The sequence below is a fragment of the Caloenas nicobarica genome, chromosome Z (genome assembly GCF_036013445.1).
Source record: "Caloenas nicobarica isolate bCalNic1 chromosome Z, bCalNic1.hap1, whole genome shotgun sequence".
Classification (NCBI taxonomy): Eukaryota; Metazoa; Chordata; class Aves; order Columbiformes; family Columbidae; genus Caloenas; species Caloenas nicobarica.
In genome coordinates, this window is record NC_088284.1 from 27,404,115 (window position 1) to 27,526,010 (window position 121,896).

Here is a 121,896-nt window from a genome sequence, read left to right on the forward strand (position 1 = left end):
CTGGTTGAACTATTTGCTCGATTTATCTCTTCTAGCTATCTGATTTCCTATTATGTTAAAAAAATGTAGTTGCTTCTTTGCACACGGCAGATTTATGGAACAGTCTGTTACAGAGCTACCATCTCTCATTTGTAGAGCAACAGAAGGAATGATCAAATGCATGTCTTTTGATCATGATAAAACAACTCAGAGGAGAGTGTAAACATATTTTTTTTTCCTTTTCCATTAAGCAATGATTAAAAATAAAACTAAAAAGTTAAAATATTTTAGCAGGGTGAGAAAAAGGGCCTGTGCTGTGGGACTGTTTTTCTATATTTATGAATTCTTTGTTTCAATCTCCAACTCATGCGTGATTCCTCTGTAGATAAGAAGGGCCAACGATTACCAGAAAGGCAGCCCAAACAGTCCTTCCAGAGAAGGAGCTACCTAGTATAAAAGTTTGCCGTTGTCATCTACTGGATATAATTGGATCTAGGTCAGAGTTTGTGACTGCTTTTTAATTTTTCTAGTCATGTTTTCAAAGAACATACATAAGTATTAGTAGTGCTTATGGCCATGGAGAGGGTTTGGTTTAGAAGACAAAAGCAATGAACTCTTTGCTGAGAAACATAGAAGTCTGTATGGTTTCTGCATGTTCTTTTAAGAACTGATCTGAATTAGTCTGTTTTTGTTTCAGTAGTTTCCCCTAAGGTTTTGGTGGTACTTTCAAAAGTGACAACTGAATGGGAAATTCTCAGTGTTTCATACACTGATTCACTTCCTTCAAGTTTCACTTCTTATCTGATGGTAGCATGCAAATTTTCCACATACATGCACTTTACCAAATAAAAAAAAATCGGGAAAGTAGTTTGGATAACCTGTTCTTAGTGTTTATCAGACCATATGGGTGTTAATGGTGGTAGTTTGTAGAAAATGCTAGATCTCTAGTAACTCTCTTGTTCCCTTGTGTGCTGGTTTGATTGAAATCAGGTTAATATTCTTCACGCAGTTAACAACCCTTATTTTTCATATTAATAGTTAGCACTTGCATTGTTTGGATTTAGTCTGAAAATAATAAGATAGCATCCTGGGATAGAATTAATGTTTTTCTTCAAGTAACTTTCCAGTGTTTTTGAGTTGGGACAAAGAGAATGTAAGAACTTACTGACATCTCAGCTGTTGCCTGTGAGCCCAAGGTCTTTCTGTCTGAAGGTGTGAGACAGCAAGGAAGTGGGGCATAAATGTGACAGACCTTGACTGACATCCTGGCTGATCAGTGAGAATATTCCATGCCATTATCATCATGCTTCGTATTTAATGAGAGTTGGGTTTTCCAGCTGGGAGACTGGTTCTGGTTCTGCTCTGGTTCGGTTGAGTTTGGTTTGGGAGTTCCTTTAGCTCTGTGTTTTGCTGTTCTGCTGTTTCCAGTTGGCCTCTGGGCCTTTCTGGCTTTTCTTCTCTCTCCTCGGGATCAGCTGTTCAGGACCAGGGTGCTCTCTCTGCCTGAGACTGGCTGCTCAGTGTGGATGGAGTTCATGAGGAATCGCATTGAGTGTCACTTATTTTATGTATTTTTAAAAAAATTATTTTATAGATATCATTATTACTAGTCGTAGTGGTAGTAGTATGTTAGTATTATTTTGTTATTTTATTAGACTGTCTTTATCTCAATCCATGAGTTTCTCACTTCCCTTTCAATTCTCTCCCATATTTGGGGGTGGGATGGTGGGGAGTGAGCGGGCAGCTATTGTGGTTTTGATTGCTAGCTGGGGTTAATCCATGACAATTTTCCAGGGCATGAGATAATTTCAAACATGACTGAGGTCATAGTGGTGAGGGAAAGCTAGGAAGTGGGAGATAATCTGTAAATAATCTGCTTTGCCAAGGAAATAAATAAGAACATTTTCTCCTTAGCTTTTCATATCCTTTTGTCACTGGCAATGGTTATGCCCAGACAAAATAGGGCAATAGCAAGCAAAAAGGCTGCTTCCAGATATTTAAGAGATTATTACAAAATTACAATGAAAAAAGTCAAATAAAAGCTATTAGACACAGGAGTTTGCATGGAAATTCATCTCCTATCATTCAGCAAAACTATTAGATATGTCAGTCTTGTTTCAAATTGGAAGCACTGGAGTAGAAGAGCCTGCTAAGCCACCCAGTCCACAGAGCAAGATATATACACCTTCCTGTTAACTGATTAAGCTGCATTTTGAGTCAGTAGTCCTCTTTCTGCCACTACCCCTTTTCGTAAGTGTACTGAGCAAGCTTGCTGCCTTGCTGGTTATATACTTTCTAATCTCTAGCTCAGAGGCACTCAGAGCTAGTTTAGTGTATACTGACTTTTTCATGTCCAATGTCTGCTCCAGTATAGATAAGCCTAAATAGTTCTTATTCCCTAATGTTTACTCCATATTACTATTTAAAGAAACAAACTCATGTTTTGCTTACTCTTTTTTTTTTTAAGATCTCTTTCATAAAATAAGCTCTTATTCTTCTGGTCATTCTGTTAACCTTCTTCTGTACTTCCTAGTTTGAACTCAGCTTTCATAAACATGTTTGACCTGAATTGTTACTAATGGCATCTCACCAGTGCCTTAGACAGTGGCATTAGTATTTCACTTTGTCTCTTGGCCTGATGCAGCTGCTCTGGCAATTGAGAAGCTGCACAGTCTTTGCTAATTTCATGACCCTGTGCACTGCACTAAATAGGGCAAATGGCAGAGGGCTGTAGTCATCCTATCTTCATTCTTTTTCCTACAACCTGGTAAATCCAAATTTATTTCTACTGGAGTACTTGACCTGACACAGCTTGTATTTTTTTCTTTTCAGAGCTCCGTTATTTTGGTGGCTTCTTCACATCTTGTGTTAGACTAAGCCACTTAGGACTTTATTTCTGGTTTTGTCACTATTTGGGGAAGGGAATTTTGCCCTACTACCTAGAGTGGGAATTGGAAATATGTTTGTTAAGCTACCCTTTTAATGGACAAGGTAAACTTAGGTTAAAGAAAGATAAATGAGGGATAATGCCCTAGCTCACCACAAGTAGATTCACCAGAATCCATATGCTACAGCCTTGTCAAACCCTTTCTTTAGTGCACATTGCATTCTGTTGTCCTGGGCATCTGCCAGCACTGTGACCACGTTCATGGTACTTCTGCTGATAGGAAGCAAGTAGAGCTTCTTTAAAATGTTTTAGACTCTCATCTCTCTATATCTTCCCAATATTCCCCAACAAGGCATTTCAGTATGCCATTTATAATAAAACTTTGCATTTATAGCTACAGCTTTCAGACTGGGTTATGATACACTTACACAAATTCATTAATCTAACGTCATAATACCTTGAAGAATATAAGCTCCTCCTGATGCTGCCAAGTACATTGGTTCACAAGCTGTGCTCTGCAGATGGCTGGCAATCCATAAATTCCAAATAAGTGGCTGGTGCATTGTCCAGTGAACTGTGTTAAGACTTATTAATTGGTCAGTTAAAAATCAGACGATAAGGATTTGTGAGAATTGCCTGTGGTCTCTGTCCATGGATACTGATGTATTCGTTGATAGCACACCAAAAGTAAGGGAGGTTAAGCAGCTTGCCCAAGACATAGAAAGAAGAAAACAAAAGTCAGAGGATACCTCTGTAAGAGTTAGGGAAAAAATCCAATTTCTAGACTGTTGTTCTGGTATTTTACCTAGAAAAGGATTGATTTCTTCATGACTGGGTTATATTGTTGTAGTGTTCTTATGTATAAGGATCTTGGTAACATTTTGACTACTCTGACGATGACATTTGTTCTGGACATTAAAGACACTCCCTTGTAGTGCATCCTATATACAGTCTGGTGAGCTACAAACATTGGATTTCCCCATTGTATTCCACTGTTTCAATATCCATTTATTATGTTTGACTAATCACATTTTACAAAAAGCAAAAAGATCACCTCACAAAAAGTTGCATGTGCAGGGAACTCTGCCTTTTTACTAGAATAATGACTACAATCAGTTTCTTTTTAGAAAACAATAGAAATGTATATATTTCTACACTGCTGTCCTGGTTTGAGCTGTGACAGAGTTAATTTTCTTCCTAGTAGCTGTTATGGTGCTGTGTTTTGGATTTAGTATGAAAATAATATTGATAATACAGTGATGTTTTAGTTGTTGCTAAGTAGTGCTTTTACCAAGTCAAGGACTTTTCAGCTTTCCATGCTCTGCCAGCAGGGAGGTGCACAAGAAGCTGTGAGGGAGCAAAGCCAGGACAGCTAACCCAAACTGGCCAAAGGGTTATTCCACATCACATCATGTCATGCTCAGTGTACAAACTGGAGGGAGTTGGCTGTGGGGGACCACTGCTTGGGAGCTGGTGGGGTATCGATCAATGGGTGGTAAGCAATTGTATTGCGCATCACGTATTTTATGTATTATTTTTATTATTATTTTCCCTTTCTGTCCTATTAAACTGTATTTTTCTTAACCCATGAGGGTTACCTTTTTTTTTTCTTTAAATTTTCCTAATTCTCTCCTCCATCCCACTGATGTGGGGGGAAGGTGAGTGAATGGCTGTGTGGGGTGTTTGGCTGCCTGCTGGGTTAAACTGCAACATTTGTATATAAAGAAGGAATGTTGCTCTTTGAAACAATTGTAAATTAGCTTTATTTGTAAATTAGCTTTATTATTAGTAGTAAATTATTAGTGTCTTTCTGTCCTTACTGTAGATAGAAACAAGGCATTTTCCCTGGGACTACTATCAATCTTTTCCTTTAAGACTTGCATGTTATTATAGATATTAAAACAATGTATTTGTGAAAAGCATAAAGGAATGAACCTCAGTAGTTTCGATCCCATCTTTTCTGGCCTTTTACATCATAGTTTCCAGGGTCAATTCATCCTTCATTAGGCATCCAGAGTGGAGTGCATATATATGTGCAAACTGAAGTGATGTGCAGGCCAGGTAGGTTATGGCATGCTGCTCTGCTTAAGTAAGAAAGCTGTTCAAATTAATTTTGTCAAAAAATGAGGTCCTCTAAGGCCATAAAGAGTAGCATAGCCAGATGTATTTTTATTATCATGAAGGTGGCAGATAAAAACATATTTTTCCAGACATTTGTTCTTAACCCTACCCTGTTTTAACCTATTTTTTTGGGATCAAGGAAACAGCTGAACATGACATTTGAAAAGTACCTGGGTCTGATATAGAAAGTTCTGCTTAATGATTGAACTTGCCTGTGCCCATAAATAGTTTACATTTAAGGAATTTAAATATGTGCTGTAAGCAGGGAAGCATACAAAGCCATCCTTTTTGTCCGTGGACCATATTCAAGCTGGGAATATACCTTCTCCCAGTTTTGATAAGGAGCAGGCATCTGAGACCTCCTGACTATAGGTCTTCTGATCATTGTCTTGAGCTTAGTTTTCCCAGTAGACTCTCAAGCCTGTCCTGAGTCCTCTATGAGTTGGCCTAAGACTGATTTTGGTGCTAAGATCCCAATAGGTGTAGGAATCTGAGCAGGGACTCATTCTACAAAAAGGAAGTGTGCAATATGCTAATGAAAATAGCCTTGTGCATTCTGTCTTCAGTTTTACTAAATTAGGACAAAATTTTACTGAAGAGAAAACTCTGTGTGTTTTGCTAAAAGTGATGCTTATTAAACATATTCACTTAATCATTTGAGAAGATAACTTTTTCAAAATAAAGGTAAGAGGTTGGCTTTCCTGGGAACAGAATCTCATAACATTATGAGGTTGACATGTTTATTTGGTTCTTATCCATGCATGTAGTATTTAATTACAGGTCTGAACGTGGTATTCCTAGTGATTATTTCCAGCATTGTTTCCAAAGGCAGAACATAACACCAGCACTAGCCTCTTCACATTTCTTTGCCAAATGCCTCCATAGTAGGGACAAGTCCTTTCAGCAGTGAAACTGACATGTTAATACATCGGGAAGTGGACTACGGTACCTCTCATGTCTACCTTGAAGTCAGCAGCTTGCACTTAAGAAAAAGAAGCACTGCAGGCATATTCACAAAGTTCAAGAGGAGCAAGAATCTAGGTTTCCCTTACAGTTAGCAGAAAAATAGAGACTCCTCCGGAGTATAATTTAGAGCAGGATCCTGATGTAGATGATGTGAGTTGTACTCTGAAGAATCTGTCTCTGTGCTTACTACAGAATGAGTGAGTTTGGGAAGTAATGGCAAAGTCTTACTACCTGTACTGAGTATGATGTTTGTTCAGACTAGTGCAGGCATGAGTATTTTTCTAAAACCCATTTGGGTTTTGGACATGAGAAAGGATCCCTATCTGTAGTCTAGGGAGACTGGCTCTCTGGGCTAAAGTTAGTCTCTTAAAACATTTTTAGTTACTATCAATACCTCGCCAATCATCTCATGATTGCCCAAGTGGGAGGTGGAAAAATTAGTCCTTTCCCATGCCTTTCCTATGCCTTCTGCATCCTGTAATAGGCAGACATACTCCTACCCCTGAAATAAAAAGCTGGCTGCAATTCTGTGTTCGATTTGTCCATAATTCTGCCTATGGTACTGCCAGTAATGAATCCATAAGTTCAAGGCACAGTGAAGGTGTGTGGTGTTGTTGTTGGTTTGGTTTGTTGTTGTTTTTTAAAGATCTTTTAAGTAAACTGTTGTGTGGGTAATGCACATAAACATATTCATTTAGAGCAGGACTGAAATTTCTCTTGGGGGAAAGTCTATGTTTAAAACCATCCACAAGGAACACTTTCTTACTCAGGAAGGCTAAATAATGTACATGATTTAGCAATACTATTATTTGAATCCAGGTGTCCTGATCCCTCTGCTAACTGAATCATGCTGTTTCTGAAGTGTTAGGCATTAAAGTACATGGGGACAAATTGTAAGGCACATAGAATTGAGGGCAGCTAACAAAATGAAATTTAAAACCCTTTTTTCTAAACCTTAAGTGAGTTGAGTAAGCTACATAGAAGGCTTCCTAGGAGATAAAATCAAGAAGTGAAATGATTCTTCTTGCTAGAAGTGGTAACTACTGGTTTCAGCTGCTGCATTACAGAAAGGAGCCCGAAGGGCAGTGGAAAAGGCTGCTGGGGAAAGTGTAGAGGTTACACACTGGGATTCCCAGACACTGCACAGTCTTGTGTGCTGGACTTTATTGACTTGTTGCAAACTGTACACAGCATCAGCATGCAAGTTAGGGGTTGACCTGCTGGAAAGAAGCACTGCAGAGAAGGACTTGGGAGTTCTGGTCAACAACAGGTTGACTATGAGTCAGCAATGTGCCCTTGGCCAAGAAGGCCAACGGTATCCTGGGGTGTATTAAGAAGAGTGTGACCAGCAGGTCGAGGGAGGTTATCCTCCCCCTCTACTCTGCCCTGGTGAGGCCACATCTGGAGTACTGTGTCCAGTTCTGAGCTCCCCAGTTTAAGAAGGACAAGGAGTTACTGGAGGGAGTCCAGCAGTGGGCTACAAAGATGATGAGGGGTCCGGAGCATCTTTCTTATTAGGAGAGACTGAGAGAGCTGGGCTTGTTCAGCCTGGAGAAGAGAAGGCTGAGAGGGGATCTTCTCAATGCTTATAAATATCTCAAGGGTGGGTGTCAAGAGGATGGGACCAGACTCTTTTCAGTGGTGCCCAACAACAGGATGAAGGGCAATGGGCACAGACTGAAGCATAGGATGTTTCATCTGAATATGAGGAGAAACTTCTTTACTTTGAAGGTGCCAGAGCACTGGAACAGGCTGCCCAGAGAGGTTGTGGAGTCTCCTTCTCTGGAGACTTTCAAAACCCGCCTGGACTCATTCCCATGCAATATGCTGTAGGTGAACCTGCTTTGGCAGGTGGATTGGACTAGATGATCTTCAGAGGTCCTTTCCAACTCCAACCATTCTGTGATCACATGATTCTGTGATACACTTTACCACTTCATAGCCAGTTGTGATTAAATTGGTATAATGAACATCTGATTTTCTCACGTTCTAGGCAAAATACCCACAAACAATTTTACAACAAGAGAAAGTAGTGAACGTAGACAGGATTTGTTTCTTGTTTTTGCTGTAGAAATCAGAAAGTTGAAGGATTAGTGATCTGCGTGCTTGGTAATATTTAGACCCTTGCTCTAAAACTTCCTTGTTGCATGTCTGTGAAGGCAGTGAATAGACATTAAGGCTAATGCAAACACCCAGGGTGTGAACACACAGGTGCCCAAGGCTACATTTAATCAAGAGCTTTAGTCGCTATCGAATAAAATGGTAATTCTGAAATAAAACACTCCCTACTGCATTATAATCCTGGCACTGAATTTTCTCTCAAAAGCTTTCTGCTTCCGTTGTCTCCTTCAGGACTTTTTGTCCACACCTCTATATGCCTCCTCAGTAGCCCAAAGAAGCTAGCATACTGTTATTTGTACTATGAGACAGCAGAATTAGCTCAGAAAATTTATGCAGTAATTGAAATTCTGCTGAGAAGGTGGGTTAGTGTACAGCTCTAACCCTGGTTCCATCTGTCCTCTCTAACTGCCCAAATGCACTCTGAGATGTCTAACTTCGAAAGCTTTGACACGATCTGCTTTTCCATAAACGTAGAATTTTATTCAGGTTTTCAAGTTAATCTTTGCCAAAAGTACACTTTTTATAATGGAATCCATGATCTTTGAAGTCCCTAGCGCAAAATAAGCTTGCTATTTATGAATATTCAGTAATCTGTGCTTATTCAGGTGTTTCATATGGATTAGAAACTGTATTGTAAGGACTGAAATTCGAAAACATTGATAACTGCCACTTATGATGTTGCATTAATGTTGCAAATTCTAAAACTATAGAGTACACTAGAACTAGAAAAAAATCAATGTAATTTCAGAGGTCTATACCCAATACTGTATATAATAGTATGATAACGGAAAGCTGGTAAAGGCAAAATGCACTGTATAAGGTTATAGGGATTACAAAAGACAGGAGCATATTTAGAGTGAAATAAATGGTTAGAGAATTATATCAGACATAAAACATAATAAGGTTTTGCTTGGAAATATATCTCCTATGTCATAACACCGCATTTACCTCGTGTTTCCTTCTTGTACAAGTGAAGTATCCTCGTCTATATTTTCACTATATGTTTAATTTATCACATTTTCTGAAGGTAGATCTTTTTAATGATGTACTCAAGTATGGTCCTGGATTTTTAGAATTATTATTTTTTTGGTACCAGTCACCAGTGACATTTACATCTCTTTTGCAACCAGAACTATTAGCATGGGTACAGGAATTATAAAAACGAATTAAACTTCTGTGAACTTCTTGAGTTCATTCAACGAGAGTATCAAAAACTCCAATAAAATCTCAGTGTTTCCAGTTTTATATGATACAAAAGACAATAAAGGTTTTTTTTATTATTTTTTAATTACAGATGTCATCTGCTCAAGATTCCAGATATGGCCAGAAAGATACGTCTGACCAGAACTTTGATTACATGTTCAAACTACTCATTATTGGCAACAGCAGTGTTGGGAAAACCTCCTTTTTGTTCCGATATGCTGATGATTCCTTTACGTCTGCATTTGTAAGCACGGTTGGGATTGATTTCAAAGTAAAAACGGTTTTCAAAAATGAAAAAAGAATTAAGCTACAGATTTGGGTAAGCCAAAACCAATAATTCTATGAACTAAGCAAGCTGTAGCAATTTGATAGCATTTAAGCTACCGTAGGTTTGCACTGAATGTCATAACCTTTATATATGTATATATAGCATAGCAATGAAAAAAAGTTAATTATTTTCTGCATCATTTTTCTGTCTTGAGTAATAGAATGTAGTCAGTATTTTTAAGGTATTGAAGTCCAGCAGAGTATATCTTCTGAATTCAATTCCATTAAGAAATAAAACAAGTTGACACATATTGATATGTGGGCAGTGGGGTAAAAACAACTGTGCAATATACAGGCTATTGAAAGTGATACACGTTACTAAAAACACCGGTTTATATGTAGTTTCTTCCCACAAAAATTATAAATTCATGTAGGAGCTATGGTTGTGGATATGTAACGGAAAGCATAATTTTTGCTCTGTCGATTATATTTGTTATCCTGATCACCGGAAAGGTCTTCTTTCTTCTGCAGAGGAAGAAAATGTGTGGAAAGAGTGTAACAGCTGTCTTGCCTAAGTGTGCAAAACTCCTCAACTCATGCCTGCACCTTAGAAACGGTAGAAGGTCACCAAATGTAGGAAAGTGTGATGCCAAGCAATAGGTGTTATTTTCTGCAAACTTTCCTCAGAAATGAAGGATAGCCAAAATTTATTTATGCAAGAGCATAATATGCAAGAGCAAGATGCTCACATCTCCTAGGTATTGTGTGACAGGGTGAGTCTCACTTAAAGGAGAGTGGGGGATAGCAGAACATTTAACAATGTGGGACCTGGAGTCAAAGCTTCAGGTCATTTCCATGTTCCTTGGGTGCTTGAAGATTCTGAGCAATGTTTCCTTTCTGAAATATTCATAACAGCCTTATTAGCCAAGATTAAGATTTTATATTTTTGGTGCATGAATGCAAGTATTTTAAAAATGTATTTAATGATGGGCAGCCTTAAATCTCAAGAAACTTTGGGTCAAATACAACCAATTCATCTAATGTGTTTTGAACAGCACATTGAAAATTGATAATAAATTGAATATCTGTATTAATATAGCACAAAGGTGAATTTCCCAGAGTTTCCTAGGTTATATTCATATCTTTTTAGGTAGGCTTCACTCCTTGATATCTCAGATCATTTGTTGTTCTGTGCTCTCTAGGAGCTAGAACACAACCTATTTGCCTCTCAACTTCTCTACCTTTTTTAAGCTTATCTTCTTGCTATTATCATGACAGCGCTACATAGTAAGTAACTGTGTGCCATGTGTATGCTTTCATGGCAATAACTTGCTAGTTTCATTGTAGTACTTCAGTGTTGGAGTTGATATGGTAATTCACATACACATTACCTTATTATTTTTTTATTATGGAGCAATAAAATTGTGTTCACATTATAGTCTTTGCACAGTTCTTCTTTTAATTATCAAGTATATAGATTTTATTGTTCATGTCTCCCCTAGCAAAAGCAGGAACATGAGTTTACGATGTATTAATGTAATTAGTTTGACATCAATATATTTCTCATAATGCCTCGCCACGGCAGACTACAAATACGTGCGTGGCTCAAAGCAGTCCATTAATCTAAGTGTATTCAGGGCTATCCATGGTATAGAGAGGATGCAGCAGCTGTATTCTTGCCAGTTGGAATAAACTTCCAGTTCTAGCAAAATGGACTTCTTTTTTGCACTTTGAATGGCAGTAACATGCAAAGTCCAAATGGACTCTGACAGTCCTTGCTTGAAAAATTTTGCAATTTTGCAAGTGAAACAAACACAACGGCTCCATGGGAAGATGGAGCAGAGGCTCAGAGCACAGAAGAAACCTTTCCAAAGTCACCTACATGGGGTTAGAGACAGGACTTCAGATCTTACTTTTATGCTAAAGCTTTTTACCCCAGCCAGCAATGCATCTTGGTGGTTTTGGTTTTGTTTTGGTTTTGTTGTTGTTTTGTGGTTTTGTTTTGTTTTTGTTTGTATTTTGTTTGTTTGGTTGTTGTTGTTTTGTTTTGTTTTGTTTTTTCTCACTAAAATTTTATTGCCAGTTCTTAAAAGGCCTTGTTATTGCCAAATTAACTCAATTTGCAACAGCTCACTATTGCTGTTTGCCCTTTTTACATACAGTATTCTGCTTTGGAACATTGTGTTGCAGTTATGCCTCCTAGTAAATCGTCTGACTGTTGCACCTCTGGGATGTTAAATAAAATGAGTTAAGTACCTAAGAAAGCTACTCTAGTGTACGAAATCTGAAATAGAGCACTATTGCTCCACCTCATAAGCTATATCAACAGCCACGTTGTCCTTAATACACAGTATCTGTACATGTAACATCTGTCTAGTTATACGTTATTACTTTTCTTTGATTATGCAAATGTCTTTCTAAAATGAATAGTACTCCTGATATATCAATTTCCATTTCAAACTGAATTTATGAAACACTGTTTATATCAGATAAAATATAAAATTGAACTAATTGTAGTGACAGTGATTTGGTGTTACTTCTGAGTAGAAACATGCATGAAGTTATAACACTTCCCTCAAAAATGTGTTCTGAATAACAAGATCAGAACTGAATTACTTTGCCATGTATTGCAGTGAAGAAGTACATGGTATGCTGCTGTTCTGCTGTTGTTGCCTGGCAGTAAGATGCAGAAATGTGTGAATAGTGATGCTGTTAAATTGCTAAAATTCCCTAGCTAGAGACAAAGTTAATCCAATATGTGTCTTGTTACTATTTTGTACATGTTCTTCTTGGGTAGACATTGAAACTTTTGGTTTAATAGCCATTTCAGCATGATACTTTGTGTTCAACTTTAAGCATGTTGGAGCTTCTTAACACTGATTTCCTCAGAATAAGATTCTCATATGCTTAGTTGTGAAGGATGCAAGTTTGTTTGAAAGTCAGCATGGGCACTCAAGGAACCCAAATCATTATTTCTTAATGAAATTCATTATGTGATTATCACAGATGAACTAGCAAGGATTAACAAGCTGAAGTAGGTGCTGTCTTACATACTGGGATGCCCTGCAGGTCTTTCATTTGTTTGAGGATTTTTCTTGCTTTGAGGCAGTGGTGTCTTATTCTTGGATTCCAAGGACCTACACTGAATTGTCTTCTTTCATTTCAGGGAGCATGGGGCTCTCTCTAGTACTTAGCGTTATATCTTTTTCATATGGTTAGAAAAAGCCTGCTGGGAGCACTGTAACATTTGCTTTTTTTCCATCTGAGCCAAACGCCTTCTTTCCACAATATTTCTTACTGGAATTGAGAGAGATTCAGAGTTTAAGTGCTATTCATTGGTGAGAGCAAATTACCTTTTCATAGGACCACCAGCAGGCCCTGAAATCTTGTTTCACAGCAAGTTATAAATGTGTCAACTTGGTATGGACAGACGAAGGCAGCATATTAACAGGTTTTTACCTTTTAAAGGAGAGAAATCCATTAAAAAGATCGTTTACCTAAAAAGGTATTGATTTCTGAACAGAAACTGTATGAAATTTTGCAAAGCAATTGTATCCGTATACAGCACATACATGCACAGGATAGAACTCCATCGGAGGACTTGAGGATGTTTTACAGTGTCAGATAATAAAAAACAATACATTTTTCCTCCATTTGGTTTGAGCTGGTAATATTAAAAGGATGGGATTGGAAAGCTACAAGATACTTTCTGTTTCAAACTGCTAGATTTCAAATTAGGTTGAATTATAAAAAATGACTTGTCAATACTAATTCTGACAAAAATACACACTAAAGAAAATTCTTAAAAGATCAAAGAGGTGCAAATCAGAAAATAAAATTAAGTTTAACTTTATAAATCTGTCACTGTATTCCCTGTGTAAATCACTGCATTCGGTGTACCTTGTAGCTGTGATGCCATAAAGGTTTGCATTACTATTTGTAAACTCAATGGTTTAATAGAAATAAAGACTGCAAGAGCTTATGGAGAAAAATCATAGAATCACAGAACATCCTGAGTTGGAAGGACCCACAAGGATCATCAAGTCCAACTCCTGCCCCTGCACATGACAACCCCAAAATACACACCATGTGTCTGAGGGTGTTGTCCAGTCTCTTCCTGAACACTGTCAGGCTTGGGGCTGTGACACCTCCCAGGGGAGCCTGTTCCAGTGCTCCACCACCCTCTGGGTGAAGAACCTTTTCCTAATGTCTAACCTAAACCTACCCTGGCACATCTTCCTGACATTCCCTGGAGTCCTGTCACTGGTCACCAGAGAGAAGAGATCAGCACCTGCCCCTCCTCCTCCCCTTGTGAGGAAGCTGTAGACCATGATGAGGTCTCCTCTCAGTCTCCTCCAGGCTGAGCAAACCAAGTGACTTTAGCTGCTTCTCGTACGGCTTCCCCTCTAAACCCTTTGCCAACTTCACGGCCCTCCTCTGGACACTCTCCAGTAGCTTTATATCCTTTTTTATCCTGTGGTGCCCAGATCTGCACCCCGTGCTCCAGCTGAGGCCGCACCAGTGCAGAGCAGAGCGGGACAATCACCTCCCTGCCTGGCTGGCAATGCTGTGCTTGATGCACCCAGGACATGGTTGCCCTCTTGGCTGCCAGGGCACACTGCTGGCTAATTTGGACAGTAGAATTTGTTAGCTAACATTTTTCAAAATAAGTCATTAGAATGGGGGTGGGGGGAAACGAAAAAACAAAGTGCAGATATTGATTCCTAGAAAACAGAGTAAGATTTAAAAAAATAGGTCAACATATTTGTTTAACTGGCAGTGTATCCATACCGCACCTTTAGCTCATGCTTAAAATTTACTTGATCAGAACTCTCAGTGATTTCTAACTTATTCCGGTACAAATTTTGTTTGAGGAATATAGCACCAAGTTTTTCCTCTCTGATCTGTTTATTACACAAAAGTGTTCTAACTGCATCCACACATCAATATTTGTGAAGTTTCTGTCTGATTGCAGCACTTCAATGCAAATATCAAATAAGAGCCTTTTGCCACTTAGATTGCTGTTTCCTGGGACTAGCCATAGACTTCATGGACTAGGTAAAATGATCACACACAAGTAAAAGATATCCTCCTAGAGAAGACAGTGTAAGACCTACTTCTGTCAGCATATCCTTCCTAGAACTGTGTGTGACAGTTTGATTTGATGCCCAAATTGTTGCTGTCTTCACATTAACTGTTTTCTATAAATTGTCATGGGGCTTAGGGACTAAGTGAGGACTAGGTATTATGTGCTGAATGAAGAAATCCAGTGTCACCACACAAAAAAAGAACAAAACCGACAAAACAAACAAACAACAACAAACCCCACAATAAATGTTAGGCACCTGATTTTTTTATCTCTACAAGATCCCTAACAGTGGCTTAGCAGTAAAAAAGGGTTCAGTTGAAATGAGAATAATTTGTCGTGAATGTGCGTGTGATAGAGGGGTCTGTGAGAGTACCAGTATGAATGAAACTTGCCTTGATGTTGGAGTGTTTAAAGGGTATTTTACGGTAACTTGCAAGTGTGAAGGCAGTGTAATATTGCAGAAATATCCCTGCATCAGTGCAAGAATCACTAAATACACTTGTTCAGAAGAAAGGTAGTGAAAGATGATGCAATAAAAGGGGAGTTCAGAGTAGCACGTGGAGATAGCAGATAGCAAATGTAGCAGATGTTTCATCACAGGAATTTCAGGGCCTGACTTTGTCACATCTGACTTATCTGAGTATTTTCAATTGATATGATAGCCGCATCAAAGTTTATTTCATGATTCCTTTTTCAGGTGCTGGGGACAATGCGTAGCTGCTGCTTTGAATACGTAGTCTTTTTAGATGAGGGTAGTAAATCTGGTATTGAAAATGAAATTTCCTCATCTCAGCATGAAAATCAAATTGTATCCATTAGTATATAAGGCAACAAGTGATTTGAAGACAGCAATATAGGAGGCTGAAAACTGCAGGGATTTGGGACTTCTCTGAATCCATCTGTACTAATAAACTAAACATATCAAGACTGTCCTTTGGCATTGAGTCTAGCTGGCATGGAATAGCTTTTGTCCATATGTTTAGACTCTTTAATCTCTGAAAGAGAATGGACACATCCACGTTTTATACGGGGAAAGGTCTCTGTCCTAAGCTAAGTCCTGAACCTTACCCAGGAACGGTCTGGCAGAGTGCTAGCAAGCCTGGTTCAAAACTATGCCAGAAAACACACTAGAAGTTTCATAGTATAGATTAATTCCATAACCCAGAAGTGCTCCCTGGCACAACTTAATTTGGTGTTATAGCCATGGCCTGAAAGTGCAGCAGCTCCAGCCAGCCTTGGGCTAGGGTGACCTGTCCGTGGTGATGAGCAACGTAATGGGTTCACAAATGTGTTCTGTCAGAAGGTTCTAAAGAAACCATCTCTGGGGAATAGATGGTTAATGAGGAATGTAGTTGTGATGGCTAGAACGCAAACTCTTATTAGACTTTCTTTTGTAGGCAAAAGAAGGTGAAATTCTGGGCAACTTTGGTTTTGGTTTAAGCTGCCCTCGAGCAGGTGGATGTAATCCCAGTTGTGGGTAGATAGTGTTAGCCTAAAATATTCCCTTTCATCTCTTTTGCTTATTTCTACACAATTAATATCTTTGAAGAGCCATGAATAATATTTACCTGAAAGTTTTGGGGTAAGATCCTGTTTTTGTATTGCTGTGTTATTTCATGCAGTGCTTCTTACATCTTCATTGAAAGCTCTTCCACTTATTTGCAGGTCATATTTGGCATAGTTTATTTCTCAGAAATATGGGCATTCTTTAATGAGTATTTTTCTGTAACTGGGTTTTCTCCCCCTGCTTTTTTTTTTTTTGTAGCACCTGGAGTTTTCAACAACAAATATTAAGATTTTCACAGCCAAGAGAAAGCCCATTATAGTACAACATTACTATTGTAGTCAGATCTTAGTCAGAGAACCACCAGGAGTTTTTCATCTTTGTATGGCTTGGGGGTCTTAGTTACTTCCAGACCTTGTATATTTTCCTTAATTCAGGAATTTCTGGTGCTCTCTTTACCTTGCCCTGTTTTTTCTATATTCAGTTTCTCGTACCTATTCTTCTGTTTATATTAAAGTGTCACCCATTGATCCAATTCAGCTCAGCTTTCCATTGTTTTAGATAAGTAGCCAAGAAAAATATGGTTGAATAGTTCACTTTTAGCCAGTCAAGTGGGAATGAACAGGTGGGAAGGGGAGACAGCTAATGTAGATATTTGTCAGGGAAGAAAAAAATGCTTACCTAAAAAGCAGACAAGACAGCTTGCCTTTTCTCTAGACTTTAGTAGATGCTAGTAGTTTATATAATCTATATAAAGTATACATAATGTAAATAGTTCAGACAGCTTAAAGTTTAAAGGCATCAGAGCAGAAAGAAATATAAGCAGAGACTGAAAAGATAATATATGTGTTGCTATTTGAAGTTTAATAGCAGTTGCTTATACAACAAGGCATAAAGTGAGAGAAAGCATCAAAGAGTCTGAGTTAAAATGGGACCAAGAGTTTATGAGACAGGGCACCATAAATGGTATAAAAGCTTAGGAACAGTTACAGATACTGCATGTGATGGCTTGTATTATTTCCTTGCAAATCACACTGCAAGTGGTAACATATGTGATACTGCAATCAATTATTGGGAAAAATGAAACTGAATTCTGTAAAACTTTTTGCAAGAAATGCAACCTTGGGACCTATTCTGTGGGTAAAATACAGATGCATCCATTATAAACAATACACAACTTGTAAAACTGCTTGATGTATTTCTGGTATAGAACCAGGGCCTAGCCTTCAGTGCCAAAGAAGATCTTGGCAATGTAAAAGGAATACTCAGTTCAGATAGACTCGAGTGCAAAGAGCAGATGCTCTATGCTTAGTGAGACTGGCCACACTGGCCGCTGATGGCACTTCTAAAACTGATATGCTTTTATTTAGAAAGTACCCCTGGCTGTTCAAATATTGATGTGACATTAAAATTTTATTGATATAAAAAGCATGTGTCTTGAGGGTTTCAAACATTGGCTCTAAAGCCGACTCAAAAAAATGATGGTGCCTATCACGTAGGCACCCTGGCTTTCACTGCTGAAACTGCTACTTTGCTGTGATTTTAAAGTTTACTTCATGTTTTAGTTATCGCAACATCAGCTTCTACTGATGGATTGAAAGACACATTCTTATCTTTATATCTGAGAAAGCTGATAGGATGTGTAAATTTTAAGGCATATAAAGCCCCTTGGTTGCTTAATACTGCAAGAAGGTGCATGTTAGTATTGCCACTTAGCTATAAACAATGTGGTTATTTTAATGTTTCTTTTCAGCTCCTTTCCCTCCTGCTGCTTCTACTTCTAGTCTGTGAATCCCTCTACTTAGGTAAATGCATATTGAGACTTACGACTGTCTTTCAGTTGGACCATCTGTTTTTCTGTTTTCCAAATAAAGTTGTGCTGCTAAGGAACTGTGTGATTCTGGGAATGGTGACCATGAACAGAGCCACTCAGCCTCCGGCCTGTAATTTAAATCCAGGTCAGAATTAATCAGTAGCTGTTTCTGTCTGATGGCTGTTTCAATGATCTATGTGAAATGAGTTCAGCAGTCTTAGACTGGTTTCTAATTAATGTATGTCCACTTTGCTTCTCTTAAAACTATTTGAAATTCTGATGTTGCTAACATGGCTGCACTTTCTTAATGTGCATTATCCCACTGATTATTTTAGACTTAAAAGTGGGTTTTAACGACTTGCTTTATGTTATCTATGTCAAAATTCCCAGTCCTTGAGTGTTAGGAGAGTAGTTGGAGAAGTATCATGTGTGCTTGCTCTATACTCCTTCCCAGGCAACTGCTTTTAGTCACTAGCCCACACTGGGCTAAAGAGCCCTGCAGCCTGATCCTGTGTGCTTGCTCTTATGTGCACCAAAGTGGTTGAAAACTCCTGGCGTCAAATACTTTGGAGAGGAAACTTGAGGTAAATGTCAGTCCTGCAACTAGCATTAAATTCCACTCTTTATCCTAATATTCCAATAGTTTTGTGAAAGCCTTCTGTAATACTAGGTCAAAGATTTTACTCCTTTACGAAGTTATGTGCTTTAGAAAATCCTCCATTGCCTACTTCAACAATTTTGCTGTATAGCTTTGCTTGCAGCATAGATATCAGATCTCTGTGGCCAGCTTAGCACTATATATATCACAGCTGGACTTTAAATATTCCCTGACAGAGATTTCTGTTATCAGTAAAATGATACATCTGTATTCTGAGCCAAAGATTAATTGGAAACACAAGGTGGCATTTAGCTTAATTAAAATTCTAAATAAAGCTTATCTTGCTGTTTAAACGGAAATTTCCAGAGGGATTCTTTAAAAGAAGCTGAGCTAGGTGACGAGAAAGGGAAGATAGAGAAGTCTTACATACATGTGTACCTGAATAGCAAGATCCTTGATTTTGCTTGAAGAGAGGAGTCAGGATGGAAAGAAAAAAGGGAACAGAATGATTTTGCTGTGTATTGGTCTGAAGCAAGAACAATAATCTTGGGTTAATGTTGAAAAACAAATAAGCTATTTTAATTGTTAAGGCTCAATAAAATCCAGAGAAATCTGATGGAATACTTTGAACTGTGAGACAGAGCTCATACTTACTAAGCTATCATTTTAAGAAGCAAAAATTAGTCTATTTCTAAAATGAAATTGATGTTGACAGCATTCCTTAAAGTGAAATCACTGTGCTGCCATGTCCTTGTGAACCATTGTAGTGGCACATTTAAGACATCTATACGACTGCAGTGAATCTACAAAGAAAAAAAAAAAAAGCATGTACGGGCTCTTCTCCGCATTTTAATAAGCGTTGTAGATTAGAGCAAAGTGTTGCACTCTTGCTGTGTAGTTGTTGCTTTGAAATCAGAGGACCAGAGCCTTGGACAGGAGCCATAATGTAAATACCATGAAAAGGAAAAGGGGGGTGTAGAAACAGTATTTAAAGCTCACTTTTGCCTTCTTCTGCTGCTCAGTGCAAGCTGTTTCCCTGTGCTGTGTTAGGACAGCTTGAAGTCATTCTGAAATTATGTGGGGTTGAGAGGGGCACAAGTGATTGAAGGAGGATGGGTTTCACACAAAAGCAACTAATTTTTATTTGACATTACCCAGTTTGCATTGTGTTCTGGAGGTAAGCTTAAGTGCATTTTGTAAGAAGCGAGAGCCATAAGGCTCTGTGTCAAGGCAGGATAATGTTTATAGTGGCAAACACATTATGAACAATGCACCCAGCTTTTACATGTGAAATGATGTCATCAAGCAAAACAGCATCCCTGGAGGACTAAGCTCTTTATTTACGTTATTTTGTGATCAGCTAAGAAAAACCAGTTAGGATATTGTTGTTGCATTTTTTTCTAGTAGAGAAGCTGCTTTTTCCTCTTTTCTTTCTTTTCAGTGTAGTTGAAGGATAATCTCCCTCAATCCTTCCTGAATAAATATATTGTTCTTCTGTAATCGCCTAGGTATTTTTCTGGTTTAACCCAGATTGTTTTATTACTCGTGGCTCATAAACAAGTTATTTCCACAGTTTTTACCTGTAATGACTTTACTTATTCATTAATTACAGTTTGAGAAATACAGAGAATTCTACCTTAGCGAATTCAGTCAACAACTCAGATGGAAGTTATCAATGGTGTAATTTAGCCAACTTGTTTAAAATTAAGATGGTGCCTAGGTATAGCCAGTTCTTACTTTCCTGCCCATCAGATTATTTAAGTGTATTTATAAAAAAGGAAGTAATTTAGGTCTGTTGGAGGAAATCAGTTGTTCTGTTCTGACAGTGAGAATGATACTTGGACATTTTTGCCTGGTATAGATGGACTACCATTGACTCTCATCTATTTTATTTGGAAATAAAGCCGACCCTGCAAAAAGGATCATGAAGTAACCTCTCATAGAGGTTTCTGTTTTTCCCTTCTTGATGGGTTTGGTCTGTCACAGTGACTAGCAATGCCTGTATTTGTTCAGCTTAATGAATCATTCTAAGACGAGCTGAGCTAAAAAACCGCAGAAGTTTAATGTTTTATAATTCTATATTCACCTATAACTAGGACTCATATTTTCTGCAGTGTCCTGAAGTATTCTGGGACTGCTTATTTCTGACCTCTGTGAAATAAGTGCAGTTTGATTCAACTGTAATTTCTTTGGAGAAATGTCTTCATGACTAGGGTTCCTGAATTTTAGTGGATATGATCACACGAGATGGCTTCACTCTTGCTAACTGTGAAGTAGGAATATGAGAGTGAAGCGTGGAAGCATCCCAGTTGGGGATGAACAAAACGAATGTATGAACAAAAGGAATCAAGCACATTTCCTGGAGAAGAAGGAGTTTAGTATGTAAAAGAAGGATGGGTAAGGAGCCAATGACAAGCTGTCTTGAAAGGAGAGGTCATCAGACTTAGAATGGATTGTGGAAACGTTTTAAGATTCAAATAGTTCATAAACATAATATATAGCAGGTATATGCTAATAAAACTTGTTCATGATGGGAAGTTGGGAAGTATTACCAATATGGGAAGGGATCAGTGTATCATACAGAAAAAAAGAGTAACTTTCAAGTGCCTAATAGTAGAAATGGAATTTAAATTAGCAGTACCACAGAATCACAGAATCACAGAATCACAGAAATCACCAAATTAGGCACTTTTGGAACAACAATAAAAATTATTTTATAAACTAGAAGTTACTGAGTCAATAACCACTGAAGAAAGGCACAATCTGTGTATACAAGAAAGAGAAAGGATTCCTGCCAACCATCCAATGAAAAACAGTTAATATGGCTCTTGCATGTGCTTGGTGAAGTATTCCCAGAGGGAATGGGACTATTCCATTATCTACTGCACGGGAAATACTTCATATGAAAAAAGGAACTCAAATTGAAGGCAGGTGCATTAAAAAAACCGTATTGTAATGAGTAAAGGAACTAAGGGAAATAAAAAGAAGCAAAAAGTGTGGCTTTTTTACTCTAGAAAACAAAGGCAAGTCTAGTCCTTTTTTTTCTTTTTAATAATTTTTTTCAATAAATAGACTTAATTTTGTCCAACACACTCAGTTCGCCACTGAGAAATAGTTTGGACATAGAAAATTTGCATACAGGACTGTTACTTACATGTCACCAATGTGCTGGTAGAAGAAACCTGTAACAAATGAACAATATATGAACTGATGGTCTGTATAAAAGACAGAAGCTTTCATGAATTGTCTTAGAAAATGTGTGTAGTTAGGCTGACAAATGGCACATGCACTGTTCTGAATGCTCCAAAATGCTCCCTCCCCAAACACACAGTGGAAATTAATGCTTGTATGCTATTCTGAATATGGCAGTGGTCTTACAGTACCTCAAGGACTCAAGTATTTCTCTTGCTTCGTGTCCATGACGACCATCCTTGTTCTTATTTAGGCTGAATTCCTTTCGGAAAGTCCATCCTTGCAGGTGCTGAGAATGTTTTTTTTTCACAGCACTCTGCTTCAGGTAGTTTAATGAAATGAGAGCCTCAGAATACTGTCATTAGCTGGCTGCACCACATAAGACAGAACTGGTGGCAGCTAGGAAGAGTCATAACAGAAGCGTAACTCAAGGGCAATCAACATGAAATCAGTTTGGTCATTGGATATGATGAGTCTGACAGACAAAGAAACTCACTAGACAGCAACTGAGAACATGTATGTTTGCTATGTTGCAGGGAGTATAGAATCTGTCAAGACAGAAGGGCATAAAAAAGATAATATAATGGCAAGGGGGCTTACAGTTGCTTTGGCTGGGAAATGGAAAGGCTGAGAAAATCAGTACGGTGCTAATTTGAGAGAAAAAGAGAAAAAAATTATATGATTGAAGCATATATGGAGAGTCCTGTGAAAATGAATGTCAGACCTGAAGAAAGACAGTAATTAACAGCTTGAAGGATAAAGAGACCCTACAGAAAAGTCACATAGTCCAGGAGAAATGCCTCTACACTGAAGATAATGAAGGCCATTATCTTCTTGCAGGAACATTAGCCTTAAAAGCTAAATGGGAGAAAAAATGATAGATGACATTTGTATTTAACACCCTTAATTGGACATCAGCTCTGAGGATTAAACCCATATGGATTTAGAGCTGAAATCATGAACACTTCTTGTTTTATTTGGAAGGTTAAGACTGCCTATGGAAATGTCCTGTTATAAACCAGCTGTTATAAGGGCTGGTCTACATGAGTGGAATGAGCCTGTGATTTTAAAGGGATAGGGGGAAACTTGGAATCTCTTCACACATTCTATCAGTCCCATACATGTAGATAAGCAATGGAAGTCCTTGCTAAAGGACATTGCAAATGCTAAAAGTTTACATGAGTTAAGAGAAGTGTGGGTAAATTCATCTAAGAGGTACTCGCTGAGAGTATTTATAGACATAGAAACTACTTCTAGGTCAGGAAATCACAGAGCTGCAGGCATTGGATGTTAGGGGGATGTTAAAAAGAGTTATGTATGTCTACCTTGCTATTACAATTATCCCTAAGAACTTAATCATCAATTCTTTCATCATTAATCCATCATTATAGAGGGTACCGACTAGGCATACTTTTGATCTGACCCTGCAATACTGGTCGTACTTAAATGTCTATTTACCTGTAAAACAGACCAGTTCTGTACCTTCTTCCAAGAAAAGCTTCCCTGCTTTTTATGAAGCTATATTTCCTAGCCACAAAGTGCAAGAAAATTCAGTCAAGCCATTTCTATACTCAGGCTTCCATCATGTACAAATGAGCCTTAATACTTTGAAAATAGCAGAATCCAGGGAAATGGGAACTTTCTATGCCTGTCACTTACAACAAGGTTTTCTGAGAGCTGTCATGTAGTAGTAAACAAGTAATCACAGAAGAGGTTGCAGGTGCAGCATGGTAGGACTGCAGTCTTCTTGTTTCATCATGGGGAATGATGCAGGGTCAGAAACTGGGTAGACTGCAGTAAATATTTTGGCTATACTTGTGCTTTGATTCCCATTTTTAAAGGATTGTTAAAAGGCTAAAGTTGGTATAATAATCGTGTAGTTCCTGCTAGATTACATACTAGTTTTCTTTTGCTAAATTGTGAAATTTCTTTACTTTTTTTTTAAGCCTCAGATGTCACAGTGTATTTTCTTCTGAACTCCTTTAGAAATCCTAGCCCCAAGGTAGTGGTTCTCAGCCATTCATATTTGGGCCCATGGTGTCCTGTACGACAGCCAGACATGATCTATGAAATGGCCAAAAATTAAAAAATAAATACATTCTCACACATGTGAACAAGGAAACAAAATAAGGGAATATTAGTAATTTACATTATTAGCCCAAGCTGTATTTGCCTAGAAATAAAAACTCTTATGGGTCATCTCTGAAAAATAAGTTGAGTAACCGTGACTTAGAAAGCCCTATTTTCTCTGTACCAACACTTGGATGCTACTACCTCCTACCTGACTTGCAGTTACCATTCTCTATTGAGCTCTTTCTTTCTTACTTCTTCATTTTCTGGAAAAACAGTAGAGGCTGTCTCTGTTGGCAATGATGAACACATGTTCATTTAATATATCTTTCATTTCAGTGTAGTCATTGTGCAAAGCAAAGTTCCCAGCATACAGAGTGCTACCACACAAAGAGTCTGAAACACAAAGCAATGACACGAGAGCACAGCATGACAACCCTCTTGTAGTAAAAACAGGCGATGTTTTCCTAAACCTTTTTAGGTTTGGAGGCTTTTTTCTTTTCTCTTCTGCTTTCTGCCCAATGTAGTTGCATGTAGTACAGTGAGAATGTGAAGAGTACCCATTGGGTTTGCCTAATTTACAGCCCAACTCCAGATAAATTCAGCTGAGTGCAGATGTAATTTTCTTTACAGATTTTTTCCCTGTGTTCAGAAGTTCTTAGGAAATGGAATCATTCTGCAGGCTGGGAAATTCACATCCAACAGCTATTTCTTTCTGATTATGCATAAAGGAGCCTATGTTAATGATTTACCCAAATATAACTTTCAACAGACCAAAGTGAGTGTGTCTTTCGTGAGAACATGAGTTTTCAAGAGTAGCACTCGACTTTTACCATGGCTCTTTCTTTTGGCAGCATATAATTAAATCCACAGGTATAGGCAGTGACACAGGGATACCTTAAGTGTGATTATAAACATGGCCTATGTAGAATGATTTTTAAATGCTGGAAGTTTATTTTTTTTTTCAGCAATTTAAAAAAAATGGGTAGGGCCAGCCACATAAAATGTCTATTAGTATATCTTCCATTGATTTGTCTCATTAAATATAATTCTCTACATAAGTGATGCAGGATTTTTTTCTGCCTGCCTTATGGATTTTGTCAGTGGTGTATGAACAAGGGGTTCAAAAGTGGTTGCTTCATAGGTTTTTATCCCATATAACTTTTAATAATAGGACAAATCATCCTCTACGGCAAACCACTTCCAAGTCTGAAAGAACCAATGTTGAATTATTGTGGTTTATCCTCTTGGTAACCAAAATTGTATCTCCAGGGCAGCCAGACTAGCATTTTGGTGATTAATAGCCTCTGTTTTCTGTTTCTGGAAGCGGTTTTGTAGTCTGGCTTTGAATAGGCTGGGCAGGAAAGAAATAAGTGTAACAACTTTTAATGTCCTTTAAGGTCTTAATTTAACTGATTGAGAGTCATTCATCCAGAACTGGATCACCTGTAAATCTAACTTACCAATTACCCTATAGTTTGCCTATTTTGTACACAACAAGGGTTGTGATCAACAGTGTGAAGTCTGGTTGGAGGCCTGTACTTGTGGGATTCCCCAGGGGTCAGTACTGGGTCCAGTCCTGTTCAACCTGTTCATCAGTCACCTGGACGAAGAGACTGAGCACACCCTTAGCAAGTTTGCTGTAAGGATTTAGGAAAGATTTTAGCTCTAATACAGCAGAGAAGTGGCTGAATTTGACAACATTATATTAAGCTCAAGATCTAATAGTTTTATCAATTGATGTGACTGTAGTGACTGAGTCAGCAGCTACGTTGTAGGAGTCGAGCTCTGACTATTATGTCAGATTTTTTCTTACACATCTAAACTGAGTGATGTTTTCTGGACCTATCCTGAGGAGACTTCCACTTGAATTTCTAAATCTGATAAGCTTGTGGACAGAACTTCCAAACCTGGTAAGTTTGCTCTGAAGTAGTTCAAAGAAGAAAGCCTTCAGAAAACTATAGAAAAACAACTTCTTGTTTTATCTATTCTGGAATTGTAAGTAACTGTTACAGTTAGGGACAGATTCTCAGTTGAGAACAACATCAGTGTTGTTTCACTGAAGTGAAAAGAGCTATGTTAACAAGCTTAGTAAGGTGGAGATCCAAGTTTTATATTGGAAAATGAGAGATGTAACATAGAAGTAAAATCAGAAACTTAAGGTCTCAGCTAAAATTTAGGTATCTGCTGTAAGCCAGTAGTCTACCATGGATCCGTAACTGATAGTCAGAAATTGCTATTTTCAGAAGGTGATTTATTCCGTGCTAAGGTTTATTCAATACCTCTATAGAAGAAAAATTCCCTGTAAAAATTTCCTTTTTGGAAATGCATGTTCTGTTAAACTGAGAAAGAAGTAGGCATACAATATAATAAAATAGATACCCATATTTTAGATGTTTCAATCCCACCCTTAGCAGCTGGAAAACAAAGGAATACCTTTGACAGCAAGAATAACCAGTGACTGAGAGTTTACTCTTGGTTTTGTCATGGCTTTTCATAAGTTTTGCGAAGATCTGTATGCTGTAAATTAATGACCACCAGAGCACTTTGGGCAGGTTATATGTAGCACAAATGGTATTAAGGAGACAGACACTAGCTGAGGAATAAGTGGTTTGTATGCGGAAACCTCCTGTAGCTGGATGCCATTCTGAGATGATGCCAGTGGTTAATAAGGCATTTTTTGTTTATTAGAACCAGGTGCTATGTTCTCATTCTGAATTCCACTGTCTGGTGAAGGAAAGGATTTTGCAGAGGAAAATTAAGATGAGTACTAATAATTATCAGTCAGGAAAGTTTAGAGCTGAAAGCCATGAATATGCCAGCTTTGTTAATTTTTTCAGAAAGGGGATGGGACAGAGAGTGGCCCCCAATTCAGAATTTTTAAGAAAGCAATAAAGCTCTCTAATCCCACTGTGTATGGATGGATGCTTACATCCGTTTTACAGAAAGAAGTTATCTTAATTATCTGATCTGATGTCTCTACGGAGACTAAATGATTATCTGAATTTTGTTGTAATCATGGGTCTATCTTGAAAAACCTTTGTGGCAGGATCAAGAGTATTCTAGAAAGTTTCTATACTTGTTGATCCAGAAAATGTTGCTGATGCTATATTTTTATGAAAAGATGGAGAACTGAGAATAAAGCTCATACTTTTTGTTTTGGATTGAGCTTATATTTTCCAGTCCTTTATGCTGCAAATCATTTTTGAGTGGTGTTGTTTGTGATGGATGCTTCCCATGGCAAAAGAGATAAAAAATTGCTATTTTATCAAGCGTTTCTAGGAATGATTTTTCATAAGCAAAAATTACTTTTGTTACAGTCAGTAGCATAGTGCCTCATAAAGGACTTGCAAAGGAAGTTGTATGATATCTTAAGCCTTTTAAAAATTTTGAATGGTCACTTTTAAAACTACTGCTAAGAGTTGTCTTCTTCCCCCAAAATCTTCTACAAATTGATAAATTTTCGTGTTTGGAAAAGGATCACATAGATCTTTCCAGTGGGACATGGGCCAGACAGCCAAAAGATCCCTGGATCAATAACTAAGCTCAAGAAATAACTTTAAAATGACCTGGCAAGAATTTCCTTGTTTTCTCCTCTTATCTGTGGGAGTGAGCAGAAATCTGTGCTTCATAACCATAGCTTAGGAAAAAGATACGTAATTGATTCTCTCAGTGGTGAGTTCTGCTCACCAATCCATTTTTCTGATTTGTTTATATTTGTCAGAGAACACTGTGTAATGCCTGCTGCCATTCTTCTTACTGTTAATCATCTGGACTGTAATTTAATTGTTCCTTATACTGTTCTGCATTAGAAATCTTAAATAGTATTTTTTGATGGAAGCCAGGCATTTCCCTTGAATACAAGCCAAGATTCTGCAGCACATGTTTTAAGTAAATGATCTGCATGTGATACTAATAATTTTGAGTTTCTCTTTCTCAGTCTGTAATAGGCTTTGGCACAAATCTGTACTTTCCTATGTCTTTTCAAAATTATTTCTAGGGCTCTTCAAAGGGGAGAGTTATAACTCATTTTTATGATTTGGCCTCCATGCCAGAAAGCTGCTCACTTGCATGAAAATAACATGCTTGCCTCTACCATCCATGAATACGTTCAAGAGAAACTGTGTTCTTTGTCTTTGTACTCCCTCCTGCTGTCAGAAGCTTCCAGAATTGAAATCACTTGCAAGTGAAAATCCTTATTCTCCTGTTTCTCAGTCACATGAATTAGACAATTGCAAATAAAGAGGTTGCTTGGGCAAATAAAGACTGGAAGACCAGGTCCGTATTACCTACCCCTTAAAGGTCTGCATCTGCAATCACTCAGCTTCAAATTTTACCATCAGGTTATCTCATTTGAGTCATGGTTAAATATATTTCCACCTAGTAACAATTAATTCCTGCGGCAGCTGCCTGGTCTCAAATCACATTCTGTACCCATGTGCCTGTAACACACGTAGTTAATTATGACAGAGGACCTGAAAATGCTATTAGAGTCCAGCCACTTAGATATCCTCATTAATTAGCCACAGGGGTATCTGTGATCGGTTACATTGTCCACTTAGTATGATCTGTGTAGCATTGAGTCTGTATAGAGAAAAATCATAAGAATTACACATGGAGAAAGCAAGCATCTAGTTTCTACTCTGTGAAGGAGAAGAATGCCTAAGGTTCTTCAGAAATAGGAGAAAAATTCATTCATGTTGATATCTTATATTTTTGGAGTATCTGATTTGTGATGGAATATCTAAAATATCAATGTTCAATTAATGTATACGTACCTTTCTTCTTGTTACTTGTCGTTAAATGTTACTATGCTTTTTGAGGTATGTTATTGCTCTTTGAGTTCCCTACTGAGTCTTTGAGCAAGGAAAGAGGAGGGAATAACACTAGCTGAGAGATGCACTTACAGACTTGAGAAACTCCCTGCTTTTCACAGGAGACTGTCACATCTTCAGGACATGTTAGTCTTCTTGTGTGTACACGCATCACCTGTTCATGTAGAGTAGGGCTAAGACAGGACCTTCTTTTTGCAAGAAAAGAGGTAGAGGAAGTCAGAATTTCAGCTAGGTATGGTGCAATAAGAGTGGACAAACCATATTTAGGAGCAGAAGTATGCTATGGCATTTTTCCCCCTCTTAAAATATTCTGAAATATAGAGTGTCTCCTCTCCCATTACTATTTCTTTCTATGAGTGCCTCATGTTACATTTGATAAGGAGAGGGGTTTTTTTGGCACCTAGCAAATATGAAACCTGGAATCTGCATGGCTTTTCCACTGAACCTCTTGGAATATCCTTGTAGTTGCTGGAAACAGGCTTTTGGCAATAAGGTCAATAGTGATACTTTCCCCACAATGTTGACAAAGCAACTGAGGTGCAGAAGATTGTCACAATTTGCCCAGGATTACAGAGCAAAGCTGTTATTCCTCAGCTTTTCTCTTGCTCTTTGACATTGTTTTCACCCACTGCCATTAAGTTCTCAGAACATCTTTGAAGTAATCAGCATATGACCTTCCTATGTGATTGCTAATGAGCTTATTATAAGCTACAGCACAAAATTACAGTTGCATATGATTTTTACGTGACTTTACATTGGGCTTTTATTTACATGCAAGCACTTCATGAAATACTGTGGGTTAACAGCTTTGAAGAGCTATTCTCTAATGTTATTTGAAAATATGGAATTCTGTGGGCAGGGAATACTTAGCTTGGCAAAGAAGTTTGATAACTTTTACTTAAAGCAACATTTCTCCCCCAGTCCTTCGTATAGAGAACATGCTAGATGACAATCCTGACAGTAAAACTATGGATTCTGTAGAAGTTAGGTGTACCCAAACAGTGTGTAGATCTTGTGCTAGCTCTCTGTATAGGGATAAATATCAGTCTTAATCCTAAAATGACAGCTTGATATCAGAAGAACATGGAACTATTTAAATAGTGAAGCATTTCTTGCTAAATTCCCAAAGATTTCCCGTAGAATAAATAGCAAAAGTCACTGAACTGTTTTAATCCTAAAATAGAAAAGAAATTTTCATGTCTGCCAGTACCTGAGAAAAAGGTCAACTAGGAAACTGCAAAATATTGTTCTTACTTCACAAAACAATAATTCTGCAGGCATATGTTTTGCTTTGTTTTCATGTGTTTCTTTCCCTGCTGCCTTTCAAGAGTTAGTGTATTCATCGTAAGCTAAACGTGATGTTTGTTCTTCATGTTGTTTCTTCTTAAGGATCAAACTCCACAATAGGAAGAATCAAGCGGAACTAACTGCACTAATATTACCCTTGGATGGATTCTGGGAGCAGCTGATTTATTCTGTTCCATTTTCACTAATTAGCTCATTAGGTTCCTTCTCCTATCATTGTTCTGATCTTCATCGGATCTCTGTGTTTGCAGTGACTGGATTTTAAATAAAGAACTGAGCACAGATAAAAGGTCACAACTGTTCATTTTTAAATTATCTCAATTTTTAAGCACATCTTTCTTTGGTTTTACTATAAAACCTGTCTGTCGTTGGGAAAAGGAGTGATTCTCAGTGTGAACTGTGAATGACACAGATACATTTCTGTGTGCATTGTTTTCAAGGAGGCAGCAATCGGAACAAGCCTAGTGTGCAGATGCTTCAGTGGAACCAGTACCTCATGACATCTTTATGGCACTCTTGAGCTTGGGACAGCAATGGTCAGAGATTAGAGCAAAGCTGCCAACAGCTGGGAAAGAGTTATTTTTATCACCTGATGTAAACAAATATCGCTTCTGTATGGGATAGATGAGAGACACATACCGAACTCCCTATAACATCACAGATCCCTTACAAACTTTCAGGATAGTGTGGCATAAGTATCATTGCTTATTCTGTCAAAGGAATTTAAGCTTATTTCATCAGAAGAATATTATATGTTCCTCGAAAAAAAAATTAAATTAGTGACATTCCTGTCAAAACAAATCGAAATGGACAAGTAGATTAATTATCCATTCATCATCCACACAGAGCTGCAAATGGTTTGGAGTTACTATGCAATTATTATAAAATTGTCCAAGTGTGAGACAGATTAGGTCTGCGGGTTTTTTTTTAATTTTATTTTCCAATACATAGTTATACAGCAGTATGCTAGATGACCAGCTAAGTCTGTTATTTATTTGGCTTTTGTGGAGCTACCCTGACCTACATGAGCATGAGAACCAGTCCAGTACCAATTAACACATCAGCTAATGTGCCTGAAAACTCTCTTCTTCATTCCTTATTACGTCTAGTATCTTCTTTTCACTTGACTATAAATTATAAATATTTTCTGGTGTAATTCTGTTGGCCAAGAATAGAAATAATTATTTATTATCATGCTCTCAGCTAATGTCAATATCCCAGCAGTACCATTGTCTTGGATATAGCTGTGGTATATGGAGAAGATTGGTTTGGATAAGGTACATGAATGCCAGCACATAAGCTCCTTGGTTTCTTATGTGCAGTGTGCATGTAAAGGAGCTCTGGCTATGGTATTTTCCTGCTGTAGGGTACTAATATTCCTATGGTGTGGTGGGGAAAACTGACTAAAGATATGCCTGTAGAGTCAGGTTAAGAGACAGGATGTGTTTTCTCAGATACAGCACTGTAGAACTATCTCAGTTGTGTGTCCATCCCTGCAGATATGCTCTGCAAATCAGGCTGAAATTGGCATGTGAAAAGGGATGAGCCGTATTTCTTTTACTGCCTGATGGGTCTCATTCAGTTTCCACCGACATGGCACGCAAAAAAGCTGTAATTTTTCTCTCTGGGACTATATAGTGTATACTCCTGACATCTGTGGAATGGGGATGCTAGAAATGATCTTTATGAATCCTTTTGGAATGTGCAAGTGAGAAGTACTACACCTCAGCCAACAGTTACAGTAAAATAAAGTCAGTCACCAGTTGATCTACACTGCAGTAAAACACTAGTTTTTCAAAAGGTAAAATAAAATCAAGAAAATAAAGTTAATAAAATAAAATCTATAGAGTAAAATCAATATTATAAATGTAAGCTCCATCATTTGATTTATAGTATAGCAAAATGCTAGTACCATTTTAATTGCCTGGCTGGATGACTTCAGTGCATATTACAAAGAAAGAAACATCTCTATTATTTGCAGCTCTGTGATTATGTAGGGCAGGGAACAGTAAGAACAGTTGTGTGCCTGTTTGTGTTAAAAACAAAAGTGTGTTTAAAAAAGTGTGTGTTGGCTGTAACAGCACAGAATTAATATTTACTGTTTGAACTGTGACTCAATGGTATTGCAGGAATCATTCTATATGCCCACCAATATTTGAGGTTCCGAGGTGGTGGATTTGTATTTCTGTTGCCAGGCTGAACACTGATCCATGACACATATGTCCCATATGGAAAGCACAGCTTCCAGGGGTTCACTCCACTCAGTTACGGGTAGTCCTGAGAAAGTGTCTACCATGTGCTGCAGTACTAAAGAGCTGGACTCTACTAACAGTTCTTGTCTAAGCCCTCTCCTTTTCCCTACAAGAAGAAAGCAGGATGCACGAAGCATGTGCAGTGTTTGGAGGGGATGGAAGAACAAACGACCTCTGAGTGGAGGAGCAGGTGACAGGCTGCCAGCAAAGAGAAGGAAAGGAAAGCAGCATGTGATAGGAAACCAGGTAAAGCAAAAGAGAGGAAAGAGTGAGAGCTCAAGTTTATTGCCTAAACTGGTAAGGTTCATAGGTACATTCCTGTATGTTGTCTGTCACACAGAGGCACTTCACTCCTCTTAGAAACCAACTCTATTTAACACCTTACTTCATTAAAAATTTATCAGAGTCCATTCTCAGACTACCATCTTATTCATGCTGAGCCACTTGGATTTTGTTACATTAGTAAAATCTATATAATACGAGCAATATCAGAATAAAGTGACAGAAAAATCAGAAAGCCTGGTTCTGCAACCAGCTTCATCACTCCCTTTTGAGAAACAGCCATCCTCCTGCTTGTTTGCCCTGTGTATAAGGACACTTTCTTTTGGAAGGATCTTCAAGCTCTCTGCTTGATGCAGTGGGTATGTCTTTTAACCAAATCTTTTGAGTTGACTTCTCCTTACAGAGCAAGGGAAGACTACTTTCCAGAAGAACATTGTTTGTTGTTGAATTTTGATGAATCATATTTGGATTTGGGGTTTCATATTTCTTGGGAAAATCTAAGTGAGGAGAGCAACAGTTCATTCTCAAGTCAAAGTGAAATATGGATGACATTTTGTAATTCTCTTGTTGCTCTTCTGTCTGGGAGATAATGAATAAAGAAAAAAAAATCCAGTGGGGGCATTTTGGTCAGTTTCATCAAAAGTTGAAGTGTAAGTTCTTTTGTTTTTGCCTGGTCTCTGTAGATTCTTTTCTGATTAAATGTTTTGATAATGTGAGACAAAACAGCTTTCTAACATGTTTGGCATATACTGCATATTTAATCGCATGTTCTATATTGCATATAGTGCAGGCAATGGCAGTTTCACAGAATCTATGGGATTACTTTCCCTCATACCCTCCTCAACAATCATGCTGATGTTGCTTCTTCCATCGCCTGACATGAGCATGGGAATCAGAATAATTTTTCTCTTCTCACCTTCTTCATTTAAATTAAGAAATTACATGGATTTCACACGTTTCAGAAACGTTTTCGAGATGGTGCTTTTGCAGCAAGAACAATCGTGAGTTTTATTTTAAAACCTAATCCCTGTTTACAGTCTATCAATTAGTCATGTGTTTAAAAACAAAAAGAGGGGGGAGGGGTGGCGAGAGGAATAAAAGAAGACCCAAGCACTCCAAAAGTCTGGCATTCAGCATCAGTGCAAGTTTTATATGTGTGCAGGCAATAACAGGGAAAGATTGAACTACCTGCCTACCGTCTCTGGTTGCTGAAGTCCTGCTTCTCTGCTAAGGCTCCATTTACTTTTAATTTTTTTACCTCCTTATTTTACATGGATTATCTGAGGACTTATTTCAGGTTTGGGCACTTTTAAGAGCGTTTATGTTGTCTGATTTACTGGCTTGTGTAGATGAAAATACCATGACTTAAGCTTTACAACTAAAAATATTCTTGCATATAAAATATTGTCCAAGCCAGCCCGAAGGTCACAGAGAACTGTTCTGAGGCAGTATGTATAGAGCAAGCAGCACTCGGTGCAATCACTCAAAATTATATTCTAAATCTCTTATTGCATCAGTGTCCCAGAGGTAAAGAGCATTTTAATTCTTCAAAAAATAAACATTAATTTAAAATGCCTGTTTTGTACTGGTGCTACCTGAATGATTTTCAGTTGATTTAAAAGCATTTAACAATAGATTTTCTCTTCCATTTTTTTCCACTGTATATGGGTTTCTTTGAATTAAAAATATGCAGTTTCTTTACCTCATCTTTTAACTCTAGATTTGGGGTTTTTTTGTATTATTATTTCAGTAGAAATCTGGTATTTTTCCCCTTTATGAAACTTTTAAAATGTTTCCCCCTTGCTAGTAAATGCAAAAGGTACTTTCAATCAAGGCAACATTGTTCACCTTGGTTCATCTATGCTAGTTGTAGTAATCTGTGTTGATTCAGAGCCATCTCCTGCCGATAAGTCTGCAAAAGAGGTTTTCTGGGGACAGAAGACGAATCCTCAGTATTATTCCGTTGCTTCAGATACTGAATGTTCCCAAGAACATTAACAATGCAGACTAGTAATATCTTTCAAAAGGTACACTATGCGTCTGGTTTTCTGACCCTGAAATACACTCTGCACAAGCCTTATTCATAAATAAATGGAAAACATTCTGGATACTTAGTGATATTGATGCTCTTAACTCATGATGAGTGGAAACATGCTGTAGGCTACATTAAATCTCATTTCTTGACTGATGCCGTCTGCTTTTCAAACAAGTCAGGTATATTCTTAGTGACCTCCACTCTCTGTTCAGCAAATATCATCCCATAATGCACCACTGCTGAAAAATTAACTGCAAAATGGATATAAATTCTTATGTAATTGTCCGTATGGTTCTGGTCCCTGTTCATAGCATCACAGAATCAGCATAATTTAGGTCTGGAAAGACCCTTGAGATCATTGAGTCCAACTATTAGCTTAGCACTGCCAAGTCCACCACTAAACCATGTCCCTAAGAACTTCATGTAAGTGTCTTTAAAACACCTCCAGGGCTGGTGAATCCACCATTTCCCTGAGCAGCCTGTTCCAATGCCTGACGACCATCTCAATGAACAATTTTTTTCTGATATCCAATCTAAACCTCCCCTGGCACAACTTGAGGCTATTTCCTCTCATCCTGTCACTTGTTACTTGGGAGCAAAAGACCAACCCACAGCTCGCTACAACCTCCTTTCAGGTAGTTGTAGAGAGTGATAAGATCTCCCCTCAGCCTCCTTTTCTCCAGGCTAAACGGACCTAGTTCCCTCAACTGCTCCTCATAAGACTCATGCCCCAGACCCTTCACTGGCTTCTTTGCCCTTCTCTGCACTCTCTTCAGCACCTCAATGTCTTTCCTGGAAAAGGCAGGAAGAGGCAGTAAAAGGAGTACATAACCAAATGCATTCCAGTTGGATTCAGTTTTACTTGTTTCTGAATAACTATTTTCACTATTGTTCCAGATCTGCTCCTCAGGAATTAACAACTGAGGAAAGTCCTAATATTTTAATTAATATATGGATATATTTCAGAGCTGAATACTAGCTGTGCATGTGCAGATGGCCATCTCCACTGTGAACTGTTATGCTTTAGTTTGAGCAGAAAAACATGGAATAACTCTACTGGAATATAAATGTCTCTGTGGACAATCAGCTTACAGAAAACTGTTGCCTGTTCTGGCAGAAAGGAAGGTAAACCTAATTATTCATGTCCTATGAGTGGCTAAGATGAATGGGAAGCAGCAGATCCTGCAAATTTTTCTGCTACCTGAGAATTAATGTCTCAGAGATAACTGACGTTTTTGTTAGCCTTAGCTTGCAAACCCACAAAACTGACAAGAGCTGGGGTTTGGGTTTCCTAACACCAAATATGGTGTAGACCTCAACATTTGTCATCCTCTTGACTTTTCATGATGAGGACTTTCTGCTTGCCACTGTCCCTTGCCACATGACATGAGAGCTGTGCTCTGTGAAGGGTGTGGAAGAAAGAACTGTTGAAGGGAAAGAGCTGGAAGTCTTACTTCTGCTGAAGTGAGTAGTGGGTTCGGTTCTGCTGCTGACACTGCCAAAACCTTCTTCCTGGACAGTAGAGGGAAGGAAAAGTTTCCTCTCACAGTAATGCTTTCCTGCAGGATGCAGTAAGAAAAGAAGGACCTGGATTATAGCTAGGAGATTAAGGAGGAATATATTTCAGGTAAAGGACCATCACTCTTCTGGTATAGCAAATCTGATTCAAACCACAGAGGAGCTGCTAAATTTAATAAATCATAGATTTCTATCATCATATTCAGGACAGAATTTCCACATTCTACTTTGGCTCTCCTGTGTTCCCATGAGACCTATGTTTTCTGTAGAACATATAAAGGGATATGACTTAGACCAGTTAAAAAAGCCTACATTTTAACAATGCAGTATTAATAAGAAGAAAATATTTGGGATCTGCCATTGATTTTTGTATTTGCAACTGATTTGTTTCTGCAGCATGAGATGTGAGCAGGTATTTTTCTAAAGAATTATTTTTAAATTGTATACAAGAAGATTATCTGCAGGTCTTCTGGAACCTAGTTAATTGATCAAAGTGACAGTAGATAACACTAATGATAGGGCAGCAACACCTGACCAGTGGATGTATTCACCACAATGTTCGGTTTCTTGCGGTCCTACAGTACAGGAAGAATGAGAATCTAGATCTTATGAAACAGTTTTAATCTCTATACTTCTATAATTTCAGAATTTTAATGTTCCAATTCCTAAGTGGTACCAGAAACTGCAGGATCTTAAATACCAGTGCATAATTCTCACAATTACCTGCATTTAATAGCTGATACTTGAATACAAGTAATTGACTTTTCTAGCTGGGAGGAATCACATGACAGTCATAGCAGTGTTTCCTTGCTTTCCCTAATGAACTCTTTAGTAACTTGGCCACTTTCCATAATGTTAACTAAAGTACTGCTTTACCTATGCCACTGCCTGATTGTCATGGCTTTTAATCTACTGTGCACCCATCATGTGCATCCTTCTGTACTACTACTTCAATTTCAGGAAGGTCTAGTGTGGTTCTTTGGGGCAAAGTTATTCATATTAAATATTTATACCTGATTAAACATATATAGAAAAATAAATCATACTCTTGGAATGTTTTGGGGCCCAATCCATCTTATATATGTAACATTAGCAGGAGAGATGCACACAGTTGTAATTCGATCTAACAGTAGAAGCCAATACTATCTGAACATTTTCTGTCCATCCATTTTGCAATAACACCACGGTATCTGCAACTTTCACCACACATCTAATTTTATCAATATGGCATATGCTTACATGTTACAGTCAGTGGAAACTTCACCCTTATTTCTATGGAGCCAGAATGTCTCTGCAAAATTCCAGCTGCCAGCTGTCCCAAAAAAGCAGGAGCTTCCTTTCCCTTAACCTTGTGCATATGATAGTCCAATGTTCCTTTTGAATGATTAGTTATTGTCAGGCATTCATTTCCCATAAGGAAGCTGATGTATCAGATTTAAGATGAAACATCATCATTCTTTGAAGTGAATTTAATAATGGGATCTAATGTTTTATTTATAAAGCATCCTTGTTTAGTAACAGTAATAAAAAGGACGTCTAAGAAGAATAATTCTCCAACACTTTGTGGAACTTGAAAGCTATGTGTCATTTAAAGAGTGTCTCCGTCAGGCTCTAACTCAGCTATCAACATTTCCTAGCTTCAGGTAGCATCCTTAGCAGCTGTCAGCCTAGCAAACCCTTACCAGGTGGCCTATACAGCTGACTTCACCTCCCTGCAAATATATAGGGGAATCTCAGTTGTTTCTCATTGCTATTCAGCCAGTTACTGGATTATATGGCCTTCAGTTTTTATTTTATTGTCCCTGTCTTTGGCTCTGTCCTTATCTGTCTATCAGCATCTGCACCATATTCTCCCAATCCATGATTGGGAGAATGATGGTTCTTACCATCATTAAGGACAAGGAATTACTGGAGGGAATCCAGTGGAGAGCTACAAAGATGATGAGAGATCTGTAGCACCTTTCTTATGAGGAGAGACTCAGAGAGCTGGGTCTGCTCAGCCTGGAGAAGGCTGAAAGGGGATCTTATTGATGTTCATAAATAACTTAAGGATGGGTGTCAAGAGGATGGGACCAGACTCTTTTCAGTGGTGCCCAGCGATAAGACGAGGGGCAATGGGGACAGACTGAAGCATAGGAGGTTCCATCTGAATATGAGGAGAAACTTCTTTACTTTGAAGGTGCCAGAGCACTGGAACAGGCTGCCCAGAGAGGTTGTGGAGTCTCCTTCTCTGGAGACATTCAAAACCTGCCTGGACACCTTCCTGTGCCATCTGCTCTGGTGAACCTGCTTTGGCAGGTGGATTGGACTAGATGATCTCCAGATGTCCCTTCCAACCCCAACCATTCTGTGATTCATTGTTGTTCCTGATCTTGTTTTCTGTCACACTGATCCTGATACCTCTTTCTGACTGACTTTCTTAGCCCCTCTTTTGTCATGCCTGCCTCTGGCTATGAACCCTGCATTTCTTTGTGGATGGTGTTTCTCACTTTTTACTTGCCTTCAAACTTCACCTGGCCTTGCAGCATGTGTACACCTCTGCCTGTGCACCTTAACAAGACCTCTCATAACTCTTTTGCTTGACCTTTTAGCTTTTCTTTCTGATTTGGCCAGATTTTTGCTCCTGCTTCTTCTCTAGGTCCTATATTCTAGTTGGAGCACACTGACACTCAAAAGTTTCCCATCCCCAAGAACTAGCTTAATTTATGTTGTCAGTTAGCCTTCAAGTTCCAACTCCAACAGTAAATGAGAATGAAACTCAGAGTATGTCAGTGTTTTAAAGGTAAAACAAGAAGAAAGTTGAGCAGATTTGTGTGAAGGACTGTTTATATGTATATATATGTGAATTGACTAGATATTCTCCAGATCTTCTTCAGACATTTTCTATTTTCATAGCAGCAAGCCAGTAAATGTTCTCAATATTTTTTTCTACAACATCATTTTTCAGGCCCAGAAGGACCCGTACAAGAGAGCCTTTTAATGTGGATGAGGTCTCAGGCATTTTCTGTCTGCTTCAGAGCTTATTTTAGACCAACATTAAGTGCAAAATCTAATTCTGCTGAAGTGAGGAAATGCTCCAAGCTAGGAGATGATAAAATTATCAAATTCCACTCTTTTCTCAGGATAGACTGTGGTTTTCTGAGAAAACAATGCTGGCTGAGTATTGAATCACAGTTGTCTCCACATGGTTGCATATAGAAAGCACTGATCTTGTATAAACTCTTTTGCTGGATCAAATTTATTTGAGAAATGTTTGTGGTGCCTTTGCATCAGGCAGCTTTATATCAGATTTACTGAGTCCTTCTGACCTTACATTAAATCAATAATGTCTGTCATTGTGCAAAGTATATACAATCATGATGTCAAATTAATTTCCGTAAGGGTGCATTCTGGGTAATTCAGTAGGAATGTGTCAAGCTGCCTGTTCTAGATCTGGATCAAATTTATACTGCACTGTGTTCCCATGTACTTGTGGAAGCATAAATGTCATTAGCAAATAACTCAGAAGTTCCTAAAATATAGCTGCAAAAGACAAAATTTCTGGCAGAATCCAGTTGCTGTGATAACTGCATGTATATTCAACAAGTCTTGCTAAAACAGACTTTGTATAAACATCAAGGTACAATACATTAGAAGGCTACCTCTGTAGTCCTAAGATCACTGAGGAAAGCAATGAAGGTGCATTCATTTGTTACTATCCTTGGGACATGGACATAGGCAGGGAAGATGGATATTTTCCATGTTGAAGCGTAATGCAAATTTACCATCTTTAAGGGTTTTCTCTAGGAAAAAAAAAAAAAGTCTGCAAGAGCATATTATTGTCTCTGTTCCTTAGATGTAGGTTTCATTCATAGATGGAAATATGGAACTTCAGTATTTCAGTGGATTAGCCTTAATCTTTACTCTGAGAATTATATTGGTGTGTTCTTCAGGAAATTGAAACAGTTTTTAGATTTTTACAAAAGAGCTTTTGTGGAGGTGCTGAGCTGGAATAAATCACTCACATTTAATGGAGACTATATAAAACATTTCCTTTCTCTTAGTAGGAAGTCATGGGTAGATATGTTGCAGGATGAAGAAAACAATCCCTTACCCTGCTCACCCTGAAAAATTATTGGTACAAATCCAGAAATACTTCTGTCTTTAAAAATGATTGTTTTAACTTAAACTACCTTACATTAAGAAAGCTCTGCAACACAGGCTGTACCATTTCTGGGTTAGTTCAGAATACAGAGAAATTAATCTCTTCCTGCAAAGGTGCTTTCTTTTTTTTTCTTGTCAGGTGCACTTATCAAGATACATAATGTGTGGATATTGGTACAAATGTTTTTAAGTTCTCTGACATCTGGCCTATGGTAGCTAGCCTAAAGGACATGAAAACTGTTTATTTAAATGTCTGATGTCAACATGATTTCTATAAAGGTTTACACAACAGACAGTAAATAGAGGATACTCTTGTCAAATTAAAAGAGGTAGTTGAACCTGAGCAATGCAAATGCTGTTATGCAGCTCCCCCTTTAATAAAATTAAGTAGGAAAGTAAAACAATTAAAATAGTAGCGTGCCCTTGTACTAGAATTTGCACTCATTCGATCTTTTTTTGAGGAACTAAAAGACAAACTCCTAAAAGAAAAGAAAAAAATCAAAAGGAGTTTGTGTTGCTTCAATTTGGCGTAATTAAAATAATTCTGAAGGTGCTGTAAGCTGAGTTCTACAGCCCCTACAAACTGGCTCATCTATTTCAACAGGCTTGAGAAGAGTCTTGCTAGAAATCCAAATAAATATAAAACTTTGCAATATCTCTTGAGAAAACCAAATAAAATACGTACAGAGGGAAAAACTTCAAATAAGATAGATCAGCCTAGCTGTGCTATGTTTACAAATATAAACTACTACTATTACTACTACTACTAATAATAATAAAGCAAACAAAAACAAAACAAAAAACCCCAGACAAACAAACAAAAAAGTCACAAAAAAACCCCAAACAAACAAAGAAAAAAAACCACAACCACCCTCGGAATGTTTAAGACCTCCAAAGATAAAAAAAATGGGCTCCCAAAAGACAGAGTTAAGTGTTCTTTTTTAGTACTGCCAAATGTAGCAGACTTTCTCAGTCCTTCTTAGGCAAATGCTCGTTTTATGGTTTAAATCCCAACATTTTCAGTCTTTGACTAAATGAGAAATAAATCTCTTGAGTAAATATTAAGAGAAGTACACAGACAAGAAATAAAATACTCAATATGAGTGGTGAAAAGATAAAAAAAGTCAGCCTGGAAGGCCATAAACAAAACCAAGAAACAAGCTCATGTTAAGTGTTTAATTCAGTTTGGAAATATTTACTAATTCTGTGGGTTTGAAGTTTAATTATTTCCTATAAAAAGTTTGGAGGAAAAAATATATGATAAATGAAATAGGCTTCCATATTTGCTTTTCATACAGTTCTCTTCCTAAATACACAATATGGAAAAGTACCTATTTGTACTCATATAGAAAGAAAGCTGTCAATCAAATGAGTCATAATAGTTCTCTTAGTATAGTTTTACATATGAAGGAGAAAGTAATCGATGAAGTAACCTGATTTATTTTAGCAGATTTACCGGGCTGTACAAAGCAATGACTTCCAGACCTCTAGCTCAGGCTAAACTCGCATCACAGTACTGGATGTGTTTGTGAAGTAAGTATCCACCACAGGTCAAAAAGCAATAAGAGTCTAACAGGAAATAATAAGAAAACAATATAAACCCAAGTCTACCCTCTGTACAAGTTGCTTTGGATGAACATGCTAGGCAATCTATGCTTGAAGTTTCTGGGAACTGAAATTTTTAACTTTTTACTTTTGAGAATTTTGCTTTGTGATATTATAGGCTTGGAAGCTCTGAAGAAAGAATATCAAATGATACAGATTAGTTTGTGGGGACTGTGTTTACAAAATCAACCAAATCTAAGATTATATAATACAAAATAGAAAAAACAACTGAATGACAGAAAAATACATTATGAGTTAAACCATTCAGGTAACAGACCCATATTTATCTTAAGAAAGACTGCTACGGATCAAATATGGTACATCTGTGAACAGTGTCAGAAAACAACACTTAGCTCTATCTTTTAAGTTCAGAGTCAATTTTTTTGCTCAAACACTCTAGTAAAGTTAGAAATACAAATTTCTAACAGAGACTATTGTGGGTTTTACATAATAACTACGTGTTCAAGCTCCTGGCCTTTGAACTTAATTCTGTTGTTCCCATTTGTTAAATAACATATCCTGTTAAGATAGTGAATTACACTTAAGAGAAAGCTGATATTAGAATCATAGAATCATAAAATCATTTTGGTTGGAAGACACCCTCAAGACAAAATCTTAGTTTCCAGTAACAAGAGAGGAATGCTCTCTGACTGTCCCTCAGTCTGAAAAATGCTGTTTCTTCAGCATGGTATTTAATTTGTTTGCACCAGGACTGCAAAACTAATACTTGAATGAGGCTGGAAAAGATGATTTAGCAAATAATGGCCCTGAGAGCCAGTATTTCCTGACCTCACAGTAGCAGTAAGTTGCAGATCTGCCAAAGGCATCTGAAAGGAATGGGAGATTATGATGGTTATCAAGAGTTCTGTGCAAAGCCTGTCCTAGTAAGAGCAGGTGCATTTCCTGTAACCGTGGCTGCTTTTTTCATGTGGAAGTAATTTTTATGTACATGTCTGTATTGTCACTAAATCTCTCTCTCCTTTTCCTCCTTGTTTCTTGATATTTAAAGTGCTTTAAATATATTTTCTGAATAGTGAGAGCATAATTTTTGGCAAAGGTTTGGCAGCAGGAATGTTTGGATTATTGCTCACTTCGATCACTATTGATACAAATCAAGTAGATATTTTATGAGCTATTCATATTTCTCTAATTTGCAGTGAGGTTCAACTCTGAAGTTATTCCATTTAAAGAAAAAACTGTGACTTTCAATGATTACCCAGAATTGGCAGCTCAAATGTCCAGTTAAAAATAGAAGTTTCAGGCCTAGTAATGTCTTAGTAAACAGTTAAAATCTTGGTCTCCTTTTAAATCCTTTATTCATTCTAAGTCAGTATCACTGTCAAAACTTCAAGCTCAGGTCTGCCTTTTTCCTGATTAAATTAGGCATTGGTTCTTTCCACTTTTATCCAAATTGTAAATAACTGTGGTGCAGTAGCACATTTCAAATGTGGAGAAAATGCTGCCAATTTCATACAATGATTATGAAAGAAGTCTGTCCATAGTTCACTGGCTGTCCTCCAGCGTATAGATGATGGCAAATCATGCTATTGGGTTTTACAGCACAGAGGTTTATCACTATTTTGTTTACCAATTGTGTTCATATGAATTTATTATGTGCTTTTTTTTTTTTTAATGTTTCTTTATAACACAGATTGGCAGCCTTTGCAGTGTGGGGGGTTTACTCTGTCCTTTTCCTAGTCATTAAGATACAGATCCATAAAGTGATTTAGATGTGCCAAGCTGATTTTAGAGGCCTAGTTTCCAGAGTAGAAATCATATATCTAGATTAGACAACTACATTTCCTAGTGCATACAGGTACCTGAACACATAGGACCAGAATTTAAAGTAGCCAGGCAGTGCCTGGTGTGAAGGGCTGGCATCTGTAAAACAGCAATAGGAAACATGGGAAAGGTCTGAAATTTTGTAAACCTGAATTAATTAAATTCATGATACCAGGATTCACAGCATGAAACCATATGTTGGATTTAAGTGGTTTCTATGTTTTCTCTCTGTATGTTGAGTAACCAGTTTATTCCTAATCTGTTGGAAGTGGTGGTGGTTAAATAACTCAGCCAGGATGGGAGAATTCACTGCTCACTGCTGCCAGCAGTCAGAGCTACTGTTCTCATCTTCATGGAGAAAGTCCAACCTGCAGGTTCTGGAGAGTAAGCCTGGTCCTTCTATGTCTGTCTGCCCCACTGAAGGAGTAATGTGAATTCCTAAGGCCAGAGATCAGAGGTCATTCACTACGTGGGGGGAGTCAAGAGATGAGAACACTTTGCTGAGAAGTGGGAAACGGTCTTCAGCCCTTGCACTGAGCAGGGCATTGTGCTCTTTTATCTCCTTCCTGGATAAGAGGTGTAACTGTGAAATTACTGTATAAAAATGGTCACTGAAAACATAACCACCAAAGAACTGTGGGTTTCCTTAGGAAAGAGAAGTGGCATTAGCTGCAGTGTTTTGTGCTGAACTCAATACTGTCAGCATGTGTCAAATCTGCTTTTACAGGAAGCTCCTTGGGGTTTTAGGTACCTGGTTTCCTAGTTTGTGGTTTCCAAACATATTTACATATAAAAAGAGGGACCTGGACATCATTAACAGGTCTATTACAAATGATAACGTGAGCACATACAGCCTAAGCCAGGCAGGAAAGCTGTGGCTTGTATTCATGGCACCTGAATTCTCCCTCAGATGTGAACATTTTACTGAACATTGGGAGTGTAGCCTCACAGTACAGAAACACTGCAGCCAGTCTTTCTGTTTTAAGTATTTGATTCTGAGGTCAAAGTTTGAATCCTTGGTCAAAGTTCAACTCCTTGGTCAAAGTTCTTATGCTGGAATTAATTTCAGGGTCAGAGGGATTCTCATCTCAGTTAGTCAAAGATTTCCCCACCCTAACTTTTTTCTGATATCTATGGTTTACATTTGAGGAAAGGTTCTTCTTGCTCTTCACTGGGCTTTTGAACAAGTCCTACAATCCAGAATAAGAATTACTAATGCTGGTTTGAGAAAAGTAAATGGCTTCATGCCAGTCTTTCCTGTCATTTTTTCAACTGTCAAATGATTACAGGAGTCAAAATTTCATATGGAAGAGATGACTCCAACTCAACCATCATAATACATTTTTGACACTAGTAATGAATTTAGGGCTTATTTTACATTTAAGAATCCGAAAAAATCTACAAACAGAGGATTCTCTAAACACTGTGTTTAAGATTGTCTGTAAATATTTTGCGGATCAAATGTTCCACACCACTCAGGCCTGGAACAATATGAAATATGTGGCAGTTCCTGGGTTTTAAGGAAGTAATTGCAATCATGCATGTGTGTGATTTTTCTACCAAAACTGGATAACAGTAACTACCGTAAGTATTAACAATTAGCACAAATCATAAGAAAACATGTTTGAATATCCAAATAAGTATTAGTTGTACCCATGACTTGTATTAAATGTGAGGAATGGAAAATTTGGCCTAAAATGAACTATCTTATGCAAATAAGGCAATCTCTTCTGTGTTTAACTATGCCTTGACTATGTAGTTCAAATGACCTTACTTATGTTAATGTAATTTATAGATTTCTTTCTGAGAGCATTTGGCAGGGTTTGGGAACAGTATGCAATTCACAATTAAATGAGTTTCAGAGCATCACTTCCTATTAACCATGATACACACCATTGCATAGAAAACATCTTAATCACAGTTATATAATTGCTCTTTGTTTGCAGCAATGCCCACACTGTGCTTCCTGTTTTTTTTCCACAGACTTGCCCAGCTCTTGCTTTAAGCAGCTTGGTGCAATGCTGACCAGAGGAGTGATAGGCACCAATTTGCAATAGCTGATTACAATAGGCCAATGGCTCACTCCAAGCAGTATAGCAAAAGAGTATAGCAGATGACTTAAGTGGAATAGGGCCAAAGGTCTTGGGGATGAGCTAAGGGAGCTGCCCCATGCACAGTGGAGGCAGACACAGGAGAGAATCAGAAGAAAATATGGTTGTGTGGATGAATGAGTGGGTGGATGAACTGCCTTCCCTGGTAAGCAGAAGCTGGACATGCTTGGGTGGTGTGCAGTCCACAGGCTTTCTCCCTCAGTGCAGTGGCATGTGGTGTACAGTCAGAGCTGCAGAATCCAACTGACAGTACCCAAACTGGCAAATGCTAGGTTGTCATATGTGAGTGGTGGCTGCCAGCTTGGACAACAGATACTGAGACTGAACAGAGAAACTTCCTTCAGAGCTCGAAGCCTGAGATGCTGCACTGGAGCTCAACATAGAAGCCTCAGCAGCAAGAGGTGTAACAGATTCCTCTTCTGCAGATAGCACTAGAGTTCACACTGCAATACATCCTCATTACAGTGGTTGGCAATTGTCTTCTGAGGGGAAAGATTTTCTTATTGGGTTTTTCAGTTTGGAGCAACTTGGGTAAATGATACTTATGATTTTCATTTTGATGCATGGTGGTGAATCCCCTTAAAATATGTAGCAAGTATAATCTCTGTCCCTGCTTAAGAAAAATGGAAAATTATGTGATACATTTTTCATTTAAAAAAGATGCCATGAATAATTCTTAAAAATTTTTTTAAACTCAGGATTTGTCTTATCTGATAAAAGTTTTGGGTTAGGTTATTGGTTGGATTAATATAGCATGCATTTTATTTACTATATAACAGAGGATATTATCTACGCTGTTGTTCCCTAATGATGTAGATCTAGTTTATAAAGATATTCTTTCTAGTTAGTAGCATACAAAATGCAGAGGAATATAAGATAGCAATTAGAAGAAGTTATCTCTATTTACAGAAGTGAATATTTTTAACTGTATCTTTCTTAAAATACATTCCTTAGCCTTATGCCAATTAATTTTTATAAATGCTATCAAATTTTCTCAAATAATCCAATGAAATACCCATTGCACGTCTCTGACTGTAAATTGAAGCAATATAATAGTGGCAGGCGTCTTTGTTCCAGAGTCAGGCATTGTATTACAATTGCATTTTCATTGTTAGAGGGAAGATATGTCATCGTAGTATGCAGCAGTTTTTACTGCTTTAGGAGCAAGTGAACTCTGCACTATGGATTCAGTCACTCTTCTCAGCAAGAGAGATAGTTGAAAAGGAAGAGGAAAGATGACACAGTTAAAAGAGATCTTGGATTTAATATTCTATGCTGCTATACATGAACAATTCACTCAAGCTGTTCTGGGTTTCAGGCACTCTACCTGGGAAGTATTCAGCTTACCTATTTCATTGTACTATAAATAGGTTCTTAATGCACAAAGGAACTTTAAGAGTCAGAGAGAAAATAGAGAGGACAATGCATCATGTTTAAACTGCAAAGTATATATATCTGTCGTATTGAGCACTAAGAAAGAAAAAAGTGCACCCTCCAGAGATTTTTCTTGCTTTAGTCTTCAGCATTCTGTTATACTATTTACTGAATTAAAATATTGACAAACAAATCCACAAACAATTCTGAACTTCCTAAGTGAGTTTTTACTGAGCCATCATCGTGGAGCGTGAATGATCTTAGGTCATCAGTCAAGACCCATATTTCATTTATTGTTGCTGGTGCCTCATGACCCACACCCTTGCCCATGCCTCATGGCACATTTCAGTCACTTCAAGCTTCACTAGACCTAATCATGCTACTGATCCTGGGCTGATGGTCAGAGGAGAAGGTAGATACTTGTTTGGACCTCGGCGGTTGAAAGCATACCACCTACCTTTGACACCATGTTTCTCCTGTATTCCCCTTTTTGGTAGGATTTAGCCTGAATTACCCTATATAAAAATGGAATTGACAATTTTGTTTGAACCTCTATACTTTTTTTTTTTTTAAGGGGGGACTGATATATAATATATATATTTATACATAATAGATTTGTTGCTATACACGTTTGTGCTAAACATTATTGAAATGGATAACAGGTTATTTTCAGCAGTCTTAGCAAAGACTTGTTAATTCACAGCCTGTCTGAAAAAATACACGGTGACTCTGACATTCCATTTTTTCTATTTATAGATAAGCATATGGTAAGTTTAATAAAATATTCGAGAGCAGAGAATAATTTTTGTGGTTAGTAACTTTACTCCAATTTCAGTTAAACTGTGATATGAGATTAAGATCATGCTTGGGTAAATGAAGTGACTAAACTCAGTGTGTTTTCCTTAAATTTGTGATTTAAAAGTATTAACTGTTTATTGATTGAATCTACTATTTCCCTATATTACATTGTCAAGTAGTGAAACCACTTGAACTTTTACTATGCAGTATCTGTTGATGAGTAAATGGTTTGTGTAATTTTTCCATGAATATGTTAATTGTTTTTGCTCCTGGTATATCTGCTTTGGGAAATAGCCTCTTAAAAACAAAACAAAAACCACCAAAAGAATACACATAATTTTTCTTTAGGAAATACCTGGAAATTTAACTAATTAAAACATAGAAATGCATAAATACAATACCGCATTATATGAAAAGCTAAAGTTATAGTGAAACCAATGACAGTAGGATTAATCACTCAAAATTTTAATTCTTTCATTTGGAAAGTTACATCATCACTTTGCTTTGCATCAGTTTGCGTTTCATTGAGCTATATGTGCTTGTTTAATTATTCTGTGTTACTAAGGACAGAACTGTACCTCCTTCCTTTTAGATTTCAACTCCTATTAATTAATCTTCAGTGTCAATTACTTCTTCAACCTTCTTGAACACCTAATCCTGTCCTATGGAACTGTCCTGATTCACAGTATTGAAGACTGGGTACCTGAAGTACTCAGAAACTGCTGTGTAGGTACTGAAGAGAAGTTTGATTTTTGTAAGTTTGGAGAACGTGTAACTTCCTGCAGCACCCAGTAACTTTGATGGTACTTGGAATCAGAACAAATGTAGTATAAAACAAAGGATTGTAGTACATCCATCTTAGCCAAAATTGTGTGTCATACAGATCACATTTTCAGCATACTGAAGACTGAAAGAGAAAAAATAGGACAAATATCATGTTCCCCACATTCATTTGTTGTCTCTGCTCACCAGTAAAGGTGATTTTGAAACCCAAAGCACATTTCAGTCCTTCTAGAACTGAACATAATTTCTAGGTTTAAGTAGTGAGTTCAGTTGTCTTCTAAAATTGCTGTTTGGGATGGCAGATGTTTGGAAAGGACTGTTTCCCCTTCCTTCTGACTCCGTTAGCATCAGTTAGTTTTAGCAAAATCAACGTCTTCTGTTTGAGCTATGTGCTGTGGGCTGAAACAAAAACCCCTGGGAGACTATGTGGAGCTGACTAATAAACAAGTCTGACAAATTATCCTCCTCTTTCTTACTTCCTTGAAGTAGCAGTCATTGAGCATGTTTACATGTGAAATGACCAGAATTCAGATTTTTTATTTTAAAATTCTTTTTCCCCCAGTATATTAGAAAGTATGTCAGAAAACAAACAAACAAACAAACAAACAAACACCACAAAAAACCCCTGCTTTCTGAGGTCAGTTCTCACTTTGATCTTTCTTTATTCAAGTCTCCTTTTTGGCTGTCAGTCTGTCTTGTCAGTCATGGTAGCATTTTGTTAGCTGATGGATGATAACTCAGTTATGTCTGCACAATGAGAGAATATGTCCCACAATTTAATCAAATCAGGGTAGAAATAATATTTGATTTTTATCTAAGATCAAAGAACACATGGTTGAATGTCTAATAATGCAATTTCTACTTAATATGCTAGTCAGTGTTATATTCAGTGAAAAGACTACTGGGGTTTCTATTCAGATTGCAACAACCAAAGGCAGAGATTGCATGCAAGAAAGATATACATCCATCCAAAAATATGTCTTTTGCAGTGAAAGAGGCATGTAGAGGTACAGTTAAGGAACCTGAATTATGTTAACCCTGCTGTGTATTTAACAGCTGCTCTATCCAGGGGTTTCTTAACTTGGCCTTCGAAATTAATTTAGTCTAATCTGTATCTGAAAAATATTTATTTGATTTACTGTCATTTACATTTAATTTTATATTTTATTTTCTTTGGTAAATAATATATGAATCTGAAATAATAACAATATCTTAGGGGGCTTGCATCTCTTATTCATACTTCAGAGTTTAACTCTTCTGTAAGGTAACTTTAACTCTTCTGTAAGGTAACTCTCCTCTTTGTTTATAATTAATGAAATGTAAATGTATATGGGAACCATTATGAATATTTTCTTCTCCTCACACTTGGATAAGGTCAGTCTGAATTCTGGGACCGCAGGCATAAATTTGCAATGTGTAAAAATTTGCGTTCTTCATCCATGACATAAAGGCATAATACTTAGAGCAAGCTTACAAAAAAATCTTTATATCACAATAGGAACAGTGGAATATATATGTTTTATTTATGTTATATCCATATATATCCATATATATCCATATATATCCATATATATATTTATGTTATATCCATATGGTCATATTATATAGCTATATGTATTTATAAATTTCTGTATATTCACATGTACCTATGTGACTATGTTGTTTACAAATTAATGAACCCTACTGCTACTATAAAACCACTATTATATGACAATTAGAAGACTGCGAAGGAATGGGGTAGAGCTGTAGGAGGATATGGTAGCTTCCAGGAAGCTGCATCTTAGTTTTACTGAATTTTTAAATTAGGGAAGAAATAGCAGAGTGTATAAATTAAAGCAGAGTTGTGGTCATCAGACATCTACTGCTTCAATGTAGTCAGTGCTGCACTGTAGGCAGCGAAGCCCTTTGAAAGTTATTTACACACAATTTGTTTTTAGACTGTTCTTGACTGTGTATAAGCCAAATGTCTGGTTTTGTAGTAGCTAGTGCTTTAATGTAGCTCTGATTATAATTATACTTGCTACAGATTTCACAGCTGGTCATTTTTCTGCTCCCATTAGACTGCAATTTCCTGTCCCTTTACAATGCATTAAGACAGAATAAGTCTGATTACTGGAAAAATACCTGTAGTTTGAAATTCACAGATGAAGAATAACGCTAATTATAGTATATCATATGTGTTCTAAATCCTACTTTTAGAAATTATTTTTAACAGCTTGTTTTATTTTATTGAAATATTTGCATTCAAAAATTTTCAAATGACCTATGGCAATCATTCTGCCTGGTAATGCATATAAGAATTATAGAATGTTTTTGGAAACAAAGGTGCGTTTCAATCAGGCCTTCTACCTTAACAGGTCAAAATTTTTTCATCCCATTTTTCTTTGGTACTTGATTTGACCTCTTGTGATGACATTGCAGTTTCGGGACTGATAGAATTGTCCCCCTTTACTTGATCAACATAAATGGTTTTGGATCTTCTGAAAAGGTTAGTTAATTTACTAATTACATGATCAAGATTTTCTGTCTTTAAACATATATTTTGCTACTTAAAAGAAAAATAAGTGTGCAAATAATGTAACTGTTACAGTCACAGAAACAAGAAGACTTTTTTCTCTAACTGTATTCTGCTTGAAAATTCTGTGTTATTGGATGCCATAATCCACTGTTTCACTTGCTTAAAAAGTAAGCCAAATGCAAATAATATCAGCACTGTAAAATTAGAAACTCTGTGAGTTCCTCAGAAAACTGAGGAATTGTCTGTTTGGATTCTAAAAGAATCTATTGTGTTTAGGTGGCGTAATAAAAGTGAATTTTAAAAATAGCATAAATTCTCAGGTGTAAAGTGATATAGAATTTCTTGTGCCTTTGTTGTACATTGTGCTCTGTAAGCCTGTAAATGTGAACTAGAAGACAGCCTGGAGTAGTCAGGCCTATCATGTCCAAAAGTTTCTTTCAGCCATCTTTTTTATGATTCTGCTAGTCCATAGATTTCTACAACGTATGGCCTAATACCCGGTTTTGGGGTTATTTTGTGGTTTTGGCCAGTAATTTTTTGATGGATTTGATTTGATCCAATTACTTGCTGTAGTGAAATTTTTCACTCAAATGTTATCTTCAGCAGAAGTTCATTTGGATAGTTCAGCATTTTCCAATGAAATAACATTGCATCAAAAATCCAAAGTGGCAGTGTTGCTTCTTCAGTTAATTTAATACTAAAATAATGAGTATTTTTAGTGGAAAAAAAAAATCCATAGGATTGTATATACTTACTGTGAGTAGTCAGCAAAATCTCATTCATATATAACAGGTAAAAATGGTCATCACTTCTAAATGATAAAGCATCAGCAGTTTCACATTCTTTTTCTGAATTTCTGAACACAGAGTATTAGTTTTACAAATGATGTCAACTGTTACGTCTCCTTCTTTACCTAAGTCTAAAAAATGAGATTTCCTTAAAAGTCTGGGTAATATTTGTTCATCTAGTATTTGATCCCAGAATGTGGTTACTAATCTAGTCCTCATCCAGCAAAGCACCTGCAATCTTTAATTCTTTTGGAAGTTACTTCTCTCCGTGGGAACTTCTGGACATTTCTTTTTCTCAAAGTGAATCAGCCTAAAGTCTGTCCTATACTTTTTGTTAAGAACTGGTTCTAGATTCTCTTCCCAGGTTCTGTAGACACTTGTAAAACTTGAAAGGCTATTCCTTCAAGTGTAGAAATGTTGCTGCTGCTTTTTTTGCCTGATGCATTTTGAAGTATAAATATAGGATGAAAATTTCCTAGTTAATATCCTTCTTCATTTGATACTTGTTCTTTGCTTTACTTATTGCTCCATTTATTGAAGAAACTTTTGAATAAAAATATCTTTCTTTGAACTACTGTTGAAACCAGTGTTGCTTATCTCTCTTTTTAGAAAACAAAACCAAAACCAAGCAAACAAACAAACACCCAAACAAAACAGATTTTCTAGCAAGATTCTGATAACATCTGACATTAAATACTAGTTTTGAGTTTTCTTGAATGTTTGTAAGATCATGACTACATTGCATCAGACCAAAGGCCCGGTTAGTCCAGTACTTTCTCTATGATAGTTACCAGTAATGGATGCTTAAGAAAAAATACTAAAGAACATGTAAGTATATTAGTATTATATTTATACTGTATTTATATTTTGATTTACTTTTATACATTATTATTTATGAATAAATATATTAATTTTAAGATGACGTTGAGGTCCTTGAATATGTCCAGAGGAGGGCAACAAAGCTGGTGACAGGGCTGGAAGTCATGTCTCGTGAGAAGCGGCTGAGGACTCTGGGCTTGTCTAGGTTGGAGAGAAGGAGGCTGAGGGGTGACCTCATCGCTCTGTGCAGCTTCCTGAGGAGGTGATGCGGAGAGGGAGGTGCTGAGCATTTCTGCCTGGGATACAGTGACAGGACACATGGGAATGGTTCAGAGCTGCACCAGGAGAGGTTTAAACTGGACATTAGGAAGCATTTCTTTATCTAGAGGGTGGTCAAACACTGGAACAGGATTCCTAGAGAGGTGGTCAATGCCCTAAGCCTGTCAGTGTTTAAGAGGCATTTGGACAATGCACTTAATACCATGCTGGAACTTTGGTCAGCCCTGAAGTGGTCAGGCAGTTAGACTAGATGATTGTTGTAGGTCCCTTCCAACAGAAATATTCTAGTCTAGTCTATTCTAACAGGTATGGCAATTATGCTTTCTGGCAGGACTGTGTTTTTCTCAAAAGTTTGAGTTAAAAATTACAAAGAAGTCATTAGAATTGCTAAATATGACTATATATATGCTAAGCACGTCGTCCTCAACCAGCGTGAGCTAAAAAAGATGGGAGACCAGGGGCCAAATTAAATAGCAATTTAGCTGAAATCTAATTTAATTATGCCACTTTATGCCAGAATTCCCCAAGAAGAGGATGCAAGGATAAGTGCACTGTACTTGAAATTATGTAAGATTCATAGATTAATCACACCTGACATATTTAACTTCTTTTTACAACTCTGTCTTTAATAAGTTACAGTCTTGAACCGGAACAACATAGAGGTCATGATTGCTTGATGTGCATTAAAACATGTTAGCTACTGAGACATTTTCAGGATAAATAAGTATTTCCTTGTCAGAATAACCTGTGCTCTCATAAACTACATTTCTCTCAGCAAATACCAGGACATTAGAGATGTGTTCTAGGTATAACCTCTCAATATGTACCCATAGTGCAGAGGTATTTACTGACAAGCAGAAGAACACAGAGGTCTTTAGTTTAAGTAATATATTTTCCAGATGAAAACACACTCCAAACCATATTGTAGATGATATTGTTGTTTCTATTATATTTGGTGTCTTAACCTTTCTTTCCTTTGTGAAGACAGTCTAGCAGTGCTTATGGTGTATCTAAGAATTGCATCTTGTTTTGAATAGACTTTTTCTTCTTGGTGATTTCAATAGATTTCCCAAATTAATAGGCAAATCCTATCTAGGTGTAGATAATTGTAACAGTATATTGATGACAAAGGTATCTTTTCATTTTAGAGGATGTGTCCTTTTAATTTTTCCACAAGGACACGAAAATAGTTAAAAACCAGAAAAAAAAAGATTTTCCAGGGTCTTATAAGACGTAATAGAAGATCAGCTTTGAAAGAACTAGAAAAGTCATTCAAAGTTGAAAAGTCTTGGAGCCAGATTCTTGGTCTTTTATGAATCAACTTTGTGTTACAAAATTGTCTGGATGCAGTAGTGGACTCCCATGCTGTAAAAACACCTTCCAGCACCTGATAGGTGACCTAACCTGTCCTGCACCACCTATACTTTCTCCGTCTTTCCCTTTAACACAGAAACATTTTGAACAAGTTCATCTACATGTGTCGAAGACAACAGAACTGACATGGAACTTTATGTTCTTTAATGATTCTGTCCAGCTGACCACACTGTATGATACCCATAATTGCAAACCTGAATTACTAATCACTATGTTCAGACCCAAGAAAAAGAAAAAGCAAAGATGATGGAGAATTCAAGGATCTCACCTACAGTCACATATGAAGGGAGCGTTCGCTGATGACAGACTGTTGGAGGGCAAAGGTGTTAAAAGCAGAAGAAAGGAGAGTTTGATGGAGACTGTCCTGCAAACACAGCTCTCAATAGGTCTGTGTCAGGGGAGGGAACAACTCCCTGAAAGGCATGAAGGGGCTGCGTTGCTAGTGGAGAAAAGATGGTGGCATTCTGTGCCATTGATACATCAGTGCCGAAGTTCTCCAGAAAGCACCTGATGCTTTTTCAGCTAAGCCTTAGAATCTCAAAATACCTGCCTAACGTATGATATACAAAGAGCTACCGGAATTTCTTTGGGTATCCTTGATGTCTGCCCCAGAAGACAATGTCTGCCACAGTCATAGAAAGAGGATACAGAAGTTACATACAGATCATTGCACAAGGAATCTTCCAGACAGCTCTAAAGCAGCGGTTTGTTGCCAAGGCAGGAGGAAATTCTTTTAGCACAGACCACATTAATCTGCAGGTTTTATAAAGCACTAAGCTGTGCCTTTCACCAGCCCTCATGGAAGTTCTGAGTGGGATTGACATTCAACCAGGGCTGAACTCTTCCAGGAATATTGCATTTATAGTTTCTTGTTTAGAATAGGTAAAATGTAGCTTGTTCTGTCTTGCAGATAGTCTCTTTTCCTTTTTATGGGTAACTGAGATTTAAAACATTTTTATGTAAAAAGCATAAGTTGATAGTAATTCTAATGAGCCTTTGAATATATTTTGTAAACTTCATATTCTGCACAGAAATGCATTCTTTTACTCCTGGGAAGGTTTGAAAGGTTATTAATATTTAATAGGAACATTCCTGTAATTTGTTCCAAATGAGAGAAACTTCACTGCAAATTTAAACACAGAGGTTTGTCACAAGGAAAGCAGAGGTGGAGAGAGAGTTTCTGGCAAGAGTCCTTGTTTTATGGCTTCAAAAGATTCTTTGCACCACAATTCATTTTTGGAAAACTGTGCTTCTTCATTTTCCAAAACGGTGCTTCTAAAAAAGGCCCAGAACAAAATGTGCTAAGCTTGGTGTTGTCATAAGGAAAGAATTATGTCCATAGCTCTCAATAGCTAAGAGGTACTGTGAGCTAATCAGTTAACAAAGATTTGCATAATATTGTAACAAACATGATGACACTGTTATACAAATTTGCTCAGTGCTATGAGCCGCTAACACAGAGCTATTATCAAAATGGCTGGTCAAACTTTTCTCTATCCGTGCATCTCATATCATCCTGAATAATAAGGGTAAGTTAATTAAATATAAGTGATGAATATTCATAAAGAAACTGTCTTCAAGGTGCAGAGTAAGACAGAATGACAAGGGAGAGAGAATCCTGAAAGCTTATTATTCTTGTTTTATGAATAATAAATAGAGAGAAGTAGTTAATCCAAAAGATTTCTAAATATATAATCAAAGTACAGAAATGGGAAGAGGAAGGTACTCTGGCATTCCAATAACATCTTGATGTTGTCCTCTGTTTATGTGATAATAATTAGCTTGACTCTAAGTCTCTGAACTTATAGATTGGTGTTTTTTCCTATTGCTGCTCAAGAAAGGCAAATGCCTTTAAATATTCTGGAAGATCAAAGATGTCTAAAGCTTCAATACAGCTGTAAAAAAAAATCACACCAAAAAACAAACCTGAACGAAAACCCACAAAGCCTCACTGCCCCCCTAGAAAAACCTAACAGACAAAAAAAATCCTCACATTTATCATAGGGCAAGAATACACCTATTTTTAGGCTACCAAGTACTTTGTGGGTGGACAAGCCAGTTTGAAACACTGGCAAGGTGCAAACACCTTTAGCAGCCACCAAAGCCAAGTGAGGGAGGGATTAAAGGGCTCTTTCGTGCCTGCTTCATCTATGGATGAAGTACCTTGTCTTCTTATTTTCTTAACAGGCATCAGTCTCACAGCATTAGGATTGACTCTGTTGCAACCATTCCTCATCCCACTGTGAGTACAATGACCTGCTGGTTTTTTAGTGTCTGAACTAGCAAGCACACTTCAGGAGCTTAAGGAAACTCTCTGTCAAGTCTGAAGATTGTCCATAGTGTATTTGAGTGTCAGGTTTCTAAGATTATCATTACTTGTAATGCTATTAAAGATCTAATATTTCTTTGTGTCCCTTTCCCTCAAAAGCAGGTTGTTCTGATCCTCTCAAACTTTACCAGAATTCAGTGCCAGATGTCAGCATTCAAAAATTATTTTGTTTTTAGTACAAGTATTATTCTTAATGCAGTAATTTTAGTCCATATTAAATGCCTTTCATTTTTTTTTGATTATGCACTGAGACACATTTTTGATCTCTGACTACAAAGGTTTTTAAAAAATAAAAAATCATAGCTATTCTTGTACAATCACAGGACTCTGGGAGCAGGAACTTTAAAACCAAAATATGACAAAACTGAGAATATCACCCGTTTTTCCAGTGCTTCCCATTTGGTAATAGCTGCCTGTAGAACAAAGATCCTTATCACAGCTTTGGTGAATTTGTTTGCATGTAACTATTTTTTCAGAATGGCTCTCTCTTGTTTCATTCTTTTTCTGAAAAATATGAGGAAATTTTTACAGTCTGATTTACAAGTATTTAAAAATAATACCAATAGAAAGTTATTAAATGGATTTTTTCCTGAGCTGTAGTTGCAAGATGGGCTCCAACATTAATTTGTTTTTTGATTTTATTCATTAAAAATGCTTGCATTATTATATGAAGTGCAAATTAGATTTTTTAAATTCATGATTTCCACAATACTTTTTTTGGCAGCTATACGTAATGTTTGATTCTGTAACACTTTTCATAAAATAAAAGAAAAAAAAAGAAAAAAAAAAATCTTGAAAGCAAAACCTGAGCCTTTCCAGAAAGAGAGATTCTTCTTAAGACCTAACATGAAGCTTCATTAAAATATAAAGTTGTACTTTAATTAATCTGTTTTACCTTTGAAAGAATGCCAGGTCCTACTGTTTTGACAGATGCTTTGTAAGGTGTGTCCAAAGATGGAGAAGATGGACAAGAGGAAGTGATCCTCACTTCCAACAGAGCAGGAACAGACCACAACCAAAGCAAAGACAGGACAAGGAGAAAGCTGCAGCTCATGGCAGGGAAAGAGGGAGGCATGCACTGAAACAGCAATGGGGCTCAAAACTTGTGCCAGAACCGATGGCAGCTGAGGTCAGGCTGTGCTGGACTAGAAAGGAGGCAGTGGTAGGAAGGCATGGTAGCTGAACTGCAGAGAATGAACATTGTACGCAAGTCTTAAAAATAAAGAAGGAGAGAGACGAAAGAACAGGAAAGGAGAAAATTAGAACATTTAAAAGGAAATGAACTTCAGGCACAGTCACCAGTGGCATGGATGGAGTGAGAGAAAGCAGATCTGGCAGTAAAGTACTTTTACAATCCCCACTTGAACTTTCTTGGAGCCAAACTGTCTTTCTAGCGCAATCTCTGCATCACCTTCTGCCTGCCAGGATAGCCCTCCCAGGCCCTTTTTTGCTAGCCACGTTTGGAATAATGGCACTCTCCACTGCTCTGGCCCCAACTATTTCCAGCTGTCCCTGCCATGCTCCCACATCCCTCCTATACAATGAATTAACTGTCAGCTGTGATTTGAGCGTGAGGTCTAAGGACTAGCATATAGGTCTAGCAGATGTGTACTGGCAAGCTGAGTAGCTGGCTTTTCACACTCCAAATGTTTTTTGATATATGTATATATTTCTACAAACGCATGCATACATACAGACATGAATATAGGCATGTATGTATATAAAAGACAGAATTCCAGGGAAACCAAAGCCATGAGAAGTCTGGAAGGAGCAGCTGAGGTACATAAGCAAAGAATGAGTTGGCATTATTCAGTGTTACATCTTTTGTGTATACATTAGCTAAATAAACTGTTTTGAACTGTGTTTCCCATTCCTAGTTGTAAACGTTAATATATTTGTGTTTCTATGTGCCTAACGCTTTCTGTTGGAAGTGCTGTTTGTTCAGAAATGGTGCTCCCAGGCCAGCCAGCTCCTCCTGCTCTGGCAGGTTTTCTCCTTGTCCTCTTTGTGCCCTGCCCAGTTGCTTTTGCTATAAACCCTCAGATGTTCTTCCTGGGTGGTTAGCAGTTGGCTTCAGATGGCTTTAGCTCTGTCTGCCTCCCATCTCAAGAGGACTTTTGCAGAGGTTGTCCCTTGCCACTCCCTGAACAGCTCTCTTACTGTTTTTCCTTTGTTTGTCATACTTTGCTTTTTATCCTTTCTTCCTTGAGACCCCGGAGATCCCTGAGGAAAGATCAGAGACATCTTTTGTGCTGCTCTGAAAGAGCCAGTTTAGATTTTCATTCACTTACTGCCTCAAGTCCTTTTGTATAATATATCAATAGGAGAAACCGAAGAAATATAGAGTCTCTTTGATGGAGTATATAAATAACCTTTGAGAAGCAACAGCAGGAAAGAAACGTGAAACTCAGGAAGGAGCGGCAGGTCTTGATTGCTGTACCAATTTCATTTACCTTAACAAAAAATTTTGACCTGCAAAGTGAGAATTCACCCAATTCACATTTCTAATTTTATCTTTCTGTTTGCCTTGTCTCCAAATGTTGTGGATGTGCAGCAGAGATAAAAATTCCATCCAATAAATCATCCTCTACTGCTGCCATTTTTTTGGCACATGACACAAACTGCATTGTGATACGAGTAAATCTCATAATGTGAGGAAGTGGATCTAAAAAGATATCTGTATATTTAGCATACAGGACAGAAATGCAGAGGCACAGACTCACTCAAGTGTGCTACAAAATAAGTTTGTGTTTTGCAGACTGAATTCCTTCATGACAGGCTCATTAAAAATTCTTGCTGCCAAATGCTGTTTGCTTTCACCTTCAAAACTGTCTGCATTACTAATGAACAACTCCACTTGGGAGTTATTTACATAAAGTGTTGTTCCTGTGAGTAGTACAGTGCTAGGCGAAGGTGAGAAGGACAGCACATGTTCAGTAAATTAATTCAAGGGTCTGATTTAAGGTACTGCTCAAAAGCATTGGTGTAGTCTAAGCTGGTAAGGCACATTCTGGATGGAGTCTAGCTTGGAGGACTTGACAGTAAGACAGGAGGATTTACTTCTGCTGAATTAACTCAGCTAACTGACTTTGCCAGCTTAAATACTTGTTATTTTCAACATTACTGTCAGAACCTTGTTTTCTCCGTTTTGAGGCTTTCCAGCCCCATAAACTCATAACTTCATGTGGAATACAGGTTATTCTTGAGTCATCTAGTTTGCTATTCCTAAGTGTTTCTACTTTAACAGATGTCTATTATGTTATATCTTTCCTTTTCTCTCGGAGCGTTGTTGTCACTCACTGGTGCATTCCCGATACACTACGGCTATCAATAGTATGGCAGTTACATACTAATAATAGGAATCTGTAGGAAATTTCCTATAACATTATTAAAGGGCTGTTTCAAGGGAGAGCACAGGACAAAACCTGGTTCATGTGGTTACTGTAAAAATAACTAATATATCTTCACTTTAGGATTTATTGTACTGTCAAATTCAGAGCCTTAAGTTTAACTCAGGTGAACAGCCAAGGTAATCTAGAATTACTCTCTCCATACCATTGATACATATATGATAAAGGAGAGTTGGTCAAATACATACCAGATTGCTATCTTCACACTGAGCCAGAAACAGATATTTTGCACTCAGTCTATACCTCTGCCATTCGTCTTTCACTGTCTATAGATATACATGCCCTATTCAGGATCTTTAGTGATGGAAAACTTTAGTGGTCCTTTTAGTTATCGTATTTCTGGCAAAAAACAATGATTTTTTGTAATATGAAATTATACATATAAGGATCTGGAGCACAAAAATGTTTGCAAATATCTGATTTCACTTATAGCTGAAAAAATTAATTAAGGAAAAGAAAAACAAACCCACACACAAAAATCCATACCAGAGCCATCAAAGTACACAAGGCCAAACTGTGCAAATTGCAGTCTTCCAAATACTCTGGAATATGGGCTATTAGCCAGTGTGCTGTATGCAATGCTTAGAAACTGGGTAATTTCTGGAGTACTATGTCCACTAAAATTTATCATTCTGTGACTTAATATCTAAAATCTGGTGCCTATTGAAAAAATTCCATAAAATAGGATCACCTAACCATAAACTAGTAGAGTTGTGGGAACTTCATTAAAAACAGCGAGCCATTTTGTTTTGACTAAGATTTTTAAAATACCTCTTTTTGTCTTCTGTGCACAGAACTTTTCATAAAGCAGTCCCTCACTGTCATTCGTTCCCTTCTTTTCCACTCTACTTCAACTTCAGGCAGTTGGCCTTACCAAACATTGCCTACATGGATGAAAAGGCCCCCAAGATAGTCGCTATTTTCTGCCCACCGAAGATGGAAACTAACTGCCTTGGTTAAAGTGCCAGTCAATAACAAGTGGAATTTTATTCTTCCTGAGGCTTATTTTATTCAGTTTGCTTAGAAATAAACATCAGTCAGTCCAAAATATAGATGTTATATTTCAGAAATTAAACCTAAAAAGATGGCTGTCAGATTAACAGACTAAGATAACATAGCAGCAGCTGGTAACCATACCTGAGTTGGAAAATATTTTCTTCAAGTACAAGTACAAAAGAGTACCTGAGGATAAAATCATACTGGTTTATAGATATAAATATGATGAAATATGGAAATTAGTTCTTTTCTGCTCAGCTCTTCCATAAAAATAAATGCTAATAAACAGAGAGAAAGGTCACTTACATTGTTGCATCATCTGTTTCAAATACATTTAATCATTGTAATAAATTGTAATATTTAATATTAATGTATCTGTTGTCTCTAATGTGTGGGCATTTATCAATATATTCTAGTCAGAATACAAAGGAGATACTTACGAATGTGTAGAGCACAAAATTTTAACTGCTTTTATTACTGATATTTGGGTTCATTTTTACATGATTATAAGCATTCTACTGAATAATTTGTAGATTAGACCAATTACAGTTTTAGTCGCGTCCTTAAAGCAAGCAAATAGAAAGTAATACGAACAGGAACGTGATTATTGATGTTTGAAACCAGTAAATTCCTCTTTATTCATGTTCATCCATCTATGGCACATAATGAAATGCCACTCTAGAAAATCTTCTTTATCATCACATTAACGTAACATTACCTACAGGCACATATTAGATGCCTGTATTGAAAAAAAAAAAAAACAAAAACAAAAACAAACCAAAACAAGCCAAACCACAAACAAACAAACAAAACAAAACAAAAAAAACCCACATACCTGGTTTCTTTCCAGACTGACACAAATCAAATGCCTAGGTCCAGAAGAACACCTCCTATACCAAAGTCAGTTGGTGTTTAGATCTTCATCTGTGGCTTCATTTCCCTTTCTGTAAGATATTTTATCTTGATTTGTCTTCCTTTACACTCATTTTTTATTCTCTGTAATGAATAATACTTAAGCCCACACTAGCTACCTTTAACACTGCACAGAAAACAGTTACAGTTTTATTGCTAGGACTGTTTATTCTTATTTGCAGAGAGACTCCAAGGGAAATCACCCACAGCAAAATAAGATGTACTTCAGTGACAGTGGGCTACTGCTCATCATATGACTGTATTTCCAACTATATATGTCTCCGACTGACAAACAAGCAGATAGACACTGACAAAACTCATTTAAAAATCATATCTCTTCTGTACAGAAAGGCTGTGTGCTTGCTATAGGCCATATTTTCCTTCTGTCCCTCCCAGCTTCTTCCTCCATTATCAAGTAAATGAAACCAGCAAAACTTGTGAGAATAAAACTTAATCCATAAAATATATACAAATAAATGGTTTTAAATAATGACAGGTAATATTTCTTCTGCTAATAAATCATTTTACTCAAGATTTCAATGATACTTTTGTCTTACTGACAGACGATGACCTACTGAGAAAGAACTGACATCTGACTATCAGAATACACACAGGCTTAGCACGAGAGTCTAAATACCTTAATATTCAGTAACACCACCAGCAAATCTGGGAATAGTTCTGTCAATGCAGCTATGCAACCTCCAGACCAGAGCTGATATAGACTTAGCCACCTCAGAATGTAAGCAGAAAAGGTTTAGGTCTGTCTGACCTTTGCTGCAAACATATAACCTAACCTCCTGTGAGACCTGTTAGAGTCTAACTTCTGCATTAGCTTTCCATCTTGAAACACTGGAACTACATCAACGCAGTAGAGGCTGTAATCCAGAATGAAGAGAATCCATGTATTTTACCTAAAACCTTGTTTGGTTTGAGTAACTGTTGTGGTTATGTTTCTTATTCTATAAGTGGTTTCTGATGTATGCGGAAGGCCAATTGTAAAAGAGAGTGGCCAACAGGTCAAGGGAGAAGATTCTGCCCCTCTACTCCACTCTGGTGAGACCCCGCCGGGAGTCCTGTGTCCAGCTCTGGAGCCCTCAGCACAGGAAAGACATGGACCTGTTGGAGATGGTCGAGTGGAGGCCACAAAAGTGATCAGAGGGCAGAAACACCTCTCCTGTGAGGACAGGCTGAGAGAGTTGGGGTTGTTCAGTCTGGAGAAGAGAAAGCTCCAGGGAGACCTTATTGCAGCTTTTCAGTACTTAAAAAGAGCCTGTAAGCAAGGTGGACACAGACTTTTTAGCAGGGCCTGTTGCAATAGGACAAGGGGTAATGGTTTTAAGCTGCAGCAGGGAGGACTCAGACTAGACATGAAGAAGAAATTTTTTATTGTGAGGATGGTGAAACACTGGCATACATTGCACAGAGAGGTGGTAGATGCCCCATCGTGGACTAGATGAACTTCAAAAACCCTTTCCAACACAAACCATTCTATGATTCTGTTATTCTAATCTCTTTTTTTTACTCTATTAGTTTACAAGATAAATGATATATGTGTAAAGAAGAAGGCCCACTTAATCTATTTTTCTCTTGTTCACAAGGCAGTACTGCTAGCCCAGGAACCACTTCAGAAAACATGCCAAATTAAGCATTATTTATCACTGATTATCCTCTTCTCTCTCTAGGAAAGCAAATTAAATACATTTGTCAGTATTCTAAGGTAAACTATTTCTTATCCACTCACAAAATCTGAAGTAGTTATATTAAATTTCAAAATTTGTTAAAATTTAATACATGCAGATGATCTGTCAGACAGTTACAGGATTGCACTGAAATGTTACGTATGTCTCATATAAAATTTGGAATGTACATGGTTTAAAAATATTAAAAAGGTAGGCTGCAAAAGGAAATATTTATGCATTTCCTGTATTTCAGTTATTCCTATTGTCTCACAATTGTAGTACAGACATGGGTGGTTATGCTAGACATCGCATATATATATATATATATCTATATATATATCTCAATATATATCAACAGGTAGTCCCTGCCCTGGGAATTTTTTAATGGAAATAGGTAAAAGCAGCAGTCAGAGAAAGGTTGACTTACAAGTCTTACTTTCAAGGCATTTGAACGAGTATGCTGGTTTGACTGAAAATGGGTTAATTTTCTTAATTAGAAACCAGCTAGAAACCCTTTTTTTTTTCATAGCTAGCACACTCATTATTTGGACTTAGTTTAAGAACAAAAGATAACACCCCAGCACAGAGTTAATGTTTTTAATTGCTCTGATCTGAGAGCCAAGGACATTCTGAGTTCTTGGCCCACAGGTGTGAGGCAGCGAGGAAGCGGGGCATGGATGGGGCAGAGCTTGACTGACATCTAGACTCATCAATGAGAGTATTCCATCCCATTAGCATCCTGCTTCATATTTAAAGAGTTGGAGCCTTCTGGTTTCACTCTATCTTTTTCTCTGGCGCGCTTACTCTAGAGCCGGGGGAGTTTGACCTGGGACGTTTATTTCGGTGTTTTGCTGTTTTACAGAGGCCTCTGAGCCTTTCTGCCTTTTTCCTCTTTCTTCTCTCTTTGGGATCAGCTGTTGGGACCGGGTTGCTCCCTGGTACTGGTTGCTCGTTGTGGATGGAATTTGTTGAGGAATTGCCTTGAGTATCTTTTATTTCTATTTTATACACATATTTACTAGTAGTGTGTTAGTATTTTGTTATTTTATTAAACTGTGTTTATCTCAGTCCAAGTTTCTCCCTTCTCGTTTGATTCTCTCCCCTATTGGGGATGGAAGGGGGGCCAGGGGATGAGTGAGCGGCTGTCGTGGTTGTATTGCTAGCTCAGGTTAAACCATGGCAACGAGATACAGAGAATGAGGGAGACAACTGTTTTAAGGTAAAGGACTGATAGCAAACTTTTTTTTTTTTTTGGTCAGGTATCATCCTTATTTTAAATGCACTGCCCCCCAGCTTTTATTTTGCAGGGCAGATGTATATTGGTCCTGAAGCTGACATGAGCACCAATGGCTTAAAATCTCAAGAACAGAAAAATTAGACATTTCCTCTTTGATCAGGATATTTCCAGACTTCACTATCATCCTGATCTTACAATGAGGATGCTAAGGATGCTATTTCATCCCGGCATTTTATCCAGGATGTGAGACTTTACCTGTCCCCTCTGTTGAACTGGGAAGGTACAAGGCAACAGCAGGAGACAAGGTTCTTACCCAGCTCTCAGGCTGAATGACACGAACCCGTGAATGACTCAGTATATATGACCTGATAGAGAGCCATGCCATTCTGCTTCTCTCCCCTCGCATCTGATGGAAAAATGGATGTGTCCCTCCTGTTATGATCCAATGCAGAATTCTCCTTTTCCTGTTATTCTCAGTATTCTCCTCCTTAATTAGTTTTATGAGTACAATTGCAGAGTTATACAATAACTGCTGTCAGAGTTTTCTTTCTATTGAAAAAAATCATTTATTAATTTATTTGCAACATGTAAAAATTTTGTTTGTTATTATTTCAGGACACAGCAGGTCAGGAGAGATACAGAACTATTACCACGGCTTACTACCGGGGTGCAATGGGCTTCATTTTAATGTATGACATCACAAATGAAGAATCTTTCAATGCTGTGCAGGACTGGTAAGTAAAACTTGGAATTTTTATTAAGCAGGACAGAGAATATTTGATATCAATCACCTACTTTGACAGTGTAAATTATTTTTGAAATCTTATTTCCAAATAGAGTGCACAAGCATTCATATGCCCAAGTATACAGTGAGGTTTTTTTCTGGAAAGGCAAATTAATACTTTAAAATGTGTTCCATATAATTCATTGTAACCATTGTGTTTTCTGTGATTTCAGCTGATATATGTTATTCACACTACTAAAACCAGCAACGTGCTAGTGTGGAAAGTAACTGCTAAGATACCAGAATGTGTTTCCATATTTCACAGAAAAAAATGAGACACCATGTGTCAGGGTTGTCTTTTAATTTTTCATCATATTACTTTTAACCATAGACGGTTACGCATTGTGCTGTCAGTCTTGTACCTCATGTAAAAACAATGAGCAAACTTCATCCAAATAGCAGAACCTAAAATGACTAGTAGTCAAGATGTCTCTGTAAAAGTGTGTCCTTTTAATCAAATATGGGTCTGTTAGCATCCAAACAATCTAAGGCTTTTTTTAAGCTGACCGGAAAGGAAAGGTAAAGTTAATATCAGTGATCTGTTCCTTCACAAGTTATTTTAATATCTGAGCTCCTCCTGGCAGTGCTCTGAGTGATACGAATAGCATTTGTCCTGTGCGCTCCACGTGTTCTCTTGCATGCCGTTGCCATGAGAGAACTGTGTTTAAGAAAGGATTTTGTTCAGAGTTTTTGTGATTTGTTCAGTATGTTCCTCTGGCTTTTTAAAACTTATGTAAAGATACGCACTACTATGTAGTTCTTTCAAGACAGGCAAGTTCAGAAACACATTTCACACTTAAAGTAAAAGGCAGTGATGCTGTGATGCCTGTTTCTAACAGAAATTGTTGCTCAGCCTCAGACTCTTCAAGAAAAATAAAACTTTTGCACACTCTTCTGTTAATTATTGTGATAGAAAGTGTCACTGAAGCCATGGAGCACCTTCCCACTCTACACCTGCCATTTTTCTTGGTCTGCCTATACTGATCCTGGTCATTCACCACTCTGAAAATAAGAACTGAGAATCTTAGCTCAATTCTGCTCTACAAGAATTGGGATCCTGGGTTGCATAACATTTCCCATGTAAGCACTAGGCATGTGGTCATTCACACTCTTCCAGGGGAAAAGGGCAACTCCAGTGTGTCCCACCTTCTCATCTTCATCAGTTACCTGTATAATTCCACACCAAATTGCTCTTATGACCATCTATCTCCATTTACTAGAGAACTGATAAGCTCACATGACGAGTATAGTCCAGACAACCAGCTTTTGGACAACTGAATGTATCTGAGAGGAGTTTTGCTTGATGCTCCAAGAGGAAGACATACTTGCTCACTGTGACTTATTACACCAAAGGGATGTTCTGCCCATTTTGTATATTACAAGCTGGAGGCATTGGGCTGAGTGCTTGCTGTTACACATTTGTGAGTGCTGTTCTGTTCAACAGCATGAGACAGAATCTCCTACCTAGCAGGAGGTAGCTGAAAGGTTTTTTTGTAGATGCTGCTGTAAAATTTAGAAAAAGAGGGAATAAAGGAATATACCCAGCCTCACAGCTGAACCTGCAGTTGTGGCTGCCAGCACCACTGCTTCCTGGGCCTGCCAGCTGAAGCACTTTCTTGCTTTGACTCTGCTCTTCTTTTGTCCATGGGCTAATTCTCTTCAAGCACTGGGTGAACCAGGTGATAATGGTTGTCTAGGACTAGCTGTAATCTGCAAGTCTCATTGCCTCATCTCTAGGCAAACCAGATGGCATGCCACGTATTATCTAGTTTCCTCTGACACAAAGGTTTCTTTATAGCAAGTGTAAATTTGAGCACTTATTATTAATTTTCCCGGCTGATTGTTTTCCAGCATTCTAGATCTCATATGGCTGGCTGTCTTTGTCTCCTGGTGAAAAGTAACTAGGCTTCATGCTAATTTTAAAAAGTCCCTATAAAATGAAACAAGAAAATATTTAAGAGCTATGGAGTTCTTAAATATATTTGTGAAATATTATTTTTCCATCATTTTTATCTAGAAGCTGTACAAACAGCTGGCAGCTACTACAGAAATCGAGTGGACAAAGAAGAATTGCATTATTATGTCCCGAGATCTTCTTCTGACCAGTCATCTGCATGATGAAAGGGATGACAGAGAGGCAGAGTGCCACACTTGTCAGGATGAGACATAGATTTTCTTGTTATTTTTATTTTTAATTTTGTGAGCCCAGTTGCTACCCTGCTTCCTCTGTTTTATTCCTCCCATCTCACATCTGATAATCGATTTTGATTAGCCCATGCTCCAATGTTGATAGTAATTACAAAACTACAGCTTGCTTGTGAATGCGAGAGAAGTTAAAAACAACTCTTAATTACCAATGCTGAAGAAAAGTAGCCACGACTATGCACGTGCGTCTGCACATTCGTGAAATATACGGGGGGAGGGAGTGGGAGCTCTTAAGCCTCTGCGGGGCTTAAAATGCTTTTCTCTGTGATAAATGTGTCTCTGAAGGCAGTGGTGCCATTTCATACACTCGCGCAACAGGCCAAATCCAAGCTCAAGTCACATCGGCTTCAAGGCTTGATCTAGAAACTGCACTGCAGTCAGGACAATGGATCTACAGGTACCTTTTAGATTCGGATAAAGGAGTTTGGTTTAACTTGTGCATTGGGATGATTCTTTAAAAGCGGTTAGTTCAAAGTGGTTGTGCTTACATTGAAAGGCATTCTTTTCAGTATGAAGTTTGGCTGACATTTCTCCTTTATAACAGATGGATAGTTGTATTTCTGAATGCCATGCCTAGGTCAGCATGAATCTATTCAGCTGTGAGGAATTCTATATCTAATCTATTAACATTTTACACTTAAAAAATCATTACCTGTAATTTTATCTAACCTATTAGCACCAATATGCAACAGTATAGTAGCCAAGCATTTGTGCATCTCTCTGTGAGACTGAGAAAAGGTTTTGTCTAAAAGCTTAGCTAAATGACTTGAAGGTCCAATAGATTTCAACCATGCTTCAGAAAATATTCATACCTTCCCTTCTCTAACTAAAATTTAAAAAACATTAAAGACTGAGAATGATGGTAAAAAGTTACAAGTTGTAACCTAAATAGAGATTTTTTTTGTTGCAATTCAAAAACTTTTGGTATGAGAAATCTTGAGTTGGTAGTTCTGTATGTACACCCAGTGATTTATTGCCTTCACTCTCATCCAGAGGATGATGCTAAGAATACATTGCCACTGCTCACATCCTATCGTCGTTTTGTCACTTCAGAATTGCTGCCTTCTTGAGTATATTCAACTAACCTGTGTTCTCTGAATAGCTGTGTTCCTCATATGGTTTCACATGCACTACAACAGATGCTGTTTAAATGAGCCTAGCTTGGCAGATAGTTCTGACTGACCTACAAAATTGACAGGTCCTTAAAAATTTTTTACCATTTGAGTGGTTTTTGTATCATCTATGGACTTTATCATCAGTTAGTGTAAATGTTTAAAAACTTTGATAAAATAATTGAAGAGTATTTATCTTCGATTTCAGATCTGTCTATGAATGTGTTTCCTCTGAAAAAAATGCCAATGGTACTATTCACAGCACTGAACAGTATAGATACAGTATAGTATTTATAAATACAGACTTTCAGAAGTTCACAGGGACTGATGGTTTCTGTTGTTATTCAGAGAGAGTGGATGTCTGCTGAAAATCTGGCTACTAGCTGAAACAGTAAATTGAACATGCTTTGACGCAGCAGATCTAAGGATCTCTGTGCAGATTTTGAGCCTGCCTTTTCCAGAAGGCTTTTTCCTTCAGAGATGCAGCTAATGCTACAAGTGTAAGGTGTGTATCTTGCGGGAGTTTGTGGCATGTTGGTCATGCCACCCTAAAAAGATGCAGATTTTGGAAAAAGATTTCTTTCTTATAAATAGAAACCACTTGTAGGGCACTGTTTTCTGCCTGGCTGAGGTCTAAATTAGGAACAGGGAATAAACAAAACGTTCAATTTAGCTGAATTCTTTAGGCAGCATCCACGTGTTTCAAGTAATTGGTCTGGTGGAACCTGACTTTCTATAAGAATTTCTTCTTATTAAATCTGAAGGGGAAATAAGTGAACGTTGAGAGTGTCTTCATGCCACTTTAGTGTTTATTTGGTTTAGGTCAGTTACAATGTCACAGTGGTTGCATTCATTCCTCTTTTATACTACCACCTGTAGCATTTACATTTGTCAGGCTTTTCCGTCGCTAGGAGCTGTTATGCCCCCTTTCCTCTTAGTAGTTCAGTCCACGTAAGGTGTTAGCTTTATGGCAGCGTAGAAAGGAGAGGGTGAAGGCTTTGTACTATCCTTGCAAAAGCTATCAACTCAATATGCTGAGTTCTACAAAAGTGCCAGGAACATAAATGCCTCTAAGTTGAAGTTAAACCTGCCTTTTATAAACACAACCTTTCTAAACGTATCACAACTGAACCAGAGTCAAAGACTTAGTTTTACTTAGGATATTTCTAATGCAGTGTCTCTGGCTAAGTCGGAAACAGCAAGAATATAAACTATGATCTGAAATCCTGAGGTCTTAAGTTCTAGGTTGAAACTCTAGACTTGAAACTTTGGTGGCTAGACAGGGACAGAGGGGATGTTGTGTATAGTTGTTTACCCCCACTTTAAGTTGCTCCTCTGCACCAGAAAACTTTGTCCCAACTTCAAGTGTTCGTCTGGCAATATCTTTATAATTGTCTGGTGACTGCTGAAGGCACTGCTATAGAGGGCTTCCTTGTGCAGGGATTCAAAATTTGAGAATTCCACGTTGCTGAAGTCTCTGATTCCAGAATGCTTCCTCGGGAGACACACAAGGCTGAAGGAGCTTAAGAGGCTTTGAATGATAGAAGTTTTCAGATTATTTGTGTTTTGGAAGCCTGTCAAGGTCCGTGGAATTGGTTCCTCCTGCATTTTTGGCTGAGTCCTATGGACACCAGGAGGACAACATCCCAGGAAAAAGTTTGATTACCCTCACTCTAAAATATAGAGTATTTCTCAAAAATGATAAGAAGGATATTTTTTATGACCCCATTGGAAAGGATTGTTGTTACACATCTTTTTAGGAAATTCAGAGAATCTTCCATGAAAGATGTTTCTTTCCTCTTTTTCTCTTGTTTTTTGATCTGTATCATTTAGGCAGTTTTCTCTCATCAGTCTGCTCAAGCTCATAATGTTTGAGAAGGGATCAGCTCAAATCTGAGCAGCACAGTCAAGTCATGAAAACGTTGATAGTAACTACTCACCCGAATCCTGCTGGGTCACTGGTGTCTGAGTGGAGCTCCCCAGTGGAGCTGATCTCAGTAATATGCTTTGAGAATTCACTAGTGAGATTAGGTCTTCTTTGACTTCCAGTGGACCTAAGTGGCCTAGTGAATGGCTTAAATAACTGACTTTTTTTTTTTCTTTTTTCTTTTTTTTTTTTTTTTAAATCATCTCACATGGTAGTTGATCAGGACAGCTGTTGGAAATAACTGGACATGACTTATTGCAACATCATGCACTGCAGCCTCTCTGTTAGCACCAGCTGCAGACTGGTAACTACATCACGAGTGTGGCTGTACCCCCTTTAGAGCCCCTACCCCTACAGATAAGGGCTGGATGCAGTTCTGGGGATTAATTTCTGCTTGTTAGAGCTGGGCAGTAGTAAGGAAGGTGGCGTCTCTCCTTTCCTAAGCCATTTTTCCTCACTCATAAAAATGTCCTGTGGCAGTCCTGGCTGATATGAACCCACCAAAATCCCTTATTTGAGAAAATATGACAACCTGTCAAATCATGCCTAGCTACTGTCTACGTCTGGCAAGAAGAGAGCTCTGGCTTAACTATTCTCACACTTCAGTTCTAATTCCCAGGACCATATGTGGCAGAATTATCCTCTAGTTTGTGAATTTCTGCCCATTGCTCTTCACGATCACACAACAAGAAACAGAACATGCCTGTTTTGTAATCTTCTATCAGCTGGCTACTGAACTGAACACCAATAATAGTAATAGTGTGGAAGTGACAGTCTGAACATAAACTTACTTTGTGGGACTAAAAGTTTCACAGTGGAGTTTCATCACATGGCTGATGAGGCGATACAGATACTCAGCTACTTAGGGAACTGTTATATAAAGGAGATGTCTTCTGTTCTGTACCAAATCCTGCTCTTCAGATATGATCACTGAGGGTTACACTGAGGTAGATGAAAGCAAACCAGATGATCAGATTAACCTCTAAATGTTGCCATGCTGAACTGTTATCCATTAATTAGACTATACTAAGATACTTCTAATGAGATTTTCAGTTTTGTCTGGTTTTGCATGGACTGTAAGATAACACTTTTATTTTTCAAAAAGTTAAAGTGGAAAATGCCTCTGAGAGGCCAGTGATGAGATGCTGGAGTTTATTAGGAAGGTAAACAAACTTAATCATGGTAATATAACTGTATACTAAAGAAGGTACATGAAAGACTGATTCCAATATTGTCTAGTCTGTCTTTTTATTTTATAGAAACAGAGCCAGTAGCAAAAGAAACAAAACCTGGCATGTGGTCATCAACTCACAATATTTAATTCTGTTGGTAAGAAGGTCATAAAATCCTGTGGCAATCACAGTTTTTATTGGCTGAACCATAAATAATGTACTCTTTTTATCTCCCTGAAACTGTGCATGTTGACAAAGTTACACTATCAATCAGCATTCCCAAATGAAATCTCTGCTGCCAGCTAACAACATGTGAGTCTTATCAGTGACGCAGTAACATCTCTAAATAGTTTCCACTCTCAGCTCAAGTTGCAGAAAATTTATTTTTCTTCATTCTCTAATACTCTAAATCTGTTATTCTTAAATTCAGAGGAATATTATGGCCCCTGCACCAAGCTCAAAGCTTGAGATTTGCTGAAGGAGCTCTTCCTTTGGGGGATTTCAGTTTTGCAGTTGTCTTCTGTGGATTGGGGTGTGTCAGTAGCACTAAAGGCTGCAGCTTCATTCATGCAGCCTGGAGGTTATTTGTTCAAAAAGCCAACAAAACCAAGACTGTGCGAGTCAGGAGCAAAGCAGCGTACAGCCTGTGGGCCATCTGAATAGGTTTAACTGAGCTCCCTCTCCCTCATTAGCTTCCTCACCTCTGCTCCCTTTGGGTCTCCTCCTTTCTCCTGCAAGCTTCTCTGCTTTTGATTCCTCCTCTCCTCTGCATCTTATTTCAACATGACTTGTTTGGATTGTCAAGCATTCTCAGTTTTAAAAAGATGATAGATATGTGAGATACAGACTGTGCGTGGGTGAGTACAACAAGTTTTACTGGAATTCAGCCCTCTGATAAAGTAGGAAAAGTGCCATCAGTGTTCTAATATTAAAATGCAAACTGCAAAGTGACATCCAATGTAACCCGATAATAGCAGTTATTGTCAAAGCACAACTTAATGCTATTTAGGTCTGGCCTAAAAATGAAACAACCTTTCAAGTGTCTTTCATCAGAATATTGGAAAGCCTTGCCACTAAACTAAGACATTCATAGTGTATGTTTAATAATGAGTGTTTCCAATTAAAAAAAAAAAAGTCTATTTTATTCAGTCCCATTTGTTGTTTGAGCCACTGCCAAATCCACGTAGAGAACATAACTTTTGGAAATTTCAGTTTCAAGTCATGAACAGTGACTTAAATCTTAAAACCAGTATGGTAGTAAATTCCAGATGGCTGCCAAAACTGATTGCATGGTGCTTGAAGAACTGTATATTTCAGCTTCTTAGGAAGTTCAGGACACAGATATTTTCCAAACAGGCAACAAACAAATCCAGCGTATCTGTAAAAGCATTACAACCTATCTCTGTCTGATTTTTACAAAAAATCCAAAGCTATCGCCTCAAGAAGGAGTTTACATCAGAAATCTATTATTATTCAGTGCAGGCATGACAGGTATCTCCTGCTTCCAACCCCTGGCAATACAGTTAATGTAACTAATGCCATTATATAAGGCAAACCACCATCCTCTGTGACCAAGCTGGTCTTGTATTTGTTTCCTTTCCCCTCATTGTGAGACCCTGTAGGTCCTGTGAACCAAGTAGATAAACCAAACAGGTTTCTGTTTTAATTGTAGCTGCTGTTTAGTGCCATCATCATTCTGCCAAGCATCCCTGAAAAGAACCTGTCTGTCCCTTAGTGTCAGGTGACAGCATGTTAAACACAAATAAACATTTGTCAATTTCTAGGTTTATGAATGTAGAGTTATTATAAACTAAGGAAAAAAAGAATAGAAAATATCTTGTTAATCCAAATCAGAGGTTCTACTTGTGCGCAGTACTCACTCATGTTTCCCACAATACAAAAGGCCTTAGGGCCCTTCTCCTGGGGAATAAGTAGGACAGAAAAGCCTGTCTTCTATTTGGGCCAAGGTTTTGTATGTTTCTTAAATAGGCTTTAGCAGAAAACATACTTCAACAGCATCTGGTTTCTCCAGACACCATGTGACACCTGTGCAGAACCAGCAGTGAAAACAGTGAACCTTGGACCTCACAAGCTGCTTATAAATCTCCTCAGGGGGACCAGAGGAGGGACTGCCTTTCTGCTTCAATCCTTCTCTGTGCTGTCTACCAACAACCTGAGGACCACCTCAGTGGCTGAACACGTTGCCATTGCCTTTGCTGTGCTTGCCAGTGCTGCACAGAAAGATGCAAACTAGCTGAAATGCCCCAGTGAGATTCTGGGATAACAGTGTTTCCAATACTGAAGCTAATTTGCTGCACAAAAACTTGAGTATCTCTGTGCAGTGCTTAGTTTGTGCAGTATAAACCTTATGTCCAAATTATTCCTGCAAAGTCATTGCAGTTCTCCCTGTGATAAAACCCAGCATACATAGCCTCAGCAATTTAAGGATGCTCATTGTAAGGGGTCAGGCAGTGACAGCTCAGTGATCAGGGGTGACAAATATTTAATCTATACATTAGTGCTTCAGCAGGAAATTGTGAGCTGTGGTTTCAGTAGAGCTGGGGACAGGGAATTAGAAGGCACTGGGTCTTGGCATAACTCCTGGAAACACTGAGCAAAGTGTGGAGAAGCAGATGAGAGTACATACCAGGTCAGCTCTAATTCTACCAGGGACAATAGGGATCTCACTCCATCCTTTCATCTTTCTTGCTACCACTGTGATTTTAAAAAATGAAATTAAACTTTGATTCACACATGAAATCACAGGAAGAGTTGTAGCTGCCCAATATTCACAGCAGGGAAGGCTTTCATAAGCTCTCTGCCCCCCTCTACTTGTAGCAAATATGCTCTGCCATGAATTCACATAATAAGAGGAACATATTCCAAGAGGAAGAATAAATCAATGTATTTTATCTTGAATTGCCTCCTGTCACTTGCACTGTAAATCTCTATTTACAGTGCTTTGTTCACAGCAAGTGAAAAGAAGGTGCTATATCAATTAAAAACCATGAATTGATAGGGAGTGATTCCCCTGGAAAACTGTAATTCTGTCAAAACTCATTTCAGGCCCAGTTTGACAGAGACAAATATGCATGATATCCCCAGTTTTTCCATATCTACAATTTAAACTGTGTATTTCAGATGTACACTAAACATCAAATCTAGAATCTGTCATGTGAGTTGGTTGTTTTTCCTTTTGTTCCTGGAGGGCAAAACTATAGGCAATCCATACTAGCTGAACACATGAAATACACACTTAGCTATATGTATATATTAGCAGAGGCAAAGTGTACTAAAAGAAGCAAAAATAAAGAAAAATAAAAAATTCTGTTTCAAAACAATTCTGAAGAAAGAACAGGACTGTACCAGTTTCTGCAGCAAGTCAATGAGAGGAACCTGTATATTACAGCTCCCTTGCTGCAAACAAGGAGATAATAGCACTTAATATTACAGCCTCTGGGAGAAAAGAACAAAATATGAACCAGGCAGAAGGGATGGGGATGAAAACCTTCCTTTGATGTAATATTCAATATCAGTCCTTTCAGTCTTGGTTGCTGGGAGAGAGTTGGCAAATATATCATCAAGACTCAGCAACAAGTCACCCACAAGAAACCTGCATCTTCAATTAAAATTAAAAAAAAAAAGAAAAGGAGAGAGACATAGATTAAAATTACATGTGTGTAAGCTGTGGGAAAGTTGAGAGAAATAATAAGTATCCATTTTGTATTACATTTTTAGATGCAGAAATTGTAATTAGCCATCTTAGCCTCTCTCCTTATTTAGTACAGCCTTCATAATCTATGTTTTTTCTGAGCTTTTAAACCACAAATGTTCAACACTTCACATAGCAGGTAAAGTTATATTTCTAAGCAGATTTAAAGATGTTTCCTTCATAGATCAAGGAAAATTTATATTGGTAGTCCATCTTAAATACAAATGCTTATTCGTTTATTCATCTTTGCAGAGTTTTGTTATCTATGTGTGTGAGTAGATTACAGAAAATATAAAAAGTAACCAAGAATGAACAGGAAATATTGCCTCTAGCTGAAAATTCATACAATATCTGTTAGGAGAGATTTATATTCTGAAAGTCATGGCTGTTTAAAATGACTTTTCAGTCTCCATGGAGATTCCTCACTGGGTTAGTTACTGCAGTCAAAGCTTAGATATATAAACAAAAGTATGGGTATGATGGCTAGAGGGGAAGCCTGGGTTTATCTGAGGTTGTCAAAGGGCTTTTCATACTGTCTACCACAGTAAAACAGTCTTCTGGATCCACTGTGTTACTAACAAACAAAAAATAATATTTTCCTCACATTTAAGTTAAGGTTTTCAATTTGAAGAGTTAGTTAGTTGTCTTCATTTTTGCTCCTCTCTATCCATCCCACCCCCACCTCTTCCCCCCACCCCAAAGATAACTTCCAGGTCTCATATTTTCAAGTTATTTGGCATATGTTATGAGCTTTTTTATAAGACTATCTAAACTGCAACCCTTGAGATAAAGCTAAATTTGTTTTAATTCCAGTTCTATACTTAAATGCTTCTCTCTTTCCCAATAAGGTCACACAAGGAAAATCTAGTCAGAGCTTACAAGAGGTGTCCTTCCAGCTTAATATGAAATGTCCCAGGAGGCAGAAGAGAACTACATATGGGGGTGACAATACTGCAGTTCTCTTACAGAGACCAAAACTGCTGTCCCATACAGCAAAGGAGTGTGGACAGAGAGAATGAATGATCTGAGACCCTTTCTCCCTTTTGGAGAGGATAACAAAACCCCCATTGGACAGAAAAGAGGTTTTTAAAGAAGGGATCTGAAAATAGAGATAGGTCCTCCAAGTCAGCCAAGGAGAAGAAAAGGTGTTTGTCAAGAGTAGTAGTTATTTTGGAAAGTAGATGCATTTCTAGTAGCAAAGGAGTGAAAGGTGATCAGACATCCTTCAGAGCTTTCCTCAAGTCAGCTTCTGCAGCAGGTGAAGGGCAGCAGCTCTTGCTGAGGAGCACAGCCCTTGCAGCAGGAAAGGGGTCACGGGGCTGCAGGAGGTATCGCAGGTTCTGCAGGAACCAGAAAATGCCACTAATCTGAGAGACTCAAGTGAGGGCTGGAGAATGAGACAGCATGGATTATCATCCCCCACAGCCTGAGCACCCATCTTCAGACTGTGACTGGGGTGAAGCAGGAGGGCTCACACTTCACAGTCACTGGGGAACTGCTGCTGCGTGCTTGTCTTTATTTGATGTTTCTGTTATTGATCTTTATTTAATTCCTACACCCTCTCATGCTGATTTCTCTTTTTAATCTCCACTGCAGCTCTTTAATAGTAATTTCTCACCACTTTGTCACTATTTCTACACTCTCTAGCCTGTTGACATCTTCATTTTTGTAGGTGTTCTTAATTTTTCTCCTGAGTCCAAAACACCAGCATCTTCTTGAGACTTCTCTTTAAAAAATGGGGTTTATCCCCTCTTCACTTAATTGGCAAAAATCTTCAGGGGAAGGGAAAAAGGAGGAAGGGAGAAAGGAGAAAGGGAAAAGGCTTTTTCTAGGAAGAAGGAGAATGCTGCAGACCAAGAATACTGCACTCCACGAAGTAGAAGGAGGTTTGTAAAATACATTTTAATAAGTCTTGGAATGGTTCTGTTTTCACTTAGGGTCTGCGAGAACCCACTTGTGGAAACATCCATAGTGCTGGAAAGTCCCTCTTGCATTTCAGCCTAATTTTACGTAATGAACTGCTGCAGTTCACTGTTCTGACAGCAAAGGTTGTCTTGAGAACAGTGCAGCAAAAGACCAAACAAGAATGTTTCAGTATTGATCTGGTATATTCATAGCACAAAGCTGAAGCTGATAAAGACAGTCCTTTCCCCACAAAATCATTTCCTGAGCACTAAGGGCTAGAGTACACGCACATGCAGCTTAAAACTGTGCTGTCCAAGAAGAAGTGCTGAGGTGTCTTGGAAAAGCAGAGTTATCCCTACTTTTATGGGCAGCACCATGCTGTGAGAACATAGTCAGCTCTTCTCCCTGAGCATGGCTGTTAATCTATACTGCTTTCTGAAGGAAGAATTTCCAGTACTAGAGTTCATCCCATGAATTACAGAAAGGTGGTGAAAATAAAGGCTTACAGAAGATTAGTAGATTGCTAGGTAGGTTAAGGCAGTTCATATTTCCATGAGGTGTGCCAAATGAGGACAGCTGGACACTGTCTCCAAACAGAGGATGTGCTAAAGTTTGCTTTTATGGCTTCCCGAGTGAAACTGCCTGATACACAGCCAGCTTATTCCCCAGCCACGGACAGACCTTTCTAGCCTCTGTCTGTGCCAAAACAGTCAGACAGAACCGGGGGAGCGTTTTGAAGCGTAAAGGTGCACTGAATGTGCATGCTGGATTAAAATGTTATTGCAGAATCCCACAGATTGTGTGGGTCCCTGTCACAGCTTTACTACATGCAGGTAGTTTTTGCCTTTTTAAAGGCAAAGGTATTCTGGTGTGCAGCAATCTCACCAAAATACAGTATACCCAAACCAGTTTCTAGATTTCATTTTGTTTAATGAAGATGTTGGTGGAAATTAATAAAAATTAAGCTTTACAGGCTCTAAAACCTGTGAAGGCAAATTATAATGTAGGCTTATTCTTATGTACTAGAATACTTGAATCATTAGCTGTCTTATTCCATGATGTATGTACACATGCAATTTGTTTCTGTATTTCCTATGCTTATTCACCCTGTTAATAGTGTATTCTTGTAGTGGAGTCAACACTGATCTCTCCTAGACTTGGACTGACTTGGACTAAAGATCTTGATTTCAATTTTGAAAAAAAGGATATTCTCCTAGTAGTAAAAGTCACAAGGAGGTGAAAGGCATAATAAAGTAACTATTTTGATATTTCAATGTATTTAAGTTGTCTTCATTAGGGATCACTGATATGACCATTAATTAAAAGCTCCAGGAAATGCAAAAATACAAAAAAAAATAAACTCAATATGCCTGAGAATCCAAGGGTGGGAAATGCTCATAAACACAGATGTTTGGATTCACTTTTAAGCATTATTAAGTCAAACAGTCAATGCAGATTTCATTACTTACATTTTTACTGTATTGCTTTTTGGAGTTTTTTGTTTATGCTGAAGGCATTGTCGTACATTCCTTGGTATACTTAATTGAAAACTGTTGATTCATTACATCAGTTTCTCTCCTTTTTTAATTTTTTTTCTTTCTTACAGCCATGGCAAATTTCATACATGTAAGAACCTGCTGCACAGAGACCTGAAGTCCTCCACACTATTAAAAATCAGATTTTAAATCTCTTCTGGTTTCTCACGTTCAGTTCTAGCTGAGGCCATCAAGGATAAAATCAGCAAATTCTTCCTAATTCAGTGCCTAAGAAATATGAATACTTGAAGTATTGCTTATTTAATATTCAGCAGTTAATTAGCATTTTAGCATTTATTTTGATTGCCATTTCCTGGTGTTGATATTTTTTTACATTTAATTCTACATTCACTAAAACAAAAAATGAGGAAATGAAGGGAGTGGAAGGAGAGAATTTCTGTAAAGAATGTGTACATACCTTACTGTGGAGTACACGAGTTCCTTCTGAGCCTTAGTAATGAAGTCTATAGGGAATGTCTCAGTTTTGCTGAGGATTTTGATGAGAGAGAAGAAGAAAAAGGCATGAAGAAAATGAGATAGAATCTTTTCTGTTACATCAGGTGACTAATTATTACATTGTGGTTTTATGCTTCTTCTCTGCGCACATAAAGCTGTAAATTAGGATATTTGGGGGATGTAGATTATTTCCTTGCTCTTTGGCTTTTGGTGAGATGACTATATAATAAAGAAGAGAAAAACATGAGTGCAAAATAGAAGTCCCAAATTAAATGGCTATAAGAAAGGGGGGATTAAGAGTCTGAATAGTGAGAAACATGCTTAAGAAGGATAGGAAAAAATTGTAAGAATCATTTCACTTTTTTGAAGAAAGAGAATTGAGAAATAAAGTGTTTCTGATGGGCTTTAGTCAGCATTGGCTGTACTTATTCCAGCCGTTTTGGGACACTCCCCACGTTCTCACTGATGACTGATGAGCAGTGCACATTTTGTGCTAGCTCACCATGACACAAAAGGCCAGTCCTGCCCAGCCTCCAGGCCAGGGGCAAGTTAAAGCCAGAGCAAGCCATTGTATTTAGGAGCCTCAGGAATTTGTCTGCTCAGACAGGGCACATGCCAGGGCTGGCCAAGCTTCCTGGACCACCAGCATCCTCGACATCATCAGCAGATCTTTAGACCTCCATGGGATGGGGTTCAAGAATATTAGCCTGGCAAGTTTTAAACAAATTCGAGACAAATTCTAAGACCAAATGTCATGTTCCTGGTAAAAATATGTCAAAATGTATGACTCCTAACATATGCAAACTGTGCAGATGATAAATGAAACTGAAATACACTGGAGCTGATCTTGTTTCTTCCTCCAGACATTTATTGCTTTGCTCAGTGCAAATTCATTGCAGCAGGTAACTCATAATATCCATTTATTTTAACACAATACCACGTAATCATGTATCTGTTATTTAGTGCGAATGTGGCAAATACAGTATAAACTAGAGAGATAAACACCAGAGTGTCTTTTGAGCAAAGCACATCCAAGGTTTGGTGTCTTACTCACATTAAAGAAGACAGAGACACTCGGTTTTAAAGTATCTAAAAAAACTTCAGCCCATGTGTTGCTTCTCATGATGATTAAAAGGACATTTCCACTGTATTCCTTAAGCAAATTAAGATTTAAAGCAGGTTGTTTGTAGATCACCATGAATATTGTGTAATTATTTTGGCTATACCTCACACAAATTACACCTCCAGAGTGCTTTATTGCCATTTTCAAGTATGTATGACTGGTAAAGAAGTACTCGGAAGATCTATCAGTAGAATACCTTTTTTGAATATTCAACATTGAAGAAATAGTTTGGTTTCAGCTGTTCACTATAAGCAACTGTGCTGTTGATGAGCAGCCTGTCCAGTGTCAGTTTTCCTGCATATATTTCGGCCAGATTTTTGATGTCGCTTATCTGTACTGAGCTATGACCACAAAAACAAAAACAAAAAAAAAAAAAAAGAAAAAGAAAAAAAAAAGTCTGGGGAAGAATGGAATCGCAGACATTGACAGATGTCCTAGGAAGGAAGGTGTTTATCTTCAGCTAGACAGAGTTAATTAGAATAATGGACAGATATGAGAATAAAGTCTGTAAAGAATATTACTTATACTTGTATGTCAATATATAACAGGAAAACCAGACAATTGGACTTTGGGGCATTATGAGCTAATTGTTGACACTTCATCCATATGAATGACTTTTATGATGGATTTTTAAACTCTATCATAAGAGTCAATAATTATCTGATCAGAACACAGTATACACTGAAGAAGGACCTAGAAATAAATGCTCTGATATGCTCTGAATCCAGTTCCTAATTATTTTCTTCCTCATTGGGCTCAGTTGAATTTCAGTTAGTGAGTTTTTTGCTTTCCTTCCTTTATTCTCATTCCTCAGGTTTGGCTTTCCATGATGCCAAGGAACAGAGGGTAAATTTACCTAAAATAGTTCACACCAGATGATAATTGGTATATATACCAGGCAACAATGACTGCTTCTGGAATTTGATGTCACATCTCTGTGTGATACTGTGTTGCATTGTATCAATTAGACATCCAGACTGTCTAGGAGGATCCCTAAATTAGTAGCACATGGTGCTGTACACATGCTCTCCATCTGTATTTGTGTGTGTATCATCCCTACATTCATGATCCTTTCTGTTTTCACTTTCCTATACCCTGGAGTTTAGCAGGATATGATGAGAAATGTAGATTGATTCAGTCACAGTCACCCTTCTATTGTTAATACACTGCATTAAAGGTCTTATCAGAACTACGTGCCAGTTGTACTAGGCTTGATGAAAAAATGCCATGTAAAATCTCAGTTCTTACAAAAATAAAACAAACCTTTGGAGCTAAGCTCATGGAAGACAAAATAATGCTAAATATCTGGTGGAATTTTATCCCAGGTTTGTATTAAAAAATTCTGTAACAGGATGGGGAATGGCTTGTTTCCATAATCAATAGTTTACCTATATTCATTAAGCAGTTATTGTAAAGAATATGTTGGCCAAAACATTTTTAGGTGTTCACAAATACCTCAAAATACATTGGAGAGAAATTCTTGTCAAGGAGATTATCTCATCCTTCTATACTTTTGCTTTTCTGTTCCAAATTCTTTCACTCTAAAGGGTTAGAACTGTAGAGAAAACAAAGTAATGCACCTAAGCAGTACACAAATTGTCAGTATTTATGGAAGGACCTTTTTGTATAAACTTTGCAAAAAGTTCCACCTTAAATCCATACACAGCAGTTGGAAATAGGTCAGCACTGAGCATCTTGTTTGATGAAAGAATTCAAACCTGTTTCCAAGGTAACCAATCTCATCCTCTATAAATCTCTGCCGTGCTCCACCTGTTTTGTGAAGCTGAATGCTTTTTTCATTGCCCGAGATATAGTTTGAACTTTAACACACACGTAGACACACACCACATGCTGCTTTCTTTCCACTGTGACAAAGAGGGCAACAAAAGTAAATAGGAGGTGGTTAATATTTAAACTGTTAATGCAGGTGTCACAGTAGCACATTTTTAGAGGAATTGTAAGTGGTGCCAAGCAGCACTTGAACAAATAGCTCCTACAGGAAAGGCAGATTAATTTTGGATGAATTCCTGGGTACCTGGACATCAGGACACTGTAGCCTCCTTTGTTCTCTGCTCTCTATGCAGGCTAGGAAGGATACTGTATTTTATAGAGAGTAATGAAGATGTGTCAGTAAAGGCAAATGATATTCAATAATACCATTTAATGCATAAATTGTTCTCTTCTGTATTGCATTAGGTAGTTACTCCACGCGTCTCATAATAGCACGTAAAAGCAGAACTCTTTAGAAGAGTTCTTTTCGCACATTCCACACATTTCTACGCAAATAAGAATATTTTCTGTGAAATGTCTAAAAAGACACTTTTTCCCTCTTAAAATTATTTTTTCTGTTGAGACAGTAAGCCTTTGGGAGGGTTGGAACACAAAATGTATGGAAGCATAGCACAGAAGTGCAGAGAGTGGAGGGAGGCAATGAAAAAAAGCCTTGCAAAAATATCTTCTATTATCTGAAAAAAGCATGGGCATGATACCTGATTAAAGACAGTCTAAATGTTGCCAGTATTTTATAGAAAACGTGTCCAATTCTAATGTATTTTGGTTTTAGTTTATTTAAATATTGACCATACAGGCAATTTAGAATTTCCTAAATGGGTCTCAAAGTAAATTAAAGCAAAGCAATTGCTACAATATGGAAACTGCTCCTGCTCTAATGCAATGGGAGATGTGTCAAATTTATAGCTCCCTTTTAATAGAGGACTTAATAATGATGAAAAACGTGATCTTCTGTATAATAATCCAATATAATGCCCTGGATTTACTAACCTATTAATCACGTAATTCTCTAATATTAATCAAACAATGTCTAGCTGCCTTCAGTCATTCATAATATAATTCTCTGCAATCTGATACACACTTTCTGTTTACCTTTTGAAAATTTAATTTGTTACCCGAAAAGTGACCAGTTGTATCACTTACTTAAATCAGCTTAATACTGTGGCAAACAGGGTCTCAACAGAAACAAGTGATTGACCAAATAAGATTCTGGCAAGGCCTCTTCAACTATACCTGAGTGACTACAGTGTTGTTCAGATATCCATGCCTTGCACCTAATTTGTAACACCAAGGATCCTCTTAAACTTCATTTTGAGAGGGTATTGTAAATTAGTCTTCTATTGAGAAAATTAGAAGAAAAAAGCCACTGTCAGGAGTAAACTTCAAGGCTAGTGATTGCTTTTGGTAACTGTAGCGAAGGTGACTTTCAGAAGTATTTCTGTATGTAATGGCAGTTGTGCAGCATCTCAGTGAATGATACACACTTCAAGGAGAAGCAGTGAAATAGATTCAAGTTTCTTTTATGAAAGTTGCATTTCACTAACAGCCTCTTCTGGAAAATATCTTGTAACAATCAGCATAAAACACATCATAGGCCATTTCTGCTTGCATCATCAGGAAAGCAAAATGCATTCCTCGTGCATGGGTCTATTTATTTTTAAAGTATTTATTTTACAATGTTCCTTAATTAAAGTTGTTGATATAGCAGTATCCTGTTTAGGTCTTGTTTAATAGCCTCTATTGTGGCTATTGTGACGTATTGTGCTATTTTTAAAACTGCTTATTATCTTGATCATACAGAAACTGCAGAACATGTACTTCGTGTTCAATAAATTCCTACTTTGGGGGAGTTTTGGAATTTGTCAGTAAATGTTTGTCTTGCTAATTGCTCAGGTCAGTGGTGGGTTCTTTTTACCTTTGATCTCTCTTTATATTTCTACTGCAAAGTTAATTTTCTCTATCTCTTCCTATCTAGCGTGACTGAAGCTCTTAAAAGTCTATTTACTTTCTATAGGTATTGCGTATTAATCACTGTTCAGTTGTCTTTGACCTTTCAGATCTGTGTAAATATAGATAATTAAGCAATGTGCTTGGTTAGTTATCACAGAATTAACCTCTATTAACTTTAAATTAGGTATTAGTCTAAGCCAGTCACCAAGGCTCTATTCATAATCAAAGAGCAAGAATAAGAACCTGGGAAGAGAAAAGCATCTACTGTACTTGTAGTCATTACAGAGTGGAATGAACCGCTCTCTGACAGGTGCTATGCCTTTGCTTTCGCTATGGAAGGAGCCAAAGCAATTGACTTAGAGTGGATGCCTGAGCTTCCAGAGGCTGAAGTTAAAAGTACTGAATCCTAGCCTTATTGTATTGTGTTTTGGACTTATGATTGCCCACTGCTTCATGAAGAAGTAATGTAAAAATATTGTGGACATTCAGGATCAAAATGTCAAGACACAGTATTTAAGTAGTTAGCTAAACAAGTATTCATTTAGTAGCTGTTCATGAATAACGACATTTTGGGTGGATTTGGGGGCACAGGGCTTTTTCACTCACTTTAAAACACCATTCCATTCTTGGAGCATGGACCCACAATTTGTGTCAAATATCCTGGGTTTGTCTTTTATTGGAATTTTATAATAATGGGACTTTGACAGTTTGGGAGATTCAGAAACTCATCATGTTTTCAAATGTGGTGTTGTATTGCATATAAAGAAGTTTTCCCTGGAATAGAGTATACATAGCACATCTGCAAAGCACAAAGAGAAATGCTGATGTATGCCTGGGTGACTCTAAGTGCAGCAAACTGATTTGCCACAGAAAATGCTTTTCAGAACCACAGTAAGCCATGCTTGTCGACCACATCACTAAGAAAGATGTGGCATGAAATCAAAATGCTACCTGCCAACAGGGACTATGGGAACCTCAGAATTGTGTCTAGTTTATATCCCTATGCTAGACATTCCCCGTGGGCCACTGTTAGTGCTCACATTTTCTCATCAACCCTCCAACTTGTCTCCAGATGAGGCTGATAATTCATTTTTCTTTGTATCTGTTTTTTTGGGTTTTGTTTTGGTTTTAAGTTTTACAGTGCTGTTATTATGTCGCTTCTTCTACCACCCTTTCTAAATTAAAATTATAAGCCTTTAATGTTTGTTTACAAGTTTCTAAACCTCTGATCTGTCTTGCTTCTGTCCTCTATAATCCTCCTAATTTGTCTTAAAGTATAGCGTGCAAAACAGAGCAAAAATCCTACACATGTTGAGTGGAATGAATAGTCTTTGTTCTTTACAATACCTCTTAACTCTGCCAAGAGTCAGATTTGTCTTGTCACCGGGTTACATGCACTCAGGTTTTGGGCACTGCAGCCCCAGACTCCTTTTCTTCAGAACCGCCATCCAGTCAGTTATTTCAAAGCTCATATTTATGCGTTTGCTCTGTTTGTCCAGAAGGTAGCATTTTGCACTTGTCCATATTAAATTTCATCTCATTGATTAAGGATTGCTTCATCAGTATTTCAAAACCATTGAGAATTCTGACCCCATTCTCTGAAGCACCCGCAAATAGTTCCCTCCAGCTTGGTGTCTTCAGATTTTACCAGTACCTTCCTTATTCTGTCCTCCAAGTCATTAACACTGCAGCAAATAAATGCACATTGGCAAACCATGTTCAGAGTACCTTTCTAGGTTGACAGTGATTCATTCATAATTAATCTGAGGACAGATTTTAATTTCGTTCAGTTTCTCTTTTGTGTTTTTCTTTTGCTGCTATATAGGAATTTCCTGTTATATGTTAACCTTACTAAAATGAAGAGGATTCCTATTCATTTTCTCCCCCACAACTGCCATGCTACTTAAGCCTACCAATGAAGGCAAACAGATTGGTCTAAGATTCTTTGTTATTGACATACCAATGTCAGTAACACATCTATGGTGGCTATGTCCTATGAACTTGTTATATCTAAGGAGCCAGGAAACTCTTCTGCTATTAAATATTTCCAAGCATTAAGTGAGCTTATTGGTCTTTAATTCCTCATCTTCTACATTTAACTTGTTTGTTTGTTTGGAGGGTTGTTTGTTTGTTTGTTTGTTGTTTTTTTGGTTGGGTGGGGTTTTTGGGGGGGTTTTGTGGTTGGTTTGGTTTGGTTTGGGTTTTTTGTTTTGTTTTTGTTTGTGTTTTTTTTTCTTTTAATATAGTCTAAGCTTTTCTGTGTTTAATTTCTTGGGACCTACTCTACAAGTACTCAAAGATAATCACTAATAGTTTAGAAATTACTTCAACAGCAGAGATTCTTCACAGAAAAAAATGGGAATGGGCTAAGTGCATGTAATAAAACTGAATTTTGACTGAAACTAGGCAAAATGCTCATACATTGTGCACAAATTCTTGGCATAATGGTAAACCTTTGAGATGACTGACTTCATAGCCTCTTGCCAAGGTATTTCATACATTACTGATACGTGATGAGTGTAGAGGGGATGACAATGCCTTCACTAGTTTTGCTAACTTCTGAGCAACCCTCGGTAGGTCCGCGTAACTTACCATCCATTGCTGATTTAACAAAGAAAATTCAGCCAAAATGCTGGAAGAATTTTACATACCCATTATGACAGACTTGAGGTTGGTGCCATTATCTTTCTTCATCCTACTTAACAGGTCTACCTCCTCCAGTTTCTCTGTGTAGAAATGCTGTAACCTAAACAAAAATAATTTTGGAAAAAGACCACATATGTTACATAAAAATACTAACTTCAAAATACCTTAGTCCTCCTACAGAAGATCTGTTTTATTTATGCATTTGTCTGTTCCCTAATTCTCTGTATAATTAGTAGGATCACTTGGTGTGTCAAAACTGAAGAACAGGGAGGTCTGAGCAAATGCTTCATTTTTATACACAATCAAAAACCAAAATTTCCAGCATTCACAAGGAATAGTACAAGTGTTGTAACAGTGATGATCTAAAGACATGAGTAGAGAGTCATCAATATGCAAAGTTTTTAATTTTATTAAGCCATTCACTGTATTTGAAAATTACAAGAAGGCTTTGGATTGCCTCAAGTCACTCTAAATTCAAGACACAGTAAGACAAGATACAAACAGGTATGTTTAAAATGCACAACATTGTTACAAATAAATAAATAAAGGGAAGGGTTGGCAAGCTGAAAAAGAAAAGCATACTATGTCTACTTACACAAACATTTAAATCGGAAGAATATTCTCCCACTATGTAATTTGTTTGCTGTAAACTATCCTAAAAGTATCCTGGCACTGAACAGGTCACTGCAGGGTGGGTTTTGTTGTGTTTCTCTGACTCTGACGGGTGTGTGAAACAGCTGAAAGAGGCACTGACTGACTTCATGCCCTCTAGTTCTTTTATCATGCCAAGGCTTTCAAGCTCTTCTTCCTAACATCTTCATAGAATATCAGGTTTCTTCGTGTATGGAGTCAAAGATTCTTAAACAGCATGTTCTACTAATCTACAATTATTTGCAAACTTGTCCCTTCAATGTTCTGGTTTTTTATAAGAACTACTTGGCTACGGGAGGGTTAAAAGCATCCCTATCATCTATAGTTATCAGAAGGCCTTTATTTACTCAGTGCTGTTCCCAAGCAGGCATCTCTATTTTGTGTATGGCAATCATTATTGGATTTAATGGGAAAAAAAATATGTTGAGAATGCAGAATAGAAGTATTTTCATGTAAAAGACTGAGGTATGAAAAAATCTATTTTTAAATACTCCTTTTTGAGGCCTACAATTTTGTAAGTCTTATATGCTTCTCTGAGATTAAATCGTTGTTTGGCTTCTTCTACATTTTAAATAAATATTATTTTTTATTACTTCCATCCATCAATTACAACAACTGGATGAATATTTTCAGCTTCTTCTGTTCATGTGCCCTACACTGGTCATAACTCTGACCTGCAGCTAAGACACCTGAAACCCCAGAATAGCTTTTCATTCAAGTACCAGACAGCTATAGTCTACTCGGTTATTCAGTCCACCCTAAGAAAACAGAATACTTTTTAGTACTTTTTTGAAAATTTCAGAAATAACTGAATAGTTTTTTCAGAATGAATATGACGTTTTCCTGTCAGTGAAATTAATATATTCACTTCTCTGAACCAAAAATAAATGTAAATGAAGCCATCATTTGGTTTGGGTATATAGGACACTGACAGTTCACGGGACATAAAAAAGCGAGTTTCCATATCATACAGTATGTTTTTTCTCAAGTCTTGTTTATATCTCAAGGCTGCTTTTATTTACACATTTCTGTGCCAGAGTGACTACAACTGAGAATCTTGTTCCAAGCAAGCTTCTGCAAAAAATGTTTTTATTGGATTTACTGGGTTTTTATGAAGGTCAGGTGAAACCATGCTATTGATATAATGGTCATATGTCATTAAGAACAAATGGAAGAACGAGTAAAAATTCATAGAATCAAAGAATAATTTGGGCTGGAAGGTATATTTGTAAGGCTGACATTCACCTGGCAAGATATCAGCGTCTTCCCTATGCTAGTTACTTTAGCCTCACTTCACAGTCATTGCAAAGAACTGGGCACTTTTATCTCATAATTTATGTCATTCTAAGACAGACATCTAAAAGAGTCATGTGATTTGTTCTTTAAAAGGGCCTTTTTCTCCCCAGTGAGGGAGTCAGCAGTGACTGACCTGCAGTCATGAACACTGTAAATGGTCTCAGGTCAGGTAAGGTGGAGCCTGTTCTATGTATGTAAAGGCAGAGGAATCATGGAATCATAGAATAGTTTGGGTTGGAAGGGACTTTCAGAAATCATCTAGTCCACTCCCCCTGCAATGAGCAGGACATCTTCAGCTAGATCAGATTGCTCAGAGCCCCGTCTAGACTGGCCTTGAATGTTTCCATCTACCACTTTTCTGGGAAACCTCTTCCAGTGTTTCACCATCCTCACAGTTAATTTTTTTTTTTCCACAGCCAAAAAAACAAATAAAAACAAACATGAAATGTGGACCTCCAAGAAGATGCAAAGAGCTCTTTGTGCAGGGTTTTCTTTGAGAAATAGACTGGTTTTAACAGGTTTTGGAATTGTCTTAAAAATTACTGTCTCCTATTTAATTTTCATTGTGATCTCAGCTTTGAGCATGTTTTTTTACATTGAAAGATATGTGTGGTACTCTTCTACGAAAAAAAAAAAAGTAAATAAACCTTACAGCCCTGGCCAAAATAACCCTGCCTACAAAACCTGAATTGGGCTAATGACCTAAAAACTCCTCCTTGGAGTTTTTTAGAATTCTCCTCAATTGTGCTATGCATGCAGTCAACATTTTGCCCTGTTATTTAACTGTTGTAACATATTGAGCGCTGGCTTTCATTAAGCGGCTTGCAATGACACTTGAGGTTTTTCCTAAGTGATTGTAGGTAATTTAGACTTAATTAAAGAAGATGAATACTACAGATAATCCCTTCTAATATGCGTGTTTTAAATTTATCAATGCTAAATTTTAGCAGCTGTGAGTGTGTCCATTCATTTAGATTCCTTTACTCCTGCAGAAATTTTTTGGTGTTCTTCCGTCCTCACTAACCTAACATGGATTTGTCCATGTGTTCTCACTTTACATTGTTTTTCAGAAAGTTATTTTTACTGTTTCATGAAAATTGGATGCATTGCTGTTCTTTTTTTTCATTAAATTCAATGGCAGTTTTCTTTCCCTCTTTTTCTTGTGTCTGTTAGCCAGCTCCTGTTCTATAATGAAATTTAGTGCTTGTACTATACTAACTCCTTGTATTTACTACACTAACATCCGCAGCAGCATGAGATGTTACTTCCCTGCCTCACCCATCTGTAACTGCTCTTCCTCCATATTATTTCTGCTATACCGAACTCAGCAGAATAAATCATGTACCTGCACCTCAACCAGCTCACATCCCAGAAACACAGTTCATCATCAGATAAGTTTATGTCTTGCTGTTGATGCAAATGTCTGAAAGACATCGTGTTTCATCTGTTACACTAAAACTCTAGCAGGAAGAGTGGAGAGAAGACTGGGATTTCATATTGCCAAATCTGCAAGCTTTCTAAAAAAGTTTAAAAATTTTAACAGTCCAAATAAACCAAGTCAACCAACTGGTTCACCACTAAGAGGAAAACAATTCTTAAGCACTATAAAAAACATTCCTTCAGAGTACTTGAGCTGAGTACAGTTTTTCCTTCATAGTTTTTGTGCAAAATAAATGTTATTCTCTTTGACCTGGTAGAATTACACACAAAATCCTTGAAAGTACAATAAACATCAAGAGTTTATATTCTGGTTTTATTTTATTACAAAATCCTCAAAATGCTATGAATTGTGGAGGGGTATTTCATGACTCCTGTAAAGCGCCCTACATCATTCTGTCAATATAGAAATAATTAGGAGTAACTTTAAAAACAGATGCATTGCTCCTTTAATATCATTCTTGTTTTTTCCTGAGTGCACAGAGTTAGCTGGTATTCAGCCTTTAGCATGGCTGTTTCTCTGTGATGGAGAAATTTGTTATAATATTCAGGTATAATATCTTTTTCATTTACAAATACACATGCAGTGTCCTGTTTCACAGTAGAAGCAAACAGGAGCCGGTGTGTTTATGTGTATTATTCCATAAAATTCTCATGTCTCCTCCTTCATCTTGGACTGGTTTTGATTTCCTCTATTTTGGCCCCAAGAGCAAGACAGCTACAAACCAACACTATATGTAATCCTATGTGCTTTGCTCTAACCTGCTGTCTGGCTTAGTCTTTGGGCTTTTCCATCAATGTTTGAAGCTCTCTTTGTTATTGTCAAGTCTGAGGGAGTATGTGGCATACCACGTGTTAATCACTGTACATCTATATAAAAAAAATTTAAAATCTCTGACCGAAAAAGTATGATTAAAGCATGAGCAAATGCATAAGGAATAAAAATATAAGGCAACGCAAAGAAACACAGGATACCAGTGAAATAGTGAGAATTAGTTTAATAACTTCATTCACAGCATCCCAGCTGGCTACTCATTAAATAGAGGCGTCACTACACAGGTTGTTTTTCAACAGAGATTTAACGGGGTTTAATATCATGCTGCTTTTTGCAAAGGACAGCTTGGGAGAATATGTTAAGGTTACTATTAGAATAATGAAAAATGTTGGCCGTCCAGGCTGGAGTTATCAGTAAGGCAGAGGTGATGTTTAGTAGCATCATTAAATGTGGGAAATGTGAGGGGTTTTATACAGAAGTATTCCAACCAGCAGCAGGAATCTGGGATTTCATAGAAAGAACAGCAGCTCTCTTCCATTTGTTTTCTTTGATACTGAAAGAATGAGCCAGATCATGTGAAGATCACCTCAAGATCAAATATGTGGATATCTGGTATTGAAATACTATGCACTATGCTGGAGACCCTAACAAAGCACTGAAAACAAGAGGCTTGCAATTTTTCTCATGGCATGTGGGCAAGCTCAGAAAGAGGCACAGTTTAGTGTTTGCATCAATTTAGTGTATCTGTGATAGGTCAAGACAAGCATAACTCTAACCATTCTGTGACTATTCTAGCTGACAGTCCAAAAATAGACTCATAATTCCATATTGATGCACTTGAACAACCAGCCTCGTTCAACACCGCAAATTCAAAGCTCAGGACATTGTGACTCCAAATTTCAGATGTCCTTTCCCTGAAAATCGTTGTCATCAACTTTGAAGTGTTACAGCACAAAATAAGGTTGCTAAAAACTCAACCCAAACTAAACCAGAACCTGCTAAGATGCCACAGTTAGTGTCTGTCAGTGATTTATGTAGCAATACTTCAGATAAGTAAAAATACTCTCTTCCTCTTGTCCTTAGTCTGAGAACTGCAAGTTGTGGTGTGTTTGCTTTTCCTTTGTCCTCTCTGATCAAAGGTACTAGATCTCCTGCTCTTTGCAGTGAGACCTCAGGACCACCTGTGCCACTTTACTCCCTGCTGTGGATTTGCGGTCAGCAGTAAAGCTTTGTTACAGTCAGGATTAGAGCCCAGGCATCCTGCTGCTTGGAGATACACACTTAACAGGGCAGGCAACACTGACTGGTTTACAACTAATTTCTTAGCTAAAGGTCTGCACGCAAGGAATGATCATGCAGCATGCCTGAGGGATAGTTTTGGGGAAACCTGTTTGTGCCATCTTTCAAGGGTCAGGATAGAGGGCATTGTCCTCAGCCTCTTTCTAGTGCGTTATAGTGGAGAGTCTCTCCCTTCCCCCAGCCTTTAGCACATATACCTGCATTAAAAAGTATTAGGCATTCTTTTTAACACCCTGAACAAAGGTGAGGAACAGAAGCACAAAAAGAGATCTATTTTGCATTACGTACTCTTTCTCTGCATGAGGGTTTTATAACACAAGTCATTTATTTGATTGCTAGGTATGCTTAAAGTGGTTGCCCAGAAAGCTTTGAACTTCACTGAAGTACAAAAAGCAAGCTGTTCATTTAATCAGCACATTTAATTCATCCTGCTTTGCATGCTGCACCACACTGTCTTCTTTCCATATAAGGATTCTGTGGTATCTTCCTGCAGCATCCCTGCCTCTCTTCTGAAAGCAGCCAAAGATGGCTTTGTGCATATTGCTTATATATGCTGTAGGCCCAACTCCTTTTTGTTGTGCAATGTAGCAGCTACCTCCTTCTCATATTTGTCTTCTCTTCAGGTGAGTTGTTTATATTCAAGGTTTGTTGTGGTTTTTATGTTTGTGGGTTGTTTTTTTTTCCACACTAACTGAGAGCATGTTCTTAATTTATCTTGATTATAAATATTCATTTTTGCTCTGCATGACCAAGTGGAAAATTAATCAGGAAACTGAGTTTTGATTATACTAAGGATTTATATCATTTATAGGTGCCTTCTGCCTTCAGACATTTCTTTTTGTTTAATACTGGTTATTCATCAGATTTCTCTTTAAGCGGCCATTGTTTAGAATCCAGTGAGGGTTTTCTAATGCTATGCAACAATTTTAGAGAGACCTTCAAGGCAACATTGAGGAGAGGGAGAACAGATTTTCTAATTTAGCGATCATTATATTAATGAAAATATAGCATATTTGTTCTGGGCTTTAGCAAGATTAGGGCTATTTATTTTTTCTCTCAGACTCTCTCACGCATGATATATAAATAAGTAACACGCAGTTTAAAACAAATTAATAGGACCTTTTGTGTCTCTTTTGGTGGTCTCTATTTTTAATCTGATTTACCGTCTTATTCTAAACTGTTTAAGGACAGTGTAGCACTTTAGCCTTCAGAGGGCTGCCACAGATGATAGAAAAGGTATTTGATTATCCCTTAGCATCTCTTCATGCATACCCTACTTTACTAACCTGGATGGGTTTCAGATACCTCATAATTTGTTTCTTAGTCACATCCTCTTTTCACATTTAAGAGGTAGTCATCTTTTGTGTCTTTGAACGCAAGCCCTAATGAGACTGAACCACCTGCTTGAAATTTCTTCTTTTTTCTTTTTCCATAAACTATCATAGATCTTCACTTTACAGCTTGATGGGCCCCACCTGCAGTTCCCCAATCTGCAAGTCCACAATCCACAGTACAGAAACCTACTTAGAGAGGACACCTCATGTCTGTGAGCAGAGCTATCAATAAAGTCCTCATGTTAGCTAACAATCTGGAGACGACCGTGTAGCTGTCTTGGGCAAATCTTAAAAAGAAAGATCAACATTCAGACCACAGTAAAATTTGTCAGTGCTAGGAACATTTAAATCCTTTTTATGGCTCTGACCTGCAGCCCCCATGCCTATAGGGTTAAATGAGCTCAGAGAAGCACGCATTGCTAAGACTAGCTGAAGTTTCTGAGATGCAAAGGTTTAATACCCAGTGATTTCTTGCTCTAGTCCCATGAGGTGCTGATAAAGGCATATATAAATGAAGCCAGTTTTTCTGTAACCTCCCATTCATCTGTGGACAACAGAGAGGTCACTTTAAAATGTTGCTCTGCAGAATTTAACTTCAACGAAATCCAGGAATTTCCCTAGATGCGGACAGCCAGGACCCCTCTTTGTTGTGGGACCTGATGGTTAATACTGTCAGACTTTTCAGATACATTACTCCTTCCTTTTAACCTCTTTTAGCACTGCTGATCAGCATAAGAAAACACATGGTTATCCCCCAAATACACTCACAGTCCAATGTAGTGCCACTGACTGACAAATGGTCAAATGAGGAATTCTCCCATGGACTTTCTAGTAGGTCTGAGTTACATCCAGCAGTGTTGAGTGAGGCTGTAAGTATCACTTGAGCTTTTGGTTACCTGTATATGCTAGCAGTAATATTGCTTTTGCCTTCTGTTGTCAGGAGTTTTAACAACTAAAATGACTGAAGTTTTACCTTTTTGGAAAATAACGAATGCCCCCTCTGTCCTTCTATCTCCAGGCTGGGGTTTCTCCATATCTCTAAAGATGAGAAGAAGGCAAAGCTGGGCCTGCAGCTTGGTCCAGGGTCAGGATGATATCCGTAAGATTCCTACATGACAGAGGAATGTCACAGTGGCATTTCTCCTCTGCCTAGCCTAGGAAATGTGTCCAGACCTGCTCAGAATTCTTAACATCCACCCATCAGGGGTTTTTTCCACCTTCCCTGGGGATGCTTGGTTTTGATTAAAACCATATAAAGGAATACGAGGAGAATAACGTGTCCACAACAGAGATGAAAGAGGATCTCTTCTCCTGGGAAAGTGACCAGATGGTAGAGGCTGTAAAAGAAAGGGAGAAAGGAAGCTGAGTGGCAGAAGGTGGTGCCGTCTTGCCCCAGACTACAACCCTTCTGCAGTTCTGCCATACACATAGGTGCGCTTGGCTATTGTCGTAGTCTGCCACAAGATGAGTCCTGTGTTTTTCCTTCTTGAGTTACAGGTAGTGAACATGCCTTAGGGGATCAGCCTTGGCTAGAAACGATTTGTAACAACAAAGCTTATGTAAGTTAATTAGCTGAACTATCCCCTGAGTGTTACAGCTCTGCAGAAATCTTTCTATGGTATGAGATGAAGTCTGCTTGGATGTCTGCTGTTTCTGTAAAGTAGAGTATATAAGGAACATTCACGTTATTCTGGAGACAAATGTCATAGTCTATTAATGAATTCTGTAGCCCTGGAGACCTTGACAACATCCAAAGTGGTGGGTGGGACTCCTCAGAATAAATTTAGCTGGTACATTACAGACATCCATATCCAAATTAAAAGTGTGAGGATCCCTTCTGGTCAATGGCAAGAAACAGACACTTTTCACTCATGACTCGTCTCATTCTAAAGTAGTTGTCTAGAATAGAGCAGATGAATTGCACTCAAAAAAACCTCTGCCAGCCCATCTGTGTCAGAGCTGTGAAGAGTTGTGACATTTAAACTGTCTAGATTTGCCAAGAGAAATCTCTAATAGACATGTGGTTATACAGGCAAAACTTTTACTGCTTTATTTTGATTTGGTATAGGATTAGAGCTGGCAGTGCATGATAGTTTATTATATTCCAGGGCAAAATACAGTTCTGTTGATATAGAAACCTCTACACTGGAAACACTATCTGGTAAAGCACAGTAATTTCCTGTGCTCCATGTAGTCCATAAAGACCTACTGTCCAACTCATTCATTCATGCTTACTTGTTTGCAATTGTAGTCTTTCATTTCTGGAAGAGTGCATAGGAAATATTTTATTGTCTTGATTTTCCAATACATTACTTCACTTTACCTCACTGGCGACACAGAACAATTTCACTGATTAACTTTTGATTTTGTGATGCTTGTCCTTACAAGCTTTCCAACCAAAGATTATTGTCTACTCAGGCACCTGTTTAATGTGCAGTTATGTTCTCTGAGAGGGATCTTTACCCACAGAAGTCACTGATGAAGTGTCCGTGAGGCAATATTAAACACTTCTTTTTTTATTACTGGAGAGAAGCTACTGTTACCTTAGAAATGTGATAGCTAACAGGGTTTAAAAAGTATGCTTTAAAGTGCTCACAGGCAGAGTGAGATAAACTTTAATTTCTGAAAGTTCAACATGAGCCCTAGGAGGAGTTAGGCTGTACCATGTTGAAATGCCACTGCCTTCAGTTTTCAAGAGTGCTAAAAGTTTTAAATCTAATCTCCAATTTTTTTACGAAAATGTTGTATTCATAGCTGCATATGTTGCTGGCAGCTTCTGCCATACTCAGGATTTCCTTTTAGCTCTGGCTTCTGGGGTCAGGAGCAAGCACTATACTTTTGTTTTAAGAATTGTGGCGGACAACAAAATTCAAGTACACACTAGCTAGGGCTTCAGAGGCAAATATATACTTATTTATATACACATACATATATATGTAAATGCAGTCTTCTGATTTGTGAATCAGATAGAAGCACTACAGACATTCTGAATGAATACACAACCCTCAATTTTTTACAACCTTTTTTCTTGATTTATTTTTAATCCTAGAAATAAAATCTAAAATCTAATGCCTCCCATCATCCTCTGTGAGTCAGCAGAAATAAACCTGCAGTTTACCTTCTTACAGGCTAGGTCAGCAAGACAATCCTGCCACCCTGTGCCAGGCAGGATGTATACAGTGAAATGGTTTTTACTGTTGTCTTTGGCTCCTGGCAGCCCTCACAAAATGCATTTTGATCAGCAGTATCACAAAAGCAAAGTGTGATCAGACTAATTCAAAATTTATTTTCAGGGCCTCAAATTAAAAAAAAAAAAACAAAAACAAAAACACGTACAATTGTATAACTCATGCTTGGCTGATAAACTGACATCAGTTAGTGGTGGGATTAAGGTAGTTGCCATTTTTCCAGTCCAGTTTCAGGTATCTGTGAAAAAAGGCAAAAGCTCAAGTGTTCCCATGATACTAGGCCGCACATATTCTGACTCAAAATTTCAGACCTCAAATCTCTTGTGCTTGCAAGTGTACAGCCACATAGGGAAATGACTTCCAAAGAGGTATTGGTGCAAGGGCACAATGGCAGAATCACATTTTTCATGCCTAGATGTAGCTCTGAATTTTAACTCTGCTCTGCTTCCAGAAGATAATAAGATAAGTAACTTTAAAGACAAAATGCAGATAAGATTTATACCAGTTCTGGTATAAAATGTACTGTTACAGAAGTAACATATGCTTGATATTTTAGTAAAACAATGCTGTCTGTCTTATAAACAAGAAAAATAGTTCTGATTGTTTTAACTCCTTTGTTAAAACATGAACACAGGCATTTCAGAACACAATTTATGGGAACATGAGATTGAGTTGTTTATTAAAGAGTTCGTGCAAAATACCAAATGAGAAAAATAAGCCAAAATGATCTAACATCTGATATAAGAAAATCAATAACAGAATTAATTTAAACTTGAAAAATGAGAGGTAAAATAATAGAGAAAAAAAAATCCAGACCAGTGAGTTTGAGGAGTGAGAAAAACTTGGAAGGCATTCCTGGTGAAACAGACAGAAAGGGATTAATAGTCACAAATATCAACGAATTTCATAATGAGGTATGACAGTAAAAAGTCAGGGTCAGTCCAGAATTCTAGAGAATTGTTTAATGAGAATTCCCCTAAAACAGAGACGTCTTGTTCCCAAGTACTTGCTAGATATATTGCAAATATGAATCTGGATTTGATATTTTAGTAAAACAATGCTGTCTGTCTTATAAACAAGAAATTACTCACGTAATAGCCTGACACATGGCTTGCAAGCTGGATGAACCCTTAACGAGGATAGTCCATGAAAATTTATCATTTATTTAAAAGAGAAAAAGGAAAAATAAATAGCTCTCTATGACCCACCTAAATTACAGCTACAGAACTATCAAGGTTGTCACAAGTCAAAAGAACTTGACCGTGCCTGTAAAAGCTATTGCTGTGCAGATGCTGCGTGGGACTGAAGGCAAGAGGCTAACAGAGAAAACCAAAAAGTGCAAGAGAGGCTCTTCAGCAAAGTAGTGCAGTCCAGGGTCAAGGGATTGTTGCTGGTGCAGTGAAAAAGGAAGTATTATATAGGAGCATGTAGGACCAAAAGGACTTGCTTAACTTTCTTTTTTCTTTTTTTTTTTAATTTATCATAATGACATCACTGTAACAAATAAAATCAGCAAATGTGAGGACACATACATATGTGCCTATATCTGTTTTCTCATGTATTTATATGAACACAAAACGGCAAGCAAAAAATATTTTTAAGTGACAGCACATTGCTCATTTACTTAAAAGCGTAATATACTCAAATAGGTGCTGTGGTTGCTTTAGTAAATTACTTCAGTAGTCCCTTATTTCATAGCTATGTTTTTCAAATAGCAGAGTTAGGATCAGCTGTATTGATTAGAGTTATTACTCAGAGTTCCACTGACAGTCTGTGCAATCAACATAAATTGGTGATTAACAGGATCATTTATTTGGAAGCATCTGGAACATGAAACCATGGGGACAGTCAAAAGATGTGCAAGTGCAGACCGTGATTTGCTTTTTATTGTTTCCATTAATATTATTTTCCTGTAAATACTTTTTTCCATCTCCTTACAAAACCTAATTTTTGATGACTGTGTATACTGTGCATGTGTAGTAGTAGCTTTGAAGGATGATAATTTAATGGCGGGTTTCTCAGTGGGGAGAAAATTAAAATGTACAGCCTTCTGTCTGTGTGGTGAGTTGCTAAATCACTTCCCACAGTATGACACAGCTTGCGGCATTATACATGACATAAAAACTCTTCATTAACATGTGTCATTACTGTATCCCACTGTGAAAAATGGGTTATACTAGTTGGCCTGCTCATAAGTAAACCTTGTTGCAGGAGAGGATTTTTTTACTTGTGTGAATAAGAATTAAATATTGAAATATATTTTATATTGTTTTATCATTACACAATACGAGGAAGTAGATTGGAAGAACTCTTTACTCTTGATGTCTAACACAGTATTTGATGTCTCTTCTCCACTCTCTGTGTAAAAAACCCATTTTTTCAACTTTTCTAAACAAAAAGCCTGGAGAATAAGTATATACTAACATCAGAAAAGGAGAGAAATGCAGTTGACTTTGACAGGGAATTTACTGTCTTTTATAAATTCTGCACATCACCAGCCAAAGTCCACCTTGCCTAGGAATAGGTCAGGAGCTACCATAGGAGTACTCTGTCATCTGCCTCCCTAACAAGAAAGGTGTTCAGTGTCAGGGTGACATACAGCATGTCAGGACCTGACTTTGCCAAAGGTTCTTCTTAGCCTGGCTGCTAGTTGTAGAGTGCTGGCTGTATGGGTGCAGGAAAACACCTCACCTGTTGGGCTTTCCTTCTAAAGGATGGCCATTAGAGCTCAGGCGCAGGAGGTTCTGGGGAGGAGGTATACAGAGTATAGTACTAACAGCACAGTCTGTATTTTGGGGGATTTTTTTTTTTTCCATTATGTAGTAAGTGGTCTCTTGCCTCACTGGTCTCTTGCCTCACTGGTGCTGGAAAGTTGTTCCAAGGTGTATTTGACAGCTGGGAGGAAAGCAAGATACAGAGATTGTGCCAAAAATGCAAAAACTAAGGACATCTGCAACCTGATTAATACAAATTAAGCATGCTCTGCAGGCTGCTGGAACTTCGTGGTAACTCGAACTAAAGGGACATATGTAAGAATTGCAGTTTGAACACAGATATCTTTTGCCTATAAAGTATTCATTTGATATCATATACCATTATCCAATGGACTGGCATTTTCCTGTCAGAAAATAATCTTCTGACAACAACAGACGCTTGGTACTCTTATTTGAAACAATACAGTACAAAAAAGGCACCAAAGCTAATTCATGGACTATTAAGAAAATCATTTGTATATTACATTAAAAATTGAATGTCATTCAATAAAGTACTCAGCAGAGTATTCTGGATGGGAAGGCACATCCATGTACGAGGTAAGAACAGTTAGAAATGGTTGATTAGAAAGAAACAAAATTCTGATTGATGAATCTCTGTCATGCCTACCTGCCATCTTAGGTACCACGCACAATTACATAGTTATCAATGCCATGTCCGTTCATATTGCATTGTGTTAAATGCAGACCCAGGGCACTCCCAAGAGTGGACACTATTGAGCAAGCATATACTTCCTTATTATAATAATGGTAATGGATAGTCACTAAGCTACTTCTGTAAGAATAAATGTCATAAACACACAGAGAATATCAACTCTTACATCTTTAGCTGGTCTCTCCTTTTTCTTTCTCCTTCCCTCCCCTTCCCTTCCCTTCTCTTCCTTTCCCTTCCCTTCCCTTCCCTTCAATTCGCTTCGCTTCGCTTCGCTTCCCTTCCCTTCCCTTCCTTTCCCTTCCCTCCCCTTCCCTTCCCTTCTCTTCCTTTCCCTTCCCTTCCCTTCCCTTCGCTTCGCTTCGCTTCGCTTCGCTTCGCTTCCCTTCCCTTCCCTTTCCCTCCCTTCTCCTTCTCCTTCTTCTCCTTCTCCTTCTCCTTCACCTTCTCCTTCCCCTTCTCCTTCACCTTTCCTCACTTCTCTTCACTTTGCCTCACCTCACCTCACCTTGCTTCACTTCTCTTTTTCTTAGCTCAGTTTTACGCTCCAAAAGAACTGGATTCATTTTGATTACAGCTCGGCAAAATTGAAATGTGGCTTTCTAAAAGGAAGTTATGGCCTCATAAACTTGTAGTGAACTCTTCTGTTAAGGTAGCTTTTTTGGCTTGTTCACTGGCAAAGCTAATATTTTTTTTTCCTTAAAGCATACCTAATTCCTACCAAAACACTGAAAACCTTGATGCTCTGAGTAATGTTCATTTTGGCTAGCCTAGCTGAAAATGAACCAGATATTTCTTAGTGTCACACCCATCACGCAGCTTCTGCATCATCAATTTATCTTCCTCCAAGGGGAGGTTAAAGATGTAGCCTTTCATTTCATGGTGTGCACACTTTGGCTCTGCACAAGGAAGATAAAGCCTGTCAGAAGGAAGTGGTGAGTCATTGGTATTGTTCTGGTTTCTTCAAGATCATCTTATTTCACAATCATAAGGCGTTTTTAAATTCTTTTGCCCTTCAATCCAGATAGAAAACATAATATTGTATAAACAATAACTGACATGTGAAATACAGTCAGTCCTGGCCAATATTCATATATCCCAGTCTGTTGCAAGAGTAAAGAGTTTGGTGTATCCCATTTTTGCTATTACATCCACTTCTCCCCAGATCCTTTTCTCTTGCTGCTTTGTGATACTGAGGATGGAATAAATTTATTTCATTATTTTTTTTCCCTTTCATTGCCCTCCATGTTCAGTACTCCTGTGTTACTCGGATATCTTAGCCTATTCTCTATCATATGTTAATAAGCATTTGCAGTCAGCAGGTGCTGGTACTACCACTGAAAATAAGCATCATAAATTCAGTATACATAATCTATTCTGAATAGAAGTGGGGATGCTAGAATGTCCACTAGATTTAAATCCTTGGTGAGAAGGACTGAAGTGTAATTTCCCCATTTCTGTCACAGGTTCATCTATGTCAGCTTTCTGTGTTGATAAGTATTTCCTTTATTGATTGCTTTTCTTGGTCTTCACTAATTGCTTCAATAATTATAAAGGGGTTCATGAATGCAAGAGGAAAATGAATTTGTATTAGCCATAATCATTGAGCCTTTATGGCCCTCAGCTGAAGCATGCCAGAATGCTGAAAAGAGTAACAGTAGTGTGACTTTAAAAGCTGCAAAGATCCAAATCTTCCTCATCTGCAAGGGAAGAATGGTCCTGAGCTTTTTCTCAAAGTTAGTTCTCTTTCTTGGGCCTGTGTACACCCCTGGTTGCTCATCAGTTCAACTAAAATCTGGCAAATGTTAGAATCTTCTTTTTATTATTACTAATATTATTACTAATTATTTCTAGTATATTCCTACTATGCCGGTAACCATGGCCACAAGAAGTCTAGTATTCAAGTACTCCAGGACTCTTCTGCTTTGATTTTGCCCAGAATGCTTCGAGTTTTTAACCTCGGCACTGTCTTCACAACACCAATCAGAAAGCTGAGTTGGAGTTTTTGGTTGGTAGGTTTGTACATTTTGGATGGCCCATCTCCTACTAAAAGTGGATTATTTACTGGAGAGCAGATGGAAAGCCTGAGGCCACCTCTTTCTCTGCCCTCCCTGCGTCAGGGTCTGAGCACCAAGTGCAGAGCAGCTGGCACAGATCCAGCTTTGAAATGGCCATCACAACTGAGCACTGCAATCATTTAATGTGATGTATAAAATAGTCCTATAGAGGCTCCATCTCCATCATGTCTCCAAGATGAGTGGGACAGGGAAAGGAGATGGGCAAACTCCAAGATACAGGGGCATTCCTAATGCACATAACCTGTCAGGATTGCTGTGAATAGTAAGGGTTTAGGAGATGTAAAGGAGAGCATGGGGAAATGGATGGAGCATATGATAGACACTGAAGTATAGAAGACACTTGGTAGTATGTGGGAGAACTCAGACTTGCCCTATGGAAACAACAGTTTGAATGGGGAGAATGTCAGAGCTCCTCACAGACAAGGAGGGTGGGAAAGGGCTCCTGACATGATCTCCTTCCCCTGAAAAGATGGAAATCGCAGAGCTTCCCCTTACCAGCCTAGGCTCTGTCAGGAATTGGAGAAGGCTGTGCCACACCTTTGCACATCACAGGATGGGCACTGGGTGGGGGGGAAGCATACCTTCCGTTGCCTCAGTTACAGGAGGAAAATTATGTCTCCTGAAAGCGAGCCTTCCTGCACAGAGGTAGCCAGACATTGGGCGTGCTCATTTGCAAATAAAGGGAAGAAGTTCAGCTAAGGGAACTGAATGCTTTTGGACACACCTCCAAATTCATAGGTGCTTCTCTGACACTCCCCCTCACCAAATACTTAAATAAAATGAGACAGTTTTAGAATAGATAGCCTGGACTCCACACTGGGACCCATCATTACACTGCAACCCTTGATATTTCAGCTAATAGGCTTTGGAGGCACTATGTTGGAGACAGAGACAGGAGAATTTTAAGGAACAATTGGCAAAGTCAACGTAATAGTAACTTCAAAAAATACAAAAGGTTTTGGTAGAGGCCTTATTTATTTGGTTTTGAGTTGGTGTTGTGTTGGGTTTGTTGGTTTTGTGGGCTTTGTTGTTTGTTGGTTTGCTGTTGTTTGTTTTTTGTTGATTTGTTTTCATGTACTCCAGTTAATTGTGTACTCCTTCCTGAAACCAGAACATCAGAAGTACAACATGTTCCCTGAGCTCTGTGGAATAAACATTATACATGTCCCCCTCGAGCATTTTCATTAGGATACTTGTCTGCTGTCAGTGCATGTGACTTCCTACATAATTCATCTAAAAAGCCCATACAAACCAGCCCCTCTAGGGATGGCAGGCATCCTTGAAGGGCTCTAGACCCAAACAGTGATGCATAGATTGTGGCTGTCTCAAAATTTTCGTATTCCTGGTAGATTTGCAATATGCGCATACCTTTATCGAATATATTTGTTTGCTATCCTTGCTGTCTGTGGGTGAGAATATGCTAGAGACTATTCCAGGTTAGATTATTGTTTGTTCTGGACATACATGAGTTAGTAAAAAGTGACCCTCTGGAGATATATTCAGAGTGAACCCTAAGCTATGTCAGTCAGTGGGTACAACCTGAAATGTATTGAGTACAACAAGCAGCAGGTTTAGCTTTCTTTTTTTTTCCTTTTTTTTTAGCATTTTCTCCAGGGTACAATGCAGTGTTATACACTCGTAGCCTAGTTCAGGCCAAACTCTTTGGGGAAAATACATGATGCTGGATCTGGCAGCTCGAGAGATGTGAGGCTACTGTGGCTCCATGCCCTAGGTCCAGCCAGTACAGAGGCCGAAGATGTATTTCCAGTAGGCTTGTGCACACAACACACATGTACAAAATGTATATGTGCCTGTACACGTGGCCATCCACGCAGAGCACAGACAGACACACAAAGCACTCACGCAAACACAAACAGCACCAATAGCCTCATCCCACTCCTCATCCTGGCAGATCATCACGGTGGTCCACTAGTGAGAACATATATCTGTATTACCATACATGCAGTGTGGGTCCCTCCATCAGCTGGGCTTGTACACTCAATCTGCCCAGTAGCTGCCCATGGATCCCAGTCCCCCCGGTTTCTGACACCTGGACATACAAGCCACTGGTGCTGGCCTGTGGTGATGGGTTTCACGCCTGGACAGTGGGTCTGAGGCTCTCCTGGGACAGCCCTGGAAGGTACCCGGATGTGGCATCCCTTCTTTTGAGTCATTAATTCGGATTGTCACCTGCCCTTGTGCCCCTGTGCTCTTCTTGGTCTGTGGACATTGGTCTTTGACAGGCCGATGGCTCCTGCAATAAGCCTGGAAGCAGCCAGGACCAGGATTTTATTTGCGCTCTACCACCTGCCTTCATCCCTCTGTGCTCCTTTGTGGATGTGCAGATGAGCTTTTATCACACTGTTTAATGTAAACATGCTAGTTTGCACAACGGTATCATCACAGCAGTGCCCCCATATTACTTTGTGCTGGCTACCTAGGCTTCCAGCATCTCAGCTGCCTTGGCCGTCTGTGGCTGTGTATTTCTGAACCCCATTCCACTGTGCTGTGCAATACTCCTTGTAAGCTGCCCACACGAGCACACACAGACACCCTACCATTGTTACCTGGACAATTATTTGAAGCTTTTACGTGTTCAGAAGTGCAGGGTCACACTGCTGCAAGAAGGTTAGTCTCCTGCGTCTTTGAAAGTTTTGTTCTTTTATGGTTGGTTTCAGTTTTCCTGCTAGAATCAAGTTCTTTATTAAAATGATTCTCAAGCAGAGTCTTATCTGAGAATAGAGGTAGCCCTTTAAGCTTCTACCTGATCTTTTCTCAATAGATAACATGTTGCAGCATAGACTTTGTACTTATTGCTTCTTCTCTGCCATGAAGGTGCATTCCACTATGCTTGGTTATAACCAGAACTGACATTTAATTATAATTAAGCTTTGTAATATTCACTTTGAAACCTGCATGCTGAGAGATGAGTTAACAGTGGACAGTTTTGCCTAGGCAACACTAATCTTATTCTCTCCTTCAGTAAATGACAATTTAGAAGTGGTAGCAATACAAATATCGTTATACTCTGTCGAACTAACAAGCAATATTTTCAGAATAAGATTTTATGAATTAACAAGTATCGCAAGGCATTTCCTAGGAGCAGAACTAGGTAACAGGGTGATACTGAAGCAGTGTGCGTATCAACAAATGCCAATGTGAACTGTTGAACTTTGCCTTTCCTTTAGGGTTCAGTTTTTAAAAAGTAGGATTTTTGTGTTCAAAGCAAACTGTGTTTTGGACATTTTTTCATTTAATATTTCATTCCATGAAACAAAGGAAAAAAACCCTCCATGTTATCTTTGGCAGTCTTCTGTCGTAATACTCCAAAACTCTTTTGGAGATGTATTGATGCCTCTTTACAGTACTTTGAACCAGTAGTGGAAAAGATGGGCAAATAACATTGCTTTAATTAGCTTTCAGCAAGTGCTTTTTTCTGATGAGGAATATGGCAGAACTGCAGTACAGGGAGAACAAGTCTTGTGTTGATCACTGAAAGTAATGGATCATTGAATCCCTGCATTAATCTGCCCCTCTGGTGTCTATACATTATAAAAATTCAAACATGTTGCATATTGCCTGACTACCATACAACTGGAATGTGAAAGATTTACAGGGTAAATTACTATTGACACACACCAGGGCACTGAGACTGAACAAGAATTGCTGTATTCAGCTTGCTGCAAACATCAGCTTTGCCTTTTCATGTCTTCAGTCTTCCTGAGGCTAAAGTTCTTTACAAAAACAATGGTTTGTGTTTTGGATTAATCAGAAGCCTTGGTCATTTGAAAGGTCATGTATGCAAGGAACAGCAAAAATCTCTTTTTTAAGTGGCCTGCGTGTTGGCTTTTGTGGAAAATTGTAGGAATCAAAATCTATAGAAGCCATTAGTGGAAACATATATCTAAAGAGAAAACATAACAGTGCTAAGCCTATTATATTATTTTAATCCAAGCTCCTACTAGTATGGGGTTGGGTGGGGATACATTTGACTGATTTTCACAGTCAGTCAGTTGCACTTATGTACTACCGAGTATTTTGCAAAACATAAATGTTTGGAATTGTTATCAAGGACAAGATCTGTTCTCTTGTTGCTTAAAAAAATACTCGAAACTAGAAGATAAGATATAAGCAAAGCAGATAAAGAAGTCTAAGAATAAAATAATTATCCTCCATAATGAGAAGCATTTGAATGCCTGCATTCATAGTTCAGAGAATGAGAAATCATATCTGGCTGCAGTAAAATAAAGGGGATTAGATTCTTAAGCAAAGAAACTCATGTGAGTCTATGGAATGAACGACTGCAAACTAAGGCTGAATGAATTGTCTTTACATGGGTGTCATGATATTTCTCCATCTTGTATTCTTAATTTAACATTTTCTTATACTTTATCTTTGCAGAATATGCAGTTAATTCCTTCTGTAAAGCTTACTATCTTTACTCTACATTTCGCTTTTGAAACATCTTCAATTTCCGCCTGGCATAAGGGGAACAAATTGACCCTCAGCTCGTAACTGTTCAAAGCTAAGTTCTTTTAGAGTCCTTAATGGATTAACATCCTCTGACGTCTGAGCAACTACTATTTGCAAAGTTGCTATGGTGACAAAGGCAGTTCTGGTTAAAACAACAACAACAACAACAAAATTCTATTTTGCTTAACCACAAATTCCAGAAGAACTCAGCATTGTTCCAAAAGAACATTTCTGCCAAAATGAATGCACAGCGCCCTTTTTTTTCTGAACAATTGTATCTTTACTAAAATGTAACTGTACAGAGAAGTCTGACCTCTGCTTTGGTCACAGTGCCTTATGATCACCTACTCAAATTACTATAAAACAGATTTAAAATAGCACAGCGTCCATTTCCTGAAGGAAAGATCAGGGCAGGCCCAAGGGAACAATCTGCTACACAAAATGCCTGGGGCTTGCTTCAGCTTCTTTTTGGTCATTCTGATGAAGTAAAGCAACCCTAAAGGCAGTGTGATCCTTCACCTTAAATTCCTCTGCCTGACACTGTAAACCCATCACGCATGGCTGAGAGGTGCTTGGGCTCATGCAGGGGGGGCCTGGGCCCATGCAGGAGGGGCCTGGGCCTGTGGACAATGGCATTTGACCCAGGCTTACAGAGATAGCTGTAGCAGCTTTTGCCCATGTCCACCCCTCTGGTCTTGCAATAAACAAAGACAGCTGGGAGATTTGATCAATTTTCTGGTTTTCCCTGGAAATGGTTGTCAGACTATTAATACCTCATGGTCTTATTTTTCTGCATGAAACATTTTGCAGACAGAGATCTAAATATGTAGAGATAACCACTGTGTTATGAGAAGGAGTCGCTAGTGAACTCAGCACCCAGACAGATCAGCTCAAAACCTTCAGTGACAGAAAAGAGAGAGAGAAAGAGAAAGAGAAAGAGAAAGAGAAAGAGAAAGAAAAAGAGAAAGAGAAAGAGAAGGAGAAAGAGAAAGGGAGGTGCTCTAGGTCTTTTTCTCTCTCCACTGATCATATGGGGACAGAAGAGATATAAATATCCTACCAAGCACTTGACCGAAAGCCTAAAGCTAGGCATGGTCGCAAGTCCAAGGCAAAGGGTAAGCGCTTAGAGTAAGCTTGCTGCACCCTGTGTCACTTTCAAGGGCAGCTGCTGCTCCCAGTTAGTAGGTGGTATCAAGCAGCATCACTCCTGGATAAGCCTGGAGCCAGAATGTGGGGCTTTCCTCTCTACAGATCAGGTCTGAGTATCAGCAGAGTGGTGGTAGTCAGCAGCTGAGAGGTGCTACAAATGTGGTCCTAAGTTGCCCACTAGCATGCATCACATTCAAATTACAGAGGAGAGCTTTGCAGGGTAAGCTGTTTCACCACCAGCACTCAGGGTCCCATCATGTTTCAAGGCCTCAGATAATCCAGTTCAGCTGTAGTCATGGTCAGGGCTTGTATAATTTAAATGGAAGTTAAAGTTCAAACTCAGCCGCTGCCCATGGCTTAATGCACAATGTAAATACTGCTGTCGTCCTGGTAGGTCAGAGACCTATAGTGGAATGTGCTGGAGAGAAACTGCAGAAGGAACACAGAATGACTTTGAAGTTTTGCTAATAAATTTAGATGCTTATTTTTAAAGGTGAAAGATAAGAAATGAAAAAGCTGTTGATTTTCTTTCAAAGCTTTGGTTTTATATGGTAAGGTTTGCATTTAAATGTGAAAAAGTTTTTTTTAATTGTGTGGGAGAAAGTGTCACTTCTTCTTTCTAAAAATATAGGAAAAATGTTGATGGCAGGAGAAAACATTGAAAGACTGTCTTGTTTTAACAAGCAAAAGTAAAACCTGTGTTAATACTATTTCTGTAATAATAATTCCTGACAGATAATCCTTAGTTCATTTGAAATCCAGAATTAAACAGAATCGTGTTACCCTACATGTCAAAATCAGTATTGTCCTTTTTGTCTTGTTACAATTCTGTTTGAAATTGATTTAAGCAGAATTTGGTTTGTTTTGACTTCTCTCTTTCTCTGTGTGTCTCTCTTTTAAGGTCAACTCAAATCAAAACCTACTCTTGGGATAATGCCCAGGTTATTTTGGTTGGTAACAAGTGTGACATGGAGGATGAACGGGTAATCTTCACTGAGAGAGGCAAACATTTAGCAGAGCAGCTTGGTAAGAAAATAAATGACAAAGCTTTATGATTTATTGTGAGAACATACATAGTAATGTCATTAATTGCTACAGTACTTGTAATGAAATGTTTGTGATACATTCACTGCAAAGAAATAGTCATACCCTGCCTCCCTTTTGTTTGTGCAGGCTGAGGTCTGAAGCATAGTACTGTAACATCATTAGAAGGGCCTTGTGTCCAGAGATGACCTTATGCAGAGCTGTGACTTGTCTGTCATGTAAAAGTGTCTGCAAGACCAGTGCTGGCTCAGAGGCTGGCTCAGAGTAGACATATCTGAAAAAGCATTCCTTATGCTGCTTGTGAGATAGGAAGAACACTATGGTCTTTGTGATAAGCCGCAAGTTTACACATGTGTCTCTGTACATGTTACAATATGTTTGGGTAGTTATAGCTATAGACAGATATGTCCTATCCAGAAAAAAAAAAAAAGAAAAAAAGAAAAAACACCAACAAACCAATAAAAAAAATACAGGAGGGAAAGGAAGGGGAGGGAAGGGGAGGGGAGGAGAGGAGAGAGGAGGCTGAAGAAGCAGCTTACTCCAAATGTGAACTAGACCTTTTTGCAAGTTGAGAACATTTGGGTTATGTTTTCCAATACCAATAATCCAAAACAGAAAGACGCCAATATCCAACTCCCACTGCTAACAGTTCACCTACCGCACATTTACACAGGTGTAAATAACATGAATGTCTGTTTCATAAAGTGTCTCTCTAGGAGGTAAATGTTGTCCACGCAGAAAATTGCATAGCTATAAACATCTCTGTTCTTTCTGTTTCTGCCCAGCAGTGATATTCTTTCATGTTATAAAATGGTTTTGAGGTGACACTAGCCAAACTGTAATGGAAAATCTCCAGAGCATCATCATAATACTACTGCCTGGCCTGTTTTTTTTCTTCTAATTTGATGATCTCTAGAGAGCATGTTCAGCAGGTGGCACCATTGGAGGTCAAATTCTGTGCTGTACTGGGCATAGATTTGTTATTATTTTTTAAAGTGACTGTGGTAAAGGCTCAGTCTGGTGAACATGTGTGTAGCTAAGGTCTCCTTGTCTCTATTCCTATATAGGTGTTTAGGGGAAAGGTTGTTACAAGAGTAACTGCATGGATTCTTGACTTATGCATATTCATAGCTCACTGACCTTGTTTTTTAAAATAGTTTTTCTAGTTGTACAATTGCTTGTCCTAGTAAATCGTGTCATCAGAATAACATATCTTCTTATTGCATCTGTCTAAATAAGCATTCCATATGTGTAAAATAACACCTCAAAAGTATACATTAAAAATGACCATAAATTAGTCCTTGAAAGGCAACAGAAAATATTTAACAGCTGGGTATTTCCAGAAAAATTCTAACATTTGCAAAGAACTCAGTTTCTAAAACTTTTTGCAACAAAACCAAAATCATTGCACCTCCTTTAACAGAGAATATTTTCATTTGCAGAAATACCTGTCACATTATATATATTTCTATAGTCTGTTCTTCCCTCTGTAAGCATTTCTAATATTTATTCATTTTCATAGGAGTTAGGAAAGTGTATTCAATGGAGAAAGAGATTCAAAAAATGTAACTGTATACTTTTACCCCAAATTTAGAGCAAGCACTAAAATGTCTGGCAATAAATATAAATTTGCAGTGTAAAGTTTGATGACTTTTTTAAAATCACGTATCTAAACTACATTTCCATTCATTGAACTATTTTCCCATAGAAAGATTAATGCAGTGATTTGACAAGAAATCCTCAAGGTCATGAATTTAGCCAGATGAGAAGGAACTTTGCATGTTGTACAGTCAAGAATACTCAGCTGAAATAACCAATGCTTGCCAAAAAAAAAAAAAAAAAAAAAAAAAGACAATAGATATCAAAACTCATATTTCAGGCTTTAGAACAAACCTTGACTCCTGGAATTTAGAATTCAATCTTTATGGAAGCAGATTATCCTCTATTCCCATCTTGATCTACTGTGGGGTTTTCCTTTCTCAGATATGCGTCTTGTGGCTCTGATCCAGTATGTCATTTACTGTTCTCAGACTGTGCACACAAATGTTTATATGTTTCCTATACAGCTGCAATAATTTCTTAAATCTGCTCAGAGGCTGTGGGCGATGGTGTCAGGAAAAGCAGAGCGAGTTTCCTGAATTGTAGTAAGTGCTCTGGCTGTGCTGTCCAGTCTGAAGGGCATGAGTTGTGTCAAACACTTGGTACTGTCTTTTCTTTCTCTGCCAGTGAGTTCATAACATCTCTTGCAGGCAAGTTTTAAAAATAGCAATATAGGTTTTTGTATCCAGCAATACGTATTTTAAAACTGTGAGTCCTTTTAATGTCATGGTCTGCAACATTGACTACAGCCACAATTGCAAGCAAGCACAACACATGAGTGCTATACAAAGCTGTGAAACACTGTTCTCAAGTGTGGTTTTATTTTCAGCCCTGGTTTATTTGAAGTCACTGAAAAAAGAATACATGTACAGTTTGGGCTGGGTTTTCAAAAGATCAAAAAAAGCACTGGGCATTTGGCCCCCCAGGAAACATGGTGTCTTGTTGAGAATGGCATTATGGGAAAATCATGCCTCTTCTGTGGCTGCTGACATCTTTGAAAAGTGTGGCCTTCAATTTTATTAACAAAGTATAATCAGTCATTTCTTTTAAACCTCAGTGCTGACTTATTTCTCAACTGTAACCCAGACAAGTTGTTTAAATCAACCAGCAATGGGTCTCATTTCCTGCAAAGGTCTGGCTAAGCTAGTCAGGTATCCTGTGGTAGCTCCAAGTACCTCTCCCATAACACTCCCAGGAGTTCACAAAAGAAAGAAGATCTGACCTTGAAGGGAAATTAACAGTATGTTTGGGAAGACAAGTCTTATTTCCGTTTTAGATTTTTTTAAAGTTTGTTTTTAAGGACTGTTGTGGTTTAAGCTGAGCTGGCAACTAGGACCACATAAGTGCTTGCTCATCCCCCCAGGTGGGATGGGGAAAACAATCAAAAGGGGGGAAAGGAAAAAAACTTGTGGGTTGAGATAAGAAGAGTTTAACAGAGCATGATTCTGGTGATACCACCACAGATCATAGCTGCAAGCAGAGTGCTACCTTACCTACAGGGATGGCCAGAATAGGGTGCCTTGTGAAACATATAAAAGGGCAAACACACAGTGATACTTTACCAGACTGTAGCGAATTATATTCTTGGATTTCATGAACCAAAGGCAGTATCTTTATATTCAATAGCCCTTTCAGAACTTTCATCTATGGACTTGTCCAATGACGTCTTTGAAACCATACAAAAACATCCTTTAAATATGCACAGTTTATCTGAGTTACCTGTTTCTGCTTTGAATTGGTCACTTGCTAGTTTTATCTGATGCTTCTTCCCTGTTGGATTCTGAGAAACAGTGAACAATTGTTTGCTGTTACCTGCTCTGCAATACTGTTGGTTTCAGAGACCTCTCATACCCCTCCTTTTTCTCCCAGCTGAAATTCCCAGACTATTTCATAATTCCAGACACAAAGACAATCTCACACCTTAGCTATTCCTTGTCATCCTATTCAGTACTTTTTGTTAAGTGGCACATGCTTTTTTTCAGAAATTAGTTGATGATTGTTTAACATGCTAGCATCATTAAAAGAGTAGTGGTAGAATAAGGTTAAAACAGACAGGATCAAGTAAATTCAGCTGAGTCATGTAACTTTATCTCATAGAACTGTCATACTGAGAAAATATAGAAATGTGACAAACAAGCCGGTGGAGAGAACCAATTAATGTATTGTTAATGTTGACACAGAAAACACAGCAAAGACATTTTAACAAGTTTGTTCATTCATCCCTTAAAATAAGGGTTGTGGAACATAATGCTTATGCTATTTTATCCCTTCATGAATGTTTGCTCTGAGCAATACATGCATTTGTTATTGAGCAAAACCCCGATATATTCAGCACTTACATGCTTTAAAGTATTTTAGTAAAAAAGGCTTGAACTTCTTGCAATCAAAATGCACGCACACTTGCCAGCTGCATTACTCACACAGCTTTTCTGACATGTTCATCTTATGCATCTCAGCTGAGTTCAAGGTTTCATACATTCATTAAAGTTTGGTGTCACTTGTCAGAACAGAAATATAAAGAATGACTCACAAATGACATGAATGTCTAAGTTCCTTCTATTCGTGGTCTGTGTGATATATTGGGATCTACATTCTGGCAAACAATTAGCAGGCAGAGGTGTCCACAGACCTTTGAATAGACTCTGAGTAACTGCTCATGCAGATGGGTGGTTGCATAGATAGTTTGACACACAGTTTCTCCATTTATTTATGATATTTTGCTGTGCTTGCAAGTTAGGTACATAATTTGTAACGTGTTCTTTGTTTGCTCACATGCTTCTGTACAACTCCTATTTGCTCTGTGTGTGCTACAGATGAATTCAACACTCATTGGTTTTTAACTGCAAGTACTGTCATTACAGACTATGTTATATCTTTAAGACCAGGGCCCCTAAGGTTGCTGCAGAAGTACCATCCTGTCATAGGCCCAGGTCGTGCCTGTTGTGCTCATGTTGTACCAGGTACTAGGGAGGTACTGCAAGATCTGCCCCAAATATCCAGCCATGTTTTCTGTAAGGTCCTGTTTGTTCTGTCTGGGGGCACCTAGCATGTCTGAGCTTGCCTTAGGGTGCATTCACTTGCTTTCTAAATGTATCCTGGAACACTGTCTCTCTCAGAGGCCACCAACCAATGTCAGAAAAAAAAACCAAAACACTTTCTGGGTGGGCTCTCACATTCCCTTCCACAAGCGCTGGCAGAAGCCAACCATCGTGCTGCATTCAGGGCCCGTGCAAAGGGCTCTGTGTGCTCCATGCCCCAGTGCCAGCAGTGCCCAGGGTTTCACTGTGCCCTCAAGCTTGTCACTCAGAGAGGCAGTCATTTTACCCCTCAGATTTTAACACATACCTTATTTTGCATATTTTGGGGTGTTTTTTCCCTTTCCATCCTTTTTCTTCTCATCTCTTTTGGGCCATTTCTTCCTTAAAGTCTTTATTTTCAGCTTTTTCTTTCTTTCCTTCTCTTGATAACCAGTGCTTTGAAAATAAATTCCACAAAAATGGGAAGAAAATTTTTCAATTCAAACCAAAATTATTCTGCCTTGCTTATTTTATTTTCATTTTTTTCTTGGCTCAGGCACGTATGTACATAAGGGTCGTGCTGGGGATATGCTAGAGACCTGATTCAGGGATGACTAGATTTCTTCAAATTAATCCCATTTACTACCCCAGCAAGCCTGAAAGTGGAGCATTTGTCAGTGTCGTGTGCTTATACAGAGTGCAATTCAGCATCCAGCACTTCTGTATGATCTGACTAAGCCTGCAAGACCAGGTCTGCTACTGAGATGGGGCAAGAACATGGCTGGTGTTTGAATCCTGCCAGGACTGGGGCACAAGACAACAGCTCCCCAGCATCAGGAGTGGAGTGAACCCTCACTTGTCTTGAGGTATGAGCTCTGGGGAGTAATGCGTACATTAGGCATCTACGGGTACACTGGGGATATTAGGCATCTGTGAGTTTAGGCGTTAACTGAAGACGCATTTTTAGGGCTGTGATTTTGGCATGTGCATTGGGAATCAAGTGGGACTTGGCACCTCAGCACACAGTTTGCTAGAACAGTAAGTTCTGTTTTGCCTCTGTGGCTGGCTGGAGGCTGGGGTGCAGAAGGCAGGGTCACAGGCAGTTTCAAAAGCATGGACATATGGCTGTGTCTAACTTTGCATTAAAAATGAAATTAATTGGGTTGTGCAGGAAGATGCCTATTCATAGTTCCACCCTTCATCATTTTTTAGCTCTTTTTAAAGGGCAAATGTTAGTGCCAGGGGAAGGAGACAGACAGCACTGACAAACGCCAAAGCATTCTGTTGAGTTACAACACACACAGGGTACTGGCAGAGCAATTAAAGGCTCCTGTCCCCAGGATGCTTTTTTACAGGAGGGAAATGCCAACCTGCCAGTGCCTTCAGACACTTGGAGCTGCATTACAGGAAAGCTACTTAATGACAATGGGAAGAAAGGGATTGTGTTTGCTCAACAAATGTTTCATGTAAACAAACAAACAAAAATATTTGCCAGGAATCTGATTTATTGCCCAAATGTACTCATTTAAAAGGTATCTGGAAGCCACAATCAAAATCAGTACAGCTGGAATTTATATGGAAGACTTATGTTCTGAAAGACTGGAAAAGCTGTTTGCTAGAGCATTACCAGTAACTGCCCCTCAAGTCTTTCTCTTCTGTCACAGCTCAGAGTCCCCCTTTAGCTTTTGTTTTTCATAAATCTTGACACCCTAAAAGGTGAATAAATATCTTAGCATTTCTGTTATCAATCTTTACACTATCTCTATCCAGAATGGTGCTGAAGCACTGCTCTTTGTTGAGATAATATTAGCAAACTTCTATCTTGGGGTTTATTTTTTTAGTACTTTTCTTAGTGTAGCCCAGCCCTTGGGCTTGTTTGGACAGCAGAGGTCCCATCCAAGTAGTCTACAAAGTCAAGCACAGTATAACCAGATCTGCTACCATAACTGCAGGTGTAGAAGATACTTTGAAGAACATCAGTGGTCACCAGTTACATTCAGCCCAGTCTCCTAGGAGAGATGACCTTTGCAATCATGCCATGTGTGTCTATCTCTCTTTGAGAGGCAGAAGTCTCAAAGATGTTAACAATTCTGATGTAGTGGACAACTGAGCAGAGGAGAAAGGCCTTGCGGTTGCCTTGACTGACAGCCTGCAATGTGAATGCAAACCTTATTAGATATTATTCACAGCAGGCAGGCAGGTGCCTGCCAGTGCCCCCTCAGAACTGCCCACAGGATGCAAATCCAAGAAGATAAGGCATCATTAGCTCATCCCCTTTATATACTATGACATCGTTGAATGATTTGTTCCCATGGTTTCCTAGATTTTGCCTTTGTACACCATTGTGTTACAAAGGGAGCAGCTTCCCACAGCCACTTCTTGCTCTGACGTTGCAATCGCCTACTACTCCTCGAAATACCAGATGGAACAAGGCACAGGCAAGAGCAGCACTATGGATGACGGTTCACGTTTGTCTTCATGGAAGGGTAGTTATTGCGGGAACACACCCTTGAGGACATCTGTTAAACTTAACAAAAGATGAAGGGTGGTAAATAAAATTTTCTTGGTGTGGACAAACACTCTGAAACCAGATCTTCCTGATCAGCAGGTGAAACATTAACATAGCTCTTGTCTGTATTGTCTGTAGAACTGTGGTTAAAATTTACTAGATAGTACGACCTCTTGATGTCATTTTTTCTCAGGAAGATGAGAGGGTGCAGAATGTTCTTCTCTTTGCACATTGCTCTCTTTTCTGTTCTTGTTTTCTCCCTGTTTTTTTGAAAGCTGGTATAAACAAGAGTTAATGAGCACTGATGAAGGAACCTCTGCTGAGGCAGGGCAAATGTGAGACAGAGATGGAACAAATCTGGTTAATTCAAGCTATTTATGTGTTCTGGGGAAACTATGTAAATGGCTGTGTGTGCATTATAGCTCACCAGGTGAACAGCAGCAGCATGGTGGTGTCCTGGCCAGCTCCTGCTGCTGAATGGCTCTTTGGGGACTGCTGAGGACTTGCTAGCTTTCTTTAAGTTGGTTCTGTTGGGAAGAAGGTAGATAAGGGAAAGACACACAGTGTTAAGGGCAGCAAAGGGAAAACTGAATTAAACAAAAAAGAGGCATTTATATTAGAACATCATGATGGATGTTCCACACACATAGTTCATATGTTCAGTCAGCACTTTGATATTTTGGATTTTCTCAGTTTCAGCTCTGTTGTGCCTTACCTACCCACTTGCCTTTTGGGCTTTGTCATATCTTTGCAGTAATCTGTTCTGCCCAGTCTCACCCACATTGGCAGTACAGATCATCACAAGTGGTGGGAACATGGTGTTCTTTGAGCTCAGATGCCCTGAGCATCACCAGAGTTGCCTCACGTCAGGCTTATACTCACATGGAAAATGTTTTCTCTCCATTAATAACAAGAAGTGGAAAAAACCTGAAGAAAGTCTTAAAATATATAGATCTGAGGCCCTCACACACAGCCATTTTAGAGGCTTAGAGTGTCTAAGTGCTATTAGTAAAATAACTGCAAGATGAGTCAAGAGGAGAGGTCACAAGGAAAATGTCTCCAAACTATTCCATAACAAAATGGAAAACAACCAGAGTTCGGACACACCCTTCCATGAAAAAAACTCCCTAGCTTTTTGAAACTGTTCCACTGACAGAATTTCTGTTACAAAACAAAATAAAACAAAACAAACAAACAAACAAACAAAAAACCACACACACACACAAAAAAAAAACAAACGAAGAAACACCACTCAAATGTATAACACCACTCTAATTTATTGGGATATTTTGCATAAGGTAACATTCATGGGGAATTGAATCTCCTGCACAGTACAGTCAGTTGCTGTCCAAGTGGCAACAGGAACCTCTGTTTCAAGGGTCTTTGCAATGGTGTCTTCAGCTGCATCAGATGAGACTCTCTGAATGCCTGTTCTGCTGAATTCTTGTAATCCAGCTGGTCCTATGTGCCAAATACACACCATGATCTGGTGGCAGTGATTATTTTAAACTGTGCACAAAGCATCTCTTAACTGGCTTCAAAAGACTGTTCTGTGTGACCAGTTCTGCATCTGCAAGAACAGTTTCCACAGACCATCTACCTATGTGCAGCTGAATCTATTCTACAGCAGGAACTGCCTGGGGGAGCCCACTGGCGTGGCCCTTTCCTCTACTTAGGATGTTTATCAGCACATTTAAGCATATAAATAGTTCCTATCAGCTGGTCTGTGCACAGCAGGGGCTGCCTGGGCGAATCTCCAGGACTGTCCAAAATGCCCATCTGTACAGTTCCTGTAAAGAATAAAGCAAACACTTTGTTGTGGAGGCAGCTGGGAGATCAGTCACTTTCTCACAGGTCAGTGCATTGTCTTGTCTATGCATGGTCTAGCTGGGGATGATGTCCTGGATCACCCAGGCAAATAATGACTAAGTTGATGGAGTGTGTATGTAGGCATAGCCTGATACCCAGCTACAGCACTACTGTGACTACCATTTCCTTCTTACATCAAAATTGTAACTGAAATTCCGTAGATTTCACCACAGTTGTAGTGTCTATTTTTATTTTATTTTATTAAATACATTTGTGCTTGAACACCCTGTAAGCCTCTGTCTTTCTGGGATAATGGGTGCCTCTAACTTTTTCAGAGTGTTCTTATGCAGAACACCCTCACTGGGGTAGTGGGCCTGTTTTCTTGATCCTGTTCATGTCACAGTATTTCCTGACATCAGTCTCCTCCCTTCTTTGTGACTCTTTTTCTTTCACTTTCTGCATTTCTCTTTGCAGATCTCTTACCTACCTGTCATACCTGTCATTTCAGGATCATCTCATATGCCAGTAATTCTGTCTTCTTATCTGTAAAAACTGCTCCCCTCAGAAATGTCATTAAGATTCATTCTTCTTCCTGTTGTCTTCTCCAAGGCTTTGGTGTACCATTCCACATTGGCCCTCAACCCTGCTGCCCTCTAGTCCTGCTTGTTCCTCTTTGGAACAAGCTGCTTTCCTCCTGCTTACTGTGGAGCAGACACATTGTGGAAGGACCTGACTGTGTTCCTGTGCTAGAGTTGCAGCGGGGTTTCAACACAGAGCACTGAAAATGTGGAGGATCTTCCTCCCCCAAGCAGTCTCCGAGTTATCTGAAGAGTCTCCTCCTGTGTGGAGTTCTGCAGGAGGGCTGAAGCCGCCAGCAAGTGAGGCTACACTGGCTTTCCCCATTCTCCTTCTAGTTTAAAACAAAGGAGACATGTAAGCCAAGCTAAATTAAACTATTAGATGTAGATTCAAACCTCCTCCCAGTATACAATTTATGTACAGGGTCTTTTACTATGCACAGTTTTCCTGCTTCCAGAGAAATGTGGATAGGAAAAGTTTCCTGGCAATGTGAACTCGTACGTTTGAGGTTATCCTTACACTTCTTTCAGATATTAGTGGAAGTTGTATGACTAAACCCTGTACAATATTTGTACCTCTTATTATCTAAACTACCTATAAACACTAACGTAGGCTTGTGTTTAGCTCCTGTGCATTTAAATAATTAATCACTTTGTGACACTTCAGCACAAGGCACCTTATGTAAATTAAAAATACAAAGAAAATTCAGAACAGAGTTAAGCTTTGCATTGGTTATAAGTGCATTCTGGGATATCAAACTAAGCGAAATGTAAATATCTGCCTTAAATCTAGGCTAGTTCTCAAGCATAAAAAGCTACATGGTAAGCAGTTATAGGACTGAATATGCACATTACATCCTGTTTAGGTAGCATATAGAATACGCAGAACTGATGTGGTCAAAGTAGTTGCATTTAAATTTCAAATGGCCTTTGCAATAGAAAGTTAGTCCATTAACTAGAAAACACAAACATTAAAAAAACCCTTTCTTCTGCTGAGAGTTTCAAATGATTGATATTTTCTTACTGGGATTTTTCTCACAATAAAATATGGTGGTAGTTGGATGTTGTTATTCAGATTTAATCAGAAAGAATAAAAATATTTGTGCAAATGCTAAGCCACTTGTCTAATATTACCAGTGGATTAGATGTTTTGTGAACAGTTTTAATACTGAATCCTTAAGTAGTGGAAAGACAGAATTAAGATAAAGTTTTAAATTACCAGAGAACCCTCAGGTGAGCAATGTGGTAACGATGGGAAAAGGTAGAGCATGGGGGAAAAGGCTTAGAAAACATACAAATTAAAAAAGACAAATGTTTTGCAAAGGAAGCAAGCACATGGGAAGATGCAGCACTGACAGAAGCCTGCTGGACTGCAGGCTGACCAGCAAGTTGCAAATATGGCCCAGATGAAGGAGGCAGACATGGGATATGAGACACGGGACAAATAGGGGCAGAGAGCTTAGGAAAGCTGGCTCTGAGGAAAAGAAGCTTCCAGTGTCCCTTCTGGGTTAAGGAAAGCTGTTTTTTGCCTTTGGGGTAGTCGTTGCGAACTGATAGATAAAAAGTCCTTCTAAATGAATTAAGGAACTTTTTTTCCTTCTGTGTGTTTGTATATTTTTTTATTAGTTTGGTTTGTGGGGTTGGGAGGCCCTTTGGTCCCACAGATTCACGTCCAACTTAAGTAGATATCAAATTGCAGAAATCTTTGCTTGTCTTGCTGGGTTTTTTACCTGCTTATTTCCAAACACAGTTGGCTATTTTAGTACCAGGTTAATGACACAATGGAAGCGGCTGTTTCCAGCTGAATAATGCTCAAAGTAAAATAATAGAGATGGAGCAGTAGATTATTCCTTCCCAATGGCTGGTTATAGAGGGCATTTCTAAAATATTAATACCCTCAAACTGGTGTCAATTTTTAGGGTAAACTGTTTTAAAGTAGAATTTGTCTGAGAGAATGTATTTGGACTGCTACTGATTTTATCTGGCTTGATATAAAGCAGATAGCGCTACTGTGCTTTGATTGTGTTACATTTTTAACTGCTGTTGCAGTATCAGTCTTTTTAAGTTTGTGCTCCTCATGTTTGTTTTCTGAGTGTCTTTCAACTCTTCATCACCCAAGAGAAGTTTGTATATTTATTGGAGATATCAGAATACGCATCGAACATAAATGTATTGTTTATTTTCTTAGGATTTGAATTTTTTGAAACAAGCGCCAAGGACAACATTAATGTCAAGCAGACGTTTGAGCGACTCGTGGATATCATCTGTGACAAAATGTCGGAAAGTCTGGAGACGGATCCCGCCATTGCTGCCAGCAAGCAGAACACCCGGCTAAAGGACACCCCCCCTCCACAGCAGCCCAACTGCGGCTGTTAGTGCCGCTAACAGCAGAGGCAGCTCCAGTGTGTTTGGTTGCCAACGGAGTATTTATGAATGGTCTATATGCCTTTATTTATACTGTCTTATTAATTTATTTGGGAGCAAAGTCTTTTATTTTGCATCAGCAGCTGGTCGAGTATGCATATGGAGATGGAGAGGTTATTAGTTTGACAGGACAATGCATTTTTTAGCATCTAGCTTTTGCATGCAGGATAGCTGTTAGTTTCTCTTTTCTTTTCACTGGTTTGCATTACACTTATTTCAGCTGGTGCCAAGTCCTCAGACCACATTTGCCTGGAATTGACTCTTGCTTCATCAGTTTCAAATTATATAGTTGAATCCTTAGGCTAGTGGCCAAGATGTTTTAGAATAAGCTTCCTGATGCTACTTGTATTTTGTCCTGACTGAAAATCAAGTTAGACATATTCCTCTAGTGAGCCAATCACTCATTCTGTCCAGATCATTTGAATAAGGGACATTTTCTGAGCATGTTGCCTTGGCAAATCTACACGCATTATGTTATACATCACAGCTGGCTGGAAATTACAGAAGTTGGAAAGAGGTTA

The 121,896-nt window shown here is 38.2% G+C and overlaps 1 protein-coding gene across 1 annotated transcript; it reads left to right on the forward strand.

Moving 5' to 3' along the window:
* Positions 1–9,368: 9,368 nt before the first annotated feature.
* RAB3C (RAB3C, member RAS oncogene family) lies at positions 9,369–121,327 on the forward strand. The gene is made up of 4 exons (XM_065656885.1): positions 9,369–9,596; positions 65,590–65,708; positions 109,297–109,421; positions 121,140–121,327. Exons 1-4 carry the CDS (start codon positions 9,369–9,371, stop codon positions 121,325–121,327), a joined length of 660 nt encoding a protein of 219 aa, XP_065512957.1.
* Positions 121,328–121,896: the final 569 nt, after the last annotated feature.

What these genes read in the sequence shown, in the direction of transcription:
- RAB3C (XM_065656885.1), top strand. Translation starts at nt 9,369, where the DNA reads ATGTCATCTGCTCAAGATTCCAGATATGGCCAGAAAGATACGTCTGAC. An exon ending in TTCAATGCTGTGCAGGACTG is followed by an intron (nt 65,709 to 109,296) that starts GTAAGTAAAACT and finishes CTCTCTTTTAAG; the next exon opens with GTCAACTCAAATCAAAACCT. An exon ending in ACATTTAGCAGAGCAGCTTG is followed by an intron (nt 109,422 to 121,139) that starts GTAAGAAAATAA and finishes TTATTTTCTTAG; the next exon opens with GATTTGAATTTTTTGAAACA.